This window comes from Hermetia illucens, chromosome 1 (genome assembly GCF_905115235.1).
Source record: "Hermetia illucens chromosome 1, iHerIll2.2.curated.20191125, whole genome shotgun sequence".
In the NCBI taxonomy this organism is placed as follows: Eukaryota; Metazoa; Arthropoda; class Insecta; order Diptera; family Stratiomyidae; genus Hermetia; species Hermetia illucens.
Genome location: NC_051849.1, coordinates 118,385,248 through 118,529,426, shown reverse-complemented (window position 1 = coordinate 118,529,426; position 144,179 = coordinate 118,385,248). Strand labels below are relative to the sequence as shown.

Here is a 144,179-nt window from a genome sequence, read left to right as displayed (position 1 = left end):
GCACTCCACCAAGAACACGGGGAAGGGTCAGACGGGAGAAGTGATCATTGGCGCATGTAACCTCTCTGCTGTGCTTATACCTGATCACAGTGCCTGTGGTTCCATGGTCAGTGGATCCGATTTTAGAAACCAGTATAGTGGAACTGGGATTAGTTCAGGTAAAGGCGTTCGACCTTAAGTATACTATCACGACTTCAGTGAATCTCATACGGGACCTGAACTTCATGGTGTAGCAATTGAAGAAATTCGGAAAAATATGCGGACGGCAGACAATGGAGGAAATTCGGGACCATTGTAATGAGCTCAAAGTTGCAACTGAGCTACAAGCAGAGGCTGTTAGCCGGTAGCTGATGGCTGCATACAAAATCAATCGGTCAATCGGCATTTGGTGCAATTCCCATGGTGGCTAGTAGCCTCCTGAGACTGGGTGCCGAGTATATACCTGCCCTGGTAGCTGCGGTAGCTATTCGTAAGGAGGTGGAACCTATGAAGCATCAGCAGGCTAAGATTGTAGTTTTGATGCACAATATCACGAACTGAGTATCAGAAGGTCGAGGGGCAAATCAATAGGTTAACAGCTGGCGCAGTATGTGAGTTGTATTAATAAAGAGGTGTCTGGGATCATGTTGCGCGAGTTAGATGAGCCGGACCCAATCTTTCATGCACATATAGCGGCAACATGGCTTCAAAATGAGTTAGTCACCATTGAGTATCTGATCCCTCTTCCATACAAAAAGAAGAAGCATTCCTGGGGTCTTGGAGTTGTCGTGCCATTTCAAGTCCTGTTCGTAGGATCAGTGAAGGAAAAACACTGAGATCTTTTTCGTTTATATTAGGCGAAGCTGGTTCGTACTGGGCCGTCATGCATCCAGGAGATGGTGCGGGGAAATAAGAAGTTGCAAGACGACTCAGTGGAGCAGTGGGATAACGGAACATATATCAGTCATGTGAAGCTAAATTTAGGAGTGAATTTCAAGGGAGGGACGGACAGGATACCGAACACCTGCAACGGCACCCAACTGGAGATCCGGGTTCCTGTCACGTTCGTGGAATTAGATTACTGCACCTTGGATGCAGTGTCTTTCAGGTTAAAGAAATTCCCCGAGCAATCACGGTTAACTGGACTAAGGTGTATGAGACCGCAACACCATGGTTCGATCTTCCACAACCCACCGGGCCTGTTCGTCCGTATAGGGAGTGGCCGGAATTATTCTCTCTCACGAAAAGGGAGTGTCATGTACGTACTTTAACACTAATTCAAAGTACTAAACCCCTATTAAGTAGCATGCAAACTCACTAACCAAGGTACCAGACGGTAAGCTACTAACAATACTTCAGCCGCTAGCTTAAGTCATTCATTTGGGTGTGAATAGTTAACCTGGGTAAAATTATATCGCAAGAAGTCGGTAAAAAGGGATACAGCCCTGTGCAAAGTCAGTGTGAATGTGAATGAGATGTTTGGGTTTCAGTGTGCAAAGTTAGTGTGAGAATGAGATGTTTGGGTGTCAGTATGCAAAGTCGTGTGCTAGGTAGTAAATGCATTGTTAGCCGAAAAAAAACAGAAAAAGGAAAAAAGGGAAGTGAAAAACCCATGGAATAAGGCAAAGTCAAAAACATTTACAAATGCCAATTGCTCAATAGAAAAATGTAAATGGCCATGAAAAAGAAATTGAAAAGGAACTATATAACAGTAACAAAACTGTGTGGAATAAAAGTAAAAGGTGTTGTGAAATAGTTAAAAGTTGGTTGAGGATACGTTCTGGAAGACCAGGTAAGTGTTAGGCACTAAGAGAACATTTGCAGGGCAAAAGGAGATCCCCCAGCGTAGGCGGAGAGAGCTGCTCGTCTCTACGAAAACAGCTCCGGCAATAGGACGAGCTGGCCAAGGAGCAGGCGACTTCTACAAACACCTCAGTTCAAAACATTATAATAATTGTTGAATTATTATTTAAACTTCTCAATAAATATAAATGTTCTGCCTCCTAATAACTGAATCATATAATACAACAAAAGCTCTGAGCGTGTAAATAATCTTTAAAGATACTGCTTATATGCAACAAATAAAAGGAATAAATTCACAAGAAAATAAGAGTAATATAAAAATATGTCATTCCACAAAGAAAAATGCTTTTCAAACATCAAAATTTCAGAAATTAAAAACGAAATAATGTGTTTCAAAGTAGGCACGAGGAAAACTATGAATAAACTGCTGTTTACCTCGATAGAGTTTGTTGTTGGGGTCCCTACTGCACTCTTTGGCAATATGGCCTTTCTCCCCAAACCTTCTGCATCGTTCGGACCGATCAATGCCGCTGGTGCATACCTTCGCGAAATGACCAAACGCAAGGCAGCACAGAAAGCACCCCTTTAGAGACGGCAAATAACACATCCGATTCGATCCCTCCCGCCCGCCAATAACTTCTGCGCTACGTCTACTGGTAATCGCAATGTGGCTGCTTGAGTATTGCCATAGGCTTTCCGTAAATTCACAATGAACTTCTTGGCAAGTTCCTCCAACTTGAACTGTTCCATCAAGGCAGTGCCAATTTTTCCTTTGCATTGTTGCTTCATCGAGATCCTTGCACTTTATATAGACCTTATGTTTTTGGGTCCTTACTGTTACATACTTCCCAAGTGAATTCTTAATCTGAGTTCGGAAGCCATCAGTTTTTCCCCAACTGGATTTTTTCAGCTCAAGCATGGGGTCATCCTCCTATGTCCTTCGAATCTTGCTGACATTTCCGCCTAGATCTTCTAGGTCGGGGTTAGCTTTGGCCTTTTTCAGTATCTCCGCGTAGGATAAATTTCCCTTGCTGGAGATCACAATTGCTTCTGGGCGAATTCGCACTTTTGCCTTTTGCTTCGCCTTTTCATTAACTACCTTGGTCCATCCACCGTTTTCATTCCCCTTGGATTTTGCCGATTCGATTGCCGGAGCTCGCACTTGGGGACTTGCTTTCTCTCTTCGGTGCTTTTAGTTCCGTCTTTCGAAACTATTTCTATGGCCTTTTCCTCTTAGGCGCCTGCTGATTTCCCAGAGGATCCACATCTTTTTTGGTGGCAGGTTGATGGCAATACGATTAGGTGTCACTTGTGTCGCCTGTAATACGGTGGGGTAGCAGATTTCGCATTTTAATAACTCTCACCATATTTTTTATGGCTTGATGCACGTTGTGCTTGTTCTTGATGAGCTCGAACAGCTCAACTATTTTTGCACCAAGCTATGTGAAGGATAGTTCCTCTGGATCAGGGCTCTGCCCTCCATGAGTCCTAGCCGGGTTACTACTTTTAAATAGTCCTTCACATTTGCCGTTCATTAACCTTTCGTCCGTTTTATCTTTTATAATGTTTGGGATTGGCGGAGATCTCAAAGTTGACGAACTTCTTTTGAATGTTTCCTTTTCCTGGTACTGGAGTACCTCCTGTTGTCGCTCTTCTTGAATATGTGCGGTCGGCGTTGTAGCTGTTTTTGTCGTCCGGCGATCTGCTTTCAACTCATCTTTTTTCCATTTTGTTACTGGTGTTTTCTGGAGGAGTTGTACTTTGCTTGACCACCGCCTTTTGCAAATCTAAAACATCACAATGTCTGTCTGTCTGTCACACGCGCTTTTCTAAGAAACGAGACGACACGAAATTTGGTGAAAAGGTGAAAACTCTGAACGCCCAGACATGCACTTGCACTACATCTTTGGCGATTAACGGGGGTCCTCATACATGTAAAAGAGGGGTGGAAAATTTTTTATCACTGAATATGATCATGTTGGATTAGTACTTTTGAATGCCAGTCTTAGTTTTGGCATTCCTTGCAAAGGCGGGGAATGGGAATGGTCGAAAGTAATGATTACTTTAACGGACTTGTTTTCAGAAACTACCCAACCAAAGAATCTAAGAAAAATCATGAAAAATCATATACAGTGTCCACAATAATGCATTCTATGTTATAGTGTGCTTTAGTGTATTTTAAATTTCACCGCATGTTACGCACTATTGAATGTATTCGGGCGAATTGATCGTGACAGAGGGGAATGATTTGCCGCATCCGTCAACGTGCTGTATATGTTGCTGGCAACATGAACTCCAGAGTTCAAGGCGATGCTAGCAACTGCTGGGACCAGTTCATGGGGACAGCTGATCAACAGCGATCGTTCGGACAACAGCAGAAGAGAAGATCGGTGAATTGATAACATTTGGAAGTGTCAGACGGTGAAGAAAATTAGAAAGACAAGGGTGGTTAGTGGAAAATTTGCAGTTGGAACAGCAGAGAATCAATCAATTCAGGCGTCAAGGGCATTATTCATTTCTGGACCAGTCGTGAGCAGGAAAATTGGCAGCCGTCGATGTTGGCATGAATTTGAGGAGTAGCTCAATAGTTTGGTGTGAAGGTGCTCCCTGATTTTGGATCATGGGAAAACTGCTTGAGGAGATTCGGTTCTTTGGTGATGCAGGGAAAAATTTGGCGTTGGTGTTCAAAGGGTAGTATAGGTCCCAGGGCGAAACGTGGATTGGTACCTACGATGGAGCATAAAACCTGGGAAATGCCTGCTGAACCAACACCAACAGCTCTACTACCAAACCCTATCTCCACCTCCACGTGGTGACCGCTGGGAGCTCTTTCATAACGAAAAGTTGCAGACGGAAAAGGATGAAAGCGAGTCTCCCGCGCCTAAAAACGGGACAAATTGTACCAAGTGGTCCTCCAGGTTGGGGGTTGGGTAGGGCTGACAACCCTACACGGAAAACAACACGTTACGAAGCCATGAAAGAAGTCTCTGACAGGATGGATCTTACAACGACGAACCCGGCAACGACAACGGATTAACGATTTGCGCACTTTCTCATGGAACGTGCGCTCCCTGTACAGACCGAATGCTGCTCAACAGCTAACCGATACCTTGTCTCAATATAAGGCTCATGTAACAGCGCTGTAAGAGATGCGCTGGACAGGGACCGGGTTCCTGGAGAAGAGCCGCTACACCATATATTATAGTGGCCATCCAGTGAACACCTGCTGTTATCGGCTTTGAAAACATAAGCGAACGGCTATTCACTCTGCGCTTGCGAGGCAAGTTTAGAAATATAAGCCTCATTAACGTTCACGCCCCTACAGAGGAAACTGCAGAGTCGGAGAAGGATACCTTCTACAAGGCAGTAAAACGAACCCTCGAAGCCTGTCCCAGATATGATATTAAAATCATACTTAGGGATTTTAACAGCCAAGTAGGGAAGGAGCCCGTATTCAGGCGATACGTTGGCTCCCATAGCTTACACGAAAAAACAAATGATAACGGACTGCGGATTATTCAATTAGCAGGGTCACACGAAATGGTTGTTGGAAGTACCTGGTTTGCGCGGAAAGCAGTCCACAAACATCCGTGGACCTCTCCAGACGGGACTACTTTCAACCAAATTGACCACGTGTTGATCGAACGCCGCCACTTCTCAGCCTTGATGAATGTCAGAACATATAAGGGGCCAATATATACTCGGATCACTATCTCGTTAGCATGGTGCTCCGAGCTAGAATAACAATACCACCTAGAATCCCCTCTGACAACCAGGTGCGAGTGAACACTGAAACCATCCACAACACAGTCCTCCGCGACACCTATAAGAGGGAAATGGATGCCGCAATAACTGCAGTCAACAGAGGACCTGGAGATGAAGCATCAACAAATGATCTTCACAATCACCTGAAGAACGTTATCATGGATACGGCCACAAACATACTTGGCCCCAGTTACAAAAGGAGTCGGAACGGCTGGTTTGACGATGAATGTAAGCTAGCAACGGAACGGAAGAATGCCGCATACCGAGTAATGTTGCATTCTCAAAGAACGCGGGCACGCGCAGAGATTTATCACAAACTCCGTCGAGCGGAGAAGCGGCTTCACAGACGGAAAAAGGAAGCCTGGGAGAACTAACAATTCTTTGAACTGGAAAAATACAGGGAGCAACCGCACCAGGCGCGCAAGTTTTACCAACAAGTCAGCAGGATGAAGCCTTATACACTTCGATGCTCATCCTGCCGAGACAAAGAGGGAAATCGGATTTCCGACAGAATGGGCATATTGGAGCAATGGGTTGAGTACTTTGATGAGCTACTGATCAACCAGAACATCAGCGAGTTGGAGGTCCTGCCAACTGAAGACGACGGACAAATACTTCCACCACCAAGTTTAGGAGAAACAGTCCGTGCAATTCATCGGCTAAAAAATGTTTTTCTCGTTAGGCCGTCGCGAATCCCCTTGTCCATTTGATTAGTTTCAGATCCGGTGCGGACCCATGTATCGAAAAAGACAGGTCGATTTTGTAAAAATGACACGTGAGATCGAAGCGTTCAAAGGACCCTCCCGAGCTTCCCGAGCCTGGCTAAAATAGAGTCGTGCAAGAACGTTTTAACCGAGCGCTTTGATGAAGCTTCAGTATTTGCGATCAGATCTTGACGGTCTCTTAGTCAATTTCTTTTAGATATTGGGATAGCTCTTCCCTCTAGGTCGTCTTTGGCCACACAGAATGGTCGTTTGACCATCGAAATAGCGTAGGTTCATTACAACCTGAAGCGCCGAGTTTCCGGTTTCCCGAGTTGTTTATGATTTGAGTGTGTATCATCATGGCGGGAATTCATCTGACTACTATACAAAATTGGTTGAGATTTGTGATCAATACCAGGGATTGGGGATTTCGAAACAGCTTTCGGAACCCATGAATGAGATTCTGGATCAACAAAATGGAAGTCGAACATATCGCCAGCGAAGGGCACCTTTCAAAATAATCGGAACGCAAGCAAATTTACTGTTTGGAATTATGGATCAGAATAGTGCTCAACGTAATGAAGATAAAATTGAAGGGATTAGAGGTAATAAGAAATTGTTTTGCGAATTATTACGGAATCAAAGTACATGTCAAGATAATGTCGATAATCGTTTTAATTTGATCTTGAAAGAATTAGATGAAATTTAATGGGAAAGGAATCGTATGGGTCGCGGAGCCTCGATTACCACTACCTTCAATTCTGTTGTTGTTTTATTAACTCTACCATACCGCATTATCAAACTGTGCAAGAACGTTTATCAGCAGTTATTCTTGATACAAAGAACAATAGGTTAAATACCCGTTTCCAGTCAGCTAGAGAGTACAGGACCGGAAAAACCGGACAGGAAGAAATGTTTTACATCTATTCTTTCTAAAAAAATAAGAATAGGCTAACTCAGAAGCGGGAACGCGGAATAATATTTCCTCTACAAACTTATACCGTTACCATAAGTTCAAAGTGGGCAGCAGCTAATTATACAACCAATGACTGATTACCTAGCGATAAATAAATGTCTAGAGCAGTTTAATCCGTTGAATAAAGAAGATTCAATTGTTTACACGTATCTGAAGGACAGCTGGTTTGTCAATTAAATCATTCGCTTTACACATTTACGGCAAATCAGAGTAGACGTGAGATGGATTTAATGAATAACTTAAAATGGTTGCCACCCTTCTATTCGTTAAGAACTACGTCACTACCGCAAATATTCATCAAGTTGTATGCCCCGAATAACTGGTTACTTGCAATAGGAAGTGAAGTTTCTTGCGAGGTAAAATGCGGAGGCAGCATAGTATATACAGGGTGCGGCAGCATAATTTCCTTTTTTCAAAACTCAATAAAAACTATTTTATGCATCGGAAAATATTTATTTATTTTTTATAATGTAGGTACATATCTAAAGTTTTTATTTACATTGTTTTGAAGATCAAATCTGTTAGGTGACGTCCCCCATTCTCCATACATTGCGTAAACCGATTTTTGGCGTTTGTCATGACTCTTGTTAGCATAGCAGGTGTTATGCTGGCAATTTCTTCTTGGATGTTGGTCTTCAAATCTTGTAGGGTTCTTGGACGGTTCACATAAACACGGGATTTCAAAAAACTCCGTAGAAAAAAATCACAAGGGGGCAAATCGGGAGAGCGTGCCGGCCATTCCAAATCGCCTTTAATTGATATAAGGCGCTCTGGAAAGTGTTCCCTCAAAACAGCCATCGATGCTCTTGAAGTGTGTGCTGTTGCACCGTCTTGTTGGAACCAAGTGTCCCCCAGATCCAAATTTTCTAGCCGTGGGAAAAAAAAATTCTGTAGCATGTTTACATACCGGTCCGAATTCACTGTCACTGTAACCTCATTTTCCTCAAAAAACCAGGGACCAATAATTCCAGCTGAAGAAATTGCACACCACACACACACACTTGCAGTTTGTCTGAATGTAGTGACCCATGTAACAATTGATTTGCGGTCTGGGACGGGAGCCAACGGGGCTAAATTAAAGCGATTCCGAAATGCACGCTGTGTTGCAATAACCGAACATCCGCTTGAAAAGTAAACCTCAACGGCAAAGGCACGCTCCTCACTATTCCAACGAATGATGGCGACTGAATCGTGTCGGGACAAAACTTTACAGCACAGTTAGATACTAGACAGCTACCTCACTCCCCCTTGCCCCTCAAGGGGGGGAAATCAGTGCGAGTACACACGATTTCAAATTGTTTTGCCCTTGAGCATGAGTGAGATGTACCGAAAACCCGATCAGCTGTGTTTGACATACCGCCCGGACTTGCCAATGTATTGGTGAGATTGGCAAGTTTTTGCTTATGTATAAGTGAATACGTAAACAGATAAGCTTCTGCAAGCACATTTGCAAGTGGGGTCATTTTTGTAAGGGTACTGCCTATAGTAGATCTACTGTGCTTTACAGTATCCCCTCTTGAGCGAGATCACTAGCGCTCCGCTATGACATCAACTGAGTGGCGCGCATTTTAAAAAAGGAAGTTATGCTGCCGCACCCTGTATAAACAAACTGGATCAAATGAAGATCATCATATAAACAAAATATTAAATTACAGAATATGCAAAATGCATTATCAGCATTTTGCATCCTTTGTCCGGAACACTATAAATATAGATTTCATCTCAATGTTAATCGTTTTGGTATTTCGGATCTTGAACAGTCAGATCACGGTTTTGGCATTTTGGACTTGATTAGTTCACTTTAGTTCAGTCCGGTTTTTGTATCAGTTAGTTCACAAGAGAGTTCATTCCGGTTAGTTACTTCAGTCCGGTTAATAACTATAGTTCAGTCCAGTTAATTACTTTAGTTCCGGGATAAGTTATATAAGTTAATTCATTATAAGTGTAATTACTATTGTTCAATTGATACATAGCTTTTGATAATAAAAGTGCATTCAAGTAACAAAAGTGATATTTTAATAAGTCTCATGGATAGGAATATAAACATATATGTTTTGAATAGTGCAAACGCATTATTCGTAACTCGAGTGTTGTGAACGTCAAACGCCACGCAGGTATAGCCAGCTTTGACAAAGAAGGTAGGAAGTTCTACACATACCAATTCAAAAGCTCCACCGGCATTATAATAATCAACACTTCAAAACCTAAAAAATACAAACACCCGACCCATAATCTAGAAGACCTTCTCCTTACACTAATTCAAACAACGACCCAGTGTATGATTTCGATGCAAAACATAATCAAGGGAATGATGCGTAATCAGTCCCAGATCTTACAGGTTCTTCTCAGAAGGAAATGAACAAGGAACATGTCATTGGAATCCAAATGGCGTCAGTCAGCACAAATTGGCATAATGTTCATATCCGAAACGCATCTCACTCACAAACACAATTTACAAATTTATGGGTATTGCTTCTACGGCACGAAGCATCCGGAAGGAAAAGCCCACGGCGATACCGGAATACTTATCAGATCCCGTATTAAGCATTATCTTCTAGGCGATTACTGCAAAGAGTATCTCCAAGTAACTTCAATCCGATTACTGGAGATAACCATCATCGCGATCAATTGTCCTCGAAAGTTTAAATTGACTTCACATACATTCGTGAAATTTTTTAGTAGTCTGGGGAACACATTTTTGTCGCTGAGAATTTTAATGCTAAGCACACTCATTGATCAGAGGTACTAGAATTGACATTATTTAATCTGGGCAACCCACTTATTGACCAACAGATCGTCGAAAAATTCCGTGCCTGATTGACTCTAACCTTACTAAAAATATACGGCCGGAAAGCGTTATTCGCTGTTTCTCTTATCTCTCTTATCTGTCGTTATAACACTTACGAGCGTACCTCCTATAACAAGCGATACAACTAGGAAACTAACAACCAAATCAACTAACTGGCTAAATTTGTATATAAGCACTCATCTCATCAAATCAACACTCGCTTGAGATTCAGACCGAAAAAAAGACAATCGGCCAGAGCAAGTCGATTGCTCCACGAAGTCCTTAAGGATCAACAGAAGTTACAAAGTTACTTACGGGGTTTCTCGCCTACTGCATCAACTGATTTTCCCCTATGGAAAGCTACAGGAAAGTTGAAGAGACCTGCTCAATGCGAATCGCCACTGAAATCAGCCGACGGCAACTGGCCAAGAAGTGATGTCGATAAATGTACAGCATTTGGAAAACACCTGAAAAAGGTATTCTTCCCAAACTTACCGGAGATGGAGTGAAGACTTCCAAAAATATCTATCCATATTGATGTGCAGCCCAAGATCTCGCGCCGCCTGGTCGATCTGGATGAAAGCAGTTTGTACGTCTCGGGTTGTGCTTCCCATGATGTCGATATCGTCAGCATAGGCCAGTAGTTGGGTGGATTTAAAGAGGATCGTACCTCTTGCATTTACCTCAGCATCACGGATCACTTTCTCGAGGGCCAGGCTGAAAAGGACGCATGATAGGGCCTCCGTCGTAGACCGTTGTTGATGTCGAATGGTCTTGAGAGTGATCCTGCTGGTTTTATCTGGCCTCGCACATTGGTCAGAGTCAGCCTAGTCAGTCTTATTAATTTCGTCGGGATACCAAATTCTCTCAGGCCGTGTACAGTTTTACCCTGGCGCTATCATAGGCGGCTTTAAATTCTATGAATAGATAATGCAACTGTTGTCCATATTCCAACAGTTTTTCCATCGCTTGCCGCAGAGAGACATAGTACACCTGTTGAAATTTAAGTACAGCGAAGCAGAATTAAGTCAGCGCGTGTTAATATTTGTTAGAGTAGGCTAAGAAAAATTGTATATAAAGAATAATTTAATGCAAAAAAAAATTATTTGTTTTTCCAGTGATCAACCCTTCATTTTCGTTCCTCTGGTGAGGCTGCCAGCGGCACTGAACTTTGAGGGCAGCTCAAAATCTATATTCTAGTACTGTACTAGTAATATAGCAACACTAATATCCTAGTATTGAACTGGGTTATACTTTGGAAAAGGCATTTTGGCGATGCTTGTGTCCTAGTAGTGAACTAGATCACGGTGTGTATCTCGGAAGAAGACATCAGGCGGTGGAGAAAAGCCTTCACCGTGGTATAAATCCATTGGTGACCCCCACGGGATCCAGAGTGATCATTAATAAACATAAGCCGATAGTTGGAAGGCTACAACGCGTGTGGTATTGACCAAATTTCCACAATAGAGAAACTGACGGCTATTCAATCGGAGTTGTGTAGCAAATTGGAGCAGTTGGTGATAAACTTCAAAAAAGGATCCAGTGTCCCGCAAGACAAGGGAGTATTTGAACAAAAGGATGGGATAAGCGGAGGTGTATTGATCTGAGTTTGGCAGAACCCACGACCAATTAAGTCCACTCGAAGAAGTCGGCAAAGTTTACGTGAAGCTGATTCTCGTATTGAAAAGACGGAAAAAGCAAATTGGAGGAAACGACTTCCGATGGTGACACCATCTAGAGACTCATCTAGAGGATCGACCAAGATCAAAGTGCTCTGAACGTCATGCAGAGTTCAAACTCACAGGTGATTCTAGAGAAGTATCTGAATCAAGGGAGGCTTTCCGAAGAATGATTAGAAAGCAGAAAGAGCTAATGAGGACCCTGACACACTTCATTCAGGACATTGAAAGGAAGGAAGGAAGGCTAGCGACGAACATTCTAAGGAATACTACGAACTAAAAATCAACCTGCTTCAAAGGTACATCGACGAACTGGGAGAGAATGACCAGACAATATGGAAACATGCCGCTGAAGGAACCTCATCTGAATTCCAGCCGGAGCTTTGCCAAGAACTGCATTGTTGGAGGCAAGACGCAATAATTTCGCTACAGGAGCGACTGAGAAACGTTACAAGTGGAGCCGACGACTCGCTGCCTCGACCAAGTGGCACCCAACTGCAACTGCGCAACATTGTTCTGCCGACCTTCGAAGGGGATTACTTGCAGTGGGCTTATTTTCGCGATGTGTATCTTCAACTGATCCATAATCATGCAATCAGCAATGCGCAAAAAATATATTACCTGATGGCTAGGCCAACATTTGTCAATCTCCAATGTCGACGATGGATGGTCATGAACTTGAGTGTCAGGCTATTCTTGATTCCGGGTTTCAATTGAATTTCATCACCGAACGCCTCGTCAAACGACTCGGCTTGAAGGAAATTCCCGATGCATTGTGCATACAAGGAATCGATCAAGGGACTCAAAGAACTCAATTTAGAGCAAATTTTTCAATCCAGTCCAGGACAACTGGATTCTCAACCAGGATCGACGCCTCTGTTCTACTCCAGATTACCACACATCAACCGTCAGAATTCATAGACATAGTTTCATGGCCCATTTCAAAGAATGTTTCGCTTGCTGATCCTGGATTCAATCATCCTAACCAGATTGATATTCTCCTTGGAGCTGAAAAGTATTTGCCGCTACTTTCTGTGGGTCAAATATGATTGGGAAAGAAATTGCCGATTCTACAGAATACTGTGTTTGGATGGATCGTCTCCGGTCGAGTAGTGAAGTCTGATGCCGCCACATATAGCTGCGGCATTTGGCCGCGTTCGAGAGAAGAATCCTCCGAAGATATTTGGCCCCTACATGAGGATGGACGATGCCGTAGCCCACATAACGACGAAATCTATGAGCGATACCATGACCGTCACTTAATCCGTATGGATGAGGATGATCCCACCCGGAAAGTCTATAAGGGCAATATCTATGGTAGTAAAAGAAGACGAGGCAGACCCTGCCTAAGATGGAGCGATGGCGTAGGCCAGGACGCCAGACAACTTTTAGGGATATCGAATTGGTGGACCTTGGCGCAAAACCTTATTAAGGCAGGCCTAGACCGGATACCGGTTATTGCGCCGTTAACGATGATGATTTCCAGTCATGACTATGAAGAACTTCAGGAAAAGGTGCAGGATTTCTGGAAACTGGATGAGTTGGAGACAGGCTCCAGCCTTACACAACAGGAAAAAGGATGTGAAGAGCACTTCCTTGCTAATACTGTAAGAGAACAGGATGGACGTGAAAGACCCTAAGTTGCTGGGCGACCCCAAGGAGATAGCATACAAACGTTTTCTGGCTTTGGAACGTAAATTGCCCCGGGTCGGATCGCTGAAACAACAGTACACTGAATTCATGAGAGAGTACCGCGAGTCGGGACATATGGAAGAGGTCGATGTCCAGCAGATTCCGACGTCCCATTACTTCTTGCCGCATCACTGCTTCTTGAGACCAGACAGTACCACAACCAAATTGCGACAACAGTAAAGTAACAAAGAGGACAGTGTCCTTTGACATAGCGCACTCTTCGATCCATTAGGAATAATGAACCAAAGCAAATATATTCCTTCAGGCATTCTGGAATCTAAAAATAGACTGGGATGTAGTAGTGCCAATGGAGATGCATTCATGTTAGATCAGGTTTCTTGAGTGGCTGCAATGTTTAGAAGACATCAAATTTCCCAGAAATTTATTCTCCGGAAACACACTACAGAACATGGAATTACATGTTTTCAGTGATGCATCAGAAAAGGCTTACTGGGCGGTCTTATACGTACGATCACAGCACAAGGACGGTACGGTACGGTAAACTCGCCACTCGAGTTAAACGGGAACTACGGTGGCTTCTTGCCTGGCTGAAAAACCCCCCATCATCGTATATTACTTTCGTTGCGAATCGGGTAGCAGCAATACAGGAGCTCACTTCCATTGAGCAATTGCGAAATGTACCCTCGAAGGAGAATCCAGCGGATTTGCTTTCATGTGGAATCTCACCCACTAATTTAAAAAAATCATTTGGTTTTACGGCCCACATGGTGGAGAAAGCTTGTGGCCAGCCAACCCAAAGTTCGAAACGAATTTAGAAATCAAGCAGGCAAAGGTGGTGCTCTCAGTTGCAAATAAAGGAGATATACTTTCTACTATCGATCAATGGTATTAATTTCAATACTTACGACGGATCCTCGCTTATGTTCTTCAATTCGTGAACAACACTCGAACCAGTAAAGAGTTCAGGCGCTCATCGTTCCTAACTGTTGAAGAAATGGAATCAGCTACTACCCTGCTTATAAAGGAAGCTCAGCGTCGAAAATTTTCGCGAGAATTAGACTCTCCTGAAAAAGCTGCCATAGTGGATAAGCAAAGCAATTCAAGCTTACTTGCTCCATTATTGGAAAAGAACGGTGTTGTGGTGCGGCAGGATTCGCGACATTCGAAATAAATTTAAATAAATACCAGCGGACAGAGGACGTCACCGGCGCTCTCCACTCAGTTCAGACCTCGCTACAAGAGTGAAGAACAGAGTAGGTGACGAGAAACGTCAGATTAAAAAATGATAATAATAAGAAGAAAGTTGGCAGTCATTGTGAGAAGAATGAGTTTTGTGCAGAAAGAAAATAGTTACGGACGGAAATCAGTATAATTTCTAATATCTCGGAGTTGTAATAGTACTTTTTTGAAATTGTGTATTGAACTTTGTTAAATACGATAACTTTGTTAAATACGAAAAACATGTCAGAAACCTATTTCGAAGAATAGAAGCTCTTAAATTTCGAATTATAAAAGAATACAAGCTCCTAAATTTGTCAGAAACCTATTTTGAAGAATAGAAGCTCTTAAATTTGTCAAAAGGAGAAGAATAGAAGCTCTTAAATTGGTGACCCCGAAAATCGCGCACAGTGCTGATCGAATCATTGCAAACGTATTAAATGTGCACGTCACAGTTAGATACTAGACAGCTACCTCACTCCCCCTTGCCCCTCAAGGGGGGAAATCAGTGCGAGTACACACGATTTCAAATTGTTTTGCCCTTGAGCATGAGCGAGATGTACCGAAAACCCGATCAGCTGTGTTTGACAGACCGCCCGGACTTGCCAATGTATTGGTGAGATTGGCAAGTTTTTGCTTATGGATAAGTGAATAGGTGAAACAACTTTTTGCTATATGGGTGAGCACGCCGTAGTATCAGAATAGCAAAAGCTCACCGGTCTCTCTCTTACCAATACGATTTGACGAAGATTATGCCTTTTCCTCGTTTAGCGTCTCTGATGTGTACAGATAAGCTTCTGCAAGCACATTTGCAAGTGGGGTCATTTTTGTAAGGGTACTGCCTATAGTAGATCTACTGCGGTGCACGTTCTCCATCTTGGAAGGAAACTCCGAAGTGGGAGAAGCATTTCCAACATTCCCCCACTGTCATTGGATATAATTAACCGAATTTACTACACGGCTTTCGAAAACGATCCATATTTCCGTTCTAAGGTGAAAAAACATGTACAGTGACTACATCAGAATGTAATTTAGTTCCAATCACAAAACCTGTGGTGCTATCGGAAACAGCCCCCGCCGTCAAGACCAGCGTCATCGCCGCAGGATTCGAAGCCGCCGCCGTCACTTCAGCCCCCGCCGTCAAGACCAGCGTCACCGCCGTAGCCGCCGCCACAACCATCAACAAAACACACACCGCCGCGTTATTATTATTCATAATTTTATTAAAATTTTTTGTTTTAAAAAAAAGGTGGTAAGAATGAAAACAAAATCGCCGCAAGAGACGGCGTCGAGACATTTGCATCGGCATCTTTTCGCTTGCTCTCCGCTCTTTTAGCGAGCTTTTGGACTATTCACTGCTCAAGACCGAATTAATTAGGCGCCTGTCAGTAAGTGAGTCAGCAAAACTGGATCGCTTGCTGGCAAGCCTAACGTTGGGAGATCGGACTCCCAGCCAATTGCTGCGCGAAATGAAGCTATTCGCTGAGAGTAAGATCGACGACGAGTTGATGAAGTCCCTTTGGCTGTGTCGGCTCCCGGAAGGCACCCAGGCGGTCCTCGCGTGCGTCTCAGGTTCCTTGGAGGCACTGACAGCTGCGGCCGACAAAGTGCACGAGGTGCACATACGCCCGACCATAGCGGCCGTTCAACAGCCATCGGACGAGGTGGGCGACTTAAGGCGCGAAATAGCCGCCTTAACAGCCAGTGTGGCAGAGATGCGGGCGACGCTGGACGCTCAGCGTTTCGGGCGCCAGATCACGAGCTCATTCGCGGTCTGCCACCCGAAAAGGGCGATCAGGTAGCAGGTCGTCAGGACAGTCCACGGACCGAGGGATTTACTGGTACCACCGCAGATTCGGCGATAAAGCCACCAAGTGTACAAACCGTTGTAAATTCACGCCTGCGGCAAAAAACTAGGTCCGCGGGGGGTCCTGGCGACGGCCACCCAGAACGCAGCGCCACGTCGCCTAACAATTTACAACCCTTTCAGCAGACGCAATTACCTCATCGATACTGGTGCGGAGGTTTCGGTTCTTCCCGTACCTCGGTCATCAACAACTCAACTTTTTCCACAACCGCTCAAACTGGCGGCAGCAAATTCCTCCTGATAAACACATACGGGTATAGGCAAGTGGACATGAGTCTTGGCTTGCGTAGGACGTTTTCGTGGCGTTTCATCCTGGCGGATATCAGCTTCCCCATACTAGGCGCAGACTTCCTGTGTCACTATGGATTGCTGGTAGACATGCAAAACAAGTCTTTTATAGATTCCACGACCAACCTTAATTCGTCGGGACAAATGGTATCTCACCCAGGCAATAATCTTTCCGTTCTTTTAGAAGACATTACCGACTCTCGTGTTCGGGCACTTCTCCAAAAGTTCAGCCAGATTACTACCAACTGTAGTCTCTCCAAACCAGTGAAGCACAATGTACAGCACCACATTAACACTACTGGTTCTCCGATCTTCTCGAAGGTGCGTCCTCTACCATCCCAAAAACTGGCTATTGCACGGAAAGAATTTGAACAACTCGTTCAACAAGGTATCTGCAGGCCCTCAAACAGCTGTTGGTCTTCCCCACTACATATGGTCCCTAAGCCAAACGGCGAATGGCGCCCATGTGGGGATTACAGAAGGCTAAATGCACAGACCGATATCCAATTCCACTCATCCACGACTTTGCGCATCACTTCGCGGATTGCCGCATCTTTTCGACCTTGGACTTAACCAAGGCTTATCACCAAATCTCAGTAGCTCCTGAAGACATTCCAAAGACGGCAATATGTACACCCTTTGGACTCTTCGAGTTCACCCGAATGACTTTCGGATTATGCAATGCGGCGCAAACCTTTCAAAGGTTCATTCACTCAGTCCTGCGAAACCTCGATTTCTTTTTCGTATATTTGGATGATGTTTTGGTGGCTTCTTCCACTGAGTTTGAGCACTTAGCCCATCTCGAGTGCATTTTTCAACGTCTCCTTGAGGCCGGTTTAGTCCTAGACGTTGAGAAATGCAAATTTCTTCAAAAACAGGTGAGATTCCTCGGCCACTTCATTTCCCCTGAAGGAATACAGCCCGACCCAGTCAAGGTGCAAGCGATAACAAGCTTCCCGCATCCAAAGACAGTGAAGGAGTTGAGGAGGTTCTTGGGCATGCTAAACTTCTACCGTCGTTTCCTGCTCAAGGCCGCCCATCACCCCCACCCCAAAACTAAGGACACACGAGAGATCGTGTGGTCTGAAGAGGCTATTCGCGCGTTTGACAAATCCCATCAACAACTGGCTGACGCTACACTCTTGGCATTTTCTCTGCAAGATGCAGCCCTAGCCGTTTTTGTTGATGCCTCTGACATCGCAGTAGGTGCTGCCCTTCACCAAAAGGTGGATCAAGTTTGGCAGCCGTTGAGCTTCTTCTTGAAGCAGTTGAATTCCGCTCAACGGAACTACAGTACCTACGATCGCGAACTGCTCGCCGCGTACTTGAGCATCAAATACTTCCGTTTCTCCCTAGAAGGCAGGCCGTTCACAGTGTGTATGCTTTGAAACAGAAGCCCGACAAAGCGTCCCCTCGTCAGTTTCGACACCTGAGGTTTATAAGCCAATTTACGTCAGACATCCAGCACGTGTCCGGCAAGGACAACATAGTCGCTGACGCTTTGTTTCGTGTCTCCGAGGTGAACATCCCCGCCTTACTCGATTTTCCTGCTATTGCCAAGGCGCAGGAGGATGACGCAGCACTTCAGAGTCTCAAATCCAATCCCAAATACAAATTTCGGGAGTTGCCCATCTTCGGCTCAAACCTCTCTCTCTGCTGCGAAGACTCGGAAAAGGGACCTCGGCCATACATTCCGGCCACCTTTCGCAAGGAAGTGTTCCACGCAGTTCACGACTTAGCGCATCCAGGCATCAAGACAACAAATTGGCTAGTCACTGAGAAATACTTCTGGCCCTCTATGAATAAGGACGTCAATACCTGGGCCAGAGAGTGCATGGCATCCCAGAAGTGTAAAGTCTCCAGGCATGTAAGGAAAGAAGTGGGCTCATTCCCCCGCACTACCAAGCGGTTCCACACAATCACAATACACCTCGACATAGTAGGGCCTTTGCGAGACTCGCACGGTTATTGGTATTGTCTCACAATCATCGACAGGTTTAGGCGGTGGCCTGAGGCAATACCTCTGAAAGACATCACGGCGCAATCTTGTGCCGAAGCCCTCTGCCGAGAGTGAATACCTCGCTTTGGCGTCCCTGAAGTGGTCATCACTGACCAGGGAATGCAATTTGAGTCCACCCTTTTCTCGGAGTTAGGCAAACTCGTAGGGTTTAAACGCCAGCGGACTACTGCATACCACCCGCAATTCAATGGGATGCGAGAGCGTTGGCACCGGACGCTGAATGCCGCCATTATGGCACGCGACGATCCATCCGGGACCCAAGTCTTGCCTCTCGTCCTACTCGGCCTACGAACAACCCGCCGGGAGGAATTTGCTGCCAGCCCCGCGGAGCTGGTATACGGGGAGAACCCGAGACTTTCAAGTGATCCGGTCTTCGACAAGAGATCGGGTCTCACGGAGTCGGGGTTGGTGCGTCAAGGCCACTCCGCCCACCCAACACTCGTCCGCACCTGTCTGTGCGCCCAAGGAACTGGACACGTGTACGCACGTCCTGGTCAGGACGGATGCCGTCCAGAAGCCGCTGCAGCCTCCTTACGAAGGCCCGTACCGCGTTCTCGAGCGGCGAGAACATTTCTTCCAGCTCGAGATCGGTGGACACAAAAAGGCGGTCTCCCTGTCCAGGCTGAAGCCCGTGTGCAACCCTAAACAACGGCGCGTTCGAATCAAGGACTGAAACCCCTCGGTTTCATCTGGGGGCGGAGTGATGTGGCGCGGCAGGATAATATCAACTCTTGAATCCAAATCAGTGGATTTACGTTTTGAAGCAAGCCATCATCGTAAACATCGTTTGTGGAGCTACGATTTTCTCTCGAGTGCTAAATGGATCAGGCACTGTCAATGTAACTAGCGAATGCAGCCTCAAAGACGAAATCACTACTTTACAGGCGAACAAGGTGTACCCTACAATGATACGAACATCCATTATTCTTTCTCGAAATCTCTCCGACCTCCTCGAATTCACCGATACTTTCAACATCGTACCCAAATCAATTGCTCACCAGGATAATCTCGAGAACGACGTTAAAGGACTTTAATCTAGGATCGATAAGTTGCGAGCAGCCGAAGGAGGACTCCAGACAAGTACGTCCCCTCACGTCCATCATTTCACCATCGAATATATGGGTTTGTCAATGGCAGTGATCTGTTTAGTATACCTTGCGTGAAAATCCTACAGAGAGCGATCCCCACGTCCCATACCCGCACCACAAAAAATGAATGCTGACAACTTCCAAGTGAAGCCCCAAAAAGTGAAACCGATCTCGTTCTCAGAACCTACCCAACCGAAAAATCTGAAAAATCTGCACAAATAAAGTTAATAATAGTATATTACCATGCTTTGGAAATTTACAAGAAGTTCATTCCATATACGATAATATAGGACATAATCTTGAAAAATTTAAAGGCAATCTGATTATTATTAACAAAATTGTGAAGGTCAAAGTTTTCCATTTCAGCTAAATTTATGGCATACAATACATGTATGACGTCATCGTCATGTAAAGTGAACTTGTATGAACGGCGTGGTCGTGGGAACGTTTTAGTTTTCGCTTTTGTTTTTTTTTTAATTATTTGTATTTCAGTGTTAATTCTCCTGGTAGACATGTGTATATATATTTATGTGCTAATAAAGCTTGCCGGTAGTAACCAATATATTAATAATAGACATATCTGCTCTGGTTACCAGCGGCTTTTAATTTATGTACCTAACATACGCACATATATATGCATGCATCGTCATGCGATAATATACAATGTTTGTTCATTTAGGGTGAATATAGTATTTGTGTCGTTTATTTGTATTTACATATGTTAATCTTGGGGTTTGGCAAAACAATGACGAAATATTCAGCATTTTTCGCTATGTACGAATGGAAAATCGTGCATAGGGAGTTTCTCAGATAAGATTAACACAAAATCTTTATACCCGAAGCGCCCGGTATCCCGACTTGTTTATTATTTAATTTAATTCTTTGTAAAGTAAAAAACGTTACGCCGCAGGAGACGGTGCAAAGTTTTTTTTTAAATAAAAAGAAACAAAGTTGGACAGACTGTGGTTTCTAGTGCTCCGTTGGTTTTCCTCTTTCTGTTGTCAGCAGGTTCGAGTGGTTCCGCTCCGGGGGTGAGTTCTGTTTTGGTCGTAGTTAAGTGTTTACGTTTTTCGCTCATTGTGAGGCTCGGACGACTCTTCATTTTCTCCAAGTAAAACCGTCTATTTCGCAAATGTCGTATGATAACAGCGCGGCAAACGAGTCCGCACCCCCCCGTGACCGCAGTGGCGGCACAGGTGGCGACGTAACCCGGAGGTCTGGTTCTGACAATTGAAGGCACAGTTCGCGGTCGCGGGCAGCACTACTGATGCCACGCGATTGAAACACGCACTTGTTGGCTTGCGCGAGGAGTCGATTTGACCCGTCGCGAGAAGCCACAAGCCAAATTGCTGAGCCTCAGCAGATGGTGGAAACCTTCGCGTCTTTAAGCTGGTGGCGCCAGTTGGAGCTTTGCGTTCGGGCGGTAGGTCCCAAACTCGTTTGCGGTCCCCCAACTGACTTGGGTGATCAAGTAGTCGCGCGTAGGGGACCTTAACGAGTCCTGCAATTTGCTGGTATCACCGCATCTTTGCCGACAAAGCAAAGAAATGTGTAGCCCGCGCACGTTCACATCTTCAAAAAACTGAACTTGTTGAGAGTTCCGACGACGACTACCAAGAACACAGCTCAACGCGCCTAATAATACATGATTCCTTGAGCAAGTGCCATCACCTGATCGGTATCGCGGAATCACAAACTGATTCCACAACGTTTTAAACTAGGGGCGGCAAACTTCTCAACAATACACACTTACGGCTACAGGCAAGTAAACGTAAGTCTAGGACTTCGACGAACGTTTTCATGTTGTAGCGGATATCAACAGTCCCATATTAGCCGCAGACCTTTTTGGTCACTATGGATTGCTAGTGGATCTCCAGAATAGGTCTCTTATGGACCCCGTAACTTCGCTCAGGTCTACAGGAAAACCTGCCACCTGCTCTACTGTCAGTCTTTCAATTACTTTTACAGAAGAAGCCAAACCTCGTATTCATGCGCTTCTTCAAAAATGCAGCAACATAAATATCGAAATAGTCTCTCGCAGCTGGCTAAGCTGCACCACATTTGCACTACTGGCTCCCATATATTGTTGAAGGTGCTTATATTACCACCCCAGAAACTCGCTGTTGCTAAGAAAGAGTTTGACACACTTTAAAAGCAGGGAATTTGCAGACCATCAAAAAGCTGCTTGGAATTCCCCACTACACATTGTCCCAAAGTACAACGGCGAATGGAGACCATGTAGCTATTATAGACGTCTGAATGCTCAGACCATTCAAGACTGCTGTCCCATACCACTCATCCACAACTTTGCGTACAACCTCGCTAACTTGGACCTTGGACTTAGCGAAGGCGTACCATCCAATCCTTCTAGCTCCAGAAGATATTTCGAAAACGGCAAAATACACACCTTTCGGGTTCTTCGAGTTCCACGGATGCCTTTTGGTCTGTGTTTCATGTCTGACCATTAGGAACATCTCGAATGCATTTTTCAACGTCTCCTTGAGGCTAGTCTTGTATTTAACGTTGAAAAATGCAAATTTCTTCAACGGCAAGTGAAGTTTTTTGGTCACAAAATTTCCCCTGAGAGAATCCACCTGGATCCACACAAGGTTCAGACCAATACAGATTTTGCACAACCTAAAACGGTCAATGATGTGCGAGTGTTTTTGGGCATGTTAAACTTTTATTGTCGCACAACATTAAGCGATCCTAAATGCCGACTTGTCTGGAGCCAAGACTAAATACTCACCGGTGATTGCATGGTCCACAGAGGCCGTCCAGGCATTTAACCTAACCAAACGACAACTGGCGGACGCTACTTTCCTGGCATTCCTTCAATTATGCCGTCCGAGTCTACCCTGCTCTCGGAGTTAGGAAGACTATTAGGCTTCAACCCTTATCAAACGACTGCGTACGACCCGCAATCTAATGGGAACGCTGGCATAGGATACTGAAGGCTGCTATAATTGCACGCGAGGACTCTTCGAGGTCGCAAGTGCCGCCTTTTGTTCTACTTGGCCTACGTACAGCCCATCGTGAAGAGTTCTCCGCCAGCTCCGTCGATCTAGTATACGGGGAGAATTTGAGACTTCCCAGCGATTACTTCCCGACTGTTTCGAAGAAAAAGCCCGTATTCCTCGGACCAGCGTGATTAAGCATTTCAAGGAGTGTATAGTAATAAGAAATGGAAGCATGTAGTTATTGCAATGAATTATAAAACGAATCAATTACAACAGGATTTTAGTTTGCCCCTGGATAGACGACTAACGTGAGGAAAACATTGAGACCAATGCAATGCAAATTAATCTAAGAACAAAAAATATATATTGGTTTCGAAACAAAAGCTGCAAACTGCAAACGCCTGCTCTACAAAGCCGTCATAATGCCAGTATGAACTTATGGAATTTAGTTGTGGTGTTCAGCGTGCACATCTTGGTATATGGAAAAACGAAAATATCAAATTGCGGTGGAATTAATACCATGTATTCTCCGCCTTCCATCTGATAGTGATGTTTCGAGTAAACCTCTTCACAGCCCAGATCATTTATGAGATTCGAGTCATCTCTACTTTTCGGCAAGACACTCAATTGTTGCTTCTATTTCCGCATTGACACATGTGGTGATGTATACTGTGGCAATTGATTGGTCAGCTGAACCGGGTACTATCCAGCCACCGTCTCCACATCATCGAAAATTAGCTGCGGTAGGACATTAGATCTCGCTGGAACATGCGATTCATATTCGGTTTTGGACTTCCTTTTTGTGGCCAGCATCTTCGGCATTGGATTCATCAACCATCCTGTCCCAGCCAAGAACGATCACCACGTATAGAAAAGACAAATCTCATTGAAGTTGACCTTACGAGTCAACACGTCTATTGTGTCAGTTAGGATAAACGGGATGATTGATTCTCCCACTGGTTTGTTTATACGATGCACTTCCTTCAAGACGAAATATTTGTCTTTAGCTGTTCCTTCAAAGTCTACCTACTGGAAACGCTGAAACATAGACAGAAAAAACTCCCACGAGTGTTGTTTTATAATAATCTTTATCGTTATTCTAATTAGGAATTGACATTTAATTTCTTATAACTAAATACTACGCTCCGATGGGTCTGCTTGTGCGCTTCTCGTCTCCAGCTAAACAACAGCAAATAAAACACTGGGATATCTCTATATATGTTAGTTACATGGAGTAATCGCACACAATTATGCTTTGAATTAATGTACGGAAGAACGTTTGCACACTTTGCGAAAATAACCTTGGCGCAGTTATTCGCAATGTTGTGAAGGCGAAGTGTAGTTGATTCAAAATATGACATTGGACTTAGCGCCATATTTATTACAGTTTTTACTGTCTGAAGTAACGTTGTGATGCAACCTTTTACAAGGAGCGGACATGATTGCTCACCTGGAAGTCTCCATAATTGGGTAATTGCGCAAATATTCCCCCATCTGAACAAATTTGTAGTTGTGCAAACATATGCATGCAACAAAAATTTTTTTTTTGTCATCTTCTTTATACCAGACACTTCAGTCCATAATTTAATATTACGACTGTCTGAACAATCTCGTCCTTTTGGGTATCGAAAAGAATTAATTGCTGGTTTGACATTTCACCTCAATGTGTTTGAACTGATGACCCATTAACGGACATAGGTCGTCGCGAGCGAAAACTGACGTTTACAAATAATGCTCGCGGTTCGCCGCAAACCTTAAATGGTACGATTTGCGAGCGTTCAGAAAACCAAGCGGAGCGTAGTCAATATTGCGTAAACCAATATCACACACACGTCAATCAGCGACCGACACCCATTAGTACTAATCGTTGATGCATTACTTTCAAGACCGCAACAATACGCTTGGAAGCAATGTGACCACGGATATCACAAGACATTATTTATCACAATAGTAATATCATCCTGGTGTGGTGATGTTAGCTTATGTTATAATGTTTAGACAGTTTCGAATCGCGTGCCCTTTGGACTGCGAGCGTTTAACTGTCGACACGGAATTTTGAGGAGGTAATTATTTAGGATATACTTTATGTAATCATATGTATTCTAAGTAATGTAATTTAATTAAATATTCTCTTTGTTCCACAGCTGATTTCACATTTCATTTCAACGCTTTTACGTCACAATGCCAAGGCAATAAGAAACTGACATAAGGACCGCGATTAGATGCAAGCTTCAAACGGGACACCTTGCGAGGCTCGCGAGCGTTGTCAATGTCAAACAGCTCGCAGCTAATGTATATCAACCCAAGGGGAAAATCATGTTTTTTCTCCCATATTACCATTGTTTTTTAGTTGAATATTTCTTTTAGCTGAAGCTTAAATAGAACGTGAACTGCATGACACAGAAGCTGTTACAGTTGATCAAAATGCTTCTCAGGAACCTGCGCATTCGGACGATCAAACTGGCACTGAAGGCGTTGAGTTTTGGAGTTGATGGTGCAAACATTACCCGATTGTCGAAAATTGCCAATCTAACGATAATGCAGTGCCGAGCTGTAAGCTTGACATTCACCCGGCATGGTAGTTTGCCACAGCCATTTTTACTGGTGAGAGTATATATAGAAATTTAGATGAGGCGGTTTATTGGTCGGGAAGTGTAAGTTTGTCTTTTGCTACGATTGCGACGATTTTCTACTTCGCCAGAAAAACACCAGTCCACTGCGCCTTTCCCAGGGTTGGTTCTTCAATAGTGGCATAGATGTCAGGAAAACGTGAAAAGCGAAATTGGAAATGACGTGAAGTTTTCAGCGAGAACAGATTGAAGTTATCTAGTGAAGAACCTTGTTTTTTAAAAGAAACACCGAGCGGAAAATCTCGATTGCAACGTAAAAACCAAAGCTCTTAGTTATCGGTGCGGGTAAGTGCCCTTGTCCTATTAGAAGTGTTCAGGTGTTGCGTGGCTACGTGTTGGCGTTTAGAATTTATTTTTTATATTATATTGTCATGTAAACATTAAAGGATTTTGCTGGGACTTAGACCGTGACTTTGTGCCAGTTGTCTCACAACTCAATATAGTTTATATATACATTATTTTTTCGATATAGTATGCCTTCGTTGTTCGCTTAGCTTCTTCTAAATAATGATCAGCTCACTACAGATGTTCTTAAAAGAATTATTTTATATTCCATGTTATTATTTCGCGCTATATGTCGGATTACCTCCCGATCTGTTTGCCAATGAACCCTTGGTGACCAAAATGAAGTTGTATGTTAAAGTATGTCTGGCATTAGGATACTTTTCGACTTGCGTTCGATTGTGTTCCATTCGATTGTGTACATAGCTAAAAGAACAAAATATTCTTTCATTGATTGTCATATTCCAAGATTTACATACGGACGTACAGTGGCGGTAAAAAATAGCGTTGCCAACTTTATGAAGTGTGAAAGAGCAAAAAATGAACTCGAAAGTTTGATTAAAACTAGAATATATGCCAAAATGAAGCCAATAGGTGCAGCATACGTAAAACGAAAGTAAATTTATATAGAGAAAAGCATGAAGCAACATTTATGATACAAGGTCTAGAAAGGAGTAGTGAAAATAATAGCAGTTCAGTATTTCGTTCAATAATAAACAAAAACGAAACAACGCTTAGGTGCTATCATCATTAACGGCGCAACAACCGGTATCCGGTCTAGGCCTGCCTTAATAAGGATCTCCAGACATCCCGGTTTTGCGCCGAGGTCCACCAATTCGATATCCCTAAAAGCTCTCTGGCGTCCTGACCTACGCCATCGCTCCATCTTAGGCAGGGTCTGCCTCGACTTCTTTTTCTACCATAGATATTGCCCTTATAGACTTTTCGGGCGGGATCATTCTTATCCATACGGATTAAGTGACCCGGCCACCGTAACCTATTGAGTCGGATTTTATCCACAACCTGACGGTCATGGTATCACTCATAGGTTTCGTCATTGTGTAAGCTACTGAATCGTCCATCCTCATGTAGGGGAGGATTCTTCTCTCGAACGCGGCCAAGAGTTCGCAATTTTTCTTGCTAAGAACCCAAGTTTCCGAGGAATACATGAGGACTGGCAAGATCATTGTCTTGTACAATAAGAGCTTTGACCCTATGGTGGGACGTTTCGAGCGGAACAGTCTTTGTAAGCTGAAATAGGCTCTGTTGACTGACAACAATCGTTCGCGGATTTCATCATCGTAGCTGTTATCGGTTGTGATTTTCGACCCTAGATAGGAGAAATTGTCAACGGTCTCACAGTTGTATTCTCCTATCCTTATTCCTCCTGTTTGACCACTGCGGTTTGATGTTGGTTGGTTCGTCTTCGGTGCTGACTTTGCCACCATATATTTTGTCTTCCTTCATTGATGTGCAGCCCAAGATCTCGCGCCGATTGCCGCCTGCTCGATCTGGATGCAGTTTGTACGTCTCGGGCGGTTCTTCCCATGATGTCGATATCATCAGCATAGGCCAGTAGTTGGGTGGACTTGTAGAGGATCGCACCCCTTGCATTTACCTCAGCATCACGGATTACTTTCTCGAGGGCCAGGTTAAAGAGGGCATCCTCTTGTCGTAGACCGTTGTTGATGTCGAATGGTCTTGAGATTGATCCTGCTGCTTTTGTCTGGCCTCGCACATTGGTCAGGGTCAACCTAGTCAGTCTTATTAATTTCGTCGGGATGCCGAATTCTCTCACGGCCGTGTACAGTTTTATCCTGGCTATGCTCTCATAGGCGGCTTTAAAGTCGATGAACAGATGGTGCAACTGTTGTCCATATTCCAACAGTTTTTCCATCGCTTGTCACAGGAAGAAAATCTGATCTGTTGCTGATTTGCCTGTATTGAAGCCTGTTTGGTATGGGCCAATGATGTTCTGGGCGCATGGGATATAAGATAGTGGGGAATATCTTATAGATGGTATTCAGCGTCGTGATGCCTCTATAATTGCTGCACTGTGTGATATCTCCCTTTTTATGTATGAGACAGATAATGCCTCATTGCCAATCGTCAGGCATTGATTCGCTGTCCCATACCTTGAGCACAAGTTGATGAACCACTTGGTGTAACTGGTCGCCTCCATATTTAACCAATTCGGCTGTAATTCCATCGGCTCCTGGCGACTTATGACTTTTTAGCCGATGAATTGCACGGACTGTTTCTTCTAAACTTGGTGGTGGCAGTTTTTGTCCGTCGTCTTCAGTTGGCAGGACCTCCAACTCGCCGATGTTCTGGTTGTTCAGCAGCTCATCAAAGTACTGATTTCCCTCTTTGTCTTGGCAGGATGAGCATGGAGGTGTATAAGGCTTCATCCTGCTGACTTGTTGGTAAAACTTGCGCGCCTGGTGCGGTTGCTCCCTGTACTTTTCTAGTTCACAGACTTGTTGGTTCTCCCAGGCTTCCTTTTTCCGTCTGTGAAGTCGCTTCTCCTCTCGACGGAGTTTGTGACAAGTCTCTGCGCGTGCCCGCGTTCTTTGAGAATGCAACATTACTCGGTATGCGGCATTCTTCCGTTCCGTTGCTAGCTTACATTCATCGTCAAACCAGCTGTTCCGCCTCCTTTTGCGGCTGGGGCCAAGTATTTTTGTGGCTGTATCCATGATAACGTTCTTCAGGTGATTGTGAAGATCATTTGTTGATGCTTCATCTCCAGGTCCTCTGTTGACTGCAGTTATTGCGGCATCCATTTCCCTCTTATAGGTGTCGCGAAGGGTTGTGTTGTGGATGGCTCACTCTCATCTGATTGTCAGAGGGGATTCTAGGTGGTATTGTTATTCGGGCTCGGAGCACAAGCCAACGAGATAGTGATCCGAGTCTATATTGGCCCCCCATATGTTCTGACATTCATCAAGGCTGAGAGGTGGCGGCGTTCGATCAACACGTGGTCAGTTTGGATGAAAGTGGCCCCGTCTGGAGAGGCCCACGTATGTTTGTGGACCGCTTTCCGCGCAAACCAGGTACTTTCAACAACCATTTCGTGTGACCTTGCTAATTGGATAATCCGCAGTCCGTTATCATTTGTTTTTTCGTGTGAGCTATGGGAGCCAACGTATCGCCTGAATACGGGCTCCTTCCCTACTTGGCTGTTAAAATCCCCAAGTATGATTTTGATGTCATATCTGGGACAGGCTTCGAGGGTTCGTTCTACTGCCTTGTAGAAGGTATCCTTCTCCGACTCTGCAGCCTCCTCTGTAGGGACGTGAACGTTAATGAGGCTTATATTTTTGAACTTGCCTCGCAAGCGCAGAGTGCATAGTCGTTCGCTCATGTTTTCAAAGCCGATAACAGCCGGTTTCATTTTTTGGCTGACTAAGAAACCTTCTCCGAGCACATGGTTTACTGGATGACACTATAATATATGGTGTAGCGGCTCTTCTCCAGGAAACCGGTCCCTGTCCATCGCATCTCTTGTAACGCTGTTATATCAGTCCTATATTGGGACAGGGTATCGGCTAGCTCCTTGGCAGCTTCATCTCTATATAGGGAGCACAGGTTCCATGAGAAAATGCGCAAATCGTTAATCCGTTGTCGTTGCCGGGTCCGTCGTTTTAAAGTCCATCCTGTCCGAGACTCCTTTCGTGGCTCCGTAACATCGGTTTTCCGTGTAGGGTTGTCAGCCCTACCCAACCCCCAACCTGGAGGACCAGTTGGTACAGTTTGTCCCGTTTTTAGGCGCGGGAGACTCGCCTTCATCCTTCTCCGTCTGCAGCTTTTCGTCAAGAAAGAGCTCCCAGCGGTCACCACGTGGAGGTGCAGATAGGGTTTGGTAGTAGAGCTGTTGGTATTGGTTCAGCAGGCATTTCCCAGGTTTTATGCTCCATCGTGGGTACCCTATATTACCCTTTGACCACCAGGTAGGTATAATAGTACCAAAGAAAGGTTCAATATTTTGTTGTGTCTCCTTTGACGTTGTGAAGGATATTTCATTCTACTACTGCCCAAAAATCGCTGTTATTTTTTGGTTTTTGATTTTAAACAGATTTTCTGACGGCCTTAGATATCCTTCGGAAGATTTTCTATTAGAGTTAAGGCGATTTAGCAGGCCGCTCCATTACGGCAATTTTATTGTCCAAAGACAATTCTTTGTCTTGTGTGTGTCCGGATAACCAAGTAGTTAGAGCACAAAGTTGTCGTACGGAAGGTTGCGTTTCAAATCTCAATGTGGGCAGTGGAATTTGTATCATGATTTGTTGGGATTTTTTATAGGGGTTTACCTGAGTCAAATCAGGGTAATAATCTTAGACGAGGGCTAAACTGACCTTGCCTCCTATAAGGTACTGTAAGTACCGTTAGTGTGTATCGTAATGGTCTTGAATGAAGTGCTCTAACACACTTCAAGGCCCTGATCCAATTGGATTGTTTCGGCAACGAATAGTTATGTTTTCGATCATTGCCCTGCTTGACGACCCATTTAAGAGGCATTTCGAACTGAGCATATAGGAGGATAACCCCCTGAAAAATATCTGCATACACATTTTGATTCATGGTGCTCCTGATCCAGTATATTGGGCCAACACCATGGTAGAAAAAGCAGACCAACATCCAGCACCACAATGCCAGCTCCATCCTGCTTAATTGTTCTCGTTGTCAAACGAGAATCGTATTCATATTTCAGCGAACCTCGAACATACTGTGTTCCTCCTTAGAGTTCAAAAAGAACGATTTTATTTTTGTCCATCCATAAAATAGTTACCCGTTTGTGATATCGATTCTTTTGTAATATGTATTGCTTTCAAAATTGCTCGTTTCTTGAAGTTCATCATCATCATCATCAACGGCGCAACAACCGGTATGCGGTCTAGGCTTGCCTTAATAAGCTACTCCAGACATCCCGGTTTTGCGCTGAGGTCCACCAATTTGATATCCCTAAAAGCTGTCTGGCGTCCTGACCTACGCCATCGCTCCATCTTAGGCAGGGTCTGCCTCGTCTTCTTTTTCTACCATAGATATTGCCCTTATAGACTTTTCGGGCGGGATCATCCTCATCCATACGGATTAAGTGACCCGGCCACCGTAACCTATTGAGCCGGATTTTATCCAAAACCTGACTTTCTTGGTATCGCTCATAGATTTCGTCGTTATGTGGGCTACGGAATGGTCCATCCTCATGGTGGGGGGCAAAAATTCTTCGGAGGATACTATTTTTGAATGCGGCCAAGAGTTCGCAATTCTTACTAAGAACCCAAATCTCCGAGGAATACATGAGGACTAGCAAGATCATTGTCTTGTACAGTAAGAGCTTTGACCCTATGGTGAGACGTTTCGAGCGGAACAGTTTTTGTAAGCTGAAATAGGCTCTGTTGACTGACAACAACCGTGCGCGGATTTCATCATCGTAGCTGTTATCGGTTGTGATTTTCGACCCTAGATAGGAGAAATTGTCAACGGTCTCAAAGTTGTATTCTCTTGTCTTTATTCTTCCCGTTTGACCAGTGCGGTTTGATGTTGTTGATTGGTTGGTTTTCGGTGCTGACGTTGCCACCATATACTACGCCTGCTCGATCTGCATGAAGGCAGTTTGTATGTCTCGGGTGGTTCTTCCTATGATGTCGATATCGTCAGCATAGGCCAGTAGTTGGGTGGAATTAAAGAGGATCCCTCTTCCCTCTTGCATTTACCTCAGCATCATGGATCACTTTCTCGAGGGCCAGGTTAAAGAAGATGCATGATAGGGCATCCGCTTGTCGTAGACCGTTGTTGATGTCGAATGGTCTTGAGAGTGATCCTGCTGCTTTTATCTGGTCTCGCACATTGGTCAGGGTCAACCTAGTCAGTCTTATTAATTTCGTCGGGATACCGAATTCTCTCATGGCCGTGTACAGTTTTACCCTGACTATGCTATCATAGGCGGCTTTAAAGTCAATGAATAGATGGTGCAACAGTGTATTCCAAAAATGTTTCCATCGCTTGCCGCAGAGAGAAAATCTGATCTGTTGCTAATTTGCCTGTATTGAAGCCTGTTTGGTATGGGCCAATGATGTTCTGGGCGTATGGGGCTATCCGGCCTAATAGCAAGATAGTGGAGGATATCTTATAGATGGTATTCAGCATCGTGATGCCTCTATAATTGCTGCACTGTGTGATATCTCCCTTTTTATATATGAGAGAGACAATGCCTCGTTGCCATTTGTCATTGTTGATTAGTAATTTTCGGAACTGATCCTGTTTCTGATATTGGGTCAAACAGGGGACTGAGGGCTCAAAAGATGTGCTCCAAAAAGTGAAACAGGTCTCATTCTCAGAACCTATTCAGCCGAAGAATTTGAAAAAAAAAATCATTATGGTGCATCTATACGAAATCTAGTCTTCAAAATACATCTCATTCCGATATGTCTTCAAATAAAGTTTATAATAACATATTACTATATCAATTACTGGAGATAGGTATGCGCTATAATGAAGTTTGCGGGTAGGTTGAATTAGATGGAGCTGTGTGATTTCGTGTACAGAGTAAGTGGAAATGCGTCAAGATGCTTTAGATCAATTTAGATGGGTAACGTTTGTTTATTTAAGGTGAGCACAGTATTGATGTCTTTGATATGTATGTATATCTGGAGTTTGACAATTAGTGAAGGAATATTTTGAATTTTTAGCTAAGTATGGTTTGAAAACCGGGTAAAGAGTTCAACACATAAGATGAATACAAAACCTTTTATCCGAATAGCCCAGTGTCCAATATCCCAACTTGCAGTTGTAATCATTTTAACTGAACAGGAAAGTAAATTTTGCCTATTTTTTATATTTTCCTTTCTTCCTTGATTAACTTCCTTGTCGAATTTCGTTTCCCGGGAATACAATATGGTTCACGTCTCACCTTTCCATTTTTTCGTTTATTGTTTTCCTAGCATCTGATAGCAAAAATGATCTCGAACAACTTGTTCTAAACAAAACTGAATTTTTGACGACCGATCCCCATGAAACAGGCAGAATCACTGTCAGCGGCAGTGATCTGCCCAGAACTGAGCGATTTAAATACCTCGGATCAATGCTATCAGCCAATGGAGAACTGCGTTATGAAATTGCTTCACGCATCAACGCAACCTGGATGAAGTGGCGTTCCACAACTTGTGTTCTTTGTGATCGACGTATCAACGAGCGTCTCAAATCTAAAATTTACCGCAATGTCGTCCGTCCTGTCGCTCTCTATGGCTCTGAGTGTTGGCGGATTATAAAAGACAATGAAGGGTTTCCTGCGGTAATGGAGACGAAGATGGTACGTTGGACTAGTGGCGTCACAGGTTTAGATCACATCCGAAATGAGGATATCCGCGATGGTTATGGGATTGCACCGATCGTGGAAAAGTTGCGAGAGGAGCGTGTTCGATGGTATGGTCACGCAATTCGTGCCAGTGAGAATTCACTTGCCAAGATTGGTCTGAACATCGAAATCGATGGTAAACGACCAAAAGGCAAACCTAAACAACGGTGGCTTGATACGCTAGATGGGGATTTGAAAGCCTCGAGATTGCACTCTGATCAGGCATTCGATAGAACCAAATGGCGAAGCCGATCATGACGAGCCGACCCCGCTTGTGAACGTGACAAAGGCTGAAGAAAAAGAAAAAGAGGAAAGAACCAATCTTTGTTCATTCAGCCGTGGTAGATTAAATTCAGGTATTTGTCTTGGTGGTGAATAGCATCAGTTGCGTTTTGTTTGGGTTTTGGCTGAGTCCGCATCTTGCGGGTTTCGCAGTTCGTGGCCCGTCGGCTGACTGTTGCTTCGCAATCCATATTGGATCAGGGCCTTGATGTGTGTTAAAGAACTTCATTCAAGACTGTAACGGTACATTGCAGTAGTACACTGTAGGAGGCAATGTGGTCAGCATTGCGCTCGCCCGAAATTATTACCCTGATTTGACTTAGGTACTCATTCACAGCTGAGTCGGCTGGTATCCGATGTCAAATCACGATACAAATCCCATTGCCACCAGTGAGATTTGATCCGCGACCTTCCGTATATATATATATATATTGATACGATCGTATGTCCATTGATCTCCAATGCTGGCTTCGACAATGGGCAGGAGTCTATTGTAGTATATATATATATCACACAAGTGACGAGTAGAGCAGGATGGAGCGCACCACTCTGGCTAGTGGAGTGGTGCGCTCCATCCTGCTCTACTCGTCACCTGTGCGGGCAGAGGCGCTTGCAAACTCTCACAGACGGAAGCAGGTGAACTCGGTTTACCGGCTGATGGCTTTGAGGGTTTGCAGTGCTTTTAGAACCACATCAGATGAGGCAGCATTGGTGGTGGCAGACATGATCCCTGTTCACATTCTGGCTAAAGAAATGGGTGTCCTGTATCATGCAAGACGTATGGAGGGACATGCACAGCGTAGAAATGCGGCAAGGTCAGATTCGCAGAGTCTCTGGCAACGCAGATGGGACGAGTCTACGAAAGGTCGGTAGACGCACAGGCTCATTCCTAACAGTAGGGTGTGGCTTGAGCGAAAACATGGGGAGACCAACTACCACATTAACCAGTTTCTCACGGGACATGGTGGTTGCTACAGGCAGTATCTGCACCAGTTTGGGTTGAATGATTCTCCGAATTGTCCCAGATGCGATGGCATACCGGAGGATCCAGAGCATGTGATGTTTCACTGCCCACGATTTGCGATGGAGAGAAGGAGCTTAAACCAGGTGCTGGGCAGGAGTATGACCCCGGAGAGCTTGGTTGCGGAGATGCTGGAGTCCGAGGAGAAGTGGCTTACATTTGGTTCCGCAATCATCCAAATGCAGGAGGAGTTGCTGAAGGAACAAAAAGGGAAGAAAGCCGCAAATTGGAGAAGGACGAATGCTTAGGAGCAAATCTTAATGGTGGTCCCGCGGGGCTGGGGAGACCGGGGGTGGTTTTTAGTGGGTGCAAATTCCACACGCGCCCGCTGTAGCGACGGAGCTGGGGTGGACGTGTCTTTCTAAGATTTTCGACCTCCGTGTACGCACAAAAAATATATATATATATATATTTTTTTATGAATGGAGGTGGAAGTCTTAGAAAGACGCTGCTGCGCCAGGTAGCATCAGTGTGTGTGGGATTCGCACCCCCTAAAACCACCCCCACTCTTCCGCCCCTCCCCGCGGGACCACCGTGAAGTATTACTTCGCGGGAGAGGATCTGATTCGCTATACCACCTCGTCCATCTCCCGTCTCCGTCGCGCCGCCTTCCGAGCTCGATCCAACTCCAGGAGCTTTGTCTGCACCAAGGCTACTGCCTCATTTACCGCCATCCAGCTTTCCTCCGACTTCAGCATCTTTTCCACCAGGTTGGAGGGTTCGATGTCCGCCCCCAAGATGCTGTTCAACCTCCAACAGTGGAACATAACGTGCTTCGGGTCCTCGGGTGTAGCACCGCATTCAGGACAGTTGGGAGACTCGTCCAACTCGAAGCGATGCAAGTACTTCCTATAGCCACCGTGTCCCGTAAGTAACTGTGTCAGGTGGTTATTCAATTCTCCGTGCTTTCGGTCGACCCATTTCTCGATACACAGGATCAATGTATGGGTGCACCGGCCCTTGTCGGGGTTATCCCACTGTTGTTGCCACTTGCCACACAACTCTCTCCTGATGGCTTTTCGGAAATCCGTATTCACCTCGGCTGGATTTGCCTTCCGTTTTTCGTAGAGCCAGTGAGCCTCGCTCGCTAGAAGATCTATAGGGATCATTCCCGCGATGACACACACTGCCTCCGTCGACGCCGTCCTAAATGCGCTGCACACCCTTAGCGCAATTGGCCGGTATGTCGAACTTATCTTCCACCGGTTGACAGCGTGATTCAACGCTCCCGCCCAGACAGGGGCTGCGTATAGCAGGATCGACCTCAGCACTCCCGCGATGAGTAGCCTGCGACTATACTTCGGCCCTCCCCCGTTAGGTATCATCCTTGCAAGGGATGAGCTGGCATTTGCTGCCTTCTCTCGCGCATAATCCATGTGTCACTTGAAACTCAGCTTGGCATCGATCATCACCCCCAGGTATTTGACAACTGATTTTGAGACGACCTCACGATTACCAACCCGGATGGTAACCGTGATGTTCTTCCTACGGTTGGTAATGAGGACCGCCTCCGTCAGCTCTAGCTTGACTATCCGTAACCATGACTTGATGGTATGAATGGCTTCATTTGCATAAAGCTCCACATCCTTGGGATGCTTTGCATTTGCAACTACCGCCAGGTCGTCCGCAAAATCAATCAGCGTTGTCTCCTCCGGCGCGCGTAGGCCAAGCACTCCGTCGTACATTATGTTCCACAGCAGTGGTTCCAATACAGAACCTTGAGGCACATCTGCTGTCACAAAGTACTCCTTCGGCCCGTCGTCCGTCTCGTACCAGAGAAGTCTGTCCGAAAGGTAACTCTCAATTAGCCGAGCCAAGTAGCTAGGAACACCCAGTTTGGCCAAAGCGCCTTTAATCCAGCCCCAGTTGGCTGAGTTAAAAGACTTTTTGACGTCCAGCGCCACCAGAGCACAGCATTTGCCCATGGCCATTGCATTTCGAGCCAATTCTACGACCTTTGCTACTGCATCGATCGTAGAACGGGCTCACCGATATCCATATTGCCACTCTGAAAGATCACCCGCAAGCTCGATGAACGGGAGCAGCCTGTTGTATATCACCCTCTCCAACATCTGCCCCATGGTGTCTAAGAGACAAATAGGGCGATATGAAGAGGGCACGCCGGGTGGTTTTTGAGCCTTCGGTAGTAACACCAGCTTCTGCCTCTTCCACTGGGCGGGAAATATTCCTTCCGCCATGCACGATTCGAATGTGCTTACGAACCACCTTGGTCTGGCCTTGACCGCCACCTTCAGAGCCTTGTCCGGAATTCCGTCCAATCCCGGAGCCTTGCTATCCCCCGTACGTCTGCAGATTTCCTGAAGTTCCTTTTCGGTAACATCAGGGATCGAGAAGATGTCCTGCTGAACTGTCAGTTGGGGTTCTCTTTCGTCCTGCTCCTGCTGTGGTCGAAAGCCGGTTCCCAATGCGGAGGAAGATGGCCTGGTGGTCTCTGTGGGTGTAGTTCTCACTCACTTCCCAAGCCATCTCCCTCACCAGTGAAGTGCTAACAAATGTCAAGTCAACGATCGAACCCGATCCTCTTGCTCGAAAGGTGGGCACGCATCCAACGTTGGCCAGAACGATGTCCAGCTCCGCAAAAGACTCCAACAGAATTTGACCTCTGGTGTTCGTCGATCGGCTTCCCCACTCCAGGGGCCACGCGTTGAAATCGCTCGCAATGATTTTAGAGCTGCGGTTTCTAGCGTCCAACACCAGACTGTCTAACATCTCATCATATTGTGCTAAGGTTGCACTAGGAGAACGTAGAAGCTGTAAATAAGGACATCGTTGACCTTCGTCCTTATAAAAGCGGCTGCCGGGGGAGCCATGACTTCCTGAATGGCCTGTCTTCCACCGCCCAAGTCGCACTGCCATGGTTTCTGTACGGCTCGCAAATTACCGCGACATCCACATTCGACTCTCGAATGGTTTGCGAGAGCAGGTCCTGAGCTGCCCTCACAGTGATTGAGATTGATTTGTATCAATCTCATTTGCCTGTGCGGTTCAGCTCCCTCCTATATACCGGACATCTGCTGCTTCCACGCCCTCTTTCCCACTACACAGCAGACACCGTGGATCTCCGGTGCAATTTTTGATGAGGTGGCCCTCTTCCCCACACTGCCTGCAACTTCTCAACCCTAGTTCATGCCGCCGCAATCTGAAGCATCTCTTTCGAGATATTTGCTCCCTGAGCCTGCACACGACCCAACCTATTCTTACCTTGCCCGTATGCCCGTAATCAACTTAATAGCTGATATATATATTATATATATATATTCTGATCGGCAATATGGGTTTCGACGAGCCCGTTCTACGGTCGATGCAGTAGCAAAGGTCGTGGAATTGGACGCTAGACGTCAAAAAGGCTTTTAACTCAGCCAACTGGGGCTGGATTAAAGGCGCTTTGGCCAAACTGGGTGTTCCTAGCTACTTGGCTCGGCTAATCGAGAGTTACCTTTCGGACAGACTTCTCTGGTACGAGACGGACGACGGGCCGAAGGAGTACTTTGTGACAGCAGATGTGCCTCAAGGTTCTGTATTGGAACCACTGCTGTGGAACATAATGTACGACGGAGTGCTTGGCCTACGCGTGCCGGAAGAGACAACGCTGATTGATTTTGCGGACGACCTGGCGGTAGTTGCAAATGCAAAGCATCCCAAGGATGTGGAGCTTTATGCAAATGAAGCCATTCATACCATCAAGTCATGGTTACGGATAGTCAAGCTAGAGCTGACGGAGGCGGTCCTCATTACCAACCGTAGGAAGAACATCACGGTTACCATCCGGGTTGGTAATCGTGAGGTCGTCTCAAAATCAGTTGTCAAATACCTGGGGGTGATGATCGATGCCAAGCTGAGTTTCAAGGGATGCTTTGATTATGCGCGAGAAAAGGCAGCAAATGCCAGCTCATCCCTTGCAAGGATGATACCTAACGTGGGAGGGACGAAGTATAGTCGCAGGCTACTCATCGCGGGAGTGCTGAGGTCGATCCTGCTATACGCAGCCCCTGTCTGGGCGGGAGCGTTGAACCACGCTGTCAACCGGAGGAAGATAAGTTCGACATACCGGCCAATTGCGCTAAGGGTGTGTAGCGCATTTAGGATGGCGTCGACGGAGGCATTGTGTGTCATCGCGGGAATGATCCCTATAGATCTTCTAGCGAGCGAGGCACACTGACTCTACGAAAAACGGAAGGCAAATCCAGCCGAGGTGAATGCAGATTTCCGAAAAGCCATCAGGAGAGAGTTGTGTGGCAAGTGGCAACAACGGTGGGATAACTCCGACAAGGGCCGGCGCACCCATCTATTGATCCCGTGTATCGAGAAATGGGTCGACCGAAAGCACGGAGAATTAAATTACCACCTGCCACAGTTCCTTACGGGACACGGTGGCTATAGGAAGTACTTGCATCGCTTCGAGTTGGACGAGTCTCCCAACTGTCCTGAATGCGGTGCTACACCCGAGGACTCGGAGCACCCGTTGACCCGGCGCGACGGATACGGGAGATGCACGAGGTGGTATAGCGAACCAGTCCCTCCCCCACGAAGTAAAATACTTCACGGGGAGGGGCGGAAGAGTGGGGGTGGTTTTAGGGGGTGCGAATCCCACACACTGCCGCAACCTGGCGCAGCAGCGTCTCTAAGATTTCCATCTCCATCCATAAAAAAAAATATCCATGTATATATATATATATATGTATGCTTTTGTACATGGAGTAAAGTGGAAATGCGTGAAGATGCGTTACAACAATTTAGAAGCGCACATATATATGTATGCATCTTTTTCTTTTTCGTCAGCCTTTGTCTCGTTCACAAGCGGGGTCGGCTCGTGATGATTGGTTTCGCTATTTGGCTCCATCGAATGCCTGATCTGCATGCATCGTCATGCGATAATAGACAGTGTTTTTTTATTTGGAGTGAACACAGTATTTATGTCGTTGATTTGTATGGATATATGTGAATCTTGAGGCTTGCAAAATATGACGGAATATTTTGTATTCCTAGCTACGTTCGAAGGGAAAATCGTGTAAAGCGAGTTTTTTACATAAGATGAACACAAAACCTTTATACCCGAAGCGCCCGGCTTCCGGTATCCCGACTTGTTTGATTGATATTTCTACGTCCCAAGTTTGTAAATGAATACTTACATGAATATCGATAGATTTGGAATCGACTTAATTGTAGTGAGGGGTAGTGTAGGGAATTGTAGTGTATGGATTTTTTTTTTTCTTCAGCCTTGTTCATAAGCGGGGTTGACTCGTCGTTATCGGTTTCGCCATTCTGTTTTATCATAAACCTAATCGCGAGGCTTTCAAATCCGCATCTAGTGTATCAAGCCACCGTTGTTTCGCCCTGATTTTTGGTAGACTAAGATATATAGTTCATAGAGTATATATATATAAGCTAGTTCATGCCCGAGTCAGTAAGCACCTGAAGAAGGTAGAACGTCAGAATAGGCAACACAAAAGATTATCCGTGGTGAAACACATAACAGAAGAAGGGCCTGTAATGGATAATGTGGGAATACTGGAAGAGGTCAAACTGCTTTGACCTAACGAAAGTTTCTTCGTAGATAGTGAAACTCAGGAAACACGTCTAAACATGAATCTAGGAAACGCACATTCCTGGCTCTTCAAATTAATGCCGATATAAACTTTAAGGACAGTAAAATTACACAACTTTTAGGATTAAGAATTAGGTATAGGTATAAATATAACAACACACCTGGTCTTTATCCTCCTAACCCACTGATGAAGATAGTATGTAGCTACCGAAATGCCCATATAGAATAATTTTGAGTTACATAAATAATTTTGCTCTTTGAAAAAATAAAAATAAAAAAAAGAATCAAATTGCATTTTAATCAATGAGTGAATAGCTATCGTGGAACTAGAATTTTTTGAAAATATTAAAAAATAGATAGACAAGGAGTAGCTTTTTCCATACTACAATTTTTAAGGTTTTGTTTGCAAATTATTAAAATCGGTTCAATGTCTGTCTGTCACAGGCACTTTTCTCAGAAACGGCTATACCGATTGACACGGAATTTGGTGAGAAGGTGGGACCTGTGGACCCCAGACATGCAGTGATTGATATCCTTCTACGTTGAGGTTTAGGGGGGCCACATATATGTAAAAGGGAGGTGTACAAATTTTTAGTACTTTCCGAAGCCGGTATTAATTTTGAGATTTGTTAAAAAGGCGGGGAGTGGGAGGGGTGGAAAGTGATGATTTCTTTAACGGACCCATTCTCAGAAACTGCCCAACCGGAAAATCTGAAAAAAAATCATGAAGCTGCCTCTATATGGTGCCCAGGCTTAAAAATACTCTCCATATCGATATCTGTTCAAATTAAGTTAATAATAGTATATTACCATATTTTTGGGAAAATTGCGTAAAACTCCCCTTAAGTTTATCCCAGAGTTATTAAAGTTGGTATAAAATATAACTTGAAGCATATTATCTGCAAGTTTGACCAAAATCATACTAGTAACAAAGTTACAGTAGCTCAAAGTTGTCTTTACCGTGTAAATTTAAGTTTCACCCCCTATAACTTTGTTAATAATAGTTCGATTTTCTTCAAACTTGACCAAACTGTGCATTATGTTCTTCATTGCACGCATGCCAAATTTTGTACTTCTGGGATAAACATAAGGGGGATGCCGGGTAAATTTATAAAATGTGGAAATATACTATTATAAACTTTATTTGTACAGATTTCGGAACCGGATATATTTTGAGGGCTAGATTTCGTAAAGATGCACCACTGAGATTTTTTTCAGATTTGTCGGTTGGATAGGTTCTGAGAACGAGACCTGTTACACTTTTTGGGGGTCATATTTTGAGCCGTCACTCACACTATGTTTCACCCAACGTCATATATTGAACCAGTTTCGAAAAGTACTAATTGAGACCTTTCATTTGATACCCCACATGGCTGAAAAAAAATGTGCATCCTCCATTCACACGTATGGGGAGCGTGGGTTAACACATAGATGGCGATATCAGTACTAAATCCTTATGATTTTTAGTTAACTCTAACCTTCAAACAGACATGTGTACAAATTTGACAGCTTTCGGCTGTCTTGAGAAGTTAAAAACAATCGACAGCGACTATTACATATCGTTATTGGAGCGTTCGAAGGATGAAAACGAAAAACTTCCCCATTTGAAAAAAAGAAAGTGCTTTTTGATCAACTCAATGCACCGTTTCACAAATCAATGAAAACCAAGGCGAAATTGCATGAGCTGGGCTTCGAATTACTTCTGAATCCACCGTATTCTCCAGATCTGGCCCCCAGCGACTTTTTCCTGTTCTCAGACCTCGAATGAATTCTCGCCCAACCCCCTTAGAGTTGACCATTTAATCGATTTCTGTGGTTATTTCGAAAAGAAAAATGACAGGGAGGAGGCGCGCATCGGCGCTATATAATTTGAATACCTTATGTCATTCTCTACCCCCACCAAAAATTCATGTCAATCGGTTTTGAATCAAAGAATTCGGAGGTTGAAAGCCTTAATGACTGGGCTATATATTGAATAATAAAATTATATTTTATAAAATCACATTATTTCCTATGTTAGCCTACAAATTTTATGCTGGTTTTAGCTATTCGTGTTTAGATGTCGTGCAGTGACTCATTATGCGCCGATGAATATGAAGGTTAATGCCCATTTATATTATGTGTGGTCAGTGTACAACGGACGCATACTGTTGTTTACGACACCTTTTATATTCGATTTTTTTTCTCATTCTGACTTAAAATTTGTAAATTGGAGACTCTTTACGCTCTTTACCTCGTAAATGCATAATGCCTATTGACAATTCTCTTTGTACACAGTTCATGTTTTGTTCATTTAAACATTTTGAAAAAACCTATACCTGGTCTATTTGAGTGAATGCGCTTTTCGTTGCTTGTATTCTTTCACGTATCACAGTGAAAGCAGTTTTAATGCATAAATTGAAGAAAGTGTTTATAATGAGGAAAGGGATAATTAACTCAGTCCGGAAGACTTGTGTGAATTTTTATCAAATCACAGATTATATTCTTCTTTGAACGTAGTTAGCTTAAAGTGCAGTCAATTATTAATTTTTTAAGTTGATTTTTGAGTTTTGGATTAACGAGTTGGGTGAAACTTTGCTTTCTGGCGTTTGCGAATCCTGATGTACTGAATATTTTTACAGTCAAAAAGCTGTTCCTCGTACACATTATAGCTTTTAAATCTTGTGTGTTCGCAACCAAATTTAGTTTTTTTTATTCATCTATTGCTCCTTATAAACTCCAGTAATCGATTCAATAATATCTGCTCCGAAATCCAATTATATAAAGACATTATCTCTATTTTATCTGGTTTATAGTAACATAATCTTTACAGTGTTGTGCAAAATATAGTTGCAACTAGCAACTAGTGATTACAATAATAATTTGGGTGTTAGTTGAAAATCGGCAACAGTTTTTCAATTTTAAATTATTAGTTGTATAATTTTATGCATTATTTCTTAGTTGGTTAAAAAAATTAATTAAATGAAAAAGTTGTCAGTTAATATGTAGTTAGTATTATAGTTGAACTTGATAGCTAACAATTAAATATAATTGGAAAATAGACGCTTCAGAGGTGAAAAACTTTGTGGTTTTCTTGGATTGACGATGATTTCGAAATTTGAATGATTCCGTTTTGATTTCAAATTCTTCCGAGATTTTATTCTGAGAATAACTATTAGTTTCTCCAGGATGCCCCTTCTGTGTAGGGTAGGTACACTGTTTGTCAACGCTGTCGAACGCTTTTTCAAAATCGATGAAGAGCAGGTGGAGCGGGGATATAAACTCCCCACACTGCTCTCCATCGATTAAAGTTTCGAGGTGTTATTTGACGTATTCCAGGATGATTATGATTCAGCGGCTCGTACCTATCAATACAGCTTTCAGAAACTTACGTTCATCGTTTGGCATTCACGTTTCCGCAGTCAATGAGGTCTTGCGACGTCCTTTTGGAACGTTGCCTACAATTTCATTCGCGCCTGAGCTAAAGACACCTTTGTTTTCAAGTGAGTTATTTAGAGGCTATGTCGTTAACACAACAAGAAAATTTTCCCACAGCTGCATGAAAGTTGAACCGCAGAGACGGTCCGTACTCAATTTCTGAAGCCAATGCTGTGATCCCCTGAGAGCAGATGCGACATCGACACACAGATGAAGGCAAGCAACCATCAGAATGTGGTATTTTTCCGAGGCCGATGTGAGCACGTCTTTTGTTACGTACACTAAGAAGATAATTCCTAAATTTGCCACTGGTCACGATATGGTCGATATGATTAGATATACGTTTGACTAGCCCAACTGATCTGTGTTCAAATAATGTTTGTGTTGAAACACTGTGCCGCCAATGACGAGGCAGAGCAAGTTGCAGTAATCTATAAATCTTACGTCGTTGTCGTTACGATCATCGAGACCATGCCTCCCCATTAGATGCCCGAGGAAAGTATTGCCAAATGTGACCACCAACACGAATATTAACCGTATTTCTCTCGATCAAGACCGCCTCCGTCTTTTGTCTCACAAGGTCAACCATAAACCATCTCCAACCACGCTCTTATGGCGCTAATGGTTTCGTTAGCGTACACTTCAACGTCTTCAGGTAGTTTCGCGACGACAACCACAGCTAAATCATCTGCGAAACCGATTATCGTGGCCTCCTTTGGCGCAGGAAGGACAAGGACCCCATTGTACATCACGTTCCACAGGAGAGGACCCAACCCTGAGCCCTGTGGTATTCCTGCGGTGACGGTTTACTGCTCGGATCTCTCATTCGTATTGTATCAAAGAGTCCTCTCCAAAAGGTAACTTTCGAGGAGCTTAGTCAAATAACTAGGGACACCCGTTTTAGTCAGTGAGCTTTTTATCCACTTCCAGCTAGCGGAATTGAATGCATTTTTTATGTCCAACGTCACCACGGCGCAGCATTTATTAGACGGCATTAGCTAGCTTCAAAACAGTCTATTTCGTCGATTGTTGACTGGGCTTGTCGAAATCAGAATTGTCGCTTCGATAGTCCATCCTTATATTCAATGATAGAGATATTGTAGATGGCCCTTTTGAGCTAAGAACCCAATTTTCCGAGGAATACATGTGGGCTGGCAAGATCATTGTCTTGTACAATAAGAGCTTTGACCCTATGGTGAGACGTTTCGAACGGAGCAGTTTTTATAAGCTGAAATAGGCTCTGTTGGCTGCCAACAACTGTGCGCCGATTTCATCATGGTAGCTGTTATCGGTTGTGATTTTCGACCCTAGGTAGGAGAAATTATCAACGTTCTCAAAATTGTAGCTTTCTATCTTTATTCTTCCCGTTTGACCAGTGCGGTTTGATGTTGTTGCAGTCTGTGCAGTCTCTTCTGTAGGGGCATGAGCGTTTATGAGGCTTTTCTTTCTAAATTTGCCTCGCAAGCGCAATGTGCATAGCCTTTCGCTAACCCAATAACATCAGGTTTCATTTTTGGCTGACTAAGAAACCTACTTCGAGCACATGATTTACTGGATGGCCGTTATAATATATGGTGTAGTGGCTCTTCTCCAGGAAATCTGTTCCTCTCTAACGCATTTCCTGCAATGCTGTTACATCAGCCCTATATTGGGATAGGGTATCGGCTAGCTCCTTGGCAGCTTCATCTCTATACAGGGAGCACACGTTCCATGAGAAAATGCACAAATCGTTATTCCGTTGTCGTTGCCGGGTTCATCGTTGCAAACTCCATCCTGTCCGAGGCTCCTTCCGTCGCTTCGTAACATCGGTTTTCCGTGTAGGGTTGTCACCTCTACCAGTTGGTACATTTTTCCCCATTTTTAGGCGCGGGAGACTCGTCTTCGTCCTTCTCCGTAGCTTTTCGTTAAGAAAGAGCTCCCACCCGTCACCACGTGGAGGTGGGAATAGGGTTTGGTAGTAGAGCTGTTGGTGTTGATCCAGCAGGCGTTTCCCGGGTGCTTTGTTATTACCAATTCTTCGGCAAATTTACGCAAGTTCTTCCTCAGTTACGGCAGGTACGGTGTAGACCTCCAATGTTTGCTTATATTGTTTGCGTTCCCCTTTATCGGGGGCGAAGAGCGCCATCACGATATCGGACAGAAGATGCGGGCAGGGCATTTATGGTATTCGCCCTCTCATCTTCTTCATAACCACCCTGTACGCTGTTCCCCAGGGGCTTTGGTCTGCCTCTGCATAAAGTTCCTTGAAGCATTCTCGCTTGCTGGTCCGTATAGATTGATTGAGCCTACCTCGAAGGTTCACATATACTTGCCGGCAGATCATTCTAGCTGGAAAACATGGATCCCGCAACTCCGCGATCTCTCCATTCCACCTATAGTTTGAGCGCCTTTTTGCGAGGACTCGCCGCCTCGGCATAGCAGCGTCGCATGCTTTCGTTATGCGTCCCATTATTTGCTCTATTTCTTCTGTACCCGCCGCACCACCGGGATTGTGGCCTCCTAATAGCATTTCTATGAATGCATCTTGTTCAAACTTTTCAACAGCCCTGTCCCACGAAATATGGAAATATTTCCCCTATTTGCAAGCACCAAGTCTAGCTCCGCGAAAGCCTCGAGCAGGATACGGCCCCTGCTGTTCATAGTGCGACTGCCCCAATCCACAGCCCACGCATTGAAATAACCCGCCGCTATAATCTTGGGGTTACGACTTCTTGCATTCGAGACTAGCATACCTATCATTCCTTCGAATTCTGCTATCATCGCGCTTGGAGCATAGCAACTGTATATGAAGATATCAGCTATTTTTGTCCTTACGACTCAACTTCTGGAAACTCCATCACATTTTAAATGGCTTGTCTTCCACACGCCCATATTGCCGCCTTGTTATATCTACAGTCTAGGCACCGCTCTTATTATTGCGATAAAGCTCGCTGATTATGGCAGTTTCGATTCCCTTCTCATAGATGGTCTGAGAGAGAAGGTCTGGCACTGCCTCGCAATGGTTAAGGTTGATTTGTATCAACCTCATTTCTTTACTGTATTTAATGCTCTCCTAAACCCTGGGCCTAGTCGACGCCCTTTTTAAGGTTTTGTGTAAGATAAAACCTTATTAAAATCGGTTTACTGTCTGCCGGTCTGACCGCCCCGCATTTTTCTCGGAGAGGGTTAAAGCGATTGACACCAAATTAAGTGGAAATTTGAAAAATGTGAACGCTCACGTATACAGTGCGTTACATCTTTTTACGTCGAATTTAAGAGGGTACAAGCAAAAGCGGGGTGTAAATCATCATATCAAATAGTCATGTGGTATCAAATGAAAGGTCTTGGTTATTACTTCCCGAAGCCGGTCTTAGCTTTGACGTTTGTTGGAAAAGTGGGAGGTCGGGGGGTTGAAAGTGACCATCTCTCCCACAGACCCATTCTCAGAAACTACCCAACCCAAAAATCTGAAAATCAAGAGGTTGCCACTATATGGTGCCTCGGTTCCGAAATACCTTCCATATCCATATCCTTTCAAATAAAGTTAATAATAGTATATTACTATATTTTTAGCAATTGGCTACAAAATCTCCTTTAAGTTCATCCTGCCACCACGAAGTTTTATAGTAATGTAGACTATAACATAAAGCATAATACTGGTTCGGTGGAAATCGCACTATTACTAACGAAGTTATAATAGGTCGGAATTGTCGCTTCTTTGCAAATTCAAGACTATGAATGTCAATATCACCCGAAAATAGATTCCCTCTACATTTTCTGCAACTTTTTGACCTGTCTCAGTGGCCGTATTCCAGGCATTTAAAGCAGCGCTTGAGGGACACCCACTCCCTGAGTCGGCAAACGACCCAACCTATTTTTACTTTACCAGCCGCCAGCAATGTGAACGTTACTTCAGCTGGTAAGCTTACAGTTGCCGTTTGCATGCGTCCGTATGCTTTCCTCAGTCCTCTGATTGCGGAATTTTGCAAATCAAGTGGTCCGAATTGCTTTTCTAAGGTGTCTCCTTGGTCGTGATTTCATCAGTATCTTTACATTGTATAAGAAGCTCCTGCTTTCTGATCCGTAATTGTGCTTCTTTTCCTGAAGACTTCTCCACCTTGCCGAGAAAATTTTCAACCGTTTTGCCAGGAGACTTCTTCAGCTCCACCATTAAATCTCCTTTTTTGGGAGCGTCTAATTCGGCTGACGTTTTGTCCAAGGTTCATCAGCTCGGGATTGGATTTGACCTTCCTGAGGATATCGGCATAAGTCATATTACCTTTTTTTGGAGATGATAATTAATTCGGGCCATAGTCTTCCTTTATTTGTCGCATTTTTGTTTTCGCCATCCTTAATCGATGGTTTCTTTTTGCGGCTTTACCTCTTTTGGGTCGATTGGAGCCGGCGCCGCAGTTTCCACGATTTTGGTAACTTTGTTTGCCTTCCACTTTGCCGATGAGAGACCTTTTTGCCTTTTCGCGTCCTGTCCGAAAGAATCGTTCTCGCCCTCTCTGCTTCTCTTTTCAAGCTTACTGCCTTTTGATTTTGAGGCGGTGTCACTTGTGTTGCCTGGGTAACGCTTGATTACTTTGAGGCATTCATTTCGTCCTTGGTACTATTGTACTGTGCACGAATGGCTTGGATCCTGGTTTTGATGGCCTGGTGCACATTATATTTGCCCTTTATGAGTTCGGACTACTCTAGTATTTTTCCTCCACTGGGCACTTCCGTATTTATTAGCCTTCCGGGAGCTTCCCTGATTTCCTTCATCAACGTTAATTTTAGAGGAGATCACAGGATCGTCGAGTTTCTCCTAAATGGATCAAACACTAAGTCCTGCGACATATTTCGACCAGGTGTAGTCACCCCACTATGGGCTAATGAATGACCAATTTGTGGGGCATATTTCCGTGTATCTTGAACAGGCATTCTCGGGAGTGATGTATTCCTTTTAAATGCCTCTTTCTCCAGGCTTCTCGTAGTATTCGATGCGACGGTGACCAAGTAACCCACCACCAAGGAGCTGCAGTCGAGGGATATCGACGGCCGGGAGCCTCCTTGTCCACTCCCCCGGTACTGGGGTTCCGAGTCCTTGCACCACCGTAACTTTTCTCTCCTTTCTTCTTCCATATAGGTTTCTTGTTGTGGGTGTCCTCCCCATAGTCATTTTTATCCACAGGAAGGTGTTTTTCTCCCACCTACCTAACCTACGCACAAACTTGCCGATGCACGCACAAATCCAAATGCATACATGTGCATATCCCTACGCATCCGCCGAGCATTCCCTTATCCGCACGCGGGGGCGCACCTGATGAGAGATCTGGCAACTCTGCACAGGCTCTGTCTGCCTGTCTGTTTTTTTTTTTGTCTTTTTTGGAGGTGGAAAACTTCAAAAGACACTGGTGTGGACACATCAGTGTGTGGGATTTTTACCTACTAAAACCACCCCCGATTCCCTCCCAGCTCCGCGGAACCGCTATAAGGTATTGCATCACGTTGCGGAGTCAGCTCACTCTAGCTTAGTCACCTTTCTTCTATACGCGGCGTACGTGACCATGCTTTTCTCCTCTCCTCTGCCTTTCGCAGTATGTTTTGGATGGATCCGATGTTGACATCATCCCAATCTTCTTGATATGCTACCATTTTCAGCACCAGATTTTCTGTTACTAGCACCTCTCTTAGAATCTCCTTTAGATTCCTCCTTTCGTCCACAAACCTCGGACAGTGGAAGAATACATGCTCTATAAGCAACCTAGAGGTATACCGTGAAGTGATGATATGATTTCCGATTCTAATACAAGCGTAATTTCTCTTCCGGTAATTATTGATGAGAACCGCTTCCGTTTTTTCTTCCGCAAGTGTCAGACCAGAGTTCTCTAGCCAGCTTTCAACAACACTGTTTGCCCTTCTCTTTCTGGGGCAATAAACCCTGGGTGATTTTTAGCAAAAGGGTAGGACACATGATCTGCGGAGGTGAACGGCCTCTGAATCGTCTCATCACGATTCTATAAGCACTCCCCCGTGGGTTTGCGTCCGTTTCTGAGCAGAGCTCCTTAAACATTTCCTCTTGCTTTGCTGAATGGCGAGCTTGAGGGTTTTGCGGGCTGCCTTATAGGCGGACTATTTTTACCCCTGGTCGACTCTACAAACCGCTCTCTGAGCCGCTCTTCTGGCTCGGTGGCAGGCTAATCGCGCATGGCCAGTTCAGTATTCCGCCAGTAATTTGGTCTTCTACTGGGGAATGAGCACCTCCTAGGTATGGACGCGTCACATGCTTTGGCGATGCATTGGATCACAGGAACGGCCCTTTTCGTAGAGGGGCCTGTTTTATCATGTTGATCTAACCACACCTGCTCATCCAAAGCTTTTGGAAACCAGCCTGAAATCCTTCTCGGTTCCGGGCATGATGAAGCAATCATTTTTGGACTTCGTCCCCCTGCGTCGAGAACAAGACTATCAAGCATTTCCTCGAATTCAGACAGCATAGCAGCTGTATGCATATACACCACTTAGTTTTGCACACACAAAGGCCTGTTGACCGCAAGCCCATATCGCCGTTCCATCAGTCGAATCTGTGTCCCATATGCCACCGTGACGGTTTCTATACGGTTCACTTATGATGGCGATTTCCATCTCAAATTCGAACGTGGTCTGTTCAAGTAAATCCTTAGCGACCCTGCAATGATTGAGGTTTATTCGAATAAACATCATAAACATCATTTTCTGAGTGCAGTGAGTGCCTTCCTGAATTCCGTGCCAACTTGAATTGCTCATTCAAAGCAGGACAAATTTCTCCTTTCGATGTCACTTCATCGAGAACCTTACATTGTATGTAGATCTTATGATTTTGGGCACGTACTGCGGCGTTATCCCCAAGTGAGTTTTTCACTTGAGTGGGAAAGCCATCAGTTTTGCTTACGCTGGGTCTTTTCAGCTCGAACATGAGATCCCCTTTCTGGGTTCTTCGGATTCTGTTCACATTTCCGCTCAGATCTTTTAGGTCGGGATCTTTGACCTTTCTAAGTATCTCCACGTAGGACAGATTGCCCTTACTGGAGATAACAATCGCATCTGGACGAGTTCGCACTTTTGCTTTTCCTTTCGTTTTTTTGCTGGTAACTTTAGTCCATCCATCGTTTTCTTTCGTCACGGGTTTCGCAATGCTAGTCGACTTTCCTACATTCGCTGTACGCTTTCCTCCTTCAGAGCTATTGGTGCTGATTTTCAGAATTTCCTGCCGGACTTTTTTTTTCGTCTGCTGATTATTTAGAGGAACTCCCTCTTTTCTACGTACACGTTTATATTACTATAATTTTTATTAATTGACTGCAAAACCGGCTTAAGGTCATCCTACAACAGCAATGTAGACTATGCCTCCTGCCAAGTTTATTGGAAATCGCACTGTTACTAACAAAGTTATAAAAGGTCAAAATGGTCGCTTCAAGACTTTGAATGTCAGCATTACGCGAAAATGGATATTCTGACATAATATATACATAAATTACATGCTAGATACTAGTGGGACAAATGTCCACTCAAATGTTTTTACAGAAGAAGTATACAAAACGTTTCATATCTGAAGCATCAAACTTCCGCCTTCCCGACTGGTTTGTATCTATTGCAGGTTAACTTCTTCATATTTACTAATTATATTGAACTTGACTATTTTCAATATAGTGCTTTCCAGATTGAATTATTTGTGTAGATAGCTTTATAAAAAATAGAGGGCAATGGAATTTTTAACTATGTACACACGGATTTATCATGCACTCATCGTTCTTCACATAGGGAAACACGAAACCTTTTATACCTGAACCGTCTAGACTCCGGTTTCCCGACTTCTTTAGTTATTTGTAAATCAGTACAAATTACTCGAAACAGAAATGCGTATATATATGTATCTTCTAATTGAGTTTGCGGGTAGTGTTCAATAGAATAGACATGTGTATTTACTTTAAGTAAATGTATGTAACACCTGAAGGTCAGGCAAATCAGAACTAACACAGAATATAAAGTGTTAATTTCTCGGATTATGGACGTCAAATGGTGGAACAATTCCGTAGCAAGGAACTCACCCGCAAGCTAGCAGATGTGAAACCCGGATCTAATATGTTTGAACACATAAATAGGCTGACAGGCCGCAACAGATCCAAAAACTTCGTTCTTACCGTAAACAATGAAAACATCGGCAGTGACGCTAGGAAAGTTCAAATATTCGCGGAGTTTTTCCTAAATCAACTATACTCTCCTTCACCTAGTAACAACCAGGACGTCGGTTCGATTGTAGACACGACAATCAAAGACTTCCTTCATGAGCATTCACTAAAACTAACCACCTTCTCCACCTTTAACCCATCCTGCAAACCAAATGACCCAAAATCCTTTCTGAGCTTACCACAGCTCGCAGTCATCACTAAAAGCCTTAACGGCAAAAAATCAACCGGACCAGATGACAGCAAATATTGTCATCAAAAACCTCCTTAGGGCATCAATGAAGTTCCTTCTTGCAGTCTTCAACAACTGCATCAATAATGGTTACTTTCCCACTACTTGGAAAGTAGCAAAGATAATCGCCATTAAAAAAAAGGCGGCTCCCACGAACCACAAAACTTCAGGCCCGTCTCTCTCCTCTCCAACTTGGGCAAGCTCTTCGAAAAAGCATGGACAGTGGGATTAGTCCAACATTGCGATCGGAAAAACATTACTCCGAACCATCAATTCGGATTCCGGACAAAGCACGGGACCAGACTTATAATAAGTTTTTTCGAAGATAGGCTTTTTTACGCCAGCGTGAGAAATGATTATTCCGATGTCCTACCGGTCACTTCTGGAGTACCGCAGGGATCCATTTCAGGACTTACACTCTACAACATTTTCACGACCGACGCTCCAATCCCAAAGAGCGGCACAGAACTATTACAGTTCGCTGACGACACGCTTATCTTCTCGTCGAGCCTCCGACCCGGTAAGGCAGCTAATGGTATAGAGAAATACTTAACAGATCTCTGCAAGTACTACAAGACCTGGGGATAAAAATCAACGAGGCCAAAACACAGGTTATTACTCTTTAGAGAAAATTCAGATACTTGGGATCTAGATCTATCGAAAGAAACGCTAAACGCTTAAAGCTACGCATCGGAAATACCGTAGTAAACAGTTCACAACAAATGAAATACTTGGGAATGCTATTTCATGAACACCTCCGATTCGACCCCCACCTTAATCTCTCTTTCAGCAGAGCACGCGGTGCATTAAGTAAAATCTACTCTATTCTTCGTAAAAGAGTAGGACACTAAATCTAAACTGACTATACAAAGTCCACATAAGACCGATTCTTTGATACGGAGCCCCTACATGGATGTCTTGCTTGACCAAAGCTATGAAGAAGTGCGAGCCCTTCGAGCGCAGAATTTTGAGACACTGTGTCCGCTTGTCGTACATTTGGAAAACCAAGAAGTGCGGCCGCAACGCCGAAGTGTACAGGCGAGCAAAACTTAAACCTCTTCGAGAGTTCGCTCTCGACCTGTTAGAAAGATTCTTCGAAAGAGCGAAGAATCACCCCAATCCACACATGAGGCATCTTTATCTTAAGGCTTTGCCAAATTGTGAGCTCTGCATTAAAACAAGCCATTGTCTCTCTCTTCGACACTACTTGCCTGGTAGGGGTGCACAGAGCTTAAGCGCAAAATTGTGAGCACTGTAAAAACATTAGATACAAGAATTAGATTTAAGTATTATTTATTAGATTAGATTAAGTTAGAATAAGTAAGTAAATAAGCCTGCTCGCGCTAGGTACGGGCGCAGTTTTTTTTTTCAAATATATGTCCATTGTTTAATCATGAACTGTCAAGATCAATGTGTAACGTAAATACACCGTAAAAAGTAATGTCAGAGAAGATCGAGCAGGCCAAACATTGTAATAACCACCCGTTTTTTTTAAATATTTAATTATGAAACATAAGCTACATTTAGAAATAAGAAACAAACGCTATGTATTCAATGTAAGTCACTGGTGAATAAATGATTTTAAAATGAAAAAAAAATGAAAAATGGATGTAATGCTTTGTGCACGGTGTGAAGTGGAAATGCGTGAAGATGCGTTAGATCAGAAGAGCACAAAGCCTTTAGACCCGAAGCGCTCCCTTCTGGTATGCCGACTAGTTTATAGTTTTGTTTGGAACTAAACTTTAAGGGGGTCATCCCGTGTGAAGGCCGTTCTTTTGGCTTTTTTTGAAAAATTATTTTGAAGGACTGGATAAAGATAGAAACGTGATTTTTCACCATATATTTATTGATATCTCTAGTATATGTGATAAATTTTTCAGCTTGATATCGTAGCTAGTTTTCGGAATACGTGTCAATTTATGCACCCATTTTCAAAAAAAGGTGTTTTTCTACTACCACGCTGGAGGGCGCTGTGTTCATCTGAGGAAAACAACTAAACGGCATTTTAATGTGGACAACATTCCACGGTCCGCAAACTAGGATAATTAGAAAATATTAAAAGGTAAATTTTTGGTGGGCTTTTAAACTTAATTTTTTGGATTTTGGTGTTTTTTTACGACTTTTTTTATGAATAAAATATTGCAATTATCCTAGTTTGCGGACCGTAGAAATATGTACTAAAGAAGCCGTGAAAATTTCAAAGAATTTGGTTGGATAGATTTTGAGCTATGGTGGCAGCCGATTTTCAAGATGCAGTTTCGAGAAAAACGCATTAATCTGTTATACCTGGTCCCTAAAGAGCACCCTCCGTTTCTTCAAAAAAGTCTGGTTAAGCCGATTGTTGCTCTCTGGTTTCAATTCTGGCTCTTTTAACGAGGTCAGTCGATCGTCGTTCGGGCCGCCAAATTTGCGCTTCGTTACGGCGGTCGGCATAAACCTGACATATGTGGCTAACTTGACATCTCATTGTCACTAGGATTTTGAGAATGCCATTGAATCCTTCATTGAAAATAATTACAGCCAGAAAAGTAGCTATTTCTACGACCTTGGCCCCAGAATGAAGGTCTTTAGGAGCGAAAGTCCAGATCAATGCATTTAACGACTCATTGTTATTCCGGGTCTCTGCTCCTAAATATCTGTTCATCAGATTGGTTTTATGACTGTTTGAACTTCTTCAGTCAAAGGTGCCTTCTCGCCGTGGAAACTATCCAGTTCTCCTTTAGCTTCCGCTTTGCGCCATTTGCAGCAACTGTCCACGCCTGCTGGACAATTTTGATGCTGATTTTTGTCTGTAGAACATTTATGAAAGAAAGTTGCCCAAATTTTCTGCTTCATTCCTTCTATCAAATTTGCGTGTCGACGAATAGCTAGCCCAAAAATGTAGTGAGAACGTTAATAACCTTGTCAGTAAGTTTCCCAGCCCCTTTTCCACCAATGCTTTTGTGATTCTTATTTACATTTCTATGCCGCGTTCCCATTCTTTTCTCGACATGTCCTACGCATTCCTTTTTTACTACTACGTATATTTTATTATTTGCAGAAATACCGGAAAAAACTCCAGCAAAATCCAATATACAATACACAAAACTTGTCGCAATTGGAACATCCATGTTCATGCTTGCTAAAAGTTTCTTTGCTGAAGTTGCTGCGAAGTCCTTTTTAAGGTTTTGTGTAAACACAAAACCTTATTAAAATCGGTTAACTGTCTGTCTGTCTGTCCGTCACACGCATTTTACTCGGAGACGGTTATAGCGATTGGCACCAAATTTAGTGGAAAGGTGGGAACTGTGAACGCTCACGCATATAGTGAGTTACATCCTTTTACGTCGAATTTAAGGGGGGTCTCTATACATGCAAAAGGGGGGTGTAAATTTTTGTTTCATCAAATATAGTCATGTGGGGTATCAAATTAAAGGTCTCGGTTAGTACTTTTCGAAACCGGTCTTAGTTTTAACTTTTGTTGAAAAGGTGGGGAGTGCGGGGGTTGAAAGTGGTCATTTTTTAACGAACCCATTTTCAGAAGCTACCAAACCGAAAAATCTGAAAAAAATCAGGGGACTGCCACTATATGGTGCCTAGGCTCCGAAATACCCTCCATATCGATACCTGTTCAAATAAAGTTAATAATAGTACATTACTATAATTTTTAGTAATTGACAGGAAAACCCCCCTGAAGTTCACCCTAGAATTACAAAATTTTGCAGCAATATAGGCTACAGCATAGAGCATGATCTCGCCAAATTTGGTAAAAATCGCACTATTACCAACAAAGTTATACTAGGTTAAAACTGTCGCGTCTCTGCAAATTCAAGGCCATGAATGCCAATATCACTTGAAAGCGGAAATTTTCACATAATAATGCATATTTTACGTGCTACATGCTAATGAGACAGATCCTCACTCAAATTTCTCTATAAAAGAAATACATAAAACCTTTCATACCTGAAGCGTCTAGCTTCCGGTTTCCTGACTTGTTCTTATCTGATAAGTATCGATTCCTATGAAATACTTGTTTTTTAGTGCGAGCATGACGTTGAACGTTAAAGCGATCTCTTTTCGTACGATCCATTTAAAAAAATCACTGAACACACAAACAGCACAATACTTACAACAAAATATAACTGAGTATAGCTTGAAAGCCTTTCAGTGCTCTTTCTAGACTGGATTATCCTTTTTATTCCAAACAGCAAATAAGTTTAGACAATTGATTATTTTTCCATCTTTTTATATTTATACCTGTGTTCGAATTTATAAGGCTCAGGTAAAAAACTAACAGGTAAAAAAAGATTCGATGCTCTTTCTCATCGAGTACTCTAGCCGCGGCTGCGAACTCCTTACCTGTTTAACCATGTAATTTCTGAACGACTCGGAATATCCCTTTGCCCACATATTCTCCACTATATATAGATACAATTCATGCAAAAAAAATCGATTTCTACAACCCGACACACGGGATGACCCCCTTAATAAAATCGATTTAATGTCTGTCTGTCTGTCACGCTCGATTTACTAAGAAATGGCTGAAGCTATTGCCACAAAATTTGGTGAGAACCTGTAGTCTATTTGTCGCTTTACATGCAGCGAGGGAATAATTTTGTATCGAGTCAAAAGAGGTGGGTGAGATTGTTTGGCACAAAATATGTATCAAAAAAAAAAGACTCAATTAGTAATTTTCGAAAATTAATTGATATTGGGTGAAACACAGGTGAGTGAATACTCAAAATGTGTGCTCTGAAAAGGGAAACAGCTCTCGGAAACTATCGAACCGAAAAATCTGAAGATAGTCAGAATGGTGTATCTATATGAAATCTAGGCCTCAAAATACATCCCATGTCGATATCTGCTGAAATAAAGTTAATGGTAGCATATAATCGTATTTTAGAAATTTCCATAATTAGGTCCACCATTTTTACACGTCATTCGAAAGCTAACGTAACGAATGCAGGCTAAAGTACCCTTACAGTATTGCGTTTTGAAATTTGGCCGAGAAATCGATTTTGAAATTTCTTTATTCATTTACCATATTAAATTTAATGTAGTTTCTGAAAATGATGTCATATCTAAAATGTAAGTGAAAATTGTGATTTTATTGGACAGGTCAAAATTTTGACACTATTTATGAAAAACACCATAACTCTCTAACGGTAGAAATAGACTGGCCATTTAATTGATAAATTTTCCTTAAATTTCTACCATCGTGAACGGGACACCCTGTATAAGTATATATATTTGCTTTGAGCTTTTGCAATTTTTTGCTGAAATGGAAACGTTTAAAATAGACCGAAATTGTCCAATTCCTGTATTCTTAATTATGATTGTTACATTTTTCCAGTGTTGTAGTGATCGAGAGATGAATCCACCTTCGCAAAAATCAGCATTCCCACCGAATGAAAATGGGATTCACCACGATAAAATAATAATCCTGGATGCCGGTTCACAGTATGGGAAGGTGAATTTGTTATTATTCTATAATCCAAAAAGAATTTTTAAAAGTCTAATTACCTTTATAGGTTATTGACAGGAAGATTCGCGAATTACAGATTGAGTCACACATCCTTCCATTAAATACTCCTGCTATAAACTTGAAAGATTCTGGATATCGTGGAATAATAATATCTGGCGGCCCGAACTCCATATACGCAGATGATGCACCTTGTTATGATTCAGATATTTTCAAAATCGGTTTACCAATTTTAGGTAAGATATTTATAATAAAATATTTAAAGCTTATAGATACAGTACTGCACCTAGGATTGAAACTGGTCTCAAAGCGGTTTATGATTGGTTTCTAAAATGTGCACAGGCTACCCGACAACATTAAGGAGGATTCCTCTCCTGCTCGCTCTCCAATTTCAGTGAGAGTTCTAGCAATATAGGCTGAAAAGTCTGAATCTAATCGAAATGATATTTTGAGACTCTGGAGAGTATTCCTCTCCCACTTGCTGCATTGTGTCTTAGTACCACTTTGTAGCAAACATGAATTCGGTGTCGGTTTGTTACTGACGGCTACTGAAAGGTCCCGTCTCATGACCAGGGGATAAACTGCTAACAGCATTTTCACTATGAGAATTTTGCCGAGGTCGAGGAGCATTACAATTGCGCAGTGCTACGCAAGAGAGCGATTTTCAGTATAGAGGGTAAAGATATATTCTGTTCAGATATTGCTCCTTCATTCAACGCAATTTAAAGAAAGTTTATAAAATCGGATTTTAGTCCGTACGTGAGATATCACGCCTATTCTAATTACAACATTTTTCCAATTTTTCCAGAAATTTTAGTGGGATAACCACGAATATTTGCTATTGTTTTTTTTTTCTAACGTATAGTAGGAAGCAATGAAAATAAAACAAAAAAATTGGCGGTCTATAAAAAATTAGATATAATCGCAATTGTTCTCAGGTACTAGATTGACAGATTGACGATGAAGCCCTGGTAACAGATAGTCTTGACAAACAACGAATTCTAGACGATGTTTGCCAGATTGCAAAAAAAACGACAAATATAGTAATGATGATGATGATGAAAATGACGCTGCAATAAAATATCACATAGAGAAGAAATCAACCAATCTATTGTTAATTTGTAAATAGCAATATTTTTTGTCAAAAAACAAAAGACGGAAAGGAGCCCCTGAGACAAGAATAACAAACAAGCTTAGAAATTTTGTAGAATTTGAAGTACGTACAAGTGGTTTTAATTTTTAATTCTTTAAGTCGAAATGTCTATAACTCGAATAATTTTTCCTGGCAAACGAGAATGACAGAGGTATATGCATATTTGCAGCGCAAGCAATACCAGGTGTCTTAAAAGAAATTTTATATTTAGTGGATCGATTAAAAACAAAGTAAGCCGTATATAGAAAAAATGTTTATTAATTATTAAAATACACTTTTTGGGAATTTATTTCTTAAAAATAATATCGTCTAAATGTAGACCCTCGCGTTCTCGGCACCCATTTAATCGAACAGTAAAACTACTTATGACATCTCGGCTGGTGGACTCAGGGATGGCTGCCATTTCGTGACGGATATTTTCTTTCAAATGCACCAGTGAAGTTGATTTATTGGCGTAAACTTTAGATTTAAGATAACCCCATAGGAAAAAGTCCATAAGGGTTAAATCTGGACTGCGTGGAGGCCAATTTATGATATGGTCTATTTGCCCGAGAAAATTTCACGAACACGTGGCAGAGACATATTGGACGTGTGTGAAGTTGCTCCGTCCTGTTGGAACCATGTTCTTTGGTTATAACCAGGAAAGTTTTGCAGTTCAGGTACCAAGAAGTTGTCTAACATCTCCACATAACGCTCTGAATTCACTGTAACTGCACGCCCCCTTTCGTCTTCAAAAAAGTAAGGGCCGATAATTCCTCGCGCCGATATCGCAGCCCACACGGTCACTTTAGGCGAATGTAGGAGTTTCTGATGTTTGCGTTTCGGATTCGTTGCACTTCAGTAGCCGCAGTTCTGCTTATTTACGTGGCCATTAAGATGAAAGTGGGCTTCATCCGAAAACAAAATGTTGGTAAACGTTGAAATTGGCACAATCACCTGATTTACGAAATTAAGCCTCTGACTGGCATCTTGGGGCTTTAATTCTTGCACCAATTGAATTTTGTAGGGGTGCAGCTTTAGGTCTTTGTGCAAAGTGCAATGTAAGGATGATCTATGCACATTTAAAGCACTTGCGCGCTTCCGAATTGAAAGGTTCGGGTCGTCACGAACAGACTGATTAATATTCTCCACGTTTTCTACCGTTCTTGATGACCTAGGTCGCGCGGATTTTGATTTATCCAGCGTTGTACCAGTCTCTTCAAACTTTTTAATCCAATGTTGAATGAGAGGAATGCTTGGCGCATCATTTAAGTGGCGAAAACCTCGAAAACTGCAGAATTTTCTACGCGCTCCAGTTCCCGAATTGCCGTTTTTGTATAACTCTCGCACGCACAATGCCCGGTCTGCTCCCGAGAAACCCTCCATAGCGACTGAATTCCCAAGAGCCAGGCTACCGATTGACATAACCCCCGCGCCCCTCGGATACGATGCGTTTACGCAGTAAGCTAAATAAATATAAATTTTTTTTTCACATACCTTGTATAAAAATGCGTGCGAGTACGCACCGGTAGGGGCCATGGACAATATTTGTTTGTTTAGGATGAGCAAAATATTTATGACTTTAATATGTACATATGTGTGTATACTTTAGGATTTGGCAATATATGAAGAATTGTTTTAGATTTTTAGCCAAAAATTGGGTAAATGCATATTGAACATTCCTCACATAACAAAAACATGTCCTCACATTTCATGCCTGTAATATATATATATATATATATATATATATATATATACTTAAAAAAGCCCACGGACCCTCTTGCCGCCCAACCGGACCGAGGGGCGACCAACCTAAGGATGGGCTGAAGGCAACATCCAAAGGCCCGCATCACAGCGATGATGCGTTTTAACGCAAAGTGTGTGCGACCATGCGCAAATATACTACTACATCCCGATTGTCGCAAACACTTCAGCCAATGACGCGGTGGTTCTACACTACAGAGACATGGATTTTATATCGAAGACAGTGCGGATCAAGACTGAAACCCATTAGGTCAAATTGTTACCGGACAGAACTCTTTGGACTATAGCACAGGTTGCAAGGATAACCGCTTTTTGCATCTCCATGTATAGTCCAGCCCTATGATCGAGCGTTTTCAGCGCTTTATGTAAGTTCTGCGGGACTAATCCCGTCGCTGAAATTACTACTAGGACTACTACGATCTTTTGTAGTCTCCAAGTCTGCTTCGTATCGTCTGCCAAGGGGCCGTAGGTGCGGATTTTTTCGTGCTGTTTTTCAACAGTGTTCCGGTCCAACGGCACGGCTACATCGATTATAAAGCACGCTCGTTCTTCCTTCAGAAACAGAACTAGATCGGGTCTGTTATGATTAACACTGTGGTCGGTGGCAATAGTGTGATCCCACAGTAGTTTGACGCGATCATTTTCTAAGATTCTCTGCGGAGTATACTTATAGTAAGGATGGTAGGTTGCCACTAAGTTATACTTCAACGCAAGGTTTTGATGGAGAATCTTGCAGACGGAGTTATAACGATTGGTGTACTCGGTACCGCTCAACATCCTGCACGCAGATGTTATGTGCTGGATGGTCTCCTCTTCACAGTTGCATAACCTACAACTGGAGTTGGTGATTGAGGAGTCGTGAAGAATGTACCGTTTATAATTTTTTGTTGGGAGCGAAGCATCCTGAATTGAAGTTAGGAATGCTTCGGTCTCATAGAAAAGTACACCATTTGTCAACCATTTGTTGGAGGCTTCGATGTCAATGCCTGACAACAACAAATTTTTTATATGACCTCGGTGAATGGGTTTCTCTTTCCACATGTCGATCTTCTGTTGGACTGAAGTAACATTCGACATGGGATCCCATTCTCTGCTTCTCAAGTTCAAAGGAGATAATTTATTATCTGCCATGACGGTAGCCTGATGTATTTGGCTAGAGGATTGTTTCTCATAGAAAAACTCACGAAGAGAATGCACTTGGTTGTAGTGCAACGTTTTTAAATCAAGTACCCCGCTTCCTCCCTGATGACGTGGGATAGTGATCCTCAATTTTTCGGCAGCTCTATTGTGCATGTTGTTGTTTGCAAGAACTACCCTTACCCGTCTATTGACAGATTCTAAATCAGTATTACTCCACTGTATCACACCGAAAGTGTATAGAAGGACGGGAATTGCGAAGGTGTTGATTGCTATGATTTTATTTTTCCCGTACAGCTCAGTTTTAAGGACAAGATCCAGACACCGTTCAAATTCCCCCAGCAACTTAGATATATATATATATATATACCTGGCGTACCAGGTTTATCCTCACCTGAGTTGCAAACGCAGAGCTGCATGCGACCAGGCGCGTGTCATGGGTTGCGGATAATGACATGACCCACCGGGTCAGCTACGAATATCGCAAGTTAATCTTGTAAATAAGTAGCCGCGGACAAGCAGAACGTTTCCCTTTGTGTTCTTCCTCCCTTACCGATTCTTCCCGTTCAGGGGGAGTAAACCTCCTTAACAAATCCGTAATCCGGGGTGAAGGGATCGACGCGCCTATCGGATGAATTGCAGTGACGTTACACTGTATTTCAGCGGCTCCCCTCCAAATACCTTCCCTACCTTTGGAGGTAACCATGAGGCATTGCAACATTGGGGCTCTGTTGCAGGGTTGACTGCTTCCCCAATACTCGTGGGAACAAAATTGGGGAAAATAATTTAAATTCTCTTAATGGGACCCCAGGGACACGAAGACAGTACCCAACACGGTTAAGGGTCGTTCAACAACATCAGAGCGGTTCTTCGCCCTTGGATGTTTTGGCGGTTATGCCGTCAACCACCAGGGACGGGAGACCTAGGCGTCGTATGGTTTGGACGAACCAACTCAACGAATTTATCGTTCGCGCCTATTACCGTGTCACGGATTTGGAACGGAATCCATCAGGGTACAGACATCGACTACATGACGCGTTCATAACCCGATTTCCGGAGCTAAGTCATGTTCCGGAACAGAACGTCGTCAACCAGTACCGGGTGATAGTGGATAACAACCGAGTTGCCTTACCAACTAGGCAACAAATCGTCCAAGAGGTTTCACTTGAGCTCGGGCTGGAGTCATCAAATTACCGGACTAGTCAAAGGAGTAACACAAGTACTCCACCTGTAAGGCACTCCATGAATCCAGTAGTCAGGAGAAGCTTAGTAACTGGGGATGTCGACCCAATTTATAATGAGGCTTTGACCGCATTCCAGGTCGCATTCACAGAGTATGCTGAGATTCTCCCAGATGCTAAGCCAAAGATCCCAAAACTGAAGTTTACTTCGGCAACTACTAACATCATTGCTGCCATTGACAGAATTTTGGCTGATCGTTTGGCTAGCGAGACTACTGCTACAGAAGTTCACAGCCTGATCTACGTTGCAGCTGCCACGGTTATTCGTCTCCATAACCAACATCTTAGAGCGAATAACAGAGGTATGCGCAGAGGGACTTTACCGTTCTGGGTGTTTCGACTAAACAAAAGAGTCGAAAAGTTGAGAAAGGAGATTGGTCGTGTGACGCAAGCACTCCTTGGAAATCCATCACCAAGAGTGCACAGATGCGTTGCGAACATCATTGGAAACTACCATCTGTCCAATGATATGCCAATCGAAGAAATCCTCGAGGTGCTGAAGCAGAAACTTGTGGTATGCTCCAATCGCATCCGTAGGTATCAGAAAAGCTTTCAGCGAAGGACAGACAACACCTTGTTCTTCCAGAACCAACGAGGATTCTACAAAAATCTCATCAACTCAGGTAGGGAAAGTAACCTCAATCTGGATCAGGCAGAAGACTTCTGGAGAAGTGTTTGGAGCGAATCCAGCCGTTGCAATTTAGAAGCAGCGTGGCTCCCAGACCTTATGCGTTCATGCGAGGCCCTCCCCGAAATGACCATGCCTGACGTAACTGAAGTCGACGTTGAAGCAGCCCTTGACAAGGCAGGTAACTGGAAGGCGCCAGGAGTTGACAAGAATCACAAGTTCTGGCTGAAGCGGTTCAAGAGCACTCACAGGATATTGGCAAATCAATTTAATCAGATGATTGCCGATCCTGATTTAGTTCCACCATTTTTCACCAAGGGGATAACTTTCCTCATCCCCAAGGAACAGGGTGTCTCTTGCCCTTCAAAATGTCGACCAATTACTTGTCTTCCTACCATCTACAAGGTCTTCACTTCAGTTCTGCGCGCCAACATCTCAAAACATCTTGATGTTCATAAATTGATAGCTGAGGAGCAAAAAGGATGCGCAAAAGGCTCCCGAGGCTGCAAAGAACAGCTTATAATCGATACGGTAGCTGTAAAGCAGGCTGTCCACCAAAAACGAAACATCTCGACAGCCTACATCGATTATAAATCAGCCTTTGACTCCATATCACATTCGTGGCTACTACAAGTGTTACGCTTGTATAAAATCAACCCGAATGTCGTTCTTCTACTGAGAACAGTAATGAAGAATTGGAGCACGAAGCTATCGTGCATGTTCGCAAACATCAGGAGAGATACCAATCAGGCGTGGCATTTTCCAAGGCGACTCTCTAAGCCCACTGTGGTTTTGTTTGGCTTTGAATCCGCTATCCCATCTTTTGCATGAAAGCAAATACGGGTTCCAAGTCAAGCATGGCATATTGTCGAAATGTACATTAAGCCATTTAATGTACATTGACGACATCAAACTGTATGCCAAAGACGAGAACCAACTTCGCTCCTTGCTGGACATCATCATCCGGTTCAGCAGGGATATCGGCATGCAGTTGGGTTTGGAAAAATGTCGCATAAAAACAATTGTTCGGGGAAAACACACCGACAACGAAGGATACAGCCAAAACAACATCCGAATTGAGGGTATGGATTCGGACGACGTCTACAAATACCTCGGCATATTGCAAGCAACAACACCTGCTGTGGCAATAATTAAATCTAAGTTGCTGGGGGAATTTGAGCGGCGTCTGGATCTTGTCCTTAAAACTGAGCTGTACGGGAAAAATAAAATCATGGCAATCAACACCTTTGCCATTCCCGTCCTTCTATACACTTTCGGTGTGATACAGTGGAGTAATACTGATTTAGAATCTGTCAATAGACGGGTAAGGGTAGTTCTTGCAAACAACAACATGCACAATAGAGCTGCCGAAAAATTGAGGATCACTATCCCAGGTCATCAGGGAGGAAGGGGGGTACTTGATTTAAAAACGTTGCACTACAACCAAGTGCATTCTCTTCGTGAGTTTTTCTATGAGAAACAATCCTCTAGCCAAATACATCAGGCTACCGTCATGGCAGATAATAAATTATCTCCTTTGAACTTGAGAAGCAGAGAATGGGATCCCATGTCGAATGTTACTTCAGTCCAACAGAAGATCGACATCTGGAAAGAGAAACCCATTCACGGAGGTCATATCAAAAATTTGTTGTTGTCAGGCATTGACATCGAAGCCTCCAACAAATGGTGTACTTTTCTATGAGACCGAAGCATTCCTAACTTCAATTCAGGATGCTTCGCTCCCAACAAAAAATTATAAACGGTACATTCTTCACGACTCCTCAATCACCAACTCCAGTTGTAGGTTATGCAAATGTGAAGAGAAGACCATCCCGCACATAACATCTGCGTGCAGGATGTTGAGCAGTACCGAGGACACCAATCGTCATAACTCCGTCTGCAAGATTCTCCATCAAAACCTTGCGTTGAAGTATAACTTATTGGCAACCTACCATCCTTACTATAAGTATACTCCGCAGAGAATCTTAGAAAATGATCGCGTCAAACTACTGTGGGATCACACTATTGCCACCGACCACAGTGTTAATCATAACAGACCCGATCTAGTTCTGTTTCTGAAGGAAGAACGAGCGTGCTTTATAATCGATGTAGCCGTGCCGTTGGACCGGAACACTGTTGAAAAACAGCACGAAAAAATCCGCACCTACGGCCCCTTGGCAGACGATACGAAGCAGACTTGGAGACTACAAAAGATCGTAGTAGTCCTAGTAGTAATTTCAGCGACGGGATTAGTCCCGCAGAACTTACATAAAGCGCTGAAAACGCTCGATCATAGGGCTGGACTATACATGGAGATGCAAAAAGCGGTTATCCTTGCAACCTGTGCTATAGTCCAAAGAGTTCTGTCCGGTAACAATCTGACCTAATGGGTTTCAGTCTTGATCCGCACTGTCTTCGATATAAAATCCATGTCTCTGTAGTGTAGAACCACCGCGTCATTGGCTGAAGTGTTTGCGACAATCGGGATGTAGTAGTATATTTTCGCATGGTCGCACACATTTTGCGTTAAAACGCATCATCGCTGTGATGCGGGCCTTTGGATGTTGCCTTCAGCCCATCCTTAGGTTGGTCGCCCCTCGGTCCGGTTGGGCGGGAAGAGGGTCCGTGGGCTTTTTGAAATATATATATATGGCTTTGACTCGCCAAAAGGAGGAGGACTCAACGTAGAAGGGCTATATTAGACAAGAGCGCAATTTTCACAAATCGAAAGCTCCATTCTATGATGAAGGCATTGCCAATTAGCTGTAAATTGCGATTGTCAATGATTTTTCGTCAAAAAAAACACGTTTTTCTCAAAACAACATTTTTGAACGTTGTAAATTTTTCCAAAACTAATCATCCAATTCGGTTAAAATTTTAATTATATATTCTATACGTGTGTGGCTATCGCCCCTACCAACCGCAATATAAAATTTTAAAACTGCTGTATAAAAAATAGCTGATTTCAATTATCCGCCTTTTTGCATAAAAAATGTGAGGTAGGGACAATAACCAATTGTTTACTAAGAGGTCAGAATGTGTATACAAAAAGTGTAACAGGTTTCGTTTTTAAAGCTTATTCAACTGAAAAATTTAAAAAAACAATAATGGTATATCTATATAAAATGTAGACCTCAAAAGACATTCCATTACGACATCTGCTCAAATAAAGTTAATAATAACATATTACTGTATTTAAGAAATTCGCCAGAAAACCACCTTTGAGTTCATCCTAGAAGTTCAAAATTTGATAGCAGAATAAATGATAACGTGACACAATTTTAGAAATTTGGAGGAGGTCCAACTATTATTAACAAAGTTATGGAAGTTCAAAATTTTGTATTTCATGTTGTTTATTGCACTCGAAGACGTTTATGACGCCATCATCATATAAGGTGAACTTTTATTAGCGGCAGGCGCATGGGATATCTTAGTTTTCGATTACTTCAATTCGAATGGATATACATACATATGTAGTATATGTAGAGCTAGCGGTATTCAATTTAGCTACATATTCTCGTATGTGTATACTAGTCAGAAAAACTTTGCGTAGAAAATGAAACGTATGTTGTGAGCCTTCTTACTTTTAAGGGTGTTCATGAATAATCATTATTTCAACTGAAATTCCTAGAGCCAACTGTTGTCCTTTTTTTCAGGGCTCTTTTAATCATCTGGCAACACTACATTTTTATAAAAATATTTAAACTGGTGGCACAACCGCAGAAAATATTTGCGCACAAAAGTGAAAACGAAGACTTCTGGGGATTTTCCATGAGCAAAAGTCAGTCAAAAGTCAAAGATAGCGTTTCTTATTGAGGATTTTTAAGAAAATGTGAATACAATGCGAAATTTTTGCCGGATGGAAAAGGAAATAATGTTCAAGAAAAGGGGAAATTTTAGTTATGTTGCCAAAAAATGTCAAAATTTCCCGAGAAATTGGGATATTGGTGAAAAGAATTCATTGTTCTGTTTAGAGAGTGATTAAGAACTATAATTTGGTCGGTTTAACTGCACCCCGGTCACGATCTGATTTTCAAGTAAGAGTAAACTTTCTTTTTTGAGAGTCTGGAGAAAATGGGGTAGAGCGCTAAATAAAGCAGATCTCGTACCCACTGTCAAACAGGGTTGGGGTGGCGTTATGGTTTGGGGGTGTATAACAAGTAGGGGTGTTCAGTCAATAATGATAAAAGAATATATTTAGATATAGGAAATGGTTTCACGTTCAAGCAGGACAACGGCCTAAAACACTGCGGAGATTTTTAGATTTTGTGCCATTTTCTGTTAAGTTTAAGGGGGGATGCATGTTAATGGAGGGTGCAATTTTTTTTCACAGAATGTGGAAATGATGGATATCAAATGAAAGGGCTCAATTAGTACTTTTCGAAACTGGTCCCATATTTAATATCGGAAAAAACGTAGGGGAAGTCAGGGCTCCAAATATGACCCCCAAAAAGTGTTAACAGGTTTCGTTCTCAGAACCTGTCTAACCGAAAATTCTGAGAAAAATGACTAGACGTTAGACGAAATCTAGGCCTCAAAATACATCCCGTTCTGATATCTGCACAAATAAAGTTAATGATAGTATATTAGCATATTTTAGAAATTGCACTATTATTAACAAAGTTATAGAAGATGAAACTTTTAACCTTTTGTGTGAATTTCGCGCATTCTAAAACGTGTATGACGTCATCATAACATTTCAAGTCGTCAATATCACAACAACACCCCGGGAAACATTTCGTTTTAGTTTTTTAATCATTTATATATCAATATCAATTATTCCAAACAGCCACATGTCTGTATTTATATGCATGTGTAAATCAAGTTTTGGAGTGTGCCCAATTCAGATATATATGTTTGTACATTGAACAAGCGTATACGTACTTTATATGTACATATGTATACTTGTATGTACGAATTAAATTGAAAATACGTGTACGATCAATTTATATACATGCATATAGAAAAGAAAACGTGGATCCGCTCATCATTTTTAACAAGATAAAGCTTCTATTCGTAAATTTTGGACTACAATTACATGGTTTCAAGAATATGGTGTTATTCCCTTGGACTGGCCAGCCTCTTCTTCTCTCAAACGCGGCCGCGGTTCGCTATTTTCTTGCTAAGAACACAGATTTTCGATGTATACATAAGGACTGGCAAGATCATAGTCTTGTACAGTAAGAGCTTTGACCCTATTGTGAGACGTTTTGAACGAAACAGTTTTTGCAAGCTGAAATAGGCTTTCTTGGATGTCAACAACCATGCGCGGTCATCGGTTGTGATTTTCGACCCTAGATAGGAGAAATTTCTTGCAACGCTGTTACATCAACCTTATATTGGGACAGGGTATCGGCTAGTTGTTTGGCAGCTCCATCGCTGTACAGAGGGCGCACGTTTCCTTTCTCGAATCGGAGTTTTTGCGCTTTTGCATTTTCTTGTAAGCGATCACTAGCGAGTTTTCGAATTGGGGAGTATGTCTAAATCTTCAAGTAAGGGACCTAGGTCTAGTGTCTGCACATCCAATCCTGTATGTATTTTTAGCAAAGAAAGTAGCCCAGTAGACTTGTTAACTGTTGTGTTAAGTGTTAATTGGCATCAAATATTTTGTCTAATCCGTTATTTCGGCTATATTTGTTCGTAATAAGTTTACTACTGTGTCGGCGTTTTGGCTCTACTTATGCCTGGAGCAATGACGTGATGATTAATACCAAATGCCTTGGTGGTATCTTTACCAAGTCGGCAAACCGGAAGCTGGGCGCTTCAGGTATGAAAGGTTTTGTTTGCTTCTTGTGTGAGTATATTTGAGTGTAGAACTATCCCATTTGTACGTAGCCCGTTAAGAATATGCATTTAGCATGTCAGATTTAGTACTTCGGGTTGTAAATTTACACGGTAAAGGCATCTTTGAGCTACTGTAACTTTGTTACTAATAGTATGATTTTGATCAAACTTGGAGATAATATGCTTCATATTATATTCTATACTACTACCAACTTTTATATGATAACTCTGAAATAAAGTTAAGGGGGGTTTTACCGAATTTTCCCAAAAATATGGTAATATACTATTATTAATTTATCGATATGGAGAGTATTTTGAAGCCTCGGCACCATATAGAGCCAGCTTCTTGATTTTTTTCAAATTTTTCGGTTGGGTAGTTTCTGAGAATGGGTCCGTTAAAGAAATCATCACTTTCCACTCTTCCCACTCCCCGCCTTTCTAAAAAAATCTCAAAACTAAGACCGGTTTCGAAAAGTACTAATCGATACCTTTCATTTTATAGCCCACATGACTATATTTCGATGAAAAAAAATTTTACACTCCCCTTTTACATGTATGGGGACCCCCCCCCCTAAATCTCAACGTAGAAGGACATCACTCAGTGCATGTCTCCGGGTCCACAGTTCCCACCTTCTCACCAAATTTCGTGTCAATCGGTATAGCCGTTTCTGAGAAAAGTGCCTGTGACAGACAGGCAGACAGACAGACATTGAACTGATTTTTCAAACAAAACCTTAAAAAGAAGCACCTTTATCAACCATCACCTCAAGAAGTGAGACGCCTTTCTAACAAATTTTAAAACTAAGTCCGGTTTCGAAAAGTACTAATCGATACCTTTCATCTGATACCCCACATGACTATATTCGATGAAAAAAAATTTTACACTCCCCTTTTACATGTATGGGGACCCCCCCCTAAATCTCAACGTAGAAGGATATCAATCGGTATAGCCGTTTCTGAGAAAAGTGTCTGTGACAGACAGACAGGCAAACATTGAACCGATTTTAATAAAAAATGCTGCGTGTAAAATTGGTTCCCGGGTCTGTTACAATGTATGTTGGAGCACCGAAAAGTGCGGTATATGCATCAAATGCTCTTGTGGTTTCAAGTTTATGGATTTTGTAAATCCGTCGACGACCAGTAAAACGTAGCGGAAACCTGTATTACTATGCTGACCAAAAGATCCTATACAATCGAGATGAACTGAATCAAAAAGGTGTTCCGACTTTCCGAATTGGATTTAGTTAGGTTTGCTTCTTTTCGGAGTATCTATTGGCAAAAAGGCAATTATTTACAATGGTTGATTTTCTAATATTTCTGTTCACGCTTGACATCCAAAAATGAAATTGTAATTTACTTTGCGCTTATTCCCATCTCGTGTGATTATAATCATCGTGTGCACGTCGTATAAGTGATAATCTGGAATCTAGGAACAACTTTTCTTCGTTGTTTGCCAGTCTTCGAAAAAGCTGCCTTTTTGTACTGGTAGTTCATTCGAATCCGTTCTCATCGGCTATCCTGTTAAATTCGGCTAATAAGATCTTTTGTTTCCTCATCTTATTGTTCAATAAATAGCCAGTTTCCAGTGAACATTTTAACATGAACGATTCTTCGTAACGGCGTATTTTACTAAGAAAATCGACGTATTGGAGGTGGCTACGTTTTCTGTATTCGATATTAAACTTGAAATCCTATAGAAAAACCCATCCGCGTGCTATTCTTGGAATAAGATACCGTTTGTGTTGTGTTGCTTCGATTACATACAATCTGCCATGATTTCTCTTCTTCTCCTGGTAAATAGGATCTAAAATGTTTTAAAACGTTGATGATGGTCAAAGTTTCCAGTTTGTAAGTGATACTTTGCTTCTTCTGGTGTCGTAGATTTACTATAGTAACCTACTGCGCGAACATCATCTGATTGGTGCTGCAAGACTATGGCACGGTAACCTATTGCGCTTGCGCCTGTGTTCAATTCAGTTTTTTATTCAAGCTGTAAAAAGTTTAATATCGGTCTTGAAGTAAGATGCTCCAGGATGTATTGCCGCGCATTTACTTGTTGAGGTCCCGAAAAACCATGGAGAATTGTTTTTTGCCAGCATAGTAATTGCGGGTGGTTGACTATGATATGGAATTCCTGAAGTAATTAGCGAGGCCCATAAACTGTCTCACTTCTTGAGGTGATGGTTGATAAAGGTGCTTCTTTTTAAGGTTTTGTTTGAAAAATCAGTTCAATGTCTGTCTGTCTGCCTGTCTGTCACAGGCACTTTTCTCAGAAACGGCAATACCGATTGACACGAAATTTGGTGAGAAGGTGGGAACTGTGGACCCGCAGACATGCACTGAGTGATGTCCTTCTACGTTGAGATTTAGGGGGGGGTCCCCATACATGTAAAAGGGGAGTGTAAAATTTTTTTTCATCGAAATATAGTCATGTGGGCTATAAAATGAAAGGTATCGATTAGCACTTTTCGAAACCGGTCTTAGTTTTGAGATTTTTTTAGAAAGGCGGGGAGTGGGAGGGGTGGAAAGTGATGATTTCTTTAACGGACCCATTCTCAGAAACTACCAAACTGAAAAATTTGAAAAAAATCATGAAGCTACCTATATATGGTGCCTAGGCCTCAAAATACTCTCCATATTGATATCTGTTTAAATTAAGTTAATAATAGTATCATATATTACCGTATTTTTGGGAAAATCGAGTAAAACCACCCTTAAGTTTATCCCAGAGTTTCAAAAGTTGGTAGTAGTATAAAATGTAATATGAAGCTTATTATCCCCGAGTTTGATCAAAATCATACTATTATTAACAAAGTTACAGTAGCTCAAATTTGTCTCCGTGTAAATTTACAACCCGAAGTACTAAATCTGACATGCTAAATGCATATTCTTAACGGGCTACGTACAAATGGGATAGTTCTACACTCAAATATACTCACACAAGAAGCAAACAAAACATTTCATACCTGAAGCGCCCAGCTTCCGGTTTCCCGACTTGTTTTTCTTTTGCTGGTCTTATTTCTTTTAGCGAAACCTCTCGTTTGTCGGGAAAGTTAATATAAGGTCCAGTTTTTCTTTCTGGAATATTTGATGGGTTGAGTACGTCGTCAAGATAAACTAAAGCAATGGTATTTAGAAGAGGACCTAATACCTTGTTGATTGCACTCTGAACCGCATCCGCAAGTATTCATAATGGCCTTCAGGTGTAACGAATCCGGTTTTTTTTTTTATCGAGTTTGGAGCATCTGATTGAAACCTGATGACATGTCTAATGGGGTGTAGTACTTTTTATTTGTAAGTTGATTAAGCTAGTCATCTATTCGAGGTAGCGAATAATATCTTTTACCTTAATTTGATTGGGCGCGCGGAAATCAACAGAGTCGGTTTTCACCATTTTTCTTTTTGACTAGCAAATGCCGAATTATTGTCGGAATCACGCCTTTATCTTTTAACTCTGCAATAATTAGTTTTACAATCCGACGCTCTGAATCAACTAGACAAAGACATGTTCACTTTTGAGTTGAAATTTCAAATTAACCCGTAGTAAAAACGGTTTTCAGTACTCCCTTTATAAAGTGTTCCGAAAACTTACATAATGCAATCTTCTGAATCCATTTTAAGAAACATACAGCAAGGTTCGCTAGACCGTCCCAATGATTGTAATGCATTTGCTTCAATTAACGAACACCCTGCTCCCGAATCTAACAAACACTTAAACGACATATTGTCGATATTCACTGTAATCATATTATACAATCTTCTTTACTGAACAGTAGTTTATTTTCTTTTGCTCGCCTCTTTTTCCACAAAAGTTACATTGGCCTGCGGGTTCCAGGAATCTGATTGTTGTTTTGCGTGTGCCAAAACTGGACGAAACTTCGCTTTGTAAAGCGTTTAGTGATTGTCTCATTGAGTTAATATGAAAATCACAAACTTAATCGCTTACCATCAAATATTGGACGGGTGACGGACCTTGTTGTGCAGAGTTTTCTCATTAAGTCATCTGTATTTGCTGGAATGGTCGCTCCGAGAATTTTTCTCTATAATCAATGGCGTCCTTACTCTTGTAGTTCACCGCTCGTGCGAATAGTTTTGCTATATCTTCCGCACCGGAAAAGTTATCTATTAGCCGCTGGCCTAGCTCAACCCAAATGCTGGTTTAGCCTCCAACCTTAAGATATCACCCACGCATTAGTCCTTTTAAAGCAGTTTCGAGACGTACAAAAATCGCCATATCTCCTATAGATTCGCCTTTTCCTGAACTAAGAAGTTAAAGAAACGATATCATTGTGGAGGCACAAGCTCATTAGCGAGGATTCGTCCGGGCTTCGCACGGGAATGATGCAATTCACCACGGAGTGAAACTCACCCGCCTGAGTGGCTCGCCTACCTGTGGGTGGCGAGGTGAAAGTCAGTAGGCTGGCGAAGCAATCAAGTTTTAAAAAAAAGTCAGTAGTTAAAGATGGGTAAAAAAAATTGTTGAGATAAATTTTTCTCGTTTTGAATAAAAAATATAAAAATGTCATTGTTTTATAATTAATTTTTAATAATTGATAAATGTCCTTAAATTGAGTTGTCAAGTCATTAACGTTTATAATGGTGTTTTCTTTTATAAGTAATAAATGATTAAAATTTCTTGGACGAAATAGCCGGACTTTAATTGTAAACCCCACAGTTGGTGACCCCAAGTTAGCAACATTCAATCAATACAAATAGCCAGAAAGTGGGATCATCCATGGCATAGAAACCACCACGTATGCATCATCAACAGCAAACACAACTTCCAGCATCAACGGCATCTTCACCATCGCCAACAGCATTCGTTTGTGTAGGATTAAAAGCAGGAATCAGAAATTCACTGCCACAATCTCCATCACCCGCTGGAGTTTGGCACAGCAACAAAAGCGGCGGGCCTCTACATATGGTGGTGAATCCAACGCCAGTTGTGTTCCAGCAACAACAAATTTAGAAGCAGAAACAACATCATCCGCAAGTTAGGACATTCAAGGTACTTGTAGATCTCCATTTACGCCATTTTAATAAGGGTTTGGAGGCACTCGGAGTGCCCCTACAATATCTGGTCTACGTTATCACAACGACAACATCATCAGCTCCAGGAGCAACAAACATCGACGTCGTCGACATCGGGCAAGTTGCAGTGTATTTATCTGGCCGTGCATGCTATGTGAAGTGGTATTGCATGCTTGCATCGTTTCGTCGCCGAGAGCAGTGGCACATTCCCCTAGGTTATTTGAGTATACATATAGAAAAGGTAGTGTTGCGCAGCGGTCATCACTACACAAATTTGAGTTTTGGAACCAACAAACATGGGCAGGCTTTGCTTCTGTTGTCTCGTTGGTTCGCGTGGTTTTCGTCTCGCTGTCGGCAGTGGAGCTTGAATAATTCCCCTGCTGGTGTAAATTCCGCTTCGGCGATTGTGTTTTTAATTCGTGGTGGGGTTCGGACGACCCTTCATTTTTCTTTTCTAGGTGATTCGTGTATTTTTTTTACGAGTGTCAATAGCAGCACGGCAAACGCCTCTGGTGGCTTCCCGAGCCAACTGCTGCGTGAGATGAAGCAGTTGGTCGGGGATAAGGTTGGGGTTGAGCTTCTGAAGACGCTAGGGTTGCAGCGACTTCCGGAAAGCACTTAGACTCGTAGAGGTATCAGCAAACACTGTCGACAAAATCCACGAGGAGGAAACCCTCGCGATTACCGTCTCCAAACTAGCGGCAGCAGATGGAGCTTTGAGTTCGGGTGATATGTCGCGAACTCGGTCGCGGTCTACCAACCGAAATAGGCGGGGTCCTCAATGAGTCCTGCGATTTGCTGGTACCACGGTATCTTTGTCGACTAAGCAAAGAAATGTGTCAGTCCGTGCTCGTTCACGACTTCAGAAAACTAAACTCGTCGGCTACCCAGAATGAAGCTCAATGCCGCTTAACAATATTCGATGTTTTGAGTAAGCGCTATTACCTGATCGACACAGTCGTAGACGTCCCAGTCCTCCCGGTATCGCAGAATCACAAATTGGTTCCGCATCAACTCAAACTAGCGGCGGCGAATTCTTCAACCATATATACTTACGGCTACAGGCAAGTGGACCTAAGTGTTGGACTTCGACGAACGTTCTCATGGCATTTCGTAGTAGAGGACATCAGTAGTCCCATATTAGGCGCAGACTTTTAGTTCACTAACATATGTGTTGCTAATGGATCTCCAGAATAGGGCTCTTAAAGATCCCGTAACATTTCTCAGGTCTTTAGAAAAACTTGCTACCCACGACCTTGGACTTAACCAAGGCGTACCATCAAATCCCTGTAGCTCCAGAAGATATTCCGAAAATGATCTGTGCAATGTTCAAACTGTTCAGAGTTTCATCCACTCTGTCCACGAAACCTTAACTTTTGTTTCGTGTACTTGGATGATGTTTTGGTCGCTTCTTCTTTTGAGTTTGAGCATTTGAAACATCTCGAGCCTCCTAGAGGCTGGTCTTGTATTTACGTTGAAGAGTGAAAATTCCTTCAACAGCAGGTGAAGTTTTTAGGCCACATGATTTCCCTTGAGGGAATCCAACTGGATTCAGACAGGGTTACGGATCTGTGAAGGCTATTGGGCATGTTAAATGTCGTTTCTTGCCTAAAGCCGCACAATATCAAAAGATCCTCAATTCCTACTTGTCTGGACCCAAGAGTAAAGACTCACGCGTGATTGTGTGGTCTACAGGGGCCGTCCAGGCTTTTGAGCTAGCCAAACGACAGCTGTCTGACGCTACACTCCTGTCATTTCCTCAAACAGATGCACCGCTAGTCATATTCGTCGATGTCTCAGACATCGCGGGTGGTGCTGCCCTTCAACAAAAACTAAGCCAAATCTGGCAACCGTTGAGCTTTTTCTCTAAGAAAATGAATACAGCTCAACAGAAATATAGCACCTGTGATCGTGAGCTATTAGCCGTGTACATGGCAATAAAGGCCGTTTACAGTGTTCACGCAACACAAGCTTCTTACCTTCGTGTTTAAGCAGAAGCCCGACAAAGCGTCCCCTCACCAACTCCGGTACCTGAGCGCCAGTTTACTTTGGACACCCAACATGTGTCCGGCAAGGATAATGTGGTTGCAGATGATTTGTCACGCGTTTCAGAGGTTAAAATCTCTACCACAGTCGATTTTTCGGCAATCGCCGAGGAACAATAGGATTACGCAGTACTTCATAAATAAATAAACATATTCCGGCCGGTTTTCGCGGAGAAGTATTCCATGCAGTACACGATCTTGCACATCGAGGCAGTCGGACAACAAATCGGAATAGGGATATTAACTCGTGGGCCAGACTGCATCGCGTGCCAAAAGTGTAGTCACCAAGCACGTACAGAAAGAGGTAGACTCATTTCCTTGATCTACAAAACGTTTTCACAGAATCCACATCCACATTATTGGCCCCTTACGAGATTCGCCGATTCCGGCCGAAGCCATTACCGACCAGAGAATGTAATTCGAGTCTACCCTGTTCTCGGAGCTGGGCAAACTCCTGAGCTTCAAACGCCACCGGACGACTGTTTATATACGGGGCTGCTGCGCATTTTGCACCTCCATATATTCCCCAGCCCTAAGATCGAGCGTTTCCGCACTTTATGTGAATTTTTCGGGACTAATCCCGGCGCTGAAAGTACGACTGGGATTACTTTCATTTTTTGCAATCTCCAAGTCTGCTTCATATCGTCCGCCAAGGGGCCCTAATTCCGGATCTTTTCTTACTGTTTATCAACAGTGTTCCGGTCCAACATTATGCCTGAGAAAAAGAACTAGATCGGGTCTATCGTGATTAACACTGTGTCGGTGGCAATAGTGTGATCCCACAGTAGTTTAACCCCATCCTTTTCCGAGATTCTCTGCGGAGAATACTTATAATAAGAATGGTAGCCTGCTACTAAGTTATACTTCAACGCAATGTTTTGATGGAGAATCTTGCAAACGGAATTATGGCGACTAGTGTACTCGGTACTGCTCAATATCCTGCATGCAGACGTTATGTGCTGGATGCCCTCCTCTTTCCAGTTGCATAACCTACAACTGGAGTGGTTGATTGAGGAGTCGTGAAGAATGAACCGTTTGTATTTTTTTTTTGGAGCGAAGCATCCTGAATTGAAGTTAGCAATGCTTCGATTTCATAAAATGGTACACCGTTAGTCAACCGTTTGTTGGAGGCTTCAATATCAATGCCTGGTAACAACAAATTTCTGATATGACTTCCGTGACTGGGTTTCTCTTTCCACATGTCGATCTTCTGTTGGATTGAAATAACATTCGACATGGGATCCTATTCTCTGCTTTTCAAGTTTAATGGAGACAATTTATTATCTGTCATGACGGTATCCTGATGTAATTGGATAGGGGATTGTTTTTCAAAGAAAAACTCACGAAGAGAATGTACTTGATTATAGTGCAACGTTTTTAAATCACGTACCCCCTCCTCCCTGATGACGTGGGATGGAGATCCTCAATTTTTTGGGAGCTCTATTGTATATGTTGTTGTTGCAAGAACTACCCTTACCCGCCTATTGAGAGATTCTAAATCCGTATTACTCCACTTTATCACATCGGAAGTGTATAGAAGGGCGAAAATGGCAAAGGTGTTGATTGCCAAGATTTTATTATTCCCGAACAGCTCTTTTCAGGACAAGATCCAGACGCCGTTCAAATTCCCCCATGCAATTTAGATTTCATTATTGCCGCAGCACGTATTGTTGCTTGCAATATGCCGAGGTATTTGTAGACGCCGTAGGAATCCATACTGTTAATTTGGATGTTATTGTGGCTGTATCCTTCATTGTTGGTGTGTTTTCTCCGAACAATTGTTTTTATGCGACATTTTTCCAAACCCAACTGCATGCCGATATCCCTGAACCGGATGATGATGTCCAGCAAGGAGCGAAGTTGGTTCTCGTCTTTGGCATACAGTTTGATGTCGTCAATGTACATTAAATGGCTTAATGTACATTTCGACAATATGCCATGCTTGACTTGGAACCCGTATTTGCTTTCATGCAGAAGATGGGATAACGGATTCAAAGTCAAACAGAACCACAGTGGGCTTAGAGAGTCGCCTTGGAAAATGACATGCCTGATTGGTATCTCATGATTTGAGGATACCGATAGCTTCGTGCTCCAATTCTTCATCACTACTCTCAGGAGAAGAACCGCATTCAGGTTGATTTTGTACAAGCGTACACTTTTAGTAACCACGAATGCGATATGGAGCCAAAGGCTGATTTATAATCGATATAGGATGGACAACCTGCTTACCGATTATAGCTGTTCTTTACAGCCTCGGAAGCCTCTTGCGCATCCTTTTTGCTTCTCAGCTATCAATATATGAACGCAGAGAACTGAAATGAAGACCGTGTAGATGGTAGGAAGGCAAGTAATTGGTCGGCATTTTGAAGGGTAAGGGAAACTCTGTTCCTTGGGAATGGGAAAAATTACTCTCCTTTGTGAAAAATTCTGGAATTGATAAAAATAATTTTTATCAACTCTTTGCGTCTTCCAATTAGCTGCTTTTTCAAGGGTTGCTTCTACGTTAGCTTCAGTTATGTCAGGCGGGTTTTGGGAGTGGGCAAGCGGGCTCCCGGCCGGCGATATCCAGCGACCGGAGTGCCTCAACAGTGGGAAACTTGGCTACTTTGGCATCTAATGCTACAAGAGATCTTAGTGGAGTGGAAATGAGATCTACACCGGATCCTCTTCGCAAAAACTCAAAACTTAGGAGGTCACAAATTAAGGCAACATTACACCTAGGTAGTCGAAATTCTTCGCGGGACTCGGAACGGGATTTGGAAAGTCTCCGGATTGACATACTTATCGGTGCTGTAAAAGACAAACGTAGAAGCAAGCAAACTACAACAGCATTCCTTCCATTGGGGGAACGCATAACTGAACGCCGTGAGTTCATTAAGGAGAGGCGGAATATCCACCAAAATATCAGGGCTCTGGTATGTGGTATTAACTTGCCCTATATTTGGGCGGTAGAGGAGAGAAAAGCCCAAGAGTCATGTAGCAAAGTCACGCGAGGGACGTCTCCTCAACATAAGGTAGGTGAGAACGCGGGCAAACAGAATAGTAATGGACTAAATGAATCCTTTGGTGTCTAACAAACGGCCAAGAAGAAAAAATCCTCATCGCCGAAGAAAGTTTCATGTAATTCTTCGATTACGGCCCCAACTTTGAAAAAAGAGGAAGAGCCTACAGCTGGTAAATCCAAGGAATGGACAAAGGTGGGCGGCAGAAGGAGAAAAAGAAAATTTAATTGAAATAATAAAAACTTGTTGTTTCTTTTTCGTTGGTGTGGGTATTTATTCTTGCAAATACCGATATTTCGGGAACCATTTGTTCCCTTCATCAGTGCAAACAACTTGTTTGCAAGAATAAATACCCACACCAACGAAAAAGAAACAACAAGTTTTTATTATTTCAATTAATTAATCGTTAAAAACACCGCATAATTTCACTCTGAAAGAAAATTTGTCCCGAAATAATAATTATTTCCAAGAAAGGAGATATGTCCTAAGCCGATATCCTTCGGAAAGTCGAAGCCGATCCGAAATTGACAGACTTGGGCGGCAGTGTGAGTCGTATCAAGCATACGCAAAAGAGGGATCTGAAGCTCAAGCTAAACACATTTAGCGAAAAGACAGTGGATAGTTTTCGTGGTGAGGTGGAAGGGTGCTAGATGAGCAAACAGACGTGAAAGCTCGAAAGCAGCGGATAATAATCGAGTGCAAAGATCTAAACGAGATCACATCGCGAGCGGATATCTATGCGGCGCTAAGGGAACGATTCAACCTTAGCGGAATAGGAGGAAACGTAGTAAAGATGATAAAGAAGGCGCATGGAGATACATAGACCGCTATGATCAGCTTGCCGATTGAATCAGGGATTAAACTGATTATCGCGGGTAAGGTAAGAATAAGTTGGGTCGTGTGCCGACTTAGTGAGCAAGTATCTCTTAAGAGATGCGTCAGATGCCTCGATTTCGGTCAGCAGCAGTATGTACTAGTGAGTATGATAGGTCGAGGAGGTGCAGGTTGTGTGGAGAAGAGGGCAACCTTATTAAAGACTGCACGGGAGGTCGACAAAGCATATTGTATAAAGGGAAAAAGAGTGGACGACCGGCATGTTGCAGGTGCATGGGCATATAGGAGGAAGCTAAATTATGGGGCTAAATGAGGTTGATACAAATCAACTTCAGCCATTGCGAAGCAGCTCAAGAGTTACTCTCGCAAATCATTTGAGAGTGGAATGTGGACGTGGCGGTAATATGTGCTACATGGGTGAAATGATGGGAAACGCGGCGATATGGGCATGTGGACGGCAAGCCATTAAAGAAACAATGGCGTTCCCAGGAGCTGGCTTCGTAAAGGCGAAAGTCAATGGGTCCATATCTACAGCTGTTATGCTCCTTCAAGTGCAATATGAGGAGATGCTAGACAGGTTGGTGTTGGATACTAGAGATCACAGCCCCAAAACCATTGCCGGCGATTTCAACGCGTGGGCCTTAAACTAGGGCAACCGAGTAACAAACACCAGGGGCCAAATCTTACTTGAAATCTTCGCGGAGCTGAATATCGTTCTATCCAATGTTGGATGTGTATCCCACCTTCCGAGACAGTGGACTAGGCTCAATCATCGATCTAATCTACCGCAGTTCTTTGTTGGCGAGAAGGATGGTCTGGCGGGCGAGTGAACACTACATCCGCAGTGATTCCCAGGCCATCTTTTTCGTCCATAGGGGCTTTCGAGGAACAGGCATTCCTGGTGGCTTAGAGGGAGGTTACGATCCGAAGAGAACGGCGCTGAAAGAAGTGAGCCAGTTATGTCAACGGGTAACTGAGGCATGCAACTCTACAAAGCCGCGGCGGAAGTTTCATCACAGTATGAAACCAAACTACTGGTGAAACCTAGAAAACGCGCTGTTGACGGCATCGTGTCTGCGAGCGAGGAGGCTTTGCCAAAGGACCAGAGGGAAGCCAGAACATCAGCAGTCCGAGAACGAATACCGCGATCTTCGTTGTCTTAATAAAGCTATACGAAAAGTAAGCGGAATTGCTACAAGCAAGGTTGTAATGAACAAGATTCGGGGACAAAAATCACCCCAAGTGACGTGCCCCGTAACTCTTGTTCAAAATAATCGCAATTCTTTTCCACAACAGGAAGAAAGTGGACCTCAACCAACGGTGCACCAGGACGTTTTCCCAATCCCAGGGGTTATTGAGGAGGAACTATGGGAGATCTGTGGACGAAATAGGGATAATAAGGCTCCGGGATTGGATTTCGAACAAAGTCCTGAAGTTGGCAACTAAAATTAGGCCCGCACGCTGGTTCATAAGTACATTTTAATCGTATATGGCGGGAGGAGTCTCCCCCGCGCAGAGGGAAAGGTTCGAGTTGGTTCTGCCACCGAAGCCCCAAAAACCACCTGGTGGTATGTTTTTTAGACACTATGGAGAAGATGGAGGGGGTGATATACAACAGGCTGCTTCATTTTGTCGAGCTAGCGGGTGGTCTATCGGAGCGGCAATATAGGTTTCGCAGAGCGCGGTCCACTGTCGATGCCATGGCAACGGTCGTAGATCTGGCCCGGGAGGCATCGGCATTGGTAAGGGCTACGCGGTGGTAACGCTGGATGTTAGGAAACCCTTTAACTCGACCAACTGGGGTTGTATTATGGGCACCTTGGCTAAACTGGGTGTTCCTGGTTACTTAACTCGGATAATCGAGAGTTATCTTTCGGAGAGACTTCTTTGGTACGAGGCGGACGATGAATCGAAGGAATATATTGTGACAGGAGGTGTTCTCCAAGGTTCTGTACTGGGACCCCTGATATGTATGGCGAAGTGCTTGGCCTTCGCGTTCTAAAGGAGGCAACATTGATTGGTTTCGCAGACGACCTGGCAGTTGGTAGTAGATGCGAAACACTGCCAGGATGTGAAACTGTATCCAAGCGAAATCATTCATGCCACTAAAGCATGGCTCCAAACGGTGAAATTGGACATAGCGGAAAATAAAACGGAGGCGGCCCTTATTACCAATCGCAGGAAAAACAACACTGTCAAAATCTTAGTTGGTAATCACGAGGTCGTTTCAAAATCAATTATTAAATACCTGGGGGTAATGATCGATGCCAAGTTTAGCTTCAAGGGGCATCTGGACTATAATGGGATGTGATAAAGTGGAGTAATACGGATTTAGAATCTCTCAATAGGCGGGTAAGGGTAGTTCTTGCAACAACAACATATACAATAGAGCTCCCAAAAAATTGAGGATCTCCATCCCACGTCATCAGGGAGGAGGGGGTACGTGATTTAAAAACGTTGCACTATAATCAAGTACATTCTCTTCGTGAGTTTTTCTTTGAAAAACAATCCCCTATCCAATTACATCAGGATACCGTCATGACAGATAATAAATTGTCTCCATTAAACTTGAAAAGCAGAGAATAGGATCCCATGTCGAATGTTACTTCAGTCCGACAGAAAATCGACATGTAGAAAGAGAAAGCCATTCGCAGAGGTCATATCAAAAATTTGTTGTTGCCAGGCATTGACATCGAAGCCTCCAACAAATAGTTAACTAACCGTGTACTATTCTATGAGACCAAATCATTATATAATGTGCACGATGTTGAGCAGAACCGAGTACACTAGTCGTTATAACTCTGCCTGCAAGATCCTCCATAAAATCATTGCGTTGAAGTATAACTTAATAGCAACCTACTATCCTCACTATAAGTATACTCGGCAGAGAATCTTGGAAAATGATTGGGCCTAACTACTGTGGAATCACACAATTGCCAAACAAGGCAGTAAGCTGCAACAGCGTTTGTTTCACTGGGTGAACGCGTAACCTGAAAATGCTCGATCTTAAGGCTGGACTATACATGGAGATGCAAAAAGCGGTTATCCTTGCAACCTGTGCTATAGTCCGGAGAGTCCTATTCGGTAACAGTCTGGCCTAGTGGGGTTCAGTCTTGATTCGTACTATTCTCGTTTAACATCAAAATGTCTCTGTAACCACAACGTCATTGCTTGAAATGTTTGCGAAAATCGGGATGTAACAATACATTTCCGATGCGATGCGGTCCTTTCGATGTTGCGTTACGCCCATTCTTAAGTTTAATCTATTTTTATTTCCTTCCTCTTTTTCCGCTGAAGTTAGAGACACCAAATGAAATGATGATATTACATTTTCAACTGATATATTCAATATTCTTTTTACAGGAATTTGCTATGGAATGCAAATAATCAATAAAGAATTTGGCGGTACTGTACACAAGAAAGATGTCAGAGAGGATGGGCAACAAAATGTCGAGATTGAAACAGCGTGCCCTTTGTTTAAGTGAGTACTATTTTTTTTTCTTTTGAATAGAAAACCTGGAATGGAGGGAAAGAAAGCAATAGATTTTGAAATCTAGTCTATTGTTGATACATTCCTTCAAGAATAATCCATTGCTAGAACAAATTTAACAATCACGAAACAAGTTGTTAAACTACACGTGGCAAAACATTTTGTTAAAAAGGATCCAAAACAGCGTTTTGGTTTTGTGTGCATATAAATTAGCCAGTTAGTTTTGTTAATCGATTGGCATTCATTTTTACAAGTCCAAATCACTTGCAATTTTAGTTTTATTTTCGAAACTGTATAGTGGAAAATAATTTCACATATGACCACCGAATGTGTGAAACAATGCTCTATAATGGAAGGAAAAGACAAAATTTCATTTTGTAAATGTCGAGACAAAAACTCACTGAGGAAGAAGGCAAGTGGTCCACGATATACCGGTATATGAGCAATAAAAACTTGTGGCGCAGCAGGGTTAGCAGCATTTGAAATTTATTTCGAATTGACAAATGCCACCACCGGTGTTCTCCGTGGCGTAGTAGGCCAATTTAGATTGTAAAAAATAACTGACCTTCATTTTACGTTTCATCTTAAGTTAATTCACAAATAATTTTAATTATTGAAGTAAAATTTCTATTTCAAATATATATTATAAAATGTAAGTTTGAAGGTAAATTTAAATGCAATCGCCAGAAATACAGAGAAACCTATGCCTTGCTTGAGTGAGTTTTAGTTTCAACGCGTGTATCTGCATTGCACATTTACTGGCACTAGTCGAGCTAGCTAAATTGGTGACCCCGAAGAACTCGCAGCAGAGCCAGTTCGGGCTGTTTTTTGTGTACCGCTCGTTGCGAAGACAGCAAAAGGTGGTTAATCCGTTCGCCAGAAGGAGCCAGACGCGCCGCGAATGCGGCTTGGAATGAGCGATCGCAAGGAACTCATTTCGTGGAACGCCGCCGTCGTGGTCGCGGCCGTCACGTAGTTAAATTCTGCCGAGGACGTCCCGTATCAGCGCCGACTGGAAGTGCTGAAATCATTGATCAGTCTGTTGAGCCACCAGCCTCTAAGAAGCGGAAGCTGACTTCGACGACGTCACCACAGGGAGCCGGAGTTATTTATTTATTGTAAAATTTTATATCTATTGATATTGATGACCTTCCTTCCGTGTCCTGTTAACGTGAAGCATAAATAAATATAGAATCGCAAGAGACGGCGACGATATTGTTTTTAAAATTCGTATTCGGAGTTCCGCTCTCGTGGCGAGTTTTTTATTTTTAGTCTGCGCGTCAGGTGTTCGCTCCAGGGTACATCGGTGGATTTTGCTGAAGTGTTTTTCTTTTGTCTTTCGTACGGACATTTGGGGGTGCGGTCTGCCGTCATCACATTAGGGTCTGTTCAAATTCGGTACAGCCGCGTCCTCCACTCATCTCGCATCGTTTAACTTAGCTATTGTCATGTTTCTGGACAAGATGAGGCGCAGCAGGGTTAGGAGCATTCGAAATTTATTTGGAATGTTGTTAATTTGACTGACAGATGCCACCACCGGTGTTCTCCGTGGCGTAGTAGGCCTGGCCAACCGATTTAGATTGAAAAAATAATTGAATATAATTAAGTTGCTAATCGCTGACCAAGTCGGTCACATACATCCAAGTCCGTTACGCTTCATCTTAAGTTAATTCAGAAATAATTTTAACCATTGAAGTAAAATTTGTATTTCAAATATATATTATAAAATGTAAGGTTGAAGGTAAATTTAAATGCAATCGCCAGAAATACAGAGAAACCTATGACTTGCTTTTTGGTTTTGGTTTCAACACGCACATCTGCATTGCACAATTACTGGCGCTAGTCGAGCCAGCTGAAAACTCATTATTTGGCATTTAAAAAATAGAATTTTGTTATTTTTTTTTCATTATAAAATAACACGCTTGCAGGATAAGTGCAACAATTAATAATATACGACCGCATCTACGCTCTGCCGCGACGCCGCCACAAACTGCACTGCCTGCCAAAATGTTTTTATGTATATCGTTTTGTAGGCAACAATAGGCACTTGAGCGACGCTGCGCGACTCGATGAGGCTCAGTTGCCTAGTGCGTGTCATTTCCATATAATGGACTCAGTTGACTTCTTTTTCTCCAGTCTTTGTCCCGTTCACAAGGGGGGCGGCTCGTCGTGATCGCTTTCGCCATCTGGTTCTATCAAAAGCCTGATTTGGATGCAATCGGGAAGCTTTCAAATCCAAATCTAGCGTATCATACCACCGTTGTTTCGGCCAGCTTTTTGGTAGCTTATAGACTTCGGTTCAGACCCATCTTAGCAAGTGAATTCTCGTTAGCGCAAATTACGTGACCATACCATCGAAGACGCCCTTTGCAATTTTTCCACCATCCTCATTTTGGGTGTGATCAAAACGTATCACGCCACTCCTCCAACGCAACATCTTCATCTAAATTACCGCAAAATACCGTTCATTTTCTTTTATAGTCGGCCAACACTCAGAACCACAGTGAGCGACAGGACGGACGATATTGCGGTAAATTTTAGATTTGAAACGTTCGTTAATACGTTAATCACAAAGAATATCAGTTGGAGAACGCCACTTAGTCCAGGATGCGCTAATGCCTGAGGCAATTCCATAACGCAGTTCTCCATTGGCTGATAGCATTGACCCGAGATATTTGAATCGCTATGTTCTGGGCAGGCCACTGCCGCTAACAATGATTGTGCATGTTTCATGGGGATCGATCGTCAAAAATTCTATCTGAGACGGTGTTGCATGAGGCGATCATTTCATTTTTGGACAAGTTGCTCGAGATCATTTTTGTTATTAGACGCTAGGAAAACATCATATGCATGAAGCAGTGTATAGGGCGCTGGACCAAGGATGATCCGTGTGACCGTGTCCGTAACAAGAACAAAGAAGACTGAAGAGAGGGCGCTTCCTTGATGAACACCAACAGAGACACGAAATGGTTTTGATATACCCGCCACAGTTCGAACTGTACTTTTTGGATCGTGGTAGAGCAATTACCCCCCGCGCACGAGTTCTTCTGGCACTGATTGTTGTCGTAAAATATACCAGATGAGTTCGTGTGACACGGTCAAATGCTTTCTCTAGATCCAGAAATGCAATGTAAAGAGGGCGATACTTCTCACGGTGTTTCTCAATGAGTAACTGCGCAGCGTGTATTGTGTCAGTAGTTCCGCAGTTCTTGACAAATCCAGCTTGATTCATACGGTTCTCAAGAATGTGTTACAAAATCTTCATGGTATGGGAAAGTAACCGGATCGAACGGTAATTTGAACATTCTGCTGGACTATCTTTTTAAGGTTTTAGGTGAAACAAAGCCTTATTAAAATCGATTCATTGTCTGTCTGTCCGTCTGTCTATCACACCCGATTTACTCTGAAATGGCTGAAAGACTTGTCACGAAATTTGATGAGAATATGTGGTTTGTTTGCCCCTTTACAAGGGGGCTTCCCACACATGCGAAATGGGGATGTACATTTTTTTTAATCGAATATGGTCATGTGCGGAAGCTCGGCGCTTCAGGTATTAAAGGTTTTGTTTGCTTCTTCTATGAGTATATTTGAGTGTAGAACTACCCCATTTGTACATACCCCATTATGTATATGCATTTTGCCTGTGAGACTACTCACTTCAGTGTTATATTGATATTCAGTTGCAGTAAATTTACACACTACAACTTTCCAACTTTGTTAGTAATAGTATGATTTTGATCAAACTTGTGGATAACATGCTTCCTATTATATTCTATACTACTATAAACTTTTATAACTCTGGAATAAACTTCAGGGGGGTTTTACTCAATTTTCCCAAAAATATGGTAATATACTATTGTGATGTGTCACCTTATGTGGTTGTTGCCAGTCCACTTGGCAATCCCTGTGATGTGCCACCTTATGTGATTGTTGCCAGTCCACTTGGCAGTACCTTATTCTTCTTTCTTTCTAGATTAGATTATGGTTAGTCGGAGCAGCTAAATGCCAAAACTCCAGACTAACCAGCTATGGGAGCAGCAATTGCCTGAACTCCACAATGACCTAATCAAGCAGTGTAAATTATGGGAGCAGCGAATTGCTTGGACTCCACAGAATGAAACACGTTAAGCTTGAGTTTGATAGTTCCAACGAACTACGTATTTTTAATTTATATTTCCTTTTTTATACAATTTTTACCTATACTTAGTAGGCCGGTACATATCAATTTACAGTATTTTAGGAAAAATATTACATAGTAGGCAATGATAAAGTGAATAAGTTTACAGTATTTTTAGAGAAAATATTACATAGTAGGCAATGATAAAGTGAATAAGTTTACAGTATTTTTAGAGAAAATATTACATAGTAGGCAATGATAAAGTGAATAAGTTTACAGTATTTTACACCTTACCCCTTTTGAAAAAAATGAATTGTCTTTAGGAACGGTAGACAATTCGTTTTTTCTTTATTGTTTATATTATGTATAGTCAGAAGTTTTTTTTTCTTTTTTTTAACAATAATGAGTAATATTTTTAAAGTCTACTTATTGTAATATATTGTATTGGTATTGATTAATTAGGTGGTATATTTATATTTATAACAGTATAGGCAATTTCAAAGCAATTTTGTTTATTTTATTTATTTATTTATTCGTCTTAACCTATTTTTGTGAATTTTAGATATTTTATTGTCCTGGTCTTTTATCAGGCAATTTACATTGTCAATTGATATTATGCTATAAGGACCTTCATACAATGGGTCTAGTTTTCGTCTGTTTTCGACGGATAACAAAACTTGATCTCCTATTTTCAATGATAATGGGTTACATTTTGGGTTATTTTGGTTTTTTGTCTTTTTCTTTGCTTTTTCTAGAAGTTGTTTGGCTTTGCTAATGGAATTTTGTAATCTGTATTTTAGTTCATTATTGTACAAATCGTAATTATATATTGGTTCTGGTTTTGTTTTAGAGAGTTCTGAGGGTATATTTACTTTTTTTTCAAACACTAACTCGAATGGTGTGTAACCATGTATGGAATTGGGTGACGTGTTGTAACAGAAAGAGTAGTATTGTACCCAATCATCCCAATCGTCTTTGTTTTCGTTAACGAAACTTCGTAGGTATTCGTTTAGACACTTATGGTTACGTTCTAGAGCTCCTATGGTTTCAGGATGAGCTGGTGTTGCAAATATTTGTTCTATTTTTAGCAATTTACATATCTCTGAGAATACTTGATTTTTGTATTCAGTACCGAGATCTGTTTTTATTTTGTTCATGGGTCCGTAGTTTAATATGAATCCATGGACAATTGCTCTTGCAACAATGTTCGCTTCTTTGTTTGGAATAGGTATTATTATCACATATTTGCTCAGATCACACTGCATAGTTACAGCGTATTTATTACCTTGGTTGGTTTTGGTAAACGGTCCAACTGTGTCTATTGACATGGTATCGAATACTTTGGTTGGTGTTGTTGTTATCTCTAGTAATTCCCTATTTTGTTTCTGATATTTATTTTTTGTACATGAACTACAGTTTTTAATATAATTAGCGATTGTTTTTTTCATGTTTTTCCATTTGTATATTTCACGTAGTTTTTTATACATTCTACTCTGTCCAATGTGTCCTGCTGTTGGAGTAGAGTTATTATTATGCAATATTTCTATTACTTTCGATTTGTCCGTTATCGTAATTAGTGGTTTGTATATTTGGATATCCATATTTTTCAAAGTATGATTCGCTAGCGTTTTAAATGCGGTTGTATTTAATATAGTGAATAATTCACTTTCGGCCGATAATTTCAGAGTCTTGGTCTGAAACCTATTATTTAGATATTTTTCCAACTCTGTGAGTTCCTGCACTAATGCGGGTTCAATTGATTGGTTATTATTTAGATTTATATACCGCTTTATTTGGACTTTATTTTTATGTATTATGTTTATCTCTATATCAGTATTTTTATTTTTATATTGCGCAATATTAAATTTCAGTTCCGGTAAATGCATTACTTCATTAGGTGATAAAACCTCGAAAACGTGCAGTTGATCAGGCTGCATGTTTTTGTTAGTAATGTGGTTTTCTGAAGTATTGTGAATGAGTTTTGATTGATTTGTGTTTTTGGTCATTGCTCTTGTTTGTATTTGCAAGATATTTTTCAGGTTTGTCAGGTCTGTTATATCTAGTTCTATTCTAGATAATGTATCTGGGCCAATGTTCTCTTTACCTTTAATGTACTGTATGTCAAATTGATATTCTTCTAGATCAAGCCTCATCCGTGTTAGTTTCGATGATGGGTTTTTCATCCCAAATAAGTAAATAAGTGGCCTATGATCTGTTCTTACTATAAAATGTCTTCCATAAACATATGGTTTGAAATATATTATTGCCCAATGAATTGCTGTTAGTTCTTTTTCTATGGTAGATTTATTTTTTTCACCTTTAGTGAATGTTTTGCTAGCGAAAGCTATTGGCAATTCAGTTCCATCTATTGTCTGTGATAGTATTGCTCCACATGCATTTTCGGATGCATCTGTGGATATTGTAAACTGTTGTTTAAAATCAGGGTACTGAAGTATGGGTGGGGACATTAATATTGTTTTAAGGATGTCGAATGCAGTGCTACACAGTGGTGTCCATTCGAATTTCACATTTTTACGCAACAATTGATTTAAAGGTAGGGCAATTTCAGCGAAATTTGGGACAAAACGTCTGTAATAATTACAGAATGCGACGAATCGTCTTACTTCGTCTGGGTTTTTTGGTACTGGAAATTGTTTAATGACTTCGAAGGATCAGGTTGTATTCCTTCGGCAGAGATCTGATGTCCAAGATATGTTACTTCTGATTGAAAGAATTTACACTTATCAGGGTTTAACTTTAAATTTTTGGCTCGTAAGCACTGAAATACTGACGTTAGATTTTTTAAGTGATGGTTTTTCGAACATCCAGTGACTATTATGTCGTCAATGTATAAGAAAGCTGTGTCGGGTGATAAACCTGATAATGCTATGGTCATCATTCTCTGAAAGCTATTGGGACTAATATTTAGTCCGAAGGGTAGGCGGGTAAATTGGTAATGTCCCTGGTTTGTAGAAAAAGCTGTGTATTTTCGCGATGATTGTTTTAGAGGTATTTGATGAAATCCAGATAGTAAATCTAAAGTGGAAAAATATTTGGCTCGACCCATTTGGTCAAGAATTTCATCTATTCTGGGAAGTGGGAATTTATCTGCTACCACTTTTTTGTTAAGATTACGAAAATCAACTACCAAACGCCATTTCTTATCTCCTGTTGATGACTTTTTAGGGACTAGTAGTATAGGTGAGTTGAAATGCGATGTTGAGTGCTCAATGATATCGTCGTCCAACATTTGTTTGACTTGACTATTTATTTCTGTTTTGTGGGCTTCAGGTATACGGTAATTTTTTGTGTATACCGCTGAGTTATCACTCAACTGGATATGTTGGCTATAAAAGTTGTTGGTGGTTAATGGCTCATTTTCCATATTAAAAATATCCGCGAATTCTCGGCATAGTGTTTTAAGGTCTTTTATTGCATATTCTGGTACGTGTTCTACGTTCAATGTATTTAACAATTTTTGCATTCTTTGTGTGTTATGCAGTTTATCGGTATTGTTGTATACAGAATAATCCGAAAGGTGTTCCCATTGAGGGTTGAGGTTTTTGATTTTTACTGTACTTGAAGTGGTGTTTAGGATTTTAACTAGTGGGTTTTGAGGAGAAATAATTGATCCTGCTAAGAATATTCCGGGTTGTATTTCTTGTCCGGGTATAACTATGTCGTTTAAGAATTGATTGTTTAGTTTGCGTATTACTTCGCATCTGGGCGGGATTAAGATTGTGTTCCGTGTAGGACCATCTAGAATTGGAATTTCATGAAGAATATTATTGATATTAATTGTCAATATCCAGGTGTCATAGTCGATTATTGCCCTATGTTTAGTAAGGAAGTCTAAACCTAGAATTGCATCTGCGTCTAGTGGAAAGTCATTAGCAACTATTTGGAATGTGTGCTCAATTGAAAGAGTACTATCGAATTTTATATGGGTTTTTGTTGCACCAATTGATTCTTTTTGTACCCCAGTAATGCCCTGTATTGTGCATGTGTTATTTGGATAGTATATTTGATTATTGTCAATTTTTCCCCGTTTAAATATAGAAATGTCAGCTCCTGTGTCTATTATAAAGGTACATGTTGTGTTGCACATGTCAACGAAAGCTCGTACAAAGCTTGTGAGCGATGGATTTATAGTATGGAATGTGACCTTTCTTATTGATTTCCCCCCAACCGATTTTGGTTGGTTTCTAGCACCGACTGAGGGGGTTGGGATTCCCCCGAACTCAAATGGTTTATATTTTGTCGGTTGTTACTGTTGTTCCAGAAGGGTCTTCGGTAATTGTTGTTATTATTTCTGAACCTGTTATTTTGGTTGCGGTTATAATTTTGGTTTCTATTTGGAGTATTGTTTCTGTTAAAATTTTCATATGAATTTCTATTTGCGGTATTATTAAAACTTTGATTATTATGTCGGTTTTGGTTATTGAAGTTATTATTGTGATTGTTACCTCTTCTGTTTGTTTTGTAATGATAGACATTTTTGGGAATTGGTTTATCGACTGCAATTGCCTTTGCAATTGTGTCGGATAGATTTGTAAGATTACCGGCACGCAAAATTAATGAGGTTTCGCTGTTCGAAACATTTTCCGCTATTGTTTGCATTGCAAATTTTTCGGCTAATTTCTCTGCAGTTTCGCCCTCTGCGACTTTTTCTGATATAAAGGCTCTTGTCAATTGCCTTGACAAGTCCTCTATTTTATTTGTAAAATCAGTTAATTTGGTATTTCCCTGTTTACAACTTTTAAGTTGTGCCAGAACGGCATCAGACGATATTTTTATAGAGAATTTTACTCTCAGTTTATCGGTTAGTTTAGTTATTGTGTTTAATTCCTCGGATACCATGTATTTGGCTTTGCCGGTTATCCGGGTTTTCACAAATTTAAGTAGAATACCTTTGTGTTCTACTGGTGTGAGTTCGTTCAATAGTGAAACTGACTCAATGAAGGATTCTGTTTCCTCTGGGTTTCCGTCAAAGTATTTGACTAAAGCTGTCGCTGTTTTAATGTCGAAAGCCATGTTCCCTAACTGTTGTTTGTCTAATATTGAAAGTATTTCAGCAGATAGTTGCTGTATTTCCTTGCAAACTCCCTTAATTAGAGTTGCTGTTTTAACGTCTGTTCGTATATTTTGTTCAGTCGACTTTGCGTCTATTAGTGTTTGTTCAATTAATTCGCGTTTTTCGCGTATAGTTTTTTCACTGTAAGGACGATTTACACTTTTCCGTAGATTTATTAGTGTAATTTGAAGTTTCTCTTTTAGAGATTCTAATTTGTCCATTTAGAAAAAGCAAAGAATAACATTTTCAGACATCTACTTTTATATTGTTATATTGTCGTGCTTTCAATCATGTGATATAAATACTAACATTATTTGGAACAAACAAAAAAATCATTTATTATTTATTACTATTACATTTATTAAACTATCATAATTCTAATTTGGAACAAACATTTTTTTTTTTATATTATTTTACTGATTAACTTTATTATTTTTTTTTTTGCATTTTTTTTAAATAATTTATTTCTTTTTTAACTTTGGTTATTAAATATTTATACTTGTTGGTCTCTTCTGGTGTAGCTGCGATTTCCTCTAACCGTTTATATTTTATGAACTGCCGCTGGAGTTCTCTTCTTCGTCCTCCTTTAGCGCTGACAGATTCGTTATTGGATAGTCGTTTCGTACGTTTCTTATATTCTTCTATCGTAAGGCGTCGAGGTCCCGCAAGTTTATCATCAACCGTAGTTGTCGGTGTTGATTCTGACGGCTTCCAGCGTGGTGGTTGCTCTCCAATTTTATATAGTGTTATGCCTCCATTGTTTTGCTCTGGTTTTTTGAGCAATTGCCAGATTTTCTGGTAAAGTTGGTCGAATTTTTCCCCAATGTCGTTCATTTACACGACCTTGATTTCCAAATTTTCACGATAGTAAGTAGAAACGCTAGTAAGCAGAAGTCTTTAGACTGTTACTTATGTATGAAGTCTTTAGACTGTCACGGTCGCCATGTGATGGGTCACCTTATGTGGTTGTTGCCAGTCCACTTGGCAATCCCTGTGATGTGCCACCTTATGTGATTGTTGCCAGTCCACTTGGCAGTACCTTATTCTTCTTTCTTTCTAGATTAGATTATGGTTAGTCGGAGCAGCTAAATGCCAAAACTCCAGACTAACCAGCTATGGGAGCAGCAATTGCCTGAACTCCACAATGACCTAATCAAGCAGTGTAAATTATGGGAGCAGCGAATTGCTTGGACTCCACAGAATGAAACACGTTAAGCTTGAGTTTGATAGTTCCAACGAACTACGTATTTTTAATTTATATTTCCTTTTTTATACAATTTTTACCTATACTTAGTAGGCCGGTACATATCAATTTACAGTATTTTAGGAAAAATATTACATAGTAGGCAATGATAAAGTGAATAAGTTTACAGTATTTTTAGAGAAAATATTACATAGTAGGCAATGATAAAGTGAATAAGTTTACAGTATTTTTAGAGAAAATATTACATAGTAGGCAATGATAAAGTGAATAAGTTTACAGTATTTTACACTATTATTAACTTAATTTGAGCGGATATCGGTATTGATGAAAGGTCGCGGTTCAAATCTCACTGGTGGCAGTGGGATTTGTATCGTGATTTGACGTCGGATACCAGTCGACTCAGTTGTGAATGAGTACCTGAGTCAAATCAGGGTAATAATCTCGGGCGAGCGCAATGCTGACCACATTGCTTCCTACAGTCCATTGTGGTGTACCGTTACGGTCTTGAATGAAGTGCTCTAACACACTTCAAGGCCCTGATCCAATATGGATTGTTGCGTCAAAGATTATTATTATTATCGCTATGGAGAGTATTTTGAGGCCTGGACATCATATAGAGGCAGTTTTATGATTTTTTTCAGATTTTTCGGTTGGGTAGTTTCTGAGAATGGCTCCATTGAAGAAATCATAAGTTTCGACCCCTCCTACTCCCCGTCTTTCTAACAAATGTCAAAACTAAGACCGGCTTCGAAAAATATTAATCGAGACCTTTCATTTGATACTCAACATGACTATATTCGGTGAAAAAACATTTTACACCCTCCATTTGCATGTATTGGGACCCCCCTAAATCTCAACATAGAAGGATATCACTCACTGCATGTCTGGGCTTTCACAGTTCCCACCTTCCCACTAAATTTCGTGTCAATCGGTATAGCCGTTTCTGAGAAAAGTGCGTGTGACAGAAAGATAGACAGACATTGACTCGATTTTAATAATGTTTTGCTTTGCAAACAAAACCTTAAAAAAACAATTATAGGTTCGTTAATTTCTTCTGGTAATTAGCGGCGTATTGCTCAGTGTATTATAAGATGAGTTGGACATTAGGATAACATAACTCTTTGACAATCTGCTTAATGGTCATTGGTCCACAGTGACAGTATTTTTGTTTAACGAATTACGAAAACGTTATCAGTACAAAATCATTTCGACTATCAATAATCCCAGGTTAAAGTAAGTGCCCACATATTTACAGTAAAGTGGTTTTTCTTTAAAATTCCAATTTCTCAGCCAAACTCGTTGTAGTTTTAGCATCATGGGCCTGAAACTGCAACGAATTTGGTTGAGAACTTAGAATTTTAAAGAAAAACCACTTTATTTCATGTGTATATCACATTATTTTATTTTGTTTTAAACTTGATTTCTGGTTGTGTGCTGCGTGATCCTTCGCCTACGCTCAATCTTATTGTTCTACGTACTTTCCACAAGCCATAGATTTTAGATAAATTGCACAAAATTTGAATAAAATTGAAGGCAGTTAAATTTTAAAATGAATACCAATAGAATCAAGGATGACAATATGCAAAACAGTTGAGTAAGAGTGTAGATTCTCAATATATTCCGGTAAGAAATAAATTACCGGAAACATGTACGGTTTATGCCCTATGCTTCTCGGATGTTCAAGATGATAATCGAAAATTATTGCGTTGAACAGGTAATATTTGGTTGCTTGGTTATTAAGCACTGTATATAGAAATAAATGGAAGATACTAATCTAGAAACGCTATTATTTGAACCTGTGAGTCTAAAAAATAAATTCCTTTCCTTTGATTTTTCATTACAGCCGCCTCAGTCGAACTCAATCCGTGCTGCTGACTCATGGTGATAGTATAGACAGGGTCGGTGATAAACTTAAAGTTTGCGCATATTCTTCTAGTAATATTGTGGCCGGGCTTTATAATGAGCAGAGTCGAATTTATGGTGTACAGTTTCACCCAGAGGTAAATAAACATAAAAAAAAATTCCAGGAAATGTCCTTACCTGATGGAATGCATTGAAAAATTGAATTTTCTAGGTTGATTTGACAGTCAACGGTAAACAAATGTTTTCCAATTTTTTATTCGACATTTGCGCACTATCCCCAAATTTTACAATGGGCAGTAGAAAAGAAGAGTGCCTAAAATATATCAGAGAAAAGGTTGGAAACAATACTGTATTGGTATGTATCTAAAAAAAACCCTATATAATCACATTACGAAACACTATATTTAGAATTTCTACATGCTTTTTACGATAAACTTCTAAAATTGTTGAAAAATATTTCTTTCTAGGTGTTGGTGAGCGGAGGTGTAGATTCAACAGTATGTACAGCTCTCCTACGAAGTGCAGTGCATTCAAGTAAAATCAGAGCCGTGCATATAGATAATGGTAAGAAAATGGATGACACCTGAACCTACTAATGTTAGTTTACTAATTTTCTGATAGGCGCTAAGGAAAATATTAATGAAACTAACAGTTATTTTTTCCTTTTCAATGTATTCTTTATAAACGTTCATACACTTAGCTCTAGCTGTACCGCACAAACAATGAAGCTAGAGCGAGTGCGTGTGCGATTCGCACCCACTAAAAACCACCCACTTTCTAGCCCCAACCTCGCGGGACCATCATTTAGGTATTACCAGTGTTGTGCATATTTGTATTCGTAAATACACATATATTCGTACTCGACAAAGTGAATATTTGGGTATTTGGAAAAGTGAATACGAATACGGCTGTAATCTCACGTCCAAAAGCGAATATAAACGCATTCGCACTTATGAGTAAGAATACGCATTCTGTTGGATTAATATTTCCAAGTGCTTCCACTAAAAGGACGAGAATTGAAGCCAAGGTTCTACATGTGTTTCTTGAAGAAACCTAAGGTTTATGACCTAGGTATAGCAGATTAATGGTCAGTTAAGATTTTATGGTTAAAAATCACATTCTACTAAATGTGTTTTTCTCGAAACTGCATGTTGAAAGTCTGCCGTCACCATAGCCCAAAATCTATCCAATGAAATTCTTTGAAATTTTCACGACTTATTGAGAAAATATTTCTTCGCAAACTAGGATAATTGCGATTCACTCGGCCATTTTTTTATTCATTGAAGAAACCTTGAAAAAAACACCAAACTTTACAAAAAAAAAGTTTAATAAGGCACCAAAAACTTAGCAAACAGTATTTTTAAATAATCCTAGGACCATAGTTAATTCCGCACGTTAGAATGCCATTTTTGTACTTCAGTTATGAACTATGCTGTCGGGCTGGAAAAATTGAAGGTCTTCACACTGGGTGACCCTGTGTTTTCCTATGTATGGTGTAATATGTATAATGTATACGTATAAAAGTTATTTTCAAGCCTGAGAAGAATGGCAAAACAACGACATATTTTTCTTCCCCGGTATTTATGTTAGGCCAATGTCTGTGCCTGGATCAGACATCAGGCAAACAAATGTCTGTTCCAGATAAAGTCTGAGCCTGTCTCAGACATCAGGCAGTCTGTATCAGACAACAGGCAGATGTCTGTGTCTGAAGTGAACAGGTGGTTGGACAATTGACTTACACAGTACGTGCATATCAGTCTAGGCTAAAGTCTCTCACAGTGCATACATATAGTTATGCGCATCTCGCTTCGCCATTTCGGCTTACGACCGACACGCCTTTGCAAACGACCGGACAAATATTACATTTCGAATCATCTATGTGCAATTTGTACACATATTCATAAGTACATATTTACAAGCAAGCCGAAATAACGAATTGAAATACGCACAAATATATGTGCGCACTGTGAGCTGGACTATTCCCCATTTCGAAACTTAAATATTTACATATATATGCGTATTTTGTAAGTGGCAATTATTTATATCGTGACGAAAATCATTTTGGAAAATTATGTGTGACGTCAATGTTAATCGTAGTAATGACAATTAGCCAAGCCATGTAAATTGTATATATGTAGGGTGAATATTTGGTTAGAATAATTGTTACCAGATGACTCTAGTGCCAGTAAGGACGTCTAGTCAAAGGCGTAGTAGTTTTCTAGTAAAGTGCATGCCTTTCTGGTATGTTCCGCGGGGTATAAAAGGGCCTGAAGTGCGCCTATGAAGTCAGTCTAGTTCTAGAGTTAGAACAGATCGTATTTATGCCGACGCCTAGAGTAAAATTGATTACGCCACTCCGGCTAAAAGCAAGCTTCTACAGTGTTTCGGCTCACTAACATTCGGCAACATTCTTGCAAGTGCCGCGACGGCGCCAGCTGCCTTTTGGCATTAATATTCTAGGTTCTTCCTAAAGCTCAATTTGGCGTCAATTACCACTTCCAGGTACTGGATATCCGGCTAAGAGACGAACATATATCCATCGGCTCTACCCTTCGCGGTGTTTTTTTCCTACAGTTCATTATTAAGACCGTTTTCTCGTCCACCAGAATCCAGCCTTTTCCAACCAGGCCTTTACCGCTCTCACCGTCTCCGCCGCATAAACTTCCACACCGCTGCGACTATGTATTCTTTGGGATCCTCATCCGCCCCGTTCGAAAGAGTTCTCTCTGAAAGGAAATTCTCCACCAGACACACCAGGCCAATGCGCTTTTTATTCGGCCCCAGTTAGCGGAATTGAATGCGTTTTTAAGGTTTTGTTTGCAAAGCAAAACCTTATTAAAATCGGTTCAATGTCTGTCTGTCTGTCACACGCAGTTTTCTCAGAAACGACTATACCGATTGACACGAAATTTTGTGAAACTGTGACCGCCCAGACATGCAGTGAGTGATATCCTTCTACGTTGAGATTTAGGGGGGTCCCCATACATGTGAAAGGGGGGTGTACAATTTCATAAGGGATATCAAATGAAAGGTCTTAATTAGTACTTTTCGAAGCCGGTCTTAGTTTTAAGATTTGTTAGAAAGGTGGGGAGTGGGAGGGGTGGAAAGTGATGATTTCTTTAACGGACCTATTCTCAGAAACTACCCAACCAAAAAATCTGAAAAAAATCATGAAGCTGCCTCTATATGGTGCCCAGGCTTCAAAATACTCTCCATATCGATATCTGTTCAAGTTAAGTTAATAATAGTATATTATCGTATTTTTGGGGAAATTGAGTAAAACCCACCTTAAGTTTATCGCAGAGTTATAAAAATTGGTGGTAGTATAAAATATAATATGAAGCATATTGTTCCCAAGTTTGATCAAAATCATACTAACAAAGTTACAGTTGCTCAAAGTTAACTTTACCGTGTAAATTTACTGCAACTAAATATCAATATCACACTAAAGTGGGTAGTCAGACATGCTAAATGCAAAAACATTACGGGCTATGTACAAATGGGATAGTTCTATACTCAAATATACTCAGAAGAAGCAAACAAAACCTTTCATACCTGAAGCGCCCAGCTTCCGGTTTCCTGACTTATTAATATTCAAGGCTAGAACGGCGCAGCAACCACCAAAATTCAGGGCGTCTTTTGCCAGGCTCACCACCATGCTTATTGCACTGCGGACACTGCGAGAGGCCATTGTCGCTTTCAATGATGGGTAAGAGTCTGTTATATATGACTCTCCTATCATCTTCCCTATTTTATCCAACAGAGTTTGGAAAGCTAAACCAACTTCCTCCTTTTATGCACGCCTCGAAGGTGCTGGCGTAGAGGTTGGGCCTAGTTTTCAGTGCCAGCTACAAAGCTCGGTAAGTGATGCCATTCAAACCTAGGGTCTTATTGTCACCGATCCTACCACATGTTTTCCGTAGCTCCTCCTCCGTAACTGTAGGTATCAGGCACTCGTTGACCTCCATCCTTATTCTTCCGCTGTCTTGGTGGTGAGGAAACAGTGTTAACAATCTGTTTCAGGAGTCGCGGACAGGTCGCCTGGGATGATCTTCACAGCCTTTTCATAACCACCCTGTAGGCCCCGCCCCAAGGTTTTACATCAGCATGTTCGCACAACTGTTTGAAGCAGTTCTTTTTACTTTTGCAAATCGCCTCCTTTAAGCGGCCACGCAGTTGTCTCCACCTTTCACCTGCAAGGCTTGTTCTGCCAAGATCCTGCGCCGGCTCACAGTGGTTGAGGGTGATTTGTAATAACCTCATTTGCGACTTGTGTTGAGGACTCTCCTGTATTCCGGGCAGCTTCTGCTGCTTGCAAAGTGCGATGGCCCACCCTTCCTTCCCTTTACACAATAAAACAATTTTGGTCTGCTCCACAGTCCTCGCTGATGTGACCCTCCGCTCCTCATCTCCTGCATTGCTTCTGCCAACAGTTTGAGTGCTACCACCACTGGTAGGCTGATGATAACCGTTTGTGTCCCACCGTAGGCTTTCCGTAGCGTTTTTACTGCAGCCTAGTCAAATAAAGTCGAACTTATTTTTCAAAACCCCTCGAACCTCCTCCTTCGTGGTGACTTCATCTATACCCTTGCAGACTATAGAGATCTCCAGCTTGCTAGCTCTAATTTCGGCTTTCTGAACCAAGGACTCAATTTGATCCTTGAGTTCCAGCATAGGGTCTCCTTTCTGAGGCCGTCTAACCCAACTAAAATTATCTCCCAAATTGGTAAGTTAGGCCTTCACTTTCTTGAGAATGTCAGCATATAACCCTTCGCCATGTTTGAAGATTATAATAACTTCCGGTCGTATCCTCATCTTATTTTTCTTTTTCCAAAGTGTCACCTTTCTCAAGGGTTCCAAATCCTCCCCGGTTTCTCCTCTCCCGAGTTTTGAGTAGACGTCACTTGTATTGCCTGGCTTACTTTTTCGCCCAATGCCATTACTCGTCTTTCATCCTGGATCTTGCCGTTCGCCAACCTGATGCCTCAAATTATAGCTCTTATTAAGGTTTTGTGTAAAACAAAACCTGATTAAAATCGATTCACTGTCTGTCTGTCACACGCATTTTTCTCCAAAACGGCTAAACCGATCCAAACGAAATTTGGTGGACAGATGGGAACTATGAAATCCCACGCATACAGTGAGTGGCATAAATTTAGGTGGAGTTTAAAGGGGGGCTCCCCATACACGCAAAAGGGGGATTCAAAAATTCATCCTAAGACTTCCGAATTTTGTACCAGCATAGAGGACAATATTTTGTATATACACGCAAAATTTCGTAGAAATCTGGCAATTAACGCCAAAGTTATAGCAGTTCAAACTTAGCAATTTCGCGCGAATTTACCGCTTCCAAAGCCATGCAAATCAGATGCTGACGTCATAATTACCCGGAATAATTGACATTCGCGTGAAATATTAAAGTCGCATTTATGAAGAATCTACTTATCTGCAGCACTTTTTTAAGATTTTGTGTAAAACACTTATGTGAAATCTAATCTTCGAGAGATGTCCTATTCCGGTATCTGCTCAAAAAAATTACTAATAGTATATTATCAACTTTTAGAAATTGACTAAAAAACTCCCCTTAAGTTCATCCTAAGTGTACTAAATTTTGCACCGACATAGAGGACAGCCTCGTGCATACACATGCCAAGTTTCATGAAAATCCAACTATTATTGGGAAAGTTATAGCAGTTGAAACTTATCAAGTTCGTGCTAATTAACAGCATCCTAAGCCATACAAATAAGATGCTGACGTCATAATTAACGAGAATAATTGAAATTCGAGTGAAATATTAAACTTCCATCCAAGAAGAATCTAATTCTCCCTAGCCCTTTTTTATATTTGATGTTGGTTAAATTGTTGGCATTTGCTAATAATATTAAACTCAGAGTGTGAAGCGTATGAGGTTGACTATTTCAATACAGGGCTTTCCATCAAATGATTTATTTAAATTACTTTCTAAAAAATAGATGCCAATAGAAGTTTTAACTATGTGACACGGAACTGTCAGGCTCATCGCTCCTCACATCTCCTTTTTCTTTAGCCTTTAGTTCACAAGCGGGGTCGGCTCGTCGTGATCGGTTTCGTCATTTTATTTTATCAAATGCCTGATCAGGATATAATCGCGAGACCTTCAAATCGCCATCCAGTGTATCATGCGACCATTGTTTTGGCCTGCTTTTTGGTTGCTTACCATTGACTTCGATGTTCTGACCAATACTGGTTGTTGAATTCTCGTTAGCGTGAATTACGTGACCACACCATTGAAAACGCCTCTCTTGCAGTTTTTCCACGATCGGTGCAAACCCATATCGATCGCGGATATTCTCATTTCAAACGTGATCAAAACGTGTCACGCCACCAGTGCAATGCAACATTTTCGTCCCCATTACCGCAAGACGCCGTTCATTGTCCTTTATAATCAACACTCAAATTATAGAGAGGGACAGACGGACGACATTGCAGTAAATTTTAGATTTGGGACGTGCGCTGATACGACGATCACAAAGAACACCAGTTGCGGAATGTCACTTCGTCCAGGTGGCGTTAATGCTTGAAACATTTCATTACGCAGTTCTCCATTGGCTGGTAGCATTGACTCGAGATATGTAAATCGCTCAGTTCTTTCAATGGCAGTAATTTGCCCCTCCAGATATTTAAATCGCTGAGTTCTGGCAATGGCAGTAACCTGCCCAGAACTGAGCGATTTAAATATCTCGGGTCAATGCTATAAGCCAATGGAGAACTACGTTATGATCCTCACATAGGGAAACACAAAACCTTTTATACCTGAAGCGTCAAGCTTCCGATTTCCCGACTTGTATTTTAATGAGTATTCCGACGTTCCTCGATAAATTCACAAAGCCCTAAGATTTTATTACTAAGTGGGATCAAGGCAACTCCCGATTTGTTGTTGCACTTTATGTCGCTCAAGTATCTCAAGTATCAAGTATCTTGTTTCCCCCTTCCCGTACCCCGTTATACTCTCCCCTTGGAAATAGTATTTTCATTCACGGAGGCTTTGCCTATAAGCGTGGGTGTCTACGAAGAATGGAGCTTGCCCACTCCAAAAATCGAAGCTCTACAACGTAATTTTCATTATTCTTCTCATTTACGTTTGGCTGGTGGGTGGCGTTTTTGTTCCCACCTACCTGGCCTGCGGGTTAGTATACCCATACACGTACATATCCAGATGCGTGCATGTGCGAGTCTATATCGCATTCGGCGAGCGTTCCCTTCCCTTCGTACCGAGAAGGGACGCACCTGATGGGAGATTTGGCAACTCCGCACAGCTATATATATATTTATGGGCGGAGGTCGAAATCTTAAAAAGACGCTGCCGCGCCAGGTTGCAGCAGTGTGTGGGATTCTCACCCACTAAAACCACCCCACTTCTCCGCCCATATCGTCTCACGATCACCGTGAAGTATTACTTTCGCGAGATGGGTTTTGGTTTACACCAGCGGAACTAAGTCACGCGTCCGTCGCGTTTTTCAGGATTCAGCCAGTTCTTGCAGCTTTCCCTGTATCGCAGTTACTGTTGCGTTTATCGCGCATTCGAGACAGTCTGGGGACTCATCCAATCCGAAGTGATACAAGTACTTCCTGTATCCACCGTGTCCCGTAAGGAACTGTGTAAGGTGGCAATTCAATTCTCCATGCTTCATTCGATCCATCTCTCAATACACGGGGTCAGTTTATGGGTCCAGTGGCCTTTTTCGGAATTATCCCACCGTTGCTGCCATCTTCTGTACAGCTCCTTCCTATTGGCATTTCGGAGGGCTGCTGTTCCTTCTCCGGGATTCACCCTCCTTCTCTTGTAGATCCAAGGCAATCATCCACGCGATAACATACACTGACTCATCCGATACTGGGCTATATGCACTGCACATCCTCAGCACGATTGGCCAGTATACTGAGCTTACCATTCCTCGTTTACTGTGTTTTCCGAGTCTCTCTTGGAGATAACTCTTGATTATCCGAGCTAAGCAACCAGGGCCACTGACTTAAACTTGGTGTCCTTAATTCAACCCCAGTTAACGGAGTTAAAGGCATTGCTAGCATCCAGCATCACTACTACGCAGCTCTTACCAGCGGCCCATGCCTCTCGAGTAAGGTCCCCGACCGTTGCTGGGGCACCGACCGTGGACCGCGCTTTGCGCAATCCATACTACCGCTCTGATAGACTACCCGTAGCTCGACGAACGGAAGCAGCCTCTTGTATATCACCCTCTCCAATATCTTCCCCATAGTGTCTAAAAGACAGATAGGACGATATGAAGACGGTTCGCCGGGTGGTTTTTAGGGCTTTGGTAGTAGAACGAACCTCTGTCTTTTGCACTGGGCGGGAAACACTCCTTTCATCATGCACGATTCAAATGTAGTTCCTCCCCGGGCACCACGGGGATTGAGAAGATGTCCTGTTGGACCGTTGGTCCACTATCTTCTTGTTGCGAGAAAAGGATTAGAATTATTTTTAACAATAGTCACGGGCGTGTCACTTGGAGTAATTTTTGTCCACGAATCATGTTCATTACAACCTTGTACGCAGCACCCCACGGGTTTGTATTTGCCTCAAGACCAGTGTTGGACATATTTGTATTCGTAAATATGAATACGAATAAATTCGTACGATGATTTACGAATACGAAAATGAAAGAATTCATTAAGGCGCTAATATTTGCTATCCAGGCGGATACTAACATTTCAATACAAAAATACTCCGCATTCGTACTTGGAAATATTATTAATCCAACAGAATTTTTATTCGTACTCGTAAATACGAATACGGTTTTATTCGCTTTCGGACGTAAGAATACAGCCGTATTCGTAGTCACTTATGTAAAGACGAAAATATTCACTTTTTCAAAAAGGAATATATTCGTATTCGAAAATCGTCCTTCGAATTTGTTCGTATTGTTATTTACGAACACAAATATGCCCAACGCTGTTCAAGGCACAACTGCTTGTAGCAATTCCGCTTACTTTACGGTATAGTCTTCTTATGGCTACCTCGAAGATCACGCTATTCTTTCTCCGCGCGATTGTCCGAAGGTAGATGAAACTCCTCCACGATTCTCGAGTTGCAATACATCAACAATTAACTCCGTAAAAGTTTCATTTCGAACAAAAAATAAAAAAAAAATACATTCGACTTATTTTATTACGAAAAATTGGTATAATATAAATTGTGAAATTTTAGTCGATCGAAAAAATCCTACGTACTCAAAAAAATACAGTTCAAATTTGGATTTGATCTGTTGAAAATTGGAGGCGTTAGGTTTTTGACCCATTCGAAAAACAGGTTTCGCGAAAAACGCGTTTAAAGTTTCGAGTGCTGAAATTCTAAGTAAATTTATATTCTACCTATAATTTACGATACGAATAGTTCTTCAAAAGGAATATTCTTATGCCCCTCATCGTTCCCTGGTGAAAAATATGCTCTACCGCCTTCTTCAGCTTCTTGGGTGAGGAAACGCTCAACGCCACCCGAATAGTACAGGGTGGCGTTAGCTTCTAAGCAAAAGTTATAATAATGAAATCCCACGGTAATACCAAGTTCATTTGTAATTTGCATTATTGCATTGGCGGACCTCGGCGTAAAACCGGGATGTCTGTAGTTCCTTATTAAGGCAGACCTAGACCAAATACCGGTTATTGCGCCATTGATTATAATTATTGGTATCATTGAAATAAATGACTGCAAGGTTCAGCAGCATTTGCTACTGGAAGCAAAGCAGTAAATTCTTTCGAATTTTGGGTAAATAAATCCAAGCAATGCATTTTTAACTCTTGGTAAATTGGTTTTTTTTGCTTCAAATAATATATTTGGTATTACTGGAGCATGTTCGTAATTATTTTCATCTCCTTCGATTGCCTTTCATAATTGCCCATGAAATACCACCCCCAGGGTATACATGATGTTGGAGCTTCTCGTTCTTAGGAATTTTATAATATAATGCGTGGTTCAAATAACTTTTTAAGGTTTTGTGTAAATACAATATATTATGTCCATCTTAGAAGTAGAAAATTTGGCATGAGTGTAGGGGATAACATAATGCACAATTTGGTCAAGTTTGAAGAAAAACGAACTATTATTAACAAAGCTATAGGGGGTGAAACTGTGTACTTGTGTAATACAAAACCTTATTAAAATATTAAAATCGGTTTACTATCAGTCTATCTGCCAGTCTGTCCGTCACACGTATTTTTCTCGGAGAATTTTATAGCGATTAACACCAAGTTTGGTAGAAAGGTGGCAACTGTGAACGCTCACGCATACAGGGAGTTGCATCCTTTAACATCGAATTTAAGGGGAGGTCCCCATACATGCAAAAGGGGGGTATAAATATTTTTCCATCAAATATAGTCATGTGGGGTATCAAATGAAAGGTCTCGGTTAGTAATTTCCGAGGCCGGTCTTAGTTTTGACATTTCTTAGAAAGGTGGGGAGTGCGGGGGGTTGAAAGTGATCATTTCTTTAAGGGGGCCATTCTCAGAAACTACCAAACCAAAAAATCTGAAAAAAAAATCAGAAGGCTGTCACTATATGGTGTCTGGGCTCTGAAATAACTACCATACTGATATCTGTACAAATAATGTTAATAATAGTATATTACTACAATTTTTAGTAATTGGATGCAAAACCCCCTTTGATTTATCCTAGCACTAGGAAATTGCAGTGCATGATCTTACCAAGTTTAGCGGAAATCGCATTATTGCTAACAAAGTTATAATACGTCAAAGTTATTGTTTCTTTGCAAATTCAAGACTATGAATGTCAATACCATCCGAAAGTGGATACTCTCGCATAATACATGCATATATTACGTGCTAAGAAATACACAAAACCTTTCGTACCTAAGGCGTTCAGCTTCCGGTTTCCCGACTTGTTGCGAATTTGGTGTATTTTGCAACGTGTTTGACGTCATCATCACATATCAATTCGTCAATACCACAACGAAGTGAGTTCATATGAATGAGGGCGCAAAATATTATTTTGTTTTAGTTTTTTAGTCATTTGAATATTAATATCAATTACTCTAAACAGACATGTGTGTATGTATATAGGTATGTAGTATATGCGTGCTAATGAAATTTGCGGATAGTGTCTACTTCAGATAGATATATTTTTACATTAAGCACATGAACATATGTATACTTTTGTGTAGGAAGTAAATCGGAAATATGGGTGCGGTCAATTTGCATATATGCATACATGCATATATATGAACAGTATTCGGAAATAGGCAGTTTGTTTGTTTAGGGTGAGGATAATATCTATGGCTGTAATATTGGAAAAATATGAAGGAGTATGTTGGATTTACAGCTATATACGGATAAAAAACTGTGCATTGTGCCTTGTTTCTAACATAAGATGAACACAACACCTTTGTACCCGAAGCGCGAGCTTCCGGTATTCCGACTTGTTTATATAAACATATCGGAGTCAGCATTTGCTCCATTTGTACCTAGCTGGTAACTTTTATGCACTTAGTTTGTTCGACTATTCACTTTAGTATAATAATAATAATCGTTGGCGCAACAATCCATGTTGGAGCCTTGAAGTGTGTTAGAGCACTTCACTTTAGTATGCTACTGACAACATCGTAAAGTACAATTAATTTACACAAAAGAGACAACTTTGGGGTTTTGCAACTTTGTTAGGAATAGTGCGGTTTCCACCAAACTTGATCTATAATATAGCCTATATTGCTGCTTAACTTGATAGTTTTAGGATAAACTTAAGGAGGTTCTCTATCAATGTCTTCAAATTGTCAGGTTTTTATGTTGAATAGTTTCTGAGAATGGATTAAAACAGCCGTATTTAATATACGTACATATAGCAAAAATGTTGCCAAATATTGGTGGACCGAAACATTGCCGGAGGTTGGTGCTAGCCGGAGTGGTGCGTTCCATCCTGCTCTACTCGTCGCCTGCGTGGGCAGAGGCGCTTGCAAACTCTCAGAGACGGAAGCAGGTGAACTCGGTTTACCGGCGGATGGCTTTGAGGGTTTGCAGTGCTTTTAGAACCACATCAGATGAGGCAGTATTGGTGGTGGCAGGCATGATCCCGGTTGACATTCTGGCCAAAGAAATGAGTGTCCTGTACAATGCAAGACATATGGAGGGGCATGCACAGCGTAGAAATGCGGCAAGGTCAGAGTCGCATGATCTCTGGCAACGCAGATGGGACGAGTCTACGAAAGGTCAGTGTACGCACAGGCTCATTCCCAACATTAGGGTGTGGCTTGAGCGAAAACATGGGGAGACCAACTACCACATTACCCAGCTCCTCACGGGACATGGTGGTTGCTACAGGCAGTATCTGCACCGCTTTGGGTTGGATGATTCTCCAAACTGTCCCAGATGCAATGGCATACTGGAGGATCCAGAGCATGTGATGTTTCACTGCCCACGATTTGCGATGGAGAGAAGGAGCTTAAATCAGGTGCTGGGCAGGAGCGGGACCCCGGAGAGCTTGGTTACTGAGATGCTGGAGTCCGAGGAGAAGTGGCTTGCGATTAGCTCCGCAATCATCCAAATGCAGGAGGAGTTGCTGAAGGAACAAAGAAGGAGGAAAGCTGCAAATAGAAGAAGGATGAGTGCCTAAGAGCAAACCTACCCCGCGAAGTAATACCTGAATGGTGGTCCCGCGGGGCTGGGGCTGGAGAGACCGGGGGTGGTTTTTAGTGGGTGTGAATCCCACACGCCTCCGCTGTAGTTCCGCCGTTCGGGCGGCGGAGCTGCGGCGGACGTGTCTTTCTAAGATTTTCCACCTCCGTGTACGCACAAAAAAAAAATATACGTACATATATACATATGTATGCTTTTCCCACAAAGTAAAATAGAAATATGGGTATGATCAATTTATATACGTGCATATATATGTATATGTACAGTATTTGGAAATAGGCAGTTTGTTGTTTATATCTATGGCTGCAATACGAGGTATGTCTTGTAGTTTTGAAAAATATGAAGGAATATGTTGAATTTGTAGCTACAGTCTGTTACATAAGAGCGTGGTCACTGTTACACGTAAATAAAAAATCAGAGCGCCTTGTTTCTTTTTCTATGACATAGAGGGCACCTCAGTCCTGCATGCTTTTTGTAAAAAGTCAGCTCTCTGTCAAATTTAGTCTTGAATTGAGTGGTTTGTTCGAAATGAGTTGTTTTTACGCCTCTCGCTTTGAGGCAATCTTTCTATGTTTGCATGAAAAAGGACCCAAATTAATGCAAACTGCTGCTGCGAAATATATGGGAAAGTCGAAGCAGTTCGTTAGCAAGTGGATAAATCGCTATAAAAAGGTCGGTAACGTTGATGATTTTCCTGATCGCGGAAGTGCAAGCAAAGTCTCAAAAAAAGACGAAAAAAAGATTCACGCATTGTTCTCGAAAGATCCAACTTTGACTTTACGTGGAGCTGCTGTGAAATTGAAAGCAAAAGGTGTTGACATATCTCACGGAACGATTCACAGGCACTTGCTTGCCAATAAGCTGAAATATCGCAGTACCTTGGAAAAACCAGTGTTGAGTGCAAAACACGTTGAAAAACGAGTGGAATGGGCGAAGGAAAACTTGGACCGCGATTGGAGCAACGTAATTTTTTCTGATGAATCCCCCTTCTGGGCATTTCCGAGCATCAAACACGCCTGGACAACCTCCACCAGTAGGATGCTTCAACGGACTATTAAACACCCCGTCAAGGTCCATGTTTGGGGGTGCTTCTCAAACAAAGGTTTCGGTACTTTGTTCTTATTTGCCGAAAAAATGAATAAAATATATCAAAAGGCTTTGTTATCATCTGCTAAGCAATGGTATATCAAGAAAAATGAAAGCTGGATCCTTCAAGCCGACAACGATCCGAAACATCGGAGTCGAGCGTGTAGGGAGTGGAAGGCGCAAAACGGAGTTGTCACTTCAGATTGGCCATCTCAGTCACCGTATGCAAATCCCATAGAAAATGTGTGGGCTCTGATGAAAATGCAGCTTCGCAGATGCAAGCCATGTAATTTTGATCAACTTTCTCGACAAATTCGGGAAATTTGGAGGTCTTTTCTGGTAGAATATGCAGAAAAACTAGTGGAAAGTATGCCCCGACGGTGCCAGGCCACAATTGACAATGCAGGAGATTGGACTTGCTACTGAGGTATTTGCATTGAGTATTGACGACCAAATTATCAATAAATTTGCGAATTTTCGAAAAATCAATTGTTGTTATTATTTAACAGTGACCACGATCTTATGTAACAGACTATATATAAGAATAGAAAATTGTGGGTTGAAGTTTCTTACATCCGTTGAACACAAAACCTTTATACCCGCATCGCGAGCTTCCCGTATTCCGACTTGTTATATCTTCATTATGGTTCAATGGTCTGAAAATAGACAAATCCCCTCCACAATGCATTGCATTGCATTTCAAGCAAAAACCGTGGTTGAAATGTCGAGAAAAAATCCAGCTGCATATTTCCAGCTTCTGGTTGAATCTATACTACGAAGAATGAAGGCTATATATGATGCTAAAGATTTTCATTCGGAATATTAAATATTCCTTGAGTTTTGATGTCCCTCTTACGATTTTTGAGCTATGTCCGAATTTCAATTTTGCCTACGCAAGTAGAGTTTCTTTTGTAATTCACTCTCAGTAAGGGCTTTGTTTTATTTTTTTGTATATATTATTTGCATTGTATGCCTGTTGTGTGTGTGCTGCCCATATTATATACGTGTATGTATTTTACCGGTACGCAAAATCACAATTTTCAGTTCGGTTCAATTCAGTTCTACCATAATAACACATCGTTCAATAAGTCCCGGGACTAACTATGAAAACAACATTTTATCGGCAAAATTCTTTATTATTCATCAACATAATCTCCTTCAAGGGTTATACAATCATTCCAACGCTTCTCTAACTTTTCAATGCCATGTTTGTAGAACGATTTGTCTTTTGACTCTAAATGAGCCTCAGTAGCAGCGATCACCTCCTCATTTGAGCCAAATCTTTTTCCCTGGAGCATCTTTTTGAGATCCGCAAAAAGCCAGCAGTCGCTGGGGGCCAGATCCGGCGAGTACGGAGGATGAGGAAGCAGTTGGAAGCCTAATTCGCTGAATTTAGTCATCGTTTTGATTGACTTGTGGCCCGGTGCGTTGTCTTGATGAAAGATGACTTTCTTCTTCTTCATGTGTGGGCGTTTTTTTCGCTATTTCGGCCTTCAAACGATCCAATAACACCATATAGTAGTCGCTATTGATGGTTTTCCCTTTTTCGAGGTAGTCAATGAAAATTATACCATTCGCATCCCAGAATACGGACGCCATGACTTTGCCGGCCGCCTGTTGTGTTTTTGGACGCTTCGGGCGGCTTTTACCAGTCATACGCCATTCAGCTGACTGCCGACTTGACTCCGGAGTGAAATGGTGAATCCATGTTTCGTCCACTGTTACATATCGACATACATATTACAACCTGTTTATTGCGAGTAAACAGTGCCAAACAGCTCTCCGAATCATTGATACGTTGTTGCTTTTGTTCCATTGCGAGCAAACGCGGCAGCCATTTGGAAAAAACCTTTTTCATAGCCAATTTTTGGTGCAAAATAGTAAATGCACTACCAGTTGATATGTTCATCATCTTAGCTATCTCGCGCACTTTCATTTTGCGGTCACCCATCACGATTTTCAATACTTGCTTGGTTTTTTCGGGAGTTACTCCCTCATTTGGCCGACCCGAACGTTCCGCATCATTTGTACCAGCACGACCGCGTTTCACGTCGAAAACCACCGACAAATGGTTGTTTTCGACGGAGTAGAGTCCGGATAACGTTTTTCAAGCCATTGCTGAGCTTGAACAGTGTTTTTTCCCCATTAGAAAACAATGTTTTATCAACACACGAAACTCGTTTTGGTCCATTTTTTGACGATTGCAAAGGTAACGTCAGTTTAACCACTATAGCTTTCTTGGTTATCTTATCTTATCTGAAGGTTGGTACTTCTGAACCTTGGTATATAAATGGCATTATTAGCGCCATTTCTAACGATGTGTTATATATATAATATTATTAATGGTTAGGTCACTGTAATAAATAAGCATGTTCTGATTTTTTTTTTTCAGTGTAACAATGAAGTAAATCAAAATTCTGGAAAATGTTTCTAAATATAGATGGATTAACTGTATAAAATATTTTTTTAAAAAGAAATGCAGAGTTGCAGTGTTTTATCTTCTAAAAAAATTCCTTCACAATTAGGGTTTTTATCGCTATTCCTGTGACTATAATCTCAAATTTGGGTTTTTATAGCCCTATTTTTCTCTTAGTTCTTCCTAAAAGTACCACCAAGATGGAAAAACCGTTGCCCATGTCCATGTTTAGCCTTTTTTCCAGGGGAATCTGCGAAATGTGGAGGCACTCCTGGGAATCTAGTTTCTTAGTGTCGTTCATTGCCTTAAAAATATTGGCGTTGTCCACCAACAAATTGTGTATGTCTGCTAACCCCGGAGTTTAATTTTAGCGGATTCGGTCTCTTTTATGTGTTGTAACACTCTGGTGTGGACTAGTCGTTTTGGCCCTACATAAACCATATTGCAATCTGGGCAGGAAATCTTATAAATGCCGTTTTTTTCGGTACACTGTTTTATATTCTTGATTGATTATATCCGAGTCTTCAGTAAGTATCATCTACTGGTCGAGGTAACCCCGAATACACGTTGTGGATGGTCTGCGTCAGACCCGAATAGGTTTATATTATCCATTGCCTTTGTTTTGTGTTTGACTCCTGGAGGATTGTTGAAAGTTATTGTTATGCGGCGTCGGGTAGCCCTTTTGATCCGATTTTCGATGAAGATCCTGTTGTATCTGGTTTTCTTGGAGGTGTCCAGGATGTGGTTCGTTTCCTTTTTACTTCTCCCCTCGTTGTCCGATGGTGAATCCGCCATCTTATGTATGTTGCTATTTTAAGGTGTACATGATGGTTCGTTGGGTTTGGGTCGGTTTCCTGTAAATGTCGAATTTAAAATCCCCTTTTTCCCGGATTCTTTTTAAGTCCAGGAACGGTATCTCCCCTTCCTTTTCGATATCCATGGTGAATTCGAAGTTCCTGTGTGCTCGGTTAAATTTCTCGGGGATTGTTCCTGTTTCTCCCCTTTTGATGACTGCTAATACTTCGTCCACATATCTGATTCAGAATCTCGGGAGTGTCCTAGCCTCCTCGAGTTCAATATCTAGATTCTTCATAGAAACCTCACATAGCAGCGGTGAGAGGCGGAGGTTATTTTGGAAAAGTAATTTCTGAATATGAAATAGAGCTCACTCATGCATGTGAAGACCAGTTTTCTATATAGTTCCGCCTTCTTCCTCCATTCGGATGAGTTTCCGTGTGTCGCTGTCCCAAACCGTGAAAATTTTTGAAATAACCGAGAACCAGACCAGATTTGTCAAAAACTGCGGACCCACTACAGCGCATGCCCCATGATAAGCATCGCCTTCTCTACATTGCATTTATGTATCTAAAGAAGGTGTTTGACCATGTGCCCCCCCAAAATCATCTGGTATGCTCTATGGCGGCCTTCACACTGCTCTAAGCTGATCTCGATCAACTTTTCCAAAAGCGGAATAATTGCCTCATGTAACATAGTTTGAAACTGAATTGAGTGAGTGTCTCACAAGCTTATCTCGATCAAATTTTCCAAAAGCGGAATAATTGCCTCTTACAACACAGTTTGAAACTGAATTTGAGTAAAACCGAATTTTTGACGAACAACCTCAATGAAACAGACACTATAACTGTAATTAGCAACGACCTGTCGAGAACTGAGCGTCTTAAATATCTCGGATCAATGCTATGAGCCAATTGTGAACTGTGTTATGAAATTGCTTCTTGCATCAGCGCAAATTGGTTGAGGTACTGTTCCAAAACGGTCGTTCTTCATAATCGCTGCATGAAAGAACTTCTCAAATCCAATAATTGCAGTGTTTTCGACCTTGTTGCGCTCTATGTTTCTGAATGCACCCTGACTATAAAAACGATAATGCGTTGGACCAGTGGCGTAACAAGCCATGAGGACATCTGCGATCGACATAGGGTAACATCGATTGCAAAAAAAATTACGAGAAAAAGTCTTCGACGGTATGGACATGTAATTTGCGATCGCGAGATCCCATTCCCCAATATTGGTCTGAACATCGAAGACGATGGGAAACAACCAAAGGTCGGCCAAAACAACGATGGTTTAGTAGGCTAGATGGTAATTTCAGAGCTCCTCGACTTTATTCAAATCTGGTCAACATATGGTTGCCATTCACCCCTTAGTGGTGTATAGCGCGTCAACCGCACCTATGCGCCATTGTTCGAGCGAAACCTGGGTCATACAAGCGGTCGATGTTTAACTTAGAAGGTCGTAGCTCCCCAATGGACTCCATGGTAGGCTCTGTGCTCGAACAATATGCCACCGATGAAGAGGCGGTACAAGTTACTAAAATTCACGAACCTCCCACCATTAACGTCGCAGCCAGCAAAACCGTGTTTCCCCATCACATGTCCGAGCAAGGTGTTGTCAAATCTCACCTTGGCGTTCAGATCATCCATCACAATCACAATGTCATCTTTAGAAAGTCTCCTGCGTTTAATTGCTCGTAGATAGCATCCTTCTCCACTGCATCGGAAGTCTCCATTGGTGCATTGTACAATTTCAACGTACCTCAACCTGGACTGGAATCTTGCAGTTAGAAGTCTGTCTGAAATCGGCTCTCAAGTCAAGAGAGCGTGCCTTGCGATAGCCGTCGGAAGCAACCCGTCATCGGATTCGTGTCTGCTACCAGAGTACGAAAACCGGGAGAGGAGTTCTCGCCAGAGTCCCACCATCTTACTTCGTTTAGGCCTAGAATGTCTAGTTTATATCGCTGGAATCCCCACTCAAGTTGGACAAAGCGAGCATTCTGAAGACCCTCCATACCGTTATCTAGGAGCATATGCACATTCCAGAAACCAATCATAGTCTGTTCTCGATAGCAAAAGATTGTTGCCGTGAGATCAGTCTCTATCCGAGACGTTGTTGGCATTTCTATAGCAGTCAAGTTTTAAAATTTTCAAGTTCCTAGCCCACAACTTATATTCCTTTTAGTCGCCTCTTATGACAAGTAGTGAAGACTGTGAGTGTATTCTTAAGCCCCAACTCACAGGGTGAGCGATCAGATCTATGATCAAGCAGAATGCCGCAATCGCACGCCGAGCCAGCCACTTCTGAACTGGGGAAAGGCTGAAGAAGATGTCCGCAACATATCTTTATAATGCATTGGCAAAGGGAACGGTAACAGTGCGAATACTTATGCTACTCACACTAAGTTCGTTTTGAGAATGAAGGGGGTCCTAAGTCCGCATCAACTTAATGCAGCTCTGGCTAAGCTCTGGTCAATAAGGCGGATTTGCGCTCAATATAATTCGTAGGCATGTCGTGTTCTACGAATTATATAAGGGAGCATTCAACATCTGCGAGCCGCTACGATCACGCTGCTCCCAGGGCAGAGGTGAGGCAGCGTCTGACGATTTGCCTCTGCCCTGGTAAGAAACCGTAAAGCCGTCGTCGCTTGACTTTTTTTCACACTAAGTTGTTGATTGTAGAGACGAATAATGGCGATCTTTATCCTCGTAGGCTTTTCGTTACCACACAGTGATCCCGACCGCACGGGTTTATGTCTTCGTCTTCGCACAGCTGCGTGAACCAATTTTTATCGCATCTTTGAGCCGCCTTTTTTAAGCAGCCCCTCAATTGTCTGTGTACGTTCGTTTGATTGCGATTATTGTTGCCAGATTTTCTCCTAAGGGCCGCGTTATAGCCTTGCAGATAAATGATCAGTAGATTTTTCAATACGCTACAAAAGAGAAATGACGAAGTATGTATTATTAGATATAAATCAAAATTTGAAATTTTTCAATGTACTAACGTCCCCAAGTAAAAACACTTCAAAACATTTTGCAAATATTATAGTATAACTCTATTTTAATTTTTCCCAGATCGGAAAATCATTTTTCTGTCAAGAAAAGATAAAAATGGGTCTGTTAAATTACTGTCGATCGTACGAAAGCGAATACAAACGTATTCGTATTTATGAGTACGAATACGAATTCCGTTGGATTGATGTTTCTAAGTGCAAATCCGAATTTTTTGTATTGAAATGTTAGTATTCGCCTGGATCGCGAATATTAGCGCCAATCTGATTATATTGTAGGGTAGGTGTAGGTAAATATCTGTGCCTGTATCAGCCATCAGACAGGCAAATGTCTGTGTCAGGCAATGAATGCTTCTGTATCAGGCAAATGGTTGTGGCTACCTCAAATAAATGTTTGAGTCTGTCTCAGACATCAGAGAATAGAAAGATTAGTGCCTCCGGCGCAAACAGGTGGTTCCGCAATTGACACGCAGTAAGTACATATAAATAATTAGTCCAGCTAACAGTGGAAACATATATTTGTGCGCATCTTAATTCACCATTTTGGCTTGAAGCTAATACGCATATAGATGTGTACATATACGTATACGAAAAGCAAAGCAAATGGAATATTTTGTCGATTGTTTGTAATTTGTAAACAAAACATGTCAAATGCCGAATTGAGCTGGGCACAAATATAAGGGTCCACTGTTCGCGGGACAATTCTCCATTTAAAAACTTAAATATTTATGTGGATATGTGTATTTCGTAAGTAGCAATTATATAGGCGTTCTGTGTGAGTCAATTGATACTACAACATGATCAGATGACTAAGGCGCTAATATACGCTATACAGGCGAATACTAAGATTTCAATCCAAATCCAAAATTCGTATTTGCACTTAGAAAGATTAATCCAACAGAATTCGTACTCGTAAATACGAATACGTTTGTATTCACTTTCGGAGGTGAGAATTCAGCCGTATTCGCTTTTACTTGTGTGAATATCGAGGTATTCATTTTTTTCGAATACGAATGCAGGCGTATTCGTATCGTATTCGTATCTACGAATACAAATATGCACAGCACTGCAGCTCGCAATGTTGCGAGTTCGTTGTTCCACCAGTACTGAGGAACACTCGCCTTCTGGAAATCTTTAGCCTTTATCCCATTTAGTACCGAGGACGACTCCTCTTGATTGAATGCGCCATTTTTCTCGGTCATAGGCGCGGTTCGGGTGGAGTCGAGAGGCTTTTAAATCACACATCTAGGCTATCAAGTCATCGCTGTTTTGGTCAGTCTGTAAGTTATTTCGCCTTATTCCGCGAGAATTCTTTTTGGAGCAGGATTCGCCTTGATTTCCATATAGATTGTTCTGCTGTTACTGTAGGTATTGTCCTCACTAACAAGCCAAGCAACTTCTCAGGGTTAGGTGGGGTCAGTTAGGTCGGTAAGCATTATATTTATTTCCTTGTCATCTTAAGATGAGAAAATGAGGTGTTAGAAACAAATTATTGCAAAAATTACACATGTACATATTGAATAGGTTTCCCGTTAATTTCAGGTTTTCTACGGAAAGATGAAAGCGAGAAAGTAGAGAAAACTTTGCGTGAAATTGGCGTAGACCTCATCGTCAAAAAGGCTTTTTATCAATTTTTCAAAGGTTCAACGACAGTCAAAAGACCTGGTTCCCTGTATAATATAGAAACTCCTATGCTTTGTTTTGCCACAAATCCCGAAGAAAAACGAAAAATCATTGGTGATGTTTTCGTTAAAATTACAAATGAAGTGATAAACGAATTGAAACTAAATCCAGAAGAAGTAGTGTTGGCACAAGGTACTCTACGACCTGATTTGATTGAATCCGCATCTTCAATGGTTAGTTCAAATGCAGATACAATTAAAACACATCATAATGACACGGAATTGATAAGGTATGTATTTGCACTAATTTATGAAAGTGTTAACTGCGAATAAATATTATCGTAGAGAACTTCGAGAATCTGGCAGAGTAGTTGAACCATTAAAGGATTTTCACAAAGATGAAGTTAGGGCATTAGGTTATGAATTGGGTTTGCCAGTACATCTTGTTGAAAGACATCCATTCCCTGGACCAGGTTTGGCGATACGTATACTATGCGCGGAAGAACCATTTATTGAGAAAGATTTTTCAGAAACACAGGTAGCTAAAATACATATTATGAATTGTATATGGTATTGATGTATATTTGATGATAGGTTATTGCGCGTGTAATAGTGGACTATAAGAATAAATCGCAGAAAAATCATGCACTCTTAAATAGAGTGTCAGGTGCAACATCGAAGGAAGAGCAATCGGAGCTGTGCAGAATTTCAAGTAGCTGCAAAATTTCAGCTACAGTTTTACCAATTCGTACAGTCGGCGTGCAAGGTTTTATCTAAAGCTCCTTGGAGATGTTTATATAATATCTCACTGTTTTTCAGGCGATAAACGAACGTATAGTTATGTTATAGGATTATCAACAGATGTGGAACCAAACTGGAACGATATGTGTTTTCTGGCAAAGTTGATTCCACGCATTTTACATAACATAAATAGAGTGTGCTATATATTTGGGGGCCATGTTCAATATCAGGTAACCGACATAACCCACACTCGTATAAGTCGATACGCACTGTCCCAATTGCGGCAAGCTGATCATATTGCCAACGAGGTAAGTGTCAAATGAATCTGCTCTATGTGACGCTCGATATTTTAACATGTTTTGCGGTTTTGTGTAAAACAAAATCTTATTATCGATTCACTGTCTGTCTGCCACACTCACTTTTCTCCAAGAAGGCTAAACCGATTCGAATGAAATTTGGTGGACATATGGGGACCTTGAAACTCCATGCATACAGTGCGTGACATAATTTACGTGGAGTTTAAAGGGGGAGCTCCCCATACGTGCAAAGGGGGTTGTAATTTTTTTATGTGGGATATCAAATGAGAGGCCTCGATTAGTAACTGTATATTGCACAAATAAGAAGTCAAAATTTGCACATTTAAAGTGAGGCAGGACTCATTTTCGGAAACTAACCAACGCAAAAATCTGAAAAAACAAGGTGGTGCTTCTGATATTAGGGCTCAAAATGAATACCCCAAAATGTGAAACAAGTCTTGTTCTCCGAATTTATCGAACCAAAAGATCTGAAAAAAATGAGGGTGATGCTTCTATACAGGCCCCAAAATGAATCCGAATGGAAAAACGTGCATAGAGAGTTTCTCATATAAAATATACAAAAAACTTTCTACCTGAATCGCTGAGCTGCCGCTATTCCGACTTGTTGGTATCTGTTGTACACATTTGCTAATATTGAACTCCTAGTGTGAGGCATATAAGGTTGACTATTTCAATACAGTGCTTTTCAGATCACATTATTTGTGTAATGGCTTTTTACAAAATAAGGGGCCACGGAATTTTTAACTATGTACACACGGACCGTCATGCACTCATATTACAAAACCTTCAATACCTGAAGCGTCTAACTTGCGATTTCCCGATTTTTAGATTTTTGTTGGCAATAAAAATAAATGTAATATTTTCAAAAGGTTGATTTGTTATTGTCGTGGTCTTGAATTTGATATCAAATTTTCAATTGACAAATTTGATAATTATTTGTATTGGTTTTTTACGGTTAAAATTGGATTCTATAAAAAAAGTGGGTGGCTGGTGGGAAGCACATCTCAATTTGTAGTAATCTGAAAGCAAAAATTTAAACGTTTTCTTATTCTGTATACTTACTTATTACTCTATTTGCTGTAACTTGGTAAATATTTTCAATTTCGGTCTGAAATTTGTGCAGTATACTCCCAACATATTCTGCTTTCAAAATAAGTAAGGGCAGCTCTAAACAATCGTGTGTTTCCTATGAAATAAATTTGAAGAAATCGGTAATTTGCGTCAGGCAACGGTAGTAGCGATCCAACTCGATGATAAATTTGCCTCTGCACTTTGGAAGTCGGCATATAGGTTTCGCGAACGATATTTGTGGCACCGAACGATGTCTTGGAAGCATGAATTTTACTTCCGTATATTTGGCAAAAAATGTTTTGATTGACTTATGCCACCTACAACCAATGTTGATAATGGTTCGGGTGGTGCATGTAACGCAAGCAGTTTTACTTTTCTATTGGCCCAGCATATTGTACGTGTTTCATTTTGCAACTTGAGAACTTGGCAATGCACACCCAATTTCTCCATTTTGATTACACACAGCTCAATCTTCCCCCGAATACGTGGGAAAAATCTCTTACCGTTTCAAAGCCTATAAAGGACACACATTCTTCTTCTTCTTTTTCCTCAGTCTTTCCCCCGTTCACAAGCGGGGTCGGCTCGTCGTGATCGGTTTCGCCATTTGGCTCTATCGAATCCCTGATCTGGGTCACAAATACATACATTGATTTTCATATATATATATAGTTAAAAAAAAAGCCCACGGACCCTCTTCCCGCCCAACCGGACCGAGGGGCGACCAATCTAAGGAAGGGGCTGAAGCCAACATTCAAAGGCTCGCATCACAGCGATGATGCGTTTTAACACAAAGTGTGTGCGACCTTGCAAAAATGTATTACTACATCCCGATTGTCGCAAACACTTCAGCCAATGACGAGGAGATTCTACACTACAGAGACATGGATCTTATATGAAGACAGTGCGGATCAAGCCTGAAACCCATTAGGTCAGATTGTTACCGGACAGAACTCTTCGGACTATAGCACAGGTTACAAGGATAACCGCTTTTTGCATCTCCATCGAGCGTTTTCAGCGCTTTATGTAAGTTCTGCGGGACTAATCCCGTCGCTGAAATTACTACTGGGACTATTTCGATTTTTTGTAGTCTCCAAGTCTGCTTCATATCGTCTGCCAAGGGGCCGTAGTTGCGGATACATCGATTATAAAGCACGCTCGTTCTTCCTTCAGAAGCAGAACTAGATCGGGTCTGTTATGATTAACACTGTAGTCAGTGGCAATAGTGTGATCCCAACAGTAGTTTCACCCGATCATACTCCAAGATCCTCTGCGGAGTATACTTATAGTAAGGATGGTAGATTGCCACTAAGTTATACTTCAACGCAAGGTTTTGATGGAGAATCTAGCAGACGGAGTTATGACGATTGGTGTACTCGGTACTGCTCAACATCCTGCACGCAGATGTTATGTGCTGGATGGTCTCCTCTTCACAGTTGCATAACCTATAACTGGAGTTGGTGATTGAGGAGTCGTGAAGAATGTACCGTTCATAATTTTTTGTTGGGAGCGAAGCATCCTGAATTGAAGTTAGGAATGCTTCGGTCTCATAGAAAAGTACACCATTTGTTGGAGGCTTCGATGTCAATGCCTGACAACAACAAATTTTTTATATGACCTCCATGAATGGGTTTCTCTTTCCAGATGTCGATCTTCTGTTGGACTGAAGTAACATTCGACATGGGATCCCATTCTCTGCTTCTCAAGTTCAAAGGAGATAATTTATTATCTGCCATGACGGTAGCCTGATGTATTTGGCTAGAGGATTGTTTCTCATAGAAAAACTCACGAAGAGAATGCACTTGATTGTAGTGCAACGTTTTTAAATCAAGTACCCCCTTCCTCCCTGATGACGTGGGATAGTGATCCTCAATTTTTCGGCAGCTCTATTGTGCATGTTGTTTGCAAGAACTACCCTTACCCGTCTATTGACAGATTCTAAATCCGAATTACTCCACTGCATCACACCGAAAGTGTATAAAAGGACGGGAATTGCGAAGGTGTTTGATGGCCATGATTTTATTTTTTCCGTACAGCTCAGTTTTAAGGACAAGATCCAGACGCCGTTCAAATTCCCCTAGCAGCTTAGATTTGATTATTGCCACAGCAGGTGTTGTTTCTTGCAATATGCCGAAGTATTTGTAGACGTCGTCCGAATCCATACCCTCAATTCGGATGTTATTTTGGCTGTATCCTTCGTGGTCGGTGTGTTTTCCCCGAACAATTATTTTTATGCGACATTTTTCCAAACCCAACTGCATACCGGTATCCCTGCTGAATTGGATGGTGATGTCCAGCAAGGAGCGAAGTTGGTTCTCGACTTTGGCATACAATTTGATGTCGTCAATGTACATTAAATGGCTTAATGTACATTTCAACAATATGCCATGCTTGACTTGGAACCCGTATTTGCTTTCATGCAAAAGATGGGATAGTGGATTCAAAGCCAAACAAAACCACAGTGGGCTTAGAGAGTCGCCTTGGAAAATGCCACGCCTGATTGGTATCTCTCCTGATGTTCGTGAGGATACCGATAGCTTCTTGCTCCAATTCTTCATTACTGTTCTCAGAAGTAGAACGACATTTGGGTTGATTTTGTACAACCGTAGCACTTGTAGTAACCACGAATGTGATATGGAGTCAAAGGCTGATTTATAATCGATATAGGCTGTCGAGATATTTCGTTTCTGATGGACAGCCTGCTTTACAGCTAGCGTATCGATTATAAGCTGTTCTTTGCAGCCTAGGGAGCCTTTTGCACATCCTTTTTGCTCCTCAGCTGTCAATTTATGAACATCAAGATGTTTTGAGATGTTCGCGCGCAGAACCGAAGTGAAGACCTCGTAGATGTTAGGAAGACAAGATGGTGATCGACATTTTGAAGGGCAAGAGGCACCCTGTTCCTTAGGGATGAGGAAAGTTATCCCCTTGGTGAAAAATGGTGGAAATAAATCAGGATCGACAATCATCTGATTAAATTGATTTGCCAATATCCTGTGAGTGTTCTTGAACCGCTTCAGCCAGAAGTTGTGAATATTGTCAACTTCCAGTTACCAGTTACCGCCTTCCAGTTACCTGCCTTGTTAAGGGCTGCTTCAACGTCGACTTCAGTTACGTCAGGCATGGCCATTTCGGGGAGAGCCTCGCATGAACGCATAAAGTGTGGGAGCCACGCTGCTTCTAAATTGCAACGGCTGGGTTCGCTCCAGAAGTCTTCTGCCTGATCCAGATCGAGGTTACTTTCCCTATTTGAGTTACTAAATCGAATCACCTCTGACAATCAGATGGGAGTGAAGACTGAAACCATCCACAACACAGCCCTCCGTAACACCTATAGAGATTTTTGTAGAATCCCCGTTGGTTCTGGAAGAACAAGGTGTTGTCTGTCCTTCGCTGAAAGCTTTTCTGATACCTACGGATGCGATTGGAGCATACCGCAAGTTTCTGCTTCAGCACCTCGAGGATTTCTTTGATTGGTATATCATTAGACAGATGGTAGTTTCCAATGTTGTTGGCAACGCATCTGTGCACTCTTGGTGATGGATTTCCAAGGAGTGCTTGCGTCACACGACCAATCTCCTTTTTCAACTTTTCGACTCTTTTGTTTAGTCGAAACACCCAGAACGGTAAAGTCCCTCTGCGCATACCTCTGTTATTCGCTCTAAGATGTTGGTTATGGAGACAAATAACCGTGGCAGCTGCAACGTAGATCAGGCTGTGGACCTCTGTAGCAGTAGTCTCGCTAGCCAAACGATCAGCCAAAATTCTATCTGCAAACTTCAGTTTTGGGATCTTTGGCCTAGCGTCTGGGAGAATCTCAGCATACTCTGCGAATGCGACCTGGAATGCGGTCAAAATTTCATTATAAATTCTGTCGACATCCCCAGTTACTAAGCTTCCCCTGACTACTGGATTCATGGAGTGCCTTACAGGTGGAGTACTTGTGTTACTCCTTTAACTAGTCCGATAATTTGATGACTCCAGCCCGAGCTCAAGTGAAACCTCTTGGAAGATTTGTTGCCTAGTTGGTAAGGCAACTCGGTTGTTATTCACTATCACCCGGTATTGATTCACAGCGTTCTGCTCCGGAATATGACTTAGTTCCGGGAAGCGAGTTATGAATGCGTCATGGAGTCGATGTCTGTACCCTGATGGATTCCGTTCCAAATCCGTGACACGGTAATGGGCGCGGACGATAAATTCGTTAAGTTGGTTCGTCCAAACCATACGACGCCTAGGTCTCCCGTCCCTGGTGGTTGACGGCATAACCGCCAAAACATCCAAGGGCGAAGAGCCGCTCTGGTGTTGTTGAACGACCCTTAACCGTGTTGGGTACTGTCTTCGTGTCCCTGGCGTCCCATTAAAATCTTGTATACAAGTACATAACATGCGATATTCGTAGCTGACCCGGTGGATCATGTCATTATCCGCAACCCATGACACGCGCCTGGTCGCATGCAGCTCTACGTTTGCAACTCAGGTGAGGATAAACCTGGTACGCCATATATATATGATATATATATATATATGATTATGAAGTGTTTGGAACATATTCTGTGTTTCTCCGCAGTCAGTGTACATGTATCGTGTTATCTTGTTAGATTTCCAAAGAGAAGGAAAGCCAATGTGCCATTACATAAGTGTTTGAAAGTTTTAATCAAATGAATATCGAATGTTCTTGGTAACATCATATTAGTGTACAGACATTCCTTCATTGTGAAACCATTAGGAGAACATTTTACCTATAATATTCACCATTAACGGACACTCCCTTCTGGGCAAAATGTAGTCAGTTTGGGCACTGTATTGTGGAAGTACTCACGATATTGGTCGTTCTGGAAATTGGGCGTCGGATGCACCTGTATTCATGACTCGTTCGTAAACAGGAAGTTCGCATGTCATTCATTCAGTCCCGGATGTTCTTTTGGAAAAGCAAAGGAGTCACACGTTGTCTTTAAGTCTGTTGCGCCCATTTGGTTAATTGAATGTCCGTCATACAGATCTCCTCGACACTTGCTTGTTGAGTCCTGTGGCCACATTCAATTGTTTGGACACTATTTGCGAGCCCACTGTTGGCTTAGATTTGGCCTCTGTTCGAATCTTTCTTGAAATTATAAAAAAAAGTACTCGGGTAACGGTACGACATCATCATCATCATCAACGGCGCAACAATCGATATCCGGTCTAAGTCTGCCTTAATAAGGAACTCCAGACACCCCGGCTTTGCACCGAGGTCCACCAATTCAATATCCCTAAAAGCTGTCTGGCGTCCTGACCTACGCCATCGCTCCATCTCGCTCCTACGCCATCCAACGCAAGCTGTTGAGCCGGATTTTATCCATAACCAAACGGTCGTGGTATCGCTCATAGGTTTCGTCGTTATGTAGGCTACTGAGCCGTCCATCCTCATGTAGGGGACAAACATTTTTGGGAAGATTATTCTCTCGAACGCGGCCAAGAGTTCGCAATTTTTCTTCTAAGAACCCAGGTTTCCGAGGAATACATAAGGACTGGCAATATCATAGTCTTGTACATTAAGAGCTTTGACCCTATGGTGAGACGTTTCGAGCGAATCAGTTTTTGTAAGCTGAAATGGACTCTGTTGCCTGCCAACAACCGGTTGTGATTTTCGACCCTAGACAGGAAAAATTTTCAACGGTCTCAAAGTTGTAGTCACCTATTTTTATTGTTTTCGTTTGACCAGTGCGATTCGATGTTGTCCATTCTTTGCTTTTTGGCGCTGACGTTGCCAGCATGTACTTCGTCTTGCCTTCATTTATGTGCAGTCCGAGATCTCGCGCCGTCTGCTCGATTTGGATGGAGATAGACTACATCTCGGGTTGTTCTTCCCATAATGTCAATATCGTTAGCGTAGGTCAATAGTTGGGTGGACTTGAAGCGGATGGTGCCTTTCGCATTTACATCGGCATCGCGAATCACTTTCTGCAATGATGTTCTGGGCTTATGGGGCTATTTGGCCAAGATAGCTGATATCCGCTCTTTATGTATGGGACAGATAATGCCACGTTGATTCGCTTTCCCATACTTTGAGCATCAGATGATGAACTGGTTGGTGTAATTGGTCGTCTCGATATTAACCTAATTCGGTTGTAATTCCTTCGGATCCTGATTTTCAGCCGATGGATTGCACGGACGGTTTCTTCTATGCTTAGTGGTGGCAGCATTTGTCCGTCGTCTTCAGTTGGCCGGACCTCTAACTCGCCAATATTTTAGTTGTTGAGTTGGTCATCAACATACTCAACCCATCGCTCCAATATGCCCATTCTGTCGGAAATCAGATTTCCCTCTTTGTTTCGGCAGGATGAGCATCGAGGTGTATAAGGCTTCATCCTTCATCTTTTATCGCTAGTAAGCGTGTTGGTTTTCATTTATTGGGTTCAACCTTACCTGCTTCTCACGAATGTGACGCTCAATCCGTCTCTCCAGACATTTAAGCAAAAATTATGTTAAGCTGATTTGTCTGAAGTTCTTTGGATTTGAATAGTCATGTTTCCCAAGTTTAGGTATGAAGACTGCCTATATTTCTTCTCCTTCTCCTTTAGCATCGCTGGATAGGTGCCATCCATCCCTGGTGAGCTGAAGTGTTCAAAGGACTCTTCTCTTTTCATCACTTCGAACATATACTCTCCCAGATGGTGTACTTCGAAAAGAGCCTGTACAGACTCAACTCAAGTGTTGAAAGTTCCATCTGGTTTTCTAAGAGAGTTTAACTTGGTCGACTCATCCTTTTTAAGGACTTTGCACAGGCTGGAAGTCTTCCTTTCTTCTTCTAGTTCCTTACACACCCATGGCTCTTGTAATATAAGGATAGCTCTGCAACTTTGCCAGCCTTGTTGCCAATAGATAGGAAGAGGTTTGGCAAACCTTTATGTTTGTAGACATAAGTGCAGTCTAATGTGGAAACCGTCGCAAACTGAAAAGCCTGTTGCGTCCAGTGTGCATCTCACCGACAGTTTCGCATTTTGTTTCCGATTTCTCTGGATGCAATGCCCATGTCCTCATTCACAAGAAACTTCACCTTATTTCGCAGTGTTTTCCATTGCCGTCGACTGGGAACCTTCCCAGGTTTACGGTCCAGGCTACATGCATTTTCGTGGTAGAAGCGGAAGAAAAAAATGACAAGCAAGAATTTAATTCCCTCTCCTTTGTGGTTATAGTTTCCTTCTGCCGAGCCTTTAGGTAACAGTATCACCGACAGGCCGGCCGTAGTCAGGTTTCCAGTTCCTCTGATTACGGGAGCTCCTTTACTATCCTTTCTGGCTGACCGCGCTGTAGACACTGGGTGTAGGTTTTCCACTGAAGTGGAGAGCCTGTCTTCAATACATTCCCCCGCAGGGGTTCTGGTGACGCCTCTAAAATCGGTGCCTCGGTCACGACCTGATTTCTCAAAATCGCGGGTGAATTCGAAGTCTGTGACTCCTTACCACTTGCATAGTTACAATCCACTACTTCCATTTTCATTTGTTTTTGGACACCCTTAGTGTAGTAGTAACATACTACAGGCTCCCCCATCACGACAAGGTGGTGTCCGAGGAAAAGAACGAATCAATTAATCATTGCAAAGTATTGCTGACGATCCATGAACAAGGGCATTAATTCTTGGGCCAGATAGTGCATCGCATGCCACAAGTTCAAGAATACGAAGCAAGCGAGGGAACAGGTAGGCGTGTTCCCTCGGTCCACCAAGGGCTCTCGCACAATTCATCTCGGTTTAATTGAAGACCCTTACGCTTTCAGGTAAGGTCCCATAATCATCGATAGGTCCACGCGGTGGCCTGAGGCGATACCTATGGAAGACATTACTGCACAATCTTGTGCTAAGGCCCTCTGTCGGGAGTGCATTGCACGCTTTGGTGTGCTGGCAGTTATAATCATCGACAAGGGAATGCAGTTAAATCCTCCTTTTTCTTGGAGGTGAGCAAGCACCTCGGCTTCAAATGCCAACTTATAACAACGTACCGCCCACAGTTCGATTGGATGCTGATTCTCGTTTTACTTTACCCTAATCGCGAAGAATTTGGTGCAAGTCTTGAGAAGCCTCTTAGACTCCCCAGCGACACTGTGCTCGACATTATGTCAGCCGTTAACACCACCGGATTAGGACACAGTGCGAAATTTGAAGTCGCCACCACCTGCCAACTACGCGAAAAATGTGGCTGACCCTTTTGGTACGCATATTTAGAAGATAACTGTGAAACCGACGGCTGATGTGATCGATGAGGTGATGAAAGCTACAGAAATCTGTAATCTGTCGTCGTTATTGCTGCAGCTATCAAGACCATGCATTGGGATCATATTGTCGAGCAGAATATTGTCAAAACCCATTTTTGCGTTCATATCATCCATGACAATCATGTCACTTTTAGAAATCACTATGAAATGACATGTTTCGATTAACACTGATTAGGGCTAACATTACGCTCAACATTAGTTCAGATATATACGAGTTAAAGTCAAATTGTACTGTGCTATTTTTTCTTTTTTAATACTACACGAAAAATCGCAGAATCTCGATCTCAGTCGAGTGTAAACGTCGAAGATAGAGCTGGCGCATGTGGGGGATTCGCACCCACTAAAAACCATTTAGGTATTACTTCGCGCCTTTAGACCCTCGTGATCCTGGCCCTTTCAGTTTTCCGCCTCCTTTACCGGGCTCATGTTCACTTCAATGCCTCCTTAAGGTTTCTTCCCTCGCTCGGGAGTCCCGAGCAATGAAACGTTACGATCACACCACTCCAGCTATAGGCAATCTCCAACTTGGTTTCCGCCCGCCAACATTCGGGAACATTATTGCATCTATTATCTTTGCACAAGCATATTCTAGGTACACTCGTGCCTTAGGTTAGTTTGATGACAATCGTCATCCCCAAGTAATCGGCTTTTTGTTTCTACGGTAAGTTATGAAGATCGCTTTCGTTTTCTGGTCAACCAGGTTCAGTCAAGGTTTCATCGCTCTTATTCTCTTCGTCGCTTGGATCTCACATTTCATTCGTTGGATAATTTTGGAGATCTTTTATATGATCTTATAGTTCAGGAATATATGATTAGATTTATATTACAATCAAGTGCACTCTCTTCGTTAGTTTTCTTTGAAAAGTAATCTTAAAGCTAACTAAATTAGAACGCCATCATTTGAAGAGCACAGAGTGGGGTAATAACTTCGCTCGATCCGCCAGAAAAATAATAGTGGAATCTTTCGCTATATTATATGTCAATATAAGATTAATAATTGTTATATATTTTTTATATTGTTTCTGATCCGTAGATTTTGCAACAATCTGGACACAGCAAACGAATCTCGCAATTGCCAGTTGTTCTAATACCAATTCATTTTGATCGCGACCCAGCAAATCGTATCCCATCTTGTGCACGGTCAATTGTTTTGCGTCCGTTCTTAACAAATGATTTTATGACGGGTGTTCCCGCATTGCCAGGTTCTGATACACTGCCGATTAATGTAAGTATGCTAATATATTTATCTGTGTATAATAAAAAAAAATATTTCATACTAGATCCTTGAGAAAATGGTTCGAGAGATCGCAGCTGTGGATGGAATTTCTAGAGTGTTGTACGATCTAACACCAAAACCGCCCGGCACAACTGAATGGGAATGATGATCTAAAGCTAGTTTCAAACCTGTGTTTTATGAAATCCTATTGCTATTGCTGCTAACAAGCTGTTACCGACAGAGTAAAGTGTAACTAACGATTTCTATTTACTGTAAAAAATACTGGGGAATTAAAGGATAATGTGCATCAGTTTTTTCGCTGCAACATATTATTCATGAATGAAAATCCCGATTTGAATATATAGATCAAAAACAAACTATAAAATTGAAAATATTATATCTGAAAAATCAGTACCCTGAAGTATTTACAGATACACAGCATTTGCACCAAGAATACGCTTACTAGGAAGTGTAAAGAAAAGTTAGAAAAAAGGATATGAAGATAATAAAAACATTCAGTTTAGTTGGGGCAGAAAACATGAATGTGGTTAAAAAAAGATCAATTGCAATTATGATGAGTTATTATATTTTGTGTTTTTACTGTTTTTTCGCATCAGGTACGAGAAAGTTGAGAGTTGTCAGATAAATCCTATTCTGTATTAAATTAATAAAACAGAAGAAAATATTTAATGCCGAATTTTATATGATATGGATATAAACCGATTTGAATTTACTAGTTTTATATAGCACTAGCTGATCCCACCGACGTTGTTGTCCTGTCTTACTACACTGCCATTCCCCCTCAACTTCCGGCTTTTTTTTCAATTCTGAGCTACCAACGTAATGTAGATCATGTCAATTGAAAGCTGCCAACGTATTTTGCATCAGCCAGATGTTGGTAGAAATTTTTTTGTTTCTCATTATACTTATTTGGAAGTAGGAATAGGGGACAGCCAAAAAATGTATAGAATCTGGCCCATTTGAGAAAACCAATGAATGTAGTGGATGATAACGGTAACATTTTTGTCAATTTGACTTGGTTACAGGCGCAACACAGGCGCTTCATTTTTGAGGTTTTGTGAAAAAAGCGTTGTTAAAAATGATTCAATGTCTGTTAGTCTCTCTGTCTGTTCCTACAGATTTACTCGGAAACGGCTGAACCTATTGGTGGGAAGGTGTGGTATGTGAATCCCCTCACACATAGTAAGTGGCGCCATTTTATGTCGAATTTAAGGGGGGTGTGGTCTCCGCAAATGTGGGAAAAGGGGGCGTACATTTTTCTCACTGAATAAGATCGTGTGCGGTATCAAATGAACGAGTTTGATTAGTACTTTTAGAAATTGTTTCTAACACTTGTGTGTGTGTTTGAGGTGGGGGAGAGGTAAAGCCTCTGAACACTCAGACCTTAGTGGTCTATGGTACTCGATTCCCCCATCTAACGGAATATCCCGGATTCGTTTATGTATCGCAGGATTTCCGTTAGTGGATATGGAGTTATCTGCAGCAGGTGGAGCACATCAGCACCAAAAATCTGTTGTCTGATGCGTAAGTAAGCGGGGCGCTCGCATAGTTCCGTGGATTCTGCTTCCTCATTACAGGATGGACACCTATTATCTTGGATAATTCCTATTCTGAACATATGGCCAGTCAGAATGCCCACAATAATTCTGCAAGTCTTCCTCCTTTTCAACAGGATAAACTTTGCAGTATGTTTGTTTGGCTCTGACAGGAAGGGTTTGGTCTGTCTAGCAGCATTAAGGCTTCGCCACCTGTCAATACAGGAATCTTGTTCTCAGTTTTTGATAGCAGCACCAGCCAATGCTACCGACACCCCAATTGCTGGTTCCGATCCGGGCATGGGGAAAACTGAAGCCTCTTTTGCTAAGGCATCCGAGATTTCATTTCCCTCTACAGTACAATGACCAGGTATCCAGAGTAAATCCACGGTATTGAATCTAGAAGCAGAATTCAATCGGTTTCTATATTCCTGAACGATTTTTAAAGTGATCAAAGTACTACTCAACGCCCTCAATGCAGATGGATTGTCGCCACAGATTGCGATGCGCCCGCCCTTCAACCGCTCGTCAATCATCCAGGTTGCCGCCCTTAGGATCGCATAAACTTCAGCCTGAAAGACTGTTGTGTATTGTCCCAAAGGAAAAGCCCACTTCTCGTTTTTATTCGAGAGGTAGACTCCTGCTCCAGAACCATTTTCTGTCTTTGAGCCATCAGTGTAGTTCGTCCCAGTTTCCTCTCCGTTTCAAGATAACATCATATCTTCTACCAGATGTATGGGGATCTGAGAATTGGAAGGCATTGCGGAAACTAGATTCAGTTCTTCCAATGCTTTGCGCCCCCCACGTCCATTGTTTTCCTATAGATCTAATCGCATTAGTCTATAAGCTGTTTTCATTGCAGTGCTCTGAATAAACAATTCCAAGGGCAGCAAATTGAGTAATGCATTCAGAACTGCGCCGGATGTGGTGCTCACCGGTGATACCCAGACCCACAGTTCTTTACAGCGAGAACTCTTCTATTTCATCTTAACCCACCACACTACGGATGCATAAGCGAACATCGGCCTAATGATAGCAACATGAAACCAAAGAATGAAGCGCAGACTCAGGATTTTCCACATTGGTAAGCATGTTGGTTTTCATTTGGGGGGTGTGACTTCAGTACCTTCTCGCGAATGTGACGCTCAACCAGTCTCTCCAGACATTTCAGCGAAAATGATGTTAGGCTGATATGACTGAACTTCCTTGGATTAGAATAGTCATCTTTCCCAGGTTTTGGTATGAATGATTGCCTTCACCTTCTACCAATATTTCTTAGAATTTGCGGTAAGTGATCTATAACCTTCTATAGCATCGTTGGGTAGATGCCATCCATACCACCTGGTATGAAGTGTTCAAATAATAGTATAGCAGCTCTCGCTTTTTCATTGGTACCAACCGCTCTCAGAGAGTCTCATTTCGAACGTTTTACGAGCCTCTTATATTCACTCTGTGAGTTCCGGAAGTTTAGCCAGTCTTCATCTTTATTGCTGCAAGCACGATTTAGAAATCGTCTGCTTGATTTCCTCCTTCTCTGTAGTTCTCGGTTCCACCATGGAACCGTTTTACCACGTTGGCCTCGGGAAATAGGACAAGCCTCTTCAAAGCACTCTAAAAGTGTACGATTCAGAGTTTTCAATTGATCTTCTATCGCCAAAGGAGTCGTTAGTCGCCTAGGGAGCTCAAAGTTGTCGCCAAGAAGTTCATCGAACTTCGTCCAATCCATTCCGTCTTTATATTACAGGCTGTTCGCCTAAAGACTAAGACTAAATTCTAAGTAACGGTGATCTCAGTGTGCGACTTCATCTAGTACTCGCCAGTTTCAAATCAACTCTAACAACTTTGAAGTGCAAATTGTTAGGTCAATTACTTCACTTCTTCTTGGCTCCACGAACGTAAGGGCGTACCCCACGCCACGTCATCAAACCAGCTGAAGTGATAAAATCAAACAGCTTCTCTCCTCTAGGATTGCATTTGCTACTGCTCCGACAAATATGCTGAGCGTTCGCATCACAACCTATTAAAAGTTCAAGGCCACTTGATTCTACATACATTACCAGATCCCTTAGTTCTTGCGTCGGCAGAGGGCACAAAGAATCACAGGGTAGGGTAGGTAGGTATCAGTGGCCGCTCCGAGGAGCCCAATTAGCGCTTTGGTGCGGCGTTTTGATGCCACAAACTCCTAAGACCGTGACTGTTGTTATGGGAGCAGGGAGGCAAAGTCCAGTTGGCTCGGATCTTTAGAGTCGTAGCACCTGCACACGCGGTTCTTTGAATCCTATTAAGCTTCATGCTATTGTACCTTTTCTTTAAAGCCTGCCACCATACAGTAGAGCCGTACGTTAGGATCGGACGCACTACAACGGTGTACATCCAGAGAACAATCCTCGGTCAGAGACCCCATTTCTTTCCAAAGATTTTCTTGCTATACAGGCCTTCTTAACCCTCAGTTCTATGTTCAATCTCCAATTTAGCTTTGGATAAAGAATTACACCCAGATACTTTATATTAGAGGAAAGAACCAATCTTTGTTCATTCAGTCGTGGTAGATGAAATTCAGGTATCCTTGTCTTGGTGGTGAATAGCATCAGTTACGTTTTGGGTGGGTTTATGGTGAGTCCGCATCTTGCGGCCCATAGGGACACCTTTCGCAACGCTCCTTCCATGATGTCTCTCATAATGGACAGAATGATCCCTGATACTAATATCACCAAGTCGTCGGCATACTCGGGGCCATCTTCACCCCGCTGCTGTCCAATGTTCGTAAAATTTTGTCCATTACTATTAAACAGAGCACCGATGAGATGGCGCCACCCTGGAGCGTGCCTCTGTTCACAGCTCTGGTCAAGTGGTTGCCTCCCAGATCCGACTGGATTATCCTGGTACTTAGCATGGATATAATCCAATGCGTGAGATCGATCAAGGCTTTCTTGATGGCGTTGGTGCTTACCTTGTTAAAAGCTCCCCCTATATCCAAAAGGGCAACTAGGGTAAACTGCTTGTACTACAGCGATCCCTCAACCGTGCCAATTACCTCGTGGAGGGCGGTTTCGGTGGGTTTTCCTTTGACGTAGGCATGCTGGGACTTAGAGAAAGGCGTTCTCTCCGTAATCGTCGTTAAGTGAATGTCCAGTACGCGCTCTAGGGTCTTCAGCACGAAAGAGGTCAGGCTGATTGGTCCTTCGCTGACTCATGACCGTGCCTGCTCGCTTTCGATATGAAAACCACTCGTGCGCGCCTCCAGGACTGCGGTACGTATCCTAAAGAGATGCCGCTCCGATAAATCTCATCAAGCCACGGCACAACCATGCTGTTTCTGTAACATGACTGCTCTCGACGGCTACTGTCTCCTGACTGGAGCTTGTCCTCCGATGATGCGCCTGGCATCACCCCCTCTTCTTCTATCGTCGTTTTTTTGATTTTGTTTTTTGAGAATTGAGCCCATGTCTTGGTGCCACGAGTAGTCCGGTAAGAATATCCACCGTAGCTGGCCCGGCCACCAGGAAAAGGGTCTTATTTGAAACTGAAGGTGCCCAAGGTATTCAGAGTTCGCATACTAAAGACCAAGCTCCCCATTGGCCACGCAGCCCTCGGCGTATGCTGTTCCACCTTGGCTTGGGGTCCTATTAGCACCTTCTCCGGTGCAGGGCGGACGATCCCCGCGCTATTGCTTCGGTCCATCCCCCCGCCAGATCTACTTGCCAATAATACATGACCAGCAGACAAGTCGATCCTCGTCAGTTGCCGTACACACTCTTGGCCCGTCCGAAGACGGTTTCCAGCGGACACCACGAGGAGGTGACATGAAGTATAATCAGACCAAGCCGCCATCATAGGGTACGTAGGCAGAGGCAACTATAACGTTTCTCCTCCTACCATTAATCTGGTATTGTAAGTTGCCCGCAACAAGGTCCTGGGAACAGAATTGTCTGAGCATGGTTGCCTCTAACAATTTTGACATCAGAACGCAGGTCCTCGGTATCAAGGATTTTTCATCGCAGAAGATCCTAGTCCTTTTGACTGATACATACCACAATACCACAGATTCTTTTAAACGAACCCATAGCTCTTGAACCAGAAGTATATAAGGGCAGTCCTGCAACTTTGCGAGCTTTGCCGTCAGTAGACAGGAAGAAGCTTTGACACGTTGTAGGTTGATTTGATTAACTAAAAGCCATAAGTGCAGTCTAATATGAAAACCGCCGCTAACTGAACTGAAAAGTCGACTGCGTTCAGTGTGGATCTCACCGCGGTTATCAGCTTGTCCTCACCTTCCACCGAAATTTCCGCGCGTGTATATCGCCACACTTGGTGGTGTAGCAACATCCATGTCCTCATTCTCAAGAAACGTTACCTTCTTTCGCAGTGCTTTCCGTTGTCGTTGTAGTCCCTTCTCCTTTGCGGCTGAAATTTCCTTCTGCCGAGCCTTCCGCATTTTAGAAAAGTTAAGTAACAGTGTCATCGACCGGTCGGCCGTAGTCAGATTTCCAGTTCCTTTCATTAAGGGAGTTGTTGTACTATCCTTTTTGGCTGGGCGCGCCGTAGACACCGGGTGTAGGTTTTCCACTGAAGTGGAGAGCCTGTCTTCCACAGATTTCTCTGTGGTTTAATTAGGTGAGGCCTCCAAAATCCGTGCCTCGGTCACGAAGGCCGAAAATGTGAGCCCCGAAAAGTTCAACAGATATCGTTCTCAGAACCTATCCAACCGAAAATCTGAAAAAAATCACAATTGTACATCAATACGAAATCTAGGTCTCAAAATACATCTCGCTCCTATATTTGCTCGAATAAAGTTAATAATAATATATTATCATATTTTAGAAATTCACTTGAAAAACCCCTTTAACAAGGTGGACGCCCTAGCATTTTTCCGAGGCTTATTATTCGATCCGATCATCTTGTTTCTAACGACATTGGATGCATTTTCTTGGTCGGCTTGTCGCGGGACCTGTCACCAAGAGATATCTGGTAGAATTTAGGATAGCTGAGTAATACCAACTAAACTCTATTTATCTCTTTCCCTGATGTCAGCATTTTATTTTTGTTTTACTGAGGATAGAACAAAGTATGTTGCCTCAAACCCTCCTCCTTTACCTGGGCTTGGGACCGGCATACTATGTCAATAGCATGGCGGAATTTCATTCACTTATAAAACGTTATTCCGCATATAGGCTAAAACATAATGAACTATTTATTAACAATAAGCTTATCGATAGTCTCAAAAGTAAAAAAAGGTTAAATGGGACTGGTGCCAGCCTAGTTTTCTCCCGCGCTTTTATATTCTTCCGTCTACATCGCGTGGGCGTAAATTAATGATCGTGGCACCATTTACTCCTAGCGGCTAAATGTTAAGCTCCTGTTTGTGTATTCCCTTAATCGTCATTCTACTTCGACGAGCAATAGATGGCGTGTGTGGGGGCATCTGTAGCAACCTCACTCAGCTCATCGCAAGAGTTCCTGTTACCATCGTTTTGTGGAATGGGTTCGTCTGTCGGGACGCGTCGTTTTGTAGTTATAAATCATGTGCTGTGTTTTCATATGTACTATAATAAATTGCTGGGGATAAGGATTTGAATTATATTTTTAGTTCAAGTTTATAGAGAAAAGCAAATTAGTCAGCACTTTTGCTTAAAGAAATTTATTCACTGATAATCGAAAACTAAATTTTATGAACACCAATGCTCTAGAAGATAGTGCTTACCACCGCGACAACAGGGCTGAGTGGGCGGAGAGAACATTGGTCGCGCCACAAATTCAACGAAACCGCTAGGTTTCCAGATTGGGAGGTTTAAGGTAAGACACACATTAGAGTTTTGAGTGGTTACGGTTAAGTAACGCGGTGATATGTTCCTTCCATCTCTTCAGTAACTCGTCATCGGGGATGAGAAGTCGAACGTTAACGTTCTTCACAGGACCATCGAAAGGTTTGGGATCACATGCGAATTCTTTCGTGAAGCGAGATACACTTCTGAAATCATTGCATTCAGTGGCATCTTCCACTTCCCTGACCAGCCCAATAACAATTCTGTGGCCGAACAATATGCCACCAATGGTGAGGCAATGAAGCTGCAGAAGTGCACAAACCTCCAACCATTATAGCTACTGTCGCCAAAATCTTGCTTACCCATCACATCTCCAAGCAAAGCATTGGCAGAGTCCTCCTTGGTATTCACACCCATCCATCACAATCACGTCACTTTTAGGATTGCGCTCGGAACTGTTGTATGCAATTTCTCATAAAAAGCATCCTTCTCCACTATATCGGAAGCCTGGACCTGGACCGCAATCTTGCAGTCTGTCAGAAACCGGATCCCAGGTCAAGAGAGCGTGGCTTTCGGTAGCCGTCAGAAACAACGCGACAAAAGCACATTGCCATTAGTATCGCAGGCAGAAGGAGGAGGAGGAATACTCTCCAGAGTCCCACCAACTTACTTCGCTCAGGCCCAGAAATTCTCGCTAGAATTGGAAAAGTTGAGCATTCTGGGGGCCGTGGACACCGTTGTGAAAGAGCGTAAGTTGTGTAAACGCCAAACACTCAAACATTTAAAAATTGCTGAATGAAATAAACCGGCATAAGCCAGAAACGCAACAGACGTTTCGCTGGACGATGGTAACAGCCTTCATTTTCCTTAGGCCCAATCTACACTTCTTAAGTAGTCTTTCTTCGTTTATTATTGTCTTTCGGATAAGGTCCATCCTCTCCTCTGAGATAACTTGCATTTCCGCCTGATTGGAGAGTTGGTCACCCTTTTTTCCCGATAAAGGTGTGTCATGCAGCTCGGAGTTCAGCATGTTTTCTTGTGGCCCCTTTTCCGACCACGAATCCGATGGTATCTCTCCTGTTTGGTCGGCAGGACCCTCTACGGTGTTATTCCCTTTTTCACTTCCAGTCGCCTTCACCTTTGGGACAGTGGGTCTTTCTACTTTTTCAGTAGAAGCGCCAAGTTACGACGGTCACGTCGTGAACAATTTAAATATATATTTTTGTACTATATATATATATATATATATATATATAATATAGCTCGCGCTTCGGGTATAGAGGTTTTGTGTTCACCTTATGTGAGAAACTTCTACGCACATTGCTCTATCCGTAGATAGCTATAAATCCAACGTATTCCTTCATATTTTTCCATATTATAGCCATAGATATTATCCTCGCCCTAAAAAAACAAACTGCCCATTTCCGAATACTGTGCATATACATATATATGCACGTATATAAATTGATCGTCCCCATATTTCCGATTTACTTCGTGCGCAAAAGCATACATATGTACATATATAGTACGCATATTAAATATGGCTGGTTTAATTTACAAATATATCTATCTGAATTATTCATTACCCGCAACTTCATTAGCATGCATATACTATATACCTACATACATACTCAAATGTCTATTTAGAATAATTGATATTCACATACATATGCTGTCATCGGCTTTGAAAACATAAGCGAAGGACTATGCACTCTGCGTTTGCGAGGCAAATTTAAAAATATAAGCCTCATTAACGTTTACGCCCCTACAGAGGAGACTGCAGAGTCGGAAAAGGATACCTTCTATGAGGCAGTAGAAAGAACCCTCGAAGCCTGTCCTAGATATGATATCAAAATCATACTTGGGGATCCTAACAGCCAAGTAGGGACGGAGTCGGTGTTCAGACGATACGTTGGCTCCCATAGCTTACATGAAAATACAAATGATAACTGACTGCAGATTATTCAATTAGCAGGGTCACACGAAATGGTTGTTGGATGTACCTGGTTTGCGCGGAAAGCGGTCCACAAACAAACGTGGCCCTCTCCAGGCGGGACCACTTTCAACCAAATTGACCATGTGTTGATCGAACGCCGCCACCTCTCAGCCTTGATGAATGTCAGAACATATACGGGGGCCTATATAGACTCACATCACTATCTTGCTGGCATGGTGCTCCGAGCTCTAAGGACAACACCACCCAGAATCCCCTCTGACAAATAGGTGAGAGTTAACACTGAAGCCATCCACAACACAGCCCCCCGCAACACCTTTAAGAGGAAAATTGCTACCGCAATGACCGTAATCAACAGAGATCTTGGAGATGAAGCATCAACAAATAATCTTCACAATCACCTGAAGAATGATATTATAAATACGGTCACAAACATACTTGGCCCCAGCCGCAAAAAGAGTCGGAACGGCTGGTTTGACGATGAAATTAAGCTACATAGCAGCGGAACGGAAGAATGTTGAACAACGAGTAATGTTGCATTCTTAAAGAACGCAGGCACGCGCAAAGACTTATTACGTACTCCGGCGAGCGAAAAAGCGACTTCACAGACCGGAAAAAGGAAGCCTGGAAGAACCAACAGGTCTGTGAATTCGAAAAGTACAGGGAGCAACCGCATCAGGCGCGCAGGTTTTACCAACAAGCCAGCAGGACGAAGCCTTACACACCTGGATGCTCATCCTGCCGAGACAAAGAGGGAAATCTGATTTCCGAAAGAATGGGAATATTGGAGCGATAAGTACGCCTTTGGAAAATATAACTTGTCATCCTCTTACGAATTAATGCAAGCTTCGTGTGGCAAAAAATGGAGCACAGGCGGTTCTATACAGAACTGTGTTTACTCTGTTGGTTCTGTTCTTGGTTGGTTCTGAAGGATGGCTTCGTCACAGAATCCGTTAGTAATCCTGATCTTATGGACCCATGAGTATGTGTTTGTATATTTTCTCTATGTCTGCATCTATGACATATCTATACGTCCCCCATTTCATCAGGATGTGGATCAGGTTGTTTTAAATTTTCGGGTCGATTTGTGTTTGATTCGGGTGCGTTGAATACCACTTCCAATTTTGTTGTTGAACTTTTATCCTTCCACACAGCATGGTGTGGTAAGTAGTAATTATACTTTGAATGTCTGTCCTGCTGTGGCATTTCAACAATGTGACTCAACTCTATGTATCCTTCCATGAACTGTTTATACTGTTACTTTGCCATGCTATTAATGTAGTAAGCTGGTCCCAAGCCCAGGTAAAGGAGGAGGATTGAGGCAACGTACTGTGTACTATTCTCTGTAAAACAAAAGTAAAATGCTTAGATCAGGGAAAGAGATAAATGTATAAATGTTGGTACCCTAACTGGAAAGACGGAGGAACTCGCAAGAGCCCCTCGGAAAAGGCGCATTGATATCTGCGCTCTGCAAGAAACCCGATGGTCTGGTGCCAAAAGCTGCGACATTGAACGCGAACGCGGTAAAAATTGCTATAAACTTCTCTATTTTGGTAACCCAAACACTCAATATGGTGTTGGCATTGCCAGCTCAGAGGGTTTCCGTGATGCCATTAAAGAAGTCGAACGATTTGACGATCGGCTGATGAAGCTCACTATTATATCAGCTGATCGCACTATCCACTGATGCCGTTGTTACGTGCCTGCTGACGACTATATTATTATTGCCGGCGACCTTAATGGTCATGTGGGTGAAAACGCAGACGGTAACAGGTGCCATGGGGGAAAGGACTTCGGAGTGCGCAATGAGGGTGGCGAGCGTATAATCGATTTTGCTTACACCCATGACCTTGTAGTTATGAAAACATGGTTCATCAAACGATTATCTCATCTTCCTACATTTTATAGTGGGAACAGTAAAACGCAAATCGATTATATTCTCATAAGACGCCAACATTTTACCACCGTCACTGATTGCAAAGTTGTTCCCTATGAGACCATCGCACCTCAACATCGACCGTTGATTGCAGTCCTGCGAATTAATCCACCGATAAAACAGTGTGAGGAACTAGCTCGGGCACTGGCTCGCGGCGCATTAAATGGTGGCGATTTGGTGAGAAGAAAGAAGAAACGATCTCACTCGTACGATTGCCGACCTTACGAATGTGGAATAATCGTGGAACCAAATGGAAGACACGATCCACAAAGCGGCCTCTGCAACCCTCGGGGTCACCAAGCCGGGTAAGTGGTTCATTAACCGAGATACTTGGCTTTGGAATGATCATGTTGAAATGAAGGTTCGTGAAAAGAAACGCCTCTACCATAAATTTCTCGACGATAAAACGCCTGCTAATTAGTAAATTTATAAGAATGCCAACCGGGAAGCAAAGAAAGTAGTCGCTGTCACCCGAGCGAACCATTACAAAAATCTTTACGATAAACTGGACACTCGGGATGGCGGGAGAGATCTGTATCGACTTGCTAAAAGCCGTAACGAACGTACACAGGATATCGAACACTTCTGTTACGTTAATGACAAAAACGGTACTTTGCTTACTAACCGTCGAGTCACAACGGATAGGTGGCGAGAATACTTCGAGCAGATTTCAACTGAAGAATTTGCTCATCCTCCACACTCCACTCCACAATCATTGCCGACATTTGGACCAGTTCGACCTGTCAGCGCAACTCCGTTGGAGAGTTTCGTCCCCACATACTCGAGGAGGGCGATCAGACCCGAGTCTGCAAGGGACTCATCTGAAGTGGCTCTGCCACGAAACCTCACCGGAGGTTATCTGGTACCATGGGAACCGGGATGGCCCTCTGAAAGCATATGTTCCAGGAGAATTCTTGGAGGATGTGTTCTCGGCCCGGTTATTTGCGGTTGGTCCCCTAGTGGGAGTCTCATGGTTCCACAACTGGTGTTCATTGTGATCAACGTATCAATGAACGTCTCAAATCGAAAATTTACCGAAATGTTGTCCGTCCAGTCGCTCTCTATGGTTCTGAGTGTTGGCCAACTATAAAAGACAATGAACGGCGTCTTGCGGTAATGGAGACGAAGATATTACGTAGGACTAGTGGCGTCAGACGTTTTGATCACATCCGAAATGAGGATATCCGCGATGGTTATGGGTTTGCACCGATCGTGGAAAAGTTATGAGAGAGACGTCTTCAATGGTATGGTCACGCAATTCGTGCAAACGAGAATTCACTTGCCAAGATTGGTCCGAACATCGAAGTCGATGGTAAACGACCAAAAGGCAGACCTAAACAACGGTTGATTGATATGCTGGATGGGGATTAGAAAGCCTCGAGATTGCACCTAGAGCAGGCATTCGATCGAAACTGACCACGCCGAGCCGACCCCGCTTGTGAACGGGACAAAGATTGAAAAAAAGAAGAGGAAGAAGAACTGTTTATACTATTGTTACTTAATCGCATTGTTACTTAATCTTTTTTCTAACTGTGAAAACTAACAGTGTGCCTTTTGTTGGCAATTGCTGAAGTTTTGTGAAGGCTCTGTGTCCTTCTTGAATGGAAGTTGGACGACGTATCTCCCAGATATATCCCGATTAGTCTTTCTTTCGTATCCTTCTTCTGCCGTCGTCTCTTCTAGTGTTAAAACATGACTGATTGGTACTTCCGTAAGTTCCTAGAATCGTTGTATTATTCGTGTCAATAAGAGATACAATCCTTGTTAGACAGTTTGGAGTAGATGTTGGTCCAAATAGCAACCAACCAAATTTTGTGATCCCTTGATGGATCCTGGCAGTACCACTGTTGATGTCTGCGTTGAGTGGAATATCGATGTGTCCAGGTGGATCATAAGGTCGGTCTACGAAATCAGTACGGGATAACTTCTTTGGGAGAGCCACTAGAGCCGATAACCGAAGGGCAAATATTGGTAATATTAGTACTACCAATTTCTACGCGGTAATCACCTTACGTCGAGATGTTATGTGGATCTTTAATACTGTTATTGAGCAACTGATTCGGTGATGAAACTTCCTTTCAAGCATTTCTCAATAGCACCGATCCTGGTGGAGCATTTCCTTCACTTATTACCGCTGTTCCAAGTCCAATGCCTTGAATTTGTCGCATCGATTCACGTAACGTAATGTTGCTTTTCGCAAAAGATTCGTACCGTACCGTTGAACAGTGAGTGTATCTACTTTCTGAGGCCAGTATTAGCGGATGTTACCCTCAACATGACGTCCTCCGTTCCTTCAGTCGTTGGAGCCTTACCTCAAAATAAGCAAAGCTATATCGCTCCCTACTGTATTTGCTATAATTCGTAGTGCTTGCTGATAGCGCCTTGTCGCCCCACGTACAAATAGATGCTATATAGCTACCACACTCTCTATCGCCCCCCAAAAATTATAAATATATATATAAGATAATTAGGACCGTTTGGCATTTTGGACGAAATAAAGTGCCTAGGAAATTAATTAGTAATAATATATATAATAAATGAAATGTATTCGATGTTGCGGGGAGCTCTGGCCACCACTACCAGCGCCCCTTTAACTTTTAAGTACGTAGGATCGCCCGAGCCTAAATGCTTGGTACTTATCGCTAGTATCAGGTGAAATCCGGCATCCCCCGAAATAGTGATAGCTCGGTAGAAATAAAATAATAATTCTATAGACTGCAAATTGTATCTATCTTAAATTGTTATCCATTTATATTGTACATATTGGTTGAACATTTTGTAAAAGTACAACCGACCTTCAATCAGTCTTCAATTGGCTTAATGCCTTATTTCCGGCAACGAACACTTCATTGGGAAGTTGAAAGATGCAGATGTTATATATGAAAGTTGTTTTTATTTTACTGACTGTGATTGTTGATCCTGGCAGAGTAGATTAACAATTACAGATTTTCAACTTGGTACTTGTCTTCTTTTAATTTGTGTTGATTCATGGAATAAAGATGAGTGCATAAGAAAAATAATAACAGTGTATCGACGTTTCTTTTTACCACTAATGTCATCACTTTCAATTAAACTGGAAACTTTATATTGCGTACATTAAAAAATAACGCATATTATACAATCTCAAACTTTAGGGCAAGAAACGCTGATTCTATTTTCATTATTTTTTCAACAAAAATGCAGATAAACTTTTATTCATTATGAAAATGTTTCCAAACAAAATTCGCACTTGGATTACTTCTTAAAACTCAAGTTTCGTTGTACTACCTTAGTTTAGTTTTTATTTGCACTGAAGTAAACAATGAAACGTAGACTTTAAATTTTTAACTTTTGGAATGAGATTTTTTCGCAGTGCACCCATTTCACGAATGAAACTATCGCATCCCCTGCTTCCAAATATAATTTCCTCGAACCTATGCCATATGGGCGCCATTTGAATTGTTTGCATTCAGAAATTTCCAATTCAAAATATAAAAATTTACAAATCTGGCAGAGGCTGTGACACATAATTTTTCGTTCAATCAATGAAGAAGATTATGCGTTGTGCTTGTTTAGGGCCTATGATGTGTACGGATAAGCTTACGCAATACAATAGTAGCGACTACTTTCGCATTCTTCTCCCGACAGAAACAAGTAACTCATCTGCCCCAAATTGCAATTATAGTAAAAACTCTCTAAGTCGAATTGTTTGAGTTATAGATATTTCGGCAGAAATTAAAATTCACGACCGAATACATGTACTTTGTGTACATCTAAAAACACATAAAAGAGTGCCTTATAAAAATCAAAGATGCCTGTACATACAAAATAATATTATATTATACAAAGTCATTCGTACTCGAAATTTTATAAGAAAATCTTTCCACTTTTAAGGGGGTCGTCTCGTGTGAAGGTCGTTTTTTTTGGCTTTTTTTAGAAATTTTTGAATAAGAATACAAATACAAATTTTTCACCATAGGTTTATTAATATCTTGAGCGTGCATAGTAATTTTTCCACCCCGATCTCATAGTTGGTTATTGAAATACAGGGCAATTTATACACCCATCTCCTAAAAAAGGTGTTTTTCTGCTGCCACGCTAGAGGGCGCTGTGATCATCTTAAAGAGGAAAAAAGTAAACGGCATTTTAACGTACAGACTTAACTAGAGTCCGCAAACTAGGATTATTAAAAAATATTAAAAGGTAAATTTTTGCTGCCGTGCTAAACTTTTTTTGTGAATTTTGGTGTTTTTT

The 144,179-nt window shown here is 42.1% G+C and overlaps 1 protein-coding gene across 3 annotated transcripts; it reads left to right on the top strand.

The window, feature by feature from the left end:
* Positions 1 to 25,371: 25,371 nt before the first annotated feature.
* LOC119649421 (GMP synthase [glutamine-hydrolyzing]) lies at positions 25,372 to 129,048 on the top strand. Of its 3 annotated transcripts, none has more exons than XM_038051565.1 (13): positions 25,372 to 25,703; positions 57,100 to 57,216; positions 57,278 to 57,464; positions 83,190 to 83,307; positions 95,555 to 95,711; positions 95,786 to 95,929; positions 96,042 to 96,138; positions 117,064 to 117,433; positions 117,489 to 117,681; positions 117,738 to 117,909; positions 117,963 to 118,192; positions 128,556 to 128,747; positions 128,803 to 129,048. In XM_038051565.1, exons 2-13 carry the CDS (start codon positions 57,118 to 57,120, stop codon positions 128,902 to 128,904), a joined length of 2,061 nt encoding a protein of 686 aa, XP_037907493.1. In that variant the 5' UTR covers positions 25,372 to 25,703; positions 57,100 to 57,117; the 3' UTR covers positions 128,905 to 129,048. The 3 variants fall into 3 exon arrangements, with proteins under 3 accessions (XP_037907493.1, XP_037907502.1, XP_037907509.1); XM_038051574.1 differs by lacking the exon at positions 25,372 to 25,703 and adding an exon at positions 42,358 to 42,378; XM_038051581.1 differs by lacking the exon at positions 25,372 to 25,703 and adding an exon at positions 42,507 to 42,528.
* Positions 129,049 to 144,179: the final 15,131 nt, after the last annotated feature.

Coding starts and splice junctions, on each gene's coding strand:
- LOC119649421 (XM_038051565.1), top strand. CDS start 57,118: ATGAATCCACCTTCGCAAAAATCAGCATTCCCACCGAATGAAAATGGG. Junction 57,465..83,189: donor AATCGGTTTACCAATTTTAG/GTAAGATATTTA, acceptor TTCTTTTTACAG/GAATTTGCTATGGAATGCAA. Junction 83,308..95,554: donor ACAGCGTGCCCTTTGTTTAA/GTGAGTACTATT, acceptor TTTTCATTACAG/CCGCCTCAGTCGAACTCAAT.